The sequence below is a fragment of the Rhyacophila brunnea genome, unplaced genomic scaffold (genome assembly GCF_057557595.1).
Source record: "Rhyacophila brunnea isolate RB1 unplaced genomic scaffold, BYU_Rbru_1.0 scaffold_11, whole genome shotgun sequence".
Classification (NCBI taxonomy): Eukaryota; Metazoa; Arthropoda; class Insecta; order Trichoptera; family Rhyacophilidae; genus Rhyacophila; species Rhyacophila brunnea.
In genome coordinates, this window is record NW_028232763.1 from 24,773,316 (window position 1) to 24,890,516 (window position 117,201).

The window sequence follows — 117,201 nt, forward strand, 5'->3', positions numbered from 1 at the left end:
GTTACAGATAATCTCGGTGGCACCATATGGTGTCCATATCATGTCTATCTTGTATATCTTGCAAATCCCATTCTGGTCAAAAATGTGATTTTATTAAATACGCTAGTATCATAAGATACGATTCTAGTACACATATCACATCTAATAATTTCAAAAATGAATCCACAACAATCTTGTAATTTGTGTCCATACAACAGAAAAATCTGCAAACCTACTGAAATAACACTAGCAATCATTGTATTTTTTTACAATCGTTCAATTATTGGCATCTCGCTGACAGCAAGACTGGAATCTCTCAGTTTCAAAACGTTTGCGAACGAAACCGAAGAGACGCTACAAGCCAGTCTCCCAGTTTCCAGTCACCCATAAAACAGTAAAGCCAATATCAGTAGATTCGATGAAAAATCATATTTTCTTACCAAAATTGGTAGCACTGAACAGAACTGAACAAGTCAAGACGTCAAGAGATAAAGATGTGATACACCCCTGTTACAGGCGGGCTTCTCCCGGTGTAAAATAATCATTTAGTAGCTTAAGTCGAAACGTAACCCTGACCTCTAGAAACGGCTTCATAAAACATCTAATCTGATTCCTTGCTCAACCACGTAAGTATTTTTTAATCATAAGTAAAGGCCTTCGTCCGGTGTGTGAAAATCGCATATTGGGCGGAGGTGTAATTAAGATAAATTTAATTTAATTTAAAAAGTAAAAATGATGATGGATGAAAGAGATAATTTTAAGACTAAATATAAGGATTCAAAAGTAATAAATTTTGCCGCACTTGCCGGCTACGTCAAAATATCTGCGCGCCTGCGCCGAGGTGGTCCTCGTGATTCGTCAAATCCAAAATCATCCGATAAAATTTGGCCAATCACGAGAGTCCTTTTTGTAGAATGGCGTGGGTACGCGAAGTTGAGAAAAAGAAAAAAAATGAGTAAGCGTCCCCTTTCCGATAGGATAGGACCTGCGAAACTTATTGTTAAAACAAAATATGTAAACGTTTAAAGAAAATGTAAAATATAAGAAGACCACGTTACGAGCACGAAAGACCGTGTTTTATTTATACTCCAACCGTTTGAATTTCTTTTTTTTTTGTGAATCCGGGGTTCGATGGACTCCTGTGCTAGCCGCTGGAACCCCGGGGGATCTCAATGGCGCCTTGGCAACGTGAAGCTCGAAGAATCGCATGGATTCTTCCGAACCCGCGAAATAAAATTTACGCCCGCGAACGCTAAATAAAAGTTTATGATCCAGGAGCCGGAACAACCAAGAAATGGTTAACTAAAAAGTGGACTCCGACGTGACCCTTATCAAAGAAGAAGTGCTGTCTCCAACATCAAACCGGGAGAGCCCTTCTCTGGTGTTCGAAGACAGTCCACATACGGAGCTGACCGCGCCTAGCGTCGTGCTGGAGACCGTAGCACCAGCGCGTCTCCAGTACGACGAATGGCTGCACAAATCCCACCTATGGAGACCAGACACATCATCGACGGTATCCAGCGAGGAGGGCTCGTAGAGGCCACGGCCCACTCACGACGAAAAACGGCGAGCAAAATGCCGATTTTCCTAGGGTATCACTAACATGTCGTGTACCCTAGTCGACCACGGGATGTTCGGTGAGGAGAGAAAAAGGAAACGCGAGGCCAGGGAGCCTCACAAGAGGGCTGAAAAGGCGCGCAAGCTGAGATGAATCGAATCTGTGCGGGCGCAGGCTCGACCACGAGGAGATGAAGCAGGACCAGTTGCCAACCCTCGAGTCAAGGGTGAACGCCGAGTTGCTGTTGGAAGTGAAATGTGTAGATTATACGAATAAAACATCCGGAAATTCTTCTAATTACGGATATAAAGTTAATTAAGGACCAACTTTCTGAGCCTTGTAATCTTAAGTTCATTAGTACGAAAAATGTACATTCTAGTTTTAAAAATAACACTTCGCAAAGTGACGCCAATTCTTTCCGTTCAAATAAAGTAAATATGAATGAATTCGAAAACATTAACATTGAAAATCGCAAACAATTTTATAAACGGGAAAGAGGATATTCTACAGTAGCACGAAACCTGTTTCAAAGTTACGTCGTGTTAATAATTTGAATTCAAAGAGAAACGAGGAAAATAGTATACGACCGTCACTATTATTTCTTTACAAATTACCAATCGTAAATTTAACACAGCGAAAACGGAACGGGAATAATACGGCATCACTCGACGAAGTGTATATAGTTGTTATGTTAAATTTTAATAATAAGTTAAAATTAGGTATAAGAGGATGAAAGTAGAGATTGTATGCTTGTGGAAAAAAAAAAAAAATGAGTCAATACGCCGTAAATTTCTCAACGGGGTTTCAATAATAAAAAATAAAAAAAATAATAATAATAATAAAACGTGAGAGGCACCGCAAATCGGCGCGGCGCGCCTTGGAATAGGATGTCGGGCGCGTAAAACGAAACAATTTTTTTTTAAATAAAATGGGTTTCACTAAAAATAAAGTTAATTACACAGTTTTAAGTGTACTGATTCAGAAATAAATATAATGAGAGGGTGGAATATTTCAATTTTTAATATCAATGTGATTTATACAGTCAATACAATGTTGCAAAATAATTATGGGTATTAGGGTAAAATATTAAAAGTGATAGTAAGTACCATAAGTACAATGGGAAGATTTTATATAAAATTAGTAGCTATTTAATGTATGGGGTAGGAGTAATTAATAAAGTAAACTCGAATAAATTTAAAGTACAGGAAGTCTAATGAACGAATAAATTACTAAAGAAAGAGAAAGAATAAATACAGATGAAGACAATTTGGAAGCACAAAGGGAGCCACCTCTCGAATTAAGCGCATCCAAAGGCAGCGTAGCCGAAAATTCATGATACCAAAGCTTGATGGTGTGGAGAGTGCGCACTCTCCTTTCTCGCGCAGGTTCATGGAGAGACTAGGGACGTGACGCCTGAAAGATATCGTGAAACAACGAGAGGTACCTCCGAAGTGTAACCATCTATAAAAAAAAGAAAGGGAAAAGGATACTTATTGTGAAAATCCATCCTAGTACCGGTGGGAAAGCCATGCCGTCAACGAGCCTGGCCGTTGTACCGCTAAATGACGCTTTGCCCACAGCGGTAGGAACGGATGCAAGCGCAGTATCTACCCATGAGGTGATGCTACAGAGACCAGCAGACGAGTGGGAAATTTTCCACAGAAGGATATCCGCTGCTCGAAATGAGCCTGGCTCAATAGTAACGCCACTACCACGCCCTGGTTGCAAAGGCAGACGACGCCAAACGAGGTACGCTCCTATTGCACCAGAAGAAGAAAAACGTAACACGAAATAATAATTCCGAACGAGGGCCAAACGTCTACAAATGTAGCCTCTCGGAATACAAAAAAACTGGACAGCCCAAGAGTCAAAGACTGCAACTCCACGACCCCTCCGCTGACTAGTATAAAAGAACGAGAAGAATAACAAAAACATTACGAAAACAAAATAAACACATGACATTACAGGAGAAAAATAAAATAATAATAAATTATGACAAATGATAATAAGAAAGGAAAATAAATCAAACTCTGACTTATTCGGGAGCATTGCTTTGAGCAGGAAAATAGTAATTAAAATAAATATAGAAACAATACGTAAAGTTAGTTGTTTTTTTTTTTTTTTTAGAATAGTTAGATTGTAGTTGAATTTTTTTTATAAACTGTTATCATGCCATGTACTTAACGGATGAACAAGGAATTGGATGGGTGGCCGATGAGATCAGGGCGTACCTTTCGACTTTAATCCAGATGGGGCGAATTGATACACCCCTGTTACAGGCGGGCTTCTCCCGGTGTAAAATAATCATTTAGTAGCTTAAGTCGAAACGTAACCCTGACCTCTAGAAACGGCTTCATAAAACATCTAATCTGATTCCTTGCTCAACCACGTAAGTATTTTTTAATCATAAGTAAAGGCCTTCGTCCGGTGTGTGAAAATCGCATATTGGGCGGAGGTGTAATTAAGATAAATTTAATTTAATTTAAAAAGTAAAAATGATGATGGATGAAAGAGATAATTTTAAGACTAAATATAAGGATTCAAAAGTAATAAATTTTGCCGCACTTGCCGGCTACGTCAAAATATCTGCGCGCCTGCGCCGAGGTGGTCCTCGTGATTCGTCAAATCCAAAATCATGCGATAAAATTTGGCCAATCACGAGAGTCCTTTTTGTAGAATGGCGTGGGTACGCGAAGTTGAGAAAAAGAAAAAAAATGAGTAAGCGTCCCCTTTCCGATAGGATAGGACCTGCGAAACTTATTGTTAAAACAAAATATGTAAACGTTTAAAGAAAATGTAAAATATAAGAAGACCACGTTACGAGCACGAAAGACCGTGTTTTATTTATACTCCAACCGTTTGAATTTCTTTTTTTTTTGTGAATCCGGGGTTCGATGGACATCTGAGCTAGCCGCTGGAACCCCGGGGATCTCAGATGGGCGAACTGATTTTTAATTTAAAATATGTGGCAGATGTTGAGAAATACTCCTGCCTGTATAATTACAGGCTACCAGAATATTCCCATAAAGATATTACGGAAAAAGCTTAGAATGAAGTAGGAAAGACAGTGTTTTTGACAGTTTGAGGTTATTAGATTATTATTGGAAGTGGGTTTCAGTAGCGCCGTGTCATTGGCCAGTTTATGTGTTCCATCAGCAACCAGTTTGTCGGTTTTTATTTTTCCCGTGAGCGAAGGGTTTTACAAGATAGACAGACAATATTCTCTGACATGGATACCAGACATGGATAAAAAAATAAAAAAAGATTTCGCAAAGAAACTGCTATGTAAATCATAATTCCAAAATGGAAAAAATGGTATTAATAAAAGTCAGTGTATCCAGTTATAAATCTTTAATAATATTCATCAAGATACTTTAATTTATAGTTAGAACACGAATGATACAAATGCCAATATATATCATAACATGTAAGTACCTACCTACCTACTATTCAGAGTAATACATTTTTAATTATGACATAATTCAACAAAACCTCTGCCTACTAGTCATTGGTATGAATTTATAATTACATTTTATTAGTTCCGATAAAATCAATATGATGTCTGCAATAATGCAACACCAAGCAAGCAGTAACCAATTTTAGCGAATTTGGTTATCAATATAGAATGATTTAAGTAATATAATATTATGTATAAACACAGCAGCATTTTTCACAATATAAGCAGTATAAAATGATTTCTTTCCAATAAATATTAAATTCTACATTCTCATATAAAATTATATCACAATGGAAATTTTAATTGACTGCTGCAAATGAACAAAAATAATTAACTCTTTGATTTCACATCGACCTGCAATTCAAAAAAAATTTATCTTCCATAAGAATGGATAGAAAATTACTGAATGTTGATTGAGTAAAAAAATAAAATAGTGATAGATGTTGTTTACAATAACCCATTAGCACCAAAGATGGTGTTGAAATTATGATTTAATTGAATGAAACGATAATTTAATTTATATTTTGATACATAGACCGATATGAAACTATTATAATTGTTGTAAATAAATTTAATCAGAGAGAAAACTGTTTTTCCTATTCTAGATTTCCAAAATTTACTGACAGTAAAATAATAGATATTTCAAATTTAAGTTTTGTCTTTTTCCGAACAGGCAATTAAGCAAAGCAGATTTGAAAAGATGGCACGAAATTTCAATTAGCATCAGCAAAGAATGGTTGTAAATGATAGAAATGCTCAATACTATTGGTGGAAGTGGTCCCAGAGATTGTTCTGAACGCAGTGACATGTGATCTGAGTGTAAAAGTCGAATATTTCCTATATATCGGTACTGTGATGGCAAACGGTTAAAACTGATGTTTTTTCCGACCATATCCGATCTTAATAGGATCATATGGACCTCCACAGAGTGGAGGTTTGTATTGACAGATTTTGTTTTTACGAGAAATGGGTGTCAGCAACTTGCTCAACCTATTAGGTCCATTATCTGACTCATACACAAATTGAAATATATTTTGAAAATGAAAAGATATTTTGAAGTATTTTATATCAAAATAAGCAGAATTAGCATCCCAACACCAACCTCAAATCATTTCTTTTAAAAAGATTGAAGTTTTATTTATCTTGCATTTTAAGCAGATATATCTTTTTGCCATATAAACTTTTTTCACATTAATTTGGTGAAATGCAGATATCTTTCAACGTTACTTTGTGACCAATAAAGTTACAGCTCTAATATTTTGCCACATCAAAGAATGTACAATTTGGAACATATTATAGAAGAAAACTTAAAAAGTGAAAAACTACAGTTATAACCGTCTGCCATCACAGTACTGATATATGTATTTATTTCATCAGCCAGATATTTTATGACGGTATCTGCTTTGAACCACGTTTTATGGCTGGCGGAACCTGGAATAATATAATCAGTTCCTTGTTGTCTAACACCTCACTACTTAACACACCTAAATTTATGTTAAACGTGGATTAAACTATACTTTTAAATACGATTTTTATATTATGTACACTCAAGTTTGAAAAATAAATAGATTCGGTGTAGTCATTTTCCCCCCATCTTTGTGATATTTTTAAAATTAGTTTAAACCTGAGCTCACTAATAATTAATGATGTAAGTAATTAGTAAATATTGAGACTGAGTGAAACAGAAAAATGAGCAGATTTCTGTGGACTGTTTTGCTTACGGGCACTCGAATAGCTAGAGGGGGTTAATTGAAAAATCCAGCAGCAATATGAATCCAAAAGTACAACAATTACTATAATGGTAAAATAACACCTAATCTACTCATGATTTAAGTCACAATATTTTCTTTTAACCTAAGCACTTTCAGAGGCAATAAGCTCGCCATCTCACGGCAGACGCTTAACTCAGCGGTCATGAGCGCGGCTGCTGACTTATCTGTGTCACAATAATTGACTAGAGTACTGTAGGCGTTCAGCGATTTCTCTGTATTCTCCAGCTGTCCTTGCTTATCCAAAACAATCATTTTCATGTATAACCTTCCTACGTGAAAATAAGCCATAAGAGCCGGTTTGGCCATGTCCGCCGGAAGTTTCTTAGGCATCTCTCCTGACATTGGTTCTTTGAGGGAATTTAAAAAGCTTTCAAAATTTTTTATACTCTGCTCAGACAGATGATTGATTTTTTTTAAAGACTGAGGCGTAGGTCGTTCGTCTGAAGTTTGATGTTTTTCTAACTTGATATCCAAGATATTTGAATAGGTTTCGGCGAGCTCATACCATATTTGACGACAGAGTTGGGTGTAATATAATGGATTTAATTCTTTGATGATTGGTTCGAGAAGATCAATGCGTCTTTTATGCATTTTAGCTTGTCTTTCATCATTATCTTCGAAAAACGCTAAATATTTGTAAAGCTGCGAAGCGTCTTGAATTATCTGTACGTGATCGGAAGCAAGATTATCCATTGTATAATACTGCTTCGCTTTATCGATCCATTGTTGCACGTTTAGAAATACTACCTTGGCATCGTCGTACGTGAGTATAAATTTGTCTGTAACTTGATCTTCGTAGACTGACAAGCTTAGAGATTGAAAATAAAGATGTGAGAGGTCAGCACTTGACACTGAACTGTCGTCAGACAATTGTAACAATGCTAGATCTGAAAATAAATAATAAAGATGCAATTAGAATAATTGCGTTTTAATTAATTAACCAATTAAAATTAAACATTTTACAATAAATTAGTGAAAACTATTAAAGATTATTCAAAGTTATTTATGACAAAAGATTGTCAGTGAGTAACAAAAACAAAGATTAACAGTTATTAAGAATATAATATAATGATTGGATGTTTTTATATATCTATACCCTAGTTCTAGAGTTGGGAACCTTTTCTTGTTGGAATGCTCTATTTAGTTGTAATCTTGTAACCTAATAAGGCTGCATTCAAGAAACTTCAATCGGATGTATAGTATACGCTTCATAACTTTGCACTCCAGCTCTAGGTTGAAAACGATGTAATAAATTCCACAATTTATATTTAACATTTTATATTAACCCATAGCTTACAAAATTGTATTTTTGCTAATTACTTTTCAAATGCAAATTAACACGTTAATTACAAAATTAATTAAAAGGGTCCGTAAGCATTGTGTTAATACAAGTGAATGTCATTTGATCTAATTTTATGCGAGGTAATCAAGCAAAGAGGTGTATCAGTGTAGTAAAAAGTGCAAAAAGGTACAAACTTATAAAACGTATACCTTCCGACCATGTCCGATCCTAATAGGATCATATGGACCTCCACAGAGTAGAGGTTTGTATTAACAGATTTTGTTTTTTTTACGAGAAATGGATGTCAGCCATTTGCTCAACCTATTAGGTCCATACCCTGACTCACGCACAAATTGAAAAACAATATGTGTACTTGCCAGACCCAGGATTCGAACCTGGCACCCACGGCGTGATAGTCCAACGCTTAAGCCGCACGGCCACCGTGGGCGTATACCTACTCTACTTAAAATGTACTTTTTTTAAATCTATCTACTACACCTACTAACCTAATAAAAAATGTAAATTTAGATTCATTCAAAAGGCCGCTTCTAATAACACACAGGCCGCATGAATTATAAAGAAAAGATCTTTCTACGTCGACTGACACTAGTAACTAAAAACCTGGAAATTAAAAGTCTAGGAGCCACTGATGCAAACACACGTTGAAAAAACATGAAATTTTTGCCAGCCGCCGAATTAAACCCTTGACCCACAGCATCAGAGGCAAGCACACTATCAACTTGACCATGCCACCATGGCTCCACATATTACATGAATAGCTAATAAATATGTGAAAATTAAAAATACTATTACTAAAAATAATACTATATATTAATATACCTGATGACAGAGAGCAAGGTAAAGCATCATCACTATCGTCCGCATGATGCATGAGCCTATCTTTAGAATTGGACAGAAGCAGCAACCCATATTTGACCCAACACCGGGCTACGTCTGCAGATCTGTGTTTGAATATTTCCATCTTGGCATCATGGGCTTCATCCATTATTTGCTCAGCCGCCAATTCGTCGCCATAATTATCCAAAATAAAAGAAGCCGCTGCTAAATGGTGTCTCGATTGTTTGAAGCCATTCTTTTCCATGAAAAATTGAGACAGTGTAGCCGAATTCAATGCCCAATCAATGGGTTCAAAATCTTTGTATTCCAACTGCCTTTTAAGTGTTATATGGCAATAAATAGCAGATTTCAAATAATCTTCCAAGCTTCCATAAATTTGGGCAAGATAATACAGTGTAAGAGTGTGAACTTTTTCCAAGCTCACAGCAGACTCTTCACTCTGTTTATCATCTGGTCCCATAAATAAATCTACAATATCCAATGGAATAATGCCTGAGTCTTTAAATTCTTTGTACAATATTTCTGATCGATCCAAGAAGACCTTTGATTTCTTTGCATTATCTCTATTAGACCATACAATACCCAACTGATTGAGGGCTGTTAAGACTGTGATTATTGCCTTGGGATGTTTCTCATTATTTTCAAAGAGCTCGACACATTTTGTCAGCTGTTCCACACCGCCCGTGAGTTCTTCGGTGTCAACTGAAATTATGCCAGTATAAAGTAGGACTGCACCTAGCATAGCCTGATATCTAAACAACTCGTCGTCACCAGATACCGACTCTATTATATTTAACAATGAACCTTTCATTTGCAATAAGATACTTTTTGCAGCATATTTGGATGCATACGGTTTATCTTCTGGATCATATTTACTGTCCTCGTAAAGTAACTTTTTCACCTTCTCATAATTCTCTTTCAGTCCAACGAGTACTTCTTTTTCTACGCCCATGTCGTAACGAGATTCTTCACAGAAAATATAACGTTCATTCAAATATTGATAATAACAATAACAATCAACAAACTATTACAATAATCCTTCCTTAAAATTGACCAAATCAAACAGAAATAATCGAATGTCAAATTGTCAAATTATAACCATAGAGTCTCATAGAGATCTACGAACCAGTATTGCCATCTTTCTACTACTTTTCTACAGCAGGCGCTCCAGTGGCGAGCCAAAAGTGCGATTTGTTTATCTATTTTGTTCTGATGCCGGCGCTCCATTGGCACGCAAGTCAGACGATTTACAGTCTTCGGACTTTTTTTCGAGTGGAGCACTCCAGATCTGCGGACTTTCTAATCCGCAGACCAGGCTCGTTGGATTTCAAACATGTTGTTTTTTTCCGAGTTGCCACACTTCGTCCGTCGATCACTATTCAAAAATGATTTTAATTACGTGATCATTCGGACCGAAAAAATCTGTAATTTTTTAAACATTTTCATTTATTAATATTTGTTAATTTACACATTAGAAAATGAGAGATTTATTTTCGGTCCGAATGATTGCGTATTAATGTGAAATCGAAATTGCATAGTGATCGACTGACGAAGTCTGGCAAAAATATCAAACGTGTTTGAAATCCAACGAGCCTGGTCTGCGGATTAAAAAGTCCGCAGGTCTGGGGTGCTCCACGCGAAAAGAAAGTCCGAAGACTGTAAATCGTCTGACTTGCGTGCCAATGGCGCGCCGGCTGAAGACATTACGATAATCGCAACGTTTGACAGCTCGACTTTTTATTCGTTCGTTGATCAGTAACAGAGGGTAGACAAATCGGACGATGAACAGATTATAAATACAATATTATGGCTCAAATAGACTCTATGACGATCGATCATATAAATGCCGAAAAACCCGTTTCTTATGTTGGCGTCCTGTGTCACAACGTGTAAATACGATGTCATATGGTGACTGTCACATATCGTCGCTATAGGATTGGTTTGTCGAATATCCGTTTTTTTCGAAATTACCTAACTTTTTAATGCAGAATGATTTTTTGTAGCTAAATGGACCAGAACCATCCTTTTCTTTAAATTGATTTGTAATGAATACAGTATACATTATGCTGTAAAAACAACAATTTAAATGGTACCTAACTTCATGTATTTAAATATAGGATAATCAAATTTGTTTTTCGTCTCGTGAACATTTGAAATTTTGTCTATTTGACAAACCAAACCTACAGCAATGATATATGTTAAACGATCGATGACAGCCTTCAATGTCATAGTTTTTTGGCTCCGTGTAAATACCTCGATAATGTTGTGTGACACTCGTTCCTTGTCTGTGATGTCTATGCCAAACGTGTTGTCATATATTATTGTTTATGGGTCATAGATTGCACGGGAAGTGTTTTTTCTGTCTTTTATTTCGAACGTCATCTTGACAGTAGACACAGGTACACGGTAATTATCTATCTATATAAAAGAAAGTCGGGTTAGTTACACCATTTATAACTCGAGAACGGCTGGACCGATTTTTACGGTCTTTGATTTGTTGGATTTGTCTCAGCCCCGAATATCAGAATAACTACTAAAACATTGGAAAAATGCACGGAAAAAAAAATATGAAGAAAATTAATTTTCTCATACATTTTGTATGGAACTGCTTTTGAATGATCTCGATGAATTTGAACGATGAACCCCGCGCATTCGAAAAGTAAGAATCACAAAAAAATTAAAAAAGTACACAACGCCACTTCTGATACATGACAGAAAGAATAAACAAGAAACAAACAAACAAAAGAAAGGCGTTCTGTGCATTATCCTTTGACAGTTGATTTAGTTCAGCCTCAGATAATCCCGAAAGACTTTCGTAGTATATAGTAGTAATTGTAGATCCCAGTGAATTTAGGAGGAAGTAGTCCTGCCTTAATCTCCCTTGCTTCTCCGACTGCGTCTATCAAATAAATCAAACGAATGCAAACATCCCAAAATTATCGTTCGATTAAATTTAAAGCCGGACTAAACGCCTTCGGACTAGATTCGACAATCGATCTCCGTGAATAATCATTACCAGCTAGGTGCACAAATAGCTATTTCGATCGTGATTTTCAAACGGTAAGTTGCCTTCGAAGATGTTCACTTTGTGAGGTTTTCAAATTTGTGTTTGTGCGCGCATCGATAATTGCTTCATTATGTAATTTTGAATTGTGTGATTAATTTTCCAGTGTTATTTACAATGCTGCAAGCCAGAAGATCTAATCTTTCACAATGAAGCCGTAAAGCAATTAGACTTCGCAATATTGTTTATTAATCCACTGCATGTGAGCAAGAAATCGCACGAGAAGAGCGCCGCGTTAATATGGCTCGACTTCGTGATTCACAAACACAAGAACGAAGAGAGCTAGTACGTCAAACGGCTCAGTTGGCAATGAGAAATCGTCGAGATTATCGCACACATCAACAACGTGATAATCTTCGACGTGCAAGAAGAAATGCTTCAAGTGTTGATTTGAATCGAGTAGCGTTTCAATACGATTGCACAATTGATTATATCTTGCATGCTTTCATTCGAATGAGCCCAATAGAGGTTGTGTGTGACCATTGCGGTGCATTGAAGTTCGGTGGAGAAACGCCTGGATTGTGATGTCTCAATGGCAAGGTGAAATTGCCATTATTGCCTCCGCCACCTGAGCCATTGCATTCATTGCTTCGTGGTGAAACACCAGAATCACGACATTTTCTATCGAATACTCAAAGATACAACGGATGTTTCCAAATGACTTCATTTGGAGCAGACATTATCGAAGAACGCGGATTCAATCCAACATTCAAGGTAATTTTTGCTCGAGAGAATACACGTTCATTTTCCTTTGGTGATCATAAATCAGTAATGCTGACTTCGCCTTCGACTTTACAGATCTAAGGCCAAATTCACCATCGAATTGGATCATTGCAACCGCTTGAAGACGCACATCATAAATTCATCCAAATTTACCTCATGGGCAATATGGAGGAACAAATTGATCGGCGTCAAACGATCAATACGGCAATGAAAAGAGCAATTCTTCAAGATCTGCAGCAACTACTTCATGAACATCATGCATTGGTTCGGTTGTTCAAAACTGCGTTGGATCGCATACCAAGTGATGACTACAAAGTTGTGATCAGAGCGGATAAACGACCCGCTGGAACATACGAACGCCAATTCAACGCTCCAATATAGATGAAGTCGCAATTCGCAACGGTGAAAACTTGGAAACGCGCGATATTGTGCTTACACACCATTCATACGATGCATTGCAATACCCGCTGATGTTTTGGCAAAGAGACGATGGATATCACTTCAATATCAAGATGATAAATCCATTGAACGGTGAGTATCGATATCATAATTTTCATTTCAACATGACAATAATTTCACTTATTTCACTGATTTCATTTCAGGTGTGGAAACCAAGAAGGTGAGCTCGATGAATTATTACGCATATCGTTTGATGATTCGTCAAAATGCTGACAACTATTTGCTGCGATTTCGTCGATTGCTTCAGCAATATTGTGTCGACATGTACGTCAAAACCGAGACAGAGCGCCTCACTTTCATTCGGTTGAACCAAGCCAAACTGCGTTCGGAGGAGTATATTCATTTACGCGATGCAATCAGCACCGACGGAGATGCAGCTAATGTTCGTCGATTGACTATTCTACCAGCGACGTACATTGGCCGCCCGCGTCATATGCATGAATATGCGCAAGATGCAATGACATATGTTCATCATTACGGTCGTCCAGATCTATTCATCACTTTACATGCAAGGCACGACATCACCACACGTGTCTTCAAACAAAAAATCCTGTCGCTGATGAACTACATTGTTAAGCATCGCGTCTTTGGGGATACTCGATGCTGGATGTACTCGATTGAATGGCAAAAACGGGGCTTGCCGCATGCACACATCCTTATTTGGTTAGTCGAAAGAATTCGACCAGACCAAATAGATGTCATCATATGTGCCGAGATTCCTGATCCAGAAACCGATCCAGACATGCATGATGTTGTAATTACTAATATGATTCACGGACCGTGTGGCGCTATCAGCCCCCAATCACCGTGCATGGTCGACGGCAAGTGTTCAAAGCGTTATCCACGAAATTTGACGGCGGAGACTATCACTGCCAACGATGGTTATCCATTGTATCGGCGTCGATCACCCGATGATAACGGTAGAACTATCACAACGAAAGTGAAAGGATACGATATCGTGGTCGCCAACACTTGGATTGTTCCGTATTCGCCACTTCTTTCCAAAATATTCAAGGCGCATTAAAACGTGAGTATTGCAATTAGGTGAAGTCCATTAAATACATCTGCAAATATGTCACCAAAGGCAGCGATATGGCGGTTTTTGGCGTTCAAACTCCCAATACCAACAATAAAATCACGCACTATCAAGTTGGTCGATATATGAGCTTCAATGAAGCGATTTGGCGTATTTTCTCATTCCCTATTCATGAACGTCATCCCACTGTTGTATATTTGGCGGTGCATCTGGAGAATGGTCAACGAGTTTATTTCAACGCATCGAATGTTGCTCAACGTGCTGAAACACCTCCAGCGACAACATTGACCAGTTTCTTTTCGATTTGCCAAAGCGATCCGTTTGCACGAACGTTGCTCTACTCTGAGATGCCACGTTATTACACTTGGAATGCTTCATCGAATAAATTTTAACATCAAAAGCAAGGCGATGCGGTTCCTGATCACCCGGATGTGCGTTTCACTGATGCCTGATGACATCATTTGAATCACTTCGAACAGTCAATGGTGTAGTATGCCCAACATTTCGTGCTGCATTCCAACAGCTCAATTAATACTCATTGGAACATGACAATCGCTGAAGCAATTGTTTCTGCATCTCCAAGTCAGATACGCACATTATTTGCTATCATTATTTTGACATGCTTCCCATCGAATCCACCTGAACTGTGAAACAAGTACAAGGATGACATGTCAGAAGACATTTTTTTACATCGAATTCGTGTCAGTTCAGGGAATCCTGATCTCGAGGTGAATGAGGAGATTCATAACCAGGCTTTGCTTTTGATCGAAGACATGTGTTACCTCATGTGCGGCAGCTTGTTAGTCAAGTTAGGAATGCCAACGCCACATCGTGGAATGAACGACGCTTTCAATCGAGAATTGGAACGTGAACGTGAATATGATCGAGATGCATTGAACCAATCAGTTCAAACGAATGTACCATTGTTGAATCCCCAACAGAAAGAAGTGTACGATACGTTAATGAAGGCAATTGATTATGAAATGGTGGCTTATTTTTCCTCGATGCGCCCGGTGGAACTGGGAAAACATTCCTCATGTCATTGATTTTGGCCACTGTTCGTGCGATATCCGAAATTGCTGTAGCAGTTGCTTCTTCTGGGATAGCGTACACGTTGCTAAAAGAATGCCGAACGGCTCATTCAGCGTTGAAATTGCCGTTAAACCTTCAAACGTCTGAAAAACCGACATGCAACATTGCGAAACACTCAGCAATGGCCAATTTTTGGTAGCAAGTAAAATCATCACCTAAGATGAATGCACAATGGCGCACAAATGCGCGTTGGAAGCACTCGATCGAACTATTAAAGATCTGCGCAATGACTCACGATGTGTTGGAGGCGCAATGATTCTACTATCTGGCGATTTCCGCCAAACACTACCAGTCATTCCAAGATCGACCGCTGCCGATGAAATAAACGCTTGCCTTAAATCATCGACTCTGTGGCGCTATGTGAAGAAACTTCAACTGACGATAAACAAGCGAGTTGCATTGCTAAACGATCCATCTGCCGAAGATTTCTCCAAGCAATTGCTGACTATCGGTAACGGCTGTGTTTCTGTCAACGAATCAAACGGATTGATTTCTGTTGCGCTGAATTTTTGCAATTTCGTCTCAACGAAGGACGACCTCATCGACAAAGTGTTCCAAAACATCATTGCTAACCACAAAAATCACAATTGGTTGAGTGAACGAGCAATTCTTGCGGCAAAGAACAAAGATGTGGATCACTTAAACTTCACAATTCAAAATCAAATCGTTGATCCACTGCATTCCTTTAAATCTATCGACTGTGGTGTAACAAACGAAGACGAAGCAACCAACTATCCAACTGAATTTTTAAACTCTTTGGATCAGCCTAGCTTTCCACCGCATAATTTACAACTGAAGGTTGGTTCGGTAGTCATCATGCTTCGAAATCTGAACCAACCAAAACTATGTAAAGGAACGCGTTTGGTGGTGAGAAATCTCATGAGCAATGTGATTCATGCGACGATAATCAAAGGAATGTTCAAAGGTGAGGAAGTTCTCATTCCGAGAATTCCGATGATCAAAACCGATATGCCATTCGAATTTAAACGAATTCAATTTCCGATTCGTCTTGCATTCGCCATGACGATCAACAAATCACAAGGCCAATCCTTGAGTGTTTGTGGCCTGAATCTAGAAAATGAATGTTTCTCTCACGGTCAATTATTGTAAGTAGCTTGTTCACGTGTCGTCAAACCATCCGCTTTGTTCGTTCTCGCACCTGACGACAAAACGAAAAATGTTGTATATCACAAGGTGCTTCACTGAAGGGAATCGATTCGAGTGCAACCCATCCAGCAAATAGTTTAACAGAAAGTAGTGCAACAGTGCTACGCGAATCATTTTGATTCGCTTCAATAAAGCAAATGCCTTGCTGCCACATGAATTACATTCATTTCAATGTAATTAAAATACTTTTCATTTTGATTTGATTTTTACCCATTTATTGAACTCAATTCATTTTAACTTACTAAAAAACTGACTTTAATTCAGCTAATAAGTTAACACTAGATTTATTGGTTCTGAAGCGGTACGAAGTTCGCCGGGTCAGCTAGTTGTTATATAAACAGTAATGAAATGGATAAAACTGATAAGAGTTCTCAAAATCGTGGTGGAATCGACGGATGAAGCTGTTTTTAATTTAATGAGAATCTTGGAAAATAGTCCACTATTGTGGGATTGCGCACAATCCGACTATGAAAACAAAGTTATAATAAATGCTGCTTGGGTCGAAATAGTTCAGGATTTGGAACGCAATGTTATTGCCAATCGCTCACCGGCCGTTATTTTTCACATACGGGTTTTTTATAAGAAGCTCATGGGCTCAATCTTTAATAATCACCCATCGAAATCTTCAGACGACAAGCATAGGTACATGATAACTTCTTGTTTTCTTATTGAATTATAGTAGTATCCATGGGTTTCCTACATTCGCCGGTGTTATAATACGATGTGGACAAGAAAAAAATAGTTAATAAGTATACTTAGGTAGTTTCAAATCTCACTACCTACAACCTAGCAAGCCAACTGATATGCAACTGATGTATTTCGATTTTCATTTGACAGATTTTGAAGACGTACGTTTGTATTATTTATCAGTGGCAAATATGTGACACAATAGATTTTACGGCATCGTGTGTAAACGGATTGGCATATACGGGTGTCATAGAATCTATGCCCACGTGTCATAGATTTTTTTTGACATATTATATTCGCTTATGTGTAAACGGAATGGCATATATATGATGATAGACACTAAAACACTCTTGACATATATGTGCCCGATCGTCATAGGCCTACCGCGCATGAACGATTTACTATCGTACGGTCAACAATCGAGGAGTTGTAACCATCGATTGCAATGCAACCCCGCGCATGAATGATCGAGCGAACGGCCGTATTGAAAATCTGTGTTCAGACAAAAATTTTACACCGATTCGAACCGGCCGGGGTCCCATTGGCAATGCTTTTAAATGAGAGCCCGCGCATGACCAGTCATGGCCGGCCGAGAGTGCACTCATACATGCACGCACAAGTCACGCGGTCGTATGGAGCGCACGCATACATCGAACCGTTATGAGATCCACATTTGACTTGACAGTTCATCGATGCGTACCTATTGGCTTTGCATGCGCGTACCAGTCCCATTTTTTCAGTTTCTTTCTTCATAAATTAATAAAATATACACCCACATTCATATATTGCGTCCGCCATTTTTCGGTGCGGACGCATATCTTCAGTGCGCGCGCATTGCCTCCGATCTATATCACGCCATGCGCGCTCAAATATACTGGCCGGTAATAATTTGGATCATGCGCGAGCAAACCAACGATTGTCCGAATGCTACCTGCCAGTTATGTTATCGTCCATGCGCGGTAGGCCATAGAGTGTATTTGGTCCTTAAGACATGTAGGTACGAAGATTGTCTATGACTGTGGTCTATGATATTGTCTGTCATTAGTCTATGTTGTCTATGACATTGCGGCGTTGCGTATTGTTTATAATTTTTATTTGTCGAATGAATCCATTGAATTTAATTTGTCCAATTAAAATTAACCGATAGGTTAAAATAAATTACTCTAAATCATGGCGTATTCTGTCAACATATCTGTTGAAGCACCTATCGAAAACCAAATACAGGAGATCACTTACGATGGACAAGAAATATATCAGGCGTTAGTATCTCATATAATTTTCCCATACATTATTTTTGTATTGTCAAATCAAATCATTAAAACGTATTTAGCTGACATGACTAAAAAATATACCAGCCAATATTAAAATTAGATCTGCTAAGAAGACCGATACATAACTTGACAACATCAAGTACTTACAGAAATGTGCTCATTTTATTGATTCATCATTATAATAAAAGTCCTCGACATTGTTTTCAAAGTACACGATTGTTATAATGTTTGCTCATAATTCTAGTGTCATTGATATGATGATAATATGACCCTCCCTAGATAAACTTAAAAAGCCGCATATGGCCAAAGGTGAACATATTCTTATGATATCCTATTTATTATGGGATCTATGTAGATTACTATAACTATTTCCAATCAGCATAAAGCAATAAATTTAATATCTCTTATATACGTCTTCAAATATTTTTGTTTCAGACCTCTTTCTATGTCAGAAAATTTGGCCAAGTTAGCTCAAAAAATAGACTTCAGCAAAACTACTACGGATGAATTTGTCGGAAATAATGTGAAGAAGGAATCACCCGATAGTAATTCACCGGATTCAAAAAATGCTGATGATGATGCAAAAGATCCAGGATTTCAATCTAGTCTTTGGCCTTGGGACTCTGTCAGAAATAAGCTACGGAGTGCCCTAACGGAAGTTTGTGTCTTAGCAGATGTGCTCGCCGTAGCCAAAGAAAAACGATATATGGTATGAATGAACATTTTTCAACTGAAACATTTCATTAATTTATTCTGCAGTGGTTTTCAAACATTCTCGTCTCATAACGCTGTTCGTTTTTTAAAGATTTTTTCATATCCTAATCAGATGTGATACCTAGTGATATACTTATCAAAGTGCTGCTCTCAAGTAAACTGAAAATGTTGCCTCATATTATTTTTAATCTAACGTTATGTAAAGCCATTACCTACTTATACTACATAATTTCATTATTTTAAACGAATCCACACTAAAGGTCCCTTTAGACGTCAGTTCTGTCATTCGTTCAGTCGACGTTTCCATTTTGGTCCGTTCAGTTTTGAAACGGCGGTGTATTTAGACGATCAGTTAAGTTATCCGTTCAGTCTCAGTTGACAGTTCAGTTGGGAAACGGCAATGTATATTTACATAATTTTTTATCCACCAAAAATGAATACAGTACACTCTCAGTAATCCACCGCTCGATTATCCAACAACTACTATAATCCGCCGTTATTTTTACTAGTTGAAAGCACAAAATCAAGCTCTATAATTCGCCGGTATTCGATTGTCAAATTCAGTAGTCCGCCGCGTACAAGTATACAACGCAGATGAGACGGGTTTATGGCGGAAACTTCTCCTTCGTAAAACACGAAGATAGTAATGTATCAGGGAGGAGAGTGCCCATGGACTACATCACAATTATGTCGTGCTCCAATGCAACCGGGACACACAAACTGAAGTGTCAAGTGATTTACTATTAAATATTTAGTTAGTAAACTTAGATTATTAATAAATATGTATAATTTAGTAAATACTTGATTTTGATTATAAATAAAACCGTAATTTGCTAGTACAAATTTCTCATAAAAACTATTTTTACGAAATACCTATTTTAATTTTCACCATATTTTGTATGTATGCACTATAATCCGCCTTTTTCACTATTTGGACACTTGTCTGGTTTTTGGGGTGGCGGATTACTAAGAGAGTAAGTACTGTATTATTTTTATAATAACTTTCTTAACATATTGGTTGGTATAATACAGTACCTATATATTTGAAGAAATAATAATGTTTCAATCAAAATTGGAAAGTAGTGTGAAAAATACGCAACATAGTAATTTACACATCAATTTAACTGGCAACTCTAAAAACCACTACCTTCTACCCGCATGCCATGTCGCTGCGACTACCCTAATTTTTCCCAGAACTTGAATCCAAGTGAACTTTTCCATTTTAATGAATTTTTTTTAAAATCAGTCGCTCAGATGAGATAGGTGCTCTTCAAAACCAATTTTATTTACATCACAAACTGCAGAGGCGCGTTTCCCTAATGCAACATGACGCAACCGATTCATTAAAAAACTTAAAAGGGGGCCTCCGAAGAGTTAAAACCTGCCACTGAGTTATTAAATTATATTGTAATTTCAAAAAATATGCATATTTCTCACAGACTGAGTGGAAAATTGGTATATTGCCCAAAGCATAACAAAATCCCCGCATAAAAGTAGGGATTCTAATAGCTATCGATTAAAAGTTAAAAATGTAGGTTAATTAAGTAAGTAGATAAGAACAGTGAGCAAAAAAAAAATGACCCCCCTATGAACATGTGTATCTTTGATAATGATTTCTTTTCATTTAACTTGTAGGTATTTAGGGTAGGTATGCCTATAAATAACAGAGATCGTCTACTATTTAAATAATAATATATTATCGTTACAAACATTTTTTTACCTAGAATTCTATCTCTAACTATACAATATTAGAGTAAACCTGTTACTCTTGCAGCAGTTATCCACGAACTCTATAAACTTATTTGACAAATTCACCTTGCGAGCTTTTTATTTAATTTTAGTATTTTTTTCAATTACTTTGTTATAGTCATTGTTTATGGCAATTGATGATCAAATTATTGATATTAGATTCACTATTTTTATTATTTACACTTTCAACGAAGAGCCAGTTCTTCATTATTATAATTTACATACTTCTTTCTATTCGATTGTAAATATAAATTCATGAAAAGGATTTTCCAAATACTAAATCGTAGGTATTCTGCTGTAAGTGTGTACTTATGTAGAGTACTCTCTCAGTAATCCGCCACCCCAAAAACCAGACAAGTGTCGGATTAGTGAAAACGGCGGATTATAGTGCATAAATACAAAATATTGTATAAATTAAGACAGGTATTTCGTAAAAATAGATTTTATTGAGAAATTTGTACTAGCAACTTACGATGACTTTACGATGAAAATCAATTATGTATTAAATTATACATATTAATTACAAACTAAGTTTATTAACTACATATTAAACAGTGGGAACGTTCTACAGAATTGGCCTTTAGAATTGACAATATGATTTTTTTTACAAGTGGTCCATAATATCTGGTCTACTAGTTAATATAAAAACGTCGCGTCAAAGTTGTTTGTGTCAATAAACTTGCTCCAGGACTAGGATCGACTCATATTTCATATTTATTTCGTCAGGGCTGTCGAAGACATAATTCATTAATATTTATACTTTTAAAATTTTATTTATAATATATTATTTAAGTTTTGTGCATCTAATGCAGGTCCATACTGGCAAGAAGTTGCTGGCAACCTCGTTAGATTTTACGATCGTTATGATAATTATCGTAAAATTTCTTAAGCAATTATGATAATGATACATCCCTGTTCATTCATCATTCATAAAACATCTAATCTGATTCTTTGCTCAACTATGTAAATATTTTATTAATAGGTAAAGGCCTTCGTCCGGTGCGTGAAAATCACTTACTGGGCGGATGTATAATTAAGATAAATTTTAAAGTATAAATTATGATGGATGAAAGAGATAATTTTAAGACTAAATAAAATATATAAATAAGAATTCAAATGTTGTAAATTTTGCCGCGCATTGCGCAACGTTAAAATCTTCGCGCGCCGGCGCCGAAGTCAGCCTCGTGATTCGCCGAATCCAAAGATCATCCGATCGGATTTGGCCAATCACGAGAGCTCTTTGGTGAGTCGGCGTGGGTTCAGAGGAATTTCAAAAAAGGGAACCCCGAGAGAAAAAAGTTAGTGAGCGTCGTTTGTTCAAAGTATACGGACCTGATGACTGTAACTGTAAAAACCAGAAAATAAACGAACAAGAAAGACCTTTTTTTTATTTAATTTCTTTCGCTTAATTTTTTTGTGAATCCGGGGTCCTATCGACACCTGAGCTAGCCACTGGAACCCTGGATATCTCAAGTATCGTAAAATTTAATGAGGTTGCCAGTGTGGAAATGGCATAATATCCACTGTGGTTCACGTAGTGGCATGGACCTGTTTTTTCTGGGGTCAACTGATTCAGGAAGTCAACACCCATGATAGAATTTTTTCCAGTTTTGGTTGCATTATATTCCAAAACTCTTCTGTGAAAATCGTTTCCGATTGTATAAATGGAAATTTCTCGGTGTACATAGTAAACAAACCTACGAAATCTGGCAATCAGATTCGCCATTTTAAAAAGCGACGATTTTGCGTAAACAAATATCACATGGTCTGTACACGTGTGCGGCAAACTTCGAATGTGTTTGTAATTTTGTGTATTTTATGTTTGTGTATCACGCAGGCCATATTTGCCGGCCTTTCTGATTGCAGTGATTTGTACACATCTTCCTTCCTGTTTTTTTTTATTCGTAGAAACAAACAGTATTTTCTGTTAGTTATATGAAGTTGACCTTGAATCTGTAATAAAATAATACACAATTAAAAGATTTTGAAATAGAAAAAAACACATTTCCAAGCTTTCAGCCCTGCTCACTCGTGAATGTCATTCATCATTTTAACATTTTGATGTTATCTGACCTTTACACTATAATATGTACATGCAAATGTAATGTTTTCAAATAATTCATATGGATTATAATATAATATAATATAATAAAATAGTATATTATACCATCGTATTATTTTCTCGAAATCATTAACTTACTATAGTATTTGAGTATCAACCTATGTTCAATTTGAATTGGGTTATAATAATAATATACCCATAGATATATCAATAGTATGTTTGCTACGCAATCCACCCAAGTTATCAGTATGTACTTGCACAGGTTTCCACTAAACTTGTTCAGTGTTGTTTGTTTTTTTCTGAATATTGTTGGAAGATTGTGTCATTTCGTAATTCATGCAACATGACGAATGTGTTGACGGTTGCATTATTTTCCTCTGCTCGTTTAATGGTAACGAGTCAGTCCCAGTTAGTGCATCTTCTGATTTGACTGTATGAACTGCGGTCGGTTTACAATTATTGCTTTCATCCTCAGAATCCAAGCCTCTTGATGTATTTATGAGCTCGTCTTCAGTCGGAAGTACTCCTCAGAACTTTCTGCTATGCATTCTTCTAAAACATTTTGCATTAGCTCTGACTTTTCAGTCGTCCTCTGAATCGATTCTTCTAATGGAGCTAAGTCTTCCGGTTCCCAGTTTTCATAATCTTAATTCCTGGAGGGCCACAGCTTTCTTCACAATTAAATTATTGCTCGTCCCGGTAGGTTGTTCCTTACCACAGCTACATTATATTCGACGGCGGACAGCTGATATAGGCACGCGGCCGACTACTGAATTTTACATACAAATACGGGCAGATTATAGAGCTTGATTTTGTGATTTTAACTAGTAAAAATAACGGCGGATTAGAGTAGATGTTGGATAATCGAGTGGTGGATTACTTAGAGAGTACTGTATTGTGGTTTGTACGAAAGGAGACTTGTTTCAATTAAACCATGTTTCTATAATTTACACAAAATTAAAATTATTTGAATGCGTGGATTTATTTGGAAAATTATAATTAAACTAGCTGAGCCAGCTGGCGGTCACCAGTCTGTCTCGCTAGGTCTTGCAGACGGCTTGGCGGTATTGGATTTTAATATAACTGTGAAGTATGCATAGATGGCGCCATAGTTTTCCCTTCGGGATGGGTTTTTTATTCACGTCAGACAGTATGACATTTCGCTGATTTGTCAGTTTTACGATTTGCAAATCATCGCTGCCAATATAAATTTGGGCTCATATGCGTAGCCTAGCCTATGCCTAGCAGAACAGCTGGCAATCGCCGATTGCTACCACTGACATTTTAATTTTAATACAATATATGTGTAGGTATGTGCAGTTAAATATGATAAATAATTATACATCTCAATCATTCGAATATAAAGCAATATATTATGTGATTATCATAAATAGCGATCCAATATAACGTGATATTAATCTCCTTCCTATTGAGATAATAGAAGAAGGTTAGCAGTGTAAAAAATAAATTTAAACATTATTTTGTTTCATTGTCTATAAAAAATAAATGCTTGCAGCCATAGAATAGTATTTAAAAAATCAAAATTTGAATTCAAAATTAACATTAAACAATATAGTTTCCCGGTGCGGGACATTCATATCGAGACAAATGTTGATAAATAATGAAGCAATACATATTATATCTGATAAAAATAGGAATTTATAAGACCTAAAGATGTGGAATCAGCTTAAAAAGGCCTTCATCCAGCAGTGGATTGATACAGGTTGATGACGATATAAATGGGTAGGTATATAAAATCACAAATTTTTAAAAATATAGCAGTTTATATGGCCAAGAAGAGTAGAATTAGGTTGGGATAACCTTCATCCAGCAGTGGATTGATCTTGGTTGATGATGATAATGACGATATTATGAATGGGTAAATATAATATCAGCAATTTTGATAAATATAGCAATTCATATGACCGACAGAAATTCAAACGACTTAGAGAGGCCTTCATCCACCGGTGGATTGAGTCAGGCTCATGATGATAATGGAAATATAAATAGATATTATATAATATCACCGATTTTGATAAATACAGCAATTCAAATGACAGAAAGGAGTAGAATCAGGCATGGGAGGCCTTTATCCAGCAGTGGATGGGTTCAGGTCAATGATGATAAGGACGATAGAAATAGGTATAATATAGCAGTAGAATCTGGTTGCGGAACCCTTCATCCAGCAGTGGATTGAACCTGTTTGATGATGATGACGATATGAATATGTAGATAAATGTAATATTACCGATTTTGATAAATACAGAAATTCATATGACAGAAAGGAGTAGAATCAGGCTAGGGAGGTCTTTATTAAGCAGTGGATTGGTCTTAAGCGACGAAGACGTCATTCTGCTGTGCGTTAAAAGAAATACGGCGAATCGTATACAGTATATGAGAAAATATCGTATATAAACGTTACGTACCTGTAAAATCATTGAAAATTTCTGAAATGTGGTCAATTCAATCGGTAGATGAATCGATAGCGCACATTTCAAAGTGAAGATGTAAAAATAACACTAAAATGTCGCTTAAATGGGCTGTTGGTGCGTTTTCCAAAATCTCTTAGGATAATAATATATAGGAGATTATTCATTTTTTATCGTAGGGGCCCTCAAAATCAATTAGTGCGTCGGGTCTCTAGGTCACTGAACGCCGCTGACAAACCAGTGCAACAATGAGATCTATCATAGTGATCATGCATCGGTGTGTCGTATTAAGATTGTCAAAAAAGTATTAAATTTCTCAAAACAGCTTGCGGCAAGTTCGAGTACCAGTCAGGGCTCAGCGGTGTACAGTTTGTATACCGCTGATTTATTAGTTTTATAATGATACATAAAAGTCAATCCTCAAATCATCACGGTGAATGTAACGGTCACATACATACTAATCTGATGACTTTTTAACAGGTTCTAGATCCAGTTCCTCAAGAGCCGGTGGAGTCCAGGCCGATGGTTCAGGTGTACGGACGTAAAAAGGCATTGGCGAGCGCCGCCGGAACACTGGCCGCCGGCGTAGAAAGGTTAAGGGCGAACGAGAGCTCTCGCAACACTCGAAACACTCCCGACTTCCATATAGATCTGCTCAGGCTCAGACAAAATTGGCGACTCAAGAAAGTATCCAATTCCATCATCGGGGATCTCAGCTACAGAACGGCAGGCTCCAAATTTACACAGACGGGAGTTTTTGAGGTAATCATTTCTTTATAATAAAACTAAAACCGTGTGCCGTACTAAACTTTCTGATGATGATGTATGTTCGTGAAAATATATTTTCACTTTGTATATTAGCAAATTACGTATACAGTATATAAATGGATACGGTCAGACGAAATTATAATTTTAACAAACACGGTTCAAAACAATATACGGTTTTAGTCTATGGATGTCCTCCGGGTGTGGGTGCCCCTGGTTATGGTCTTTAACATTATTGATAAATGATAATGACAGAATAAAAAGATTATTATATTCATCAATAGGTCAGTAAGGCACCGGAGGAGTCCCTGTTGCCGGTTGTGAACCCTGTCACTGGATTGCCCGGATCTCAAGTTCCTCCCCCCTCTGCTTTACGTGTTACTGTACCTGCGGAGTTGCAAGGAGTAGCTTTCATCTCAGTATTATGCCAAAAGGGTAAGAATCTGTTTTTTTTTAAAGTTAGTTAATGTATTATAATATAGTAGTACCATAGGTTCAAATTCCAAGTTATTGTTACAAATAATAATAATTTCTATGATGCATACCCGCCGCATACTTAATATGACATCTTAAATGGTCACCAGTGTTGCCATCTTTTTCTATGCTGATTATAGTACAAAGGTGTAAAAATTATAGTATTTCTGAAAAATAAATAGCACAGGAACATTTTAGGTCTTGAATCCTTTAAAATTATAGTATTTTGGCATATTTGGCGTAAAACTATAGTATTTTACATTTTTCGCGAAATTAAAATTATAGTATTGTACTATAATTATAGTACGGTTGGCAGCACTAATGGTCACAGACAATTTTAAAATTGCATATCTTATAAATAAATAAACACAACCAAAATGATCTCATCGGTCATTTTGAACAAAACATGTAACTGTATGCGTACTGTATTTATCTCTCTAGCGATGCCATCTCACTATATATGAAGCGCTTACTTTCAAAAGCGGCTAATACGGTTTTCCGAATATATATATATATATATTAATCCAGCTATCATTGTTGCGTCCTTTTACAGAACCCACAGTATAACGTCCATCTGAAAGCCTTGATTTTTCATAAATTTGAACAAAGTATATTCTTTTTGTCATTCATCTGACGACCGTGAGGTATTTAAATTTTTGAAAAACGTTTATATAAAAATATACAAAAATAAAAAACTACCTTTCAATGACCCGCTTATTGGAACTCCTTTCATATTAATACATTGGGGGGTCCTTCATATATTTTTTCATAGTGGGTAGCATGTCGTGCGTCCCACTTGTATATTTGGTTTGATTGTCCCAACAATCGGACGTCTTGCGATGTTGCCACTATTTCTCTACGTTTTTGTTTAATAGATTTAATAGGTATGTAGATAGGTTGTTATTGAATGTTAAGGCGTTCTGGGAAGAGCGCTATGATCATGGCGCGTTATTATGAGTTGTCGGAGACTATTATTTAGAATAGAAAAATTGGAATGGTACTCTTTATTATGGTTAGTGATATGAGATATATTATGTATTGTTGGGTAGGTACTTTCCAACCTTTTTCAGTTCATTCTCCCGCCTCAATTTTCTTCCGTCTTTGCTGGAATACTTATTTTTAGGTCTCGTAGATCTTGATATTTTCTATATAGTATGTGGCAGTATCGAAGGATGGAGGTAGGCTGTAAGATTCGACATAAATTGTGTGCACTAAACTTTGTCAGTCATACGTATTTGTTTTCATTGAAATAAGACTAGAGATCGGTTGGTTTGTTTTTAAAATTCAATTAAACCCTGCGAAAACCAAGCCATAATAGATAATAGTCAATAAATACTAGTAAGTATATCTATAAAATATCTAAAATTATGCAATTAAGTCACATAACTTTGGACATTTTATAGATATAATAATATTTTTTTATCTATTATAATTTGGTTTAGGAAGGGCTTCATTAATTTTAACTAACATTAATTTTAACAATTAACCAACAGTATGTGTAATATGTATTCTGAATCCAACGAAAACAAATAAGTATGAATGAAAAAGTGTACACAGTTTTGTCGTATCGTCCAAAATATACCAAAACTATTTTGGTTTGGTTTAGGCAGGGTTTAATTATTTTTTTAAACTAACCAACACCATCTGTAAATTGTAGTCTTAGTTCAATAAAAACAAATACGTGTGACTAACAAAGTTTAATGTGAATTATTTATGGCAGGTCTTAACAGCCTACCTCCACACTTCGCTGCTGGAAGGTGGTAATTAAGATCCATAATTCTCTGATTCCTTTTACTATGATAAGTAAAACTATACTTTGCGGATCTATAAAATTGTATAAGCAAAGAGAAAGGGGCGTATTTAATATAAAATTGATAGCATAACATTCTTATAAGTACATCTGAATAAACACAAAAAACTAGATATTTATTTATTTTATATAATGTCATTGTCTAGGATCTATCCGATGCTGGGTGAAAGAAAAATAGTCATAAGCAACAAAATTATTTTTAATAAATTCATATTATAATAACTGTTATAGTATTATAGTTACTACTTTAACCCTTTAACAGCCACTGACGAGTGGTTCTCGTCATGGGTGTCTACTTTCGTGCGCCCGTGACGAGCGAAATTCGTCGCGCCGTTTTTGAGCCTAATATGAGTCATATATTTATTTTTTCAATTTTAATACGTGTATTGACATCTATGGGCAAGTTCTGCAGGCAGAAATGTTTGAAAAGTCAAATACATCGCGAGAATAAAGGGGATTCCTGAGAGGCCCGTTCAGGGCTACCGATTTCTTCCCATGTACTGAGAAATTTTTGACTCATTAGTTCGCACCGCTATCGCGTAATAATTGGTCGTCGGTATGATAGTCTGATTTGCGTTCTAATTGAAAGAATTTGCATTTTTTCTTATTGAAATTTAATTTGTGTTGAGTTACGAAGTGTTGTGAGTATTTATATTTCGCGTATGATTTGCGTATACAAGTGTTATATTTACGAGTTTACTTATTGAATTGAAACATTTTCGATGTTTTCAGATTGAAAATTTTATTAGTGTCGAGTGACTAAGTACTGTGACTATTTTTATTTATATTTTGCATTCAATTTGGACAAACAAAAGTGTTATATTTACGAGTTTAGTTTACCAATTTTTCCAATTCAAAATGGATGAATATTGTGAAGATGGTGAAATTGACAATCTTTTAGAAACGATTGAATCTGAAGACGATAGTGATGATTCCGAAGTTGATGAAGTTGACGATACTTTGGAAGTTGAAGAAAATGAACCAACTACATTCGAAGCTACTGAAAGGCCGACATTTGAGTGGAAATCGGATTTATTTGACCCGCGCGCATTTTCATTCGATGATACTGAATCGGGATGCAAAGCAGATAGTTTAGCTTCGGATGCAATTGAAATGGATTATTTCAAGTGTTTTATCCACATTTCCTTTATTGAAATGATAGTGCGAGAGACAAATAAACAATTTAAATTTGCTACAAAAAATATCACGGTTCTAAGTGATCGTTTACGACGATGGGTAGACTGCACAACCGATGATATATACACATTTTTGGGAGTGTGCATGCTCATGTCACGTAATTCTCGCAACAAAATTACTGAACACTGGTCTATCAAAAGACCGTTGTTTTCACCGTATTATTCCGAATCAATGTCCAGAAATCGTTTTGAGCTCTTGCATCGAATGTTGCATTTTAGCGATAATGAAACCCAAATTCCCGGAGATCGATTGTACAAGATAAGACAGGTCTTGCAAGAGCTGCAAATTTCTTTCAAACAGTACTTGTATCCTTATCAAAATTTGTGCATCGATGAGAGTCTTCTTCTCTTCAAAGGGAGGCTTTTATTTCGCCAATTTATCAGAACGAAGGCAAGTCGTTTCGGCATTAAAATTTTCGTAATGGCCGATTGTAAAACTGGCTTTGTGTTAGATATAATAATTTATACAGGGAAACAAACAGAAATTCAGAAGAAAAATTACATCGGAATATCAGGCAACGTTGTGGTGACATTACTTGAACCGTACTTGGAACGAGGACATACGCTTTTCATCGACAATTGGTACAGCAGCCCAACATTGTTCAAGTACCTGTATGACCACCGGACAAATGCCTGCGGAACCGTGAGAAGAAATCGAATTGGGATGCCGAAATTCGTAAAAAAATTGAAGAGAGGGGAAACCGAGGCATTTCACACTGACGAAATGATGGCATTGGCGTGGAAAGACAAAAAAGACGTGACAATGTTGACCACAGTGCACAAGAATGTATTCAAACCGACGGGAAAAGTAAACTATGTGACAAAAATTCCTATTTCAAAACCCGAGTCCATCGTGGACTACAACAAAAACATGGGCGCTGTAGACCAAAGTGACATGATGCTTTCATCCGTAAACTCATCACGAAAAACCCTGAAATGGTACAAAAAACTTTTTTTCCATCTATTAGATTTATCATTACTGAATGCGCATATATTGTACCAACAAAAAACTGGTAAAAAACAGCCCTTAGGTGACTTTCAGTTGAACGTTATTGATCAACTGATTCAAAAACACAAGACACAGCTAAAGACAAATTTGAAGCGGAAGGTGCCGCTACCCACTGGGCTTACGGAGAGGCATTTTCTGGGTAAAATACCACCCACGGACAAAAAAAATAGTGCCACCAAAAGGTGTTACGTATGTTATAATACAAAAAACAATAAGAAACGTAGGGAAACGCGGTTTGTGTGCAAGCAATGTGACATTGCACTATGCTTTGAACCGTGTTTCGAAATTTACCATACGGAAGAAAACTTTTAAAGATGTTTATGTGGACAGTGAAAATAATACTGATATTGCAAAAAAAAATGTGTATTTGTAAAATTTATAAATTTTATAAATTTTTTTTTTGAATTTTTTAAAAATATTTTTGAACTATTTCTTGTAAATTCGCAGTGTTGTGATAACCCTAACCTTGGTGCAAATTTTCCGACATTTTCGTGAAATTATGAATGAAAAACCCTTCGACGAACTTCAAATGATGTCTCATAATATGTAAATATAAAATTTTCCACTGATAATTTTTTTTTTTATATATTATTTAATTCTTGGGCCCTGGAGATTATACCTAGTATTATCAGCTGGGCTGCTAAAAGGTTAAATAATAACTATACCTAAATGAAGTTAGGTTGGTAGTTAGTAGAAACATTAGTTGATAAAAATAATTGGCACCCAATATGTACTTCAAAATAGCTACACAATTTAATAATTAAAAAAAACAAGAACAATGTCTAAATAAAGTTAGGTTTTTGGTAGAAACACAATTGAGCGTAGTTATGCACAAAGCAGCCGAGCCACACAAAACCTCAAACAGAGATAGAAGCACTTTTATGTAAATTGTGTTTCTTTAAATCAGCAAAGCCTCTGTATACTGTGTATACTTTTTGAATGATAGATATTATATTATATATATATGATTTTGTATAACTTTTGAAGAGATAAAAGCATATAATCTATGAAATTTTGGTGTTTTAGCAGTCCAGGTGTTTTGAGTAAAATGGTTTTTTTTAGAATGTGCATTCTGCAGAATGCAGCCATCTCTTATTTTTGTAAGAAAAGTCTTTATTTTTGATTATTTTCTTTAAAAATAGCCTTCTAAGTTACTTAATTATTATGGGAATTTCAAAATTCTGAAAATAATTCGAAAAACTTGTAAATTATACATCAATATTTAGCTGCCTGGCACTATTTTTTATATGAAAAATCTGTATATTATATTATATATAATAAAATGAAAAACATATAATGTAATTGAGAAAATAATGTTTATTAATTGAATGTAGAAAAACATACCTTACAGTCACGATTTTAAAAATGTACGTAAGTACAAATTATTATCATTTGGCTGCTTTTTGCAGAACGAATATTGCATATTTTTAGAACGCATTTATATGACATTTTTGTATGACAGCAGCTTGGTTGCTTTATGCAAATCGAAAATGTCATATTCTGCGATTTGCAAAATCTTTAAAACGCATTTATATGAGATGTTTTTATGACAGCAGCTTGGCTGATTTGTGCAGAACGTAAAACAAACGTGTGAGATTATGGAAATCACAATAACTCATTTTTTTCAAAATTGTGGCTTGGCTGCTTTGTGCATAACTACGCTCAATTATGACATTGTATAAGAAAAAAGTAACCGTATATATAATGGAAAATAGGTTAACAAAAACAAAAAACAAGAATTACCTATAAGTAACAAAATAAAGTTAAGATGGTTGATAAAAACATATGAGAATCAATAAAATAGCTGGTAATAAACTTTTGCAAAAAATTGCTAAACTCAATAAAGCATCTTTCCCTACCAACAATAAAAATACAGATATTATATAATACTGTACAAAAACCTAATACTAAGTAGGTTGGTAGGTTACCAAAATTCCAAAACAGTAAGTATCCGAAACAATAACGGGAATGCGATAAAATAATAATACTTACCTACCTAATTTACCATACATTGCGTCTGTCCCGAAGGTCACATCATAGGAATGAGTAATGAATAAATAATCTCCTATATATTATTATCCTAAGAGATTTTGGAAAATACACCAACAGCTCATTTAAGCGACATTTTATTGTTATTTTTACATCTTCACTTCGAAATGTGCGCTACCGATTCATCTACCGATTGAATTGAACACATTTCAGAAATTTTCCATGATTTTACATGTACGTGACGTTTATATCCGATATTTTCTTACACACCGTATGCAATCGCCATATTTACTGTTTACGCCTCACAGAATGACATCTTCGTCGCTTAAGACCTTCTAATCCTTTATCTGACAAACGGATTCGATTATTTTTATTCAAATATCGTAATTTTTCCGGTGAAAAAACCATAATTTTGGTACAATTCATTTGGTAAATTACCTTTTGACAGCCGCGTGCGCTACTGCTATTCCAAATTTGATTCTTTTTAAATAATACTTTACGGCTGTCACGTTTATATGTTTGCAACAATGTAGTACTAATATACTTTTGAGTGCGATATTTATATTAAAATTTTGACAGACAATTCCTAATCGGATCGAGTGATACACATACTTTATTTAATTTAATCATGTTCCCGAGAGATATTAAATGCGAATGATTTCACAATATCGACTCAAAAATTAAATAAGTACCCATAACCTCAAAATAAATGTAACGTCATCATAAAATGTATACACACATTGATACACATATAGTGTTTTTTTTTTTGTTTTTTAGAGTATGGCTATAAAAACTATTATTTTGAACCAATGAAAATTATTTAAAGCCTGGATATAAATATAATTTAAAATTAAAATTCATTTTTCACAAACATCGGATCAGCTGATACACATACTTTATTTGATTTAATCATGTTCCCGAGAGATATTAAATCCGAATTAATTCATAACATCGTCTCAAAAATTAAATAGGTACCCATAACCTCAAAATAAATGTAACGTCATCATAAATTAATGTATACACACATAGTGTTCTTTTTTTTAAGTATGGCTATAAATACTATTTTTTTGAACCAATATATTATATTTATCAAAATTTATGATAATTATGTACTATTCATATCGTCATTATCATCATCATCTGGATTAATCCACTGTTGTATGAAGGTTATCCCTACTTGATTCTACTTTTCTTGGTGATAGAAATTGCTATATTATATATTTAAAAATCGTGTTTTTATATACCTACCCATTTATATCATCATTATCGTCATTAACCAGTATCAATCCACTGCTGGATGATGGCATCTCTAAGCTGATTGTATCCCTGTCGGTCATATGAATTGCTGTATTTATCAAAATCGGTGATATTATATTTATCATATCTACATATTCATATCATCATCATCAACCAGGATCAATCCACTGCTGGATGAAGGGTTCCGCAACCTGATTCTACTACTATCAGTTTAACGAATTTGTGATATTATAACTATTTCTATCATCCTTATCATCTTCGACCTGAACCAATCCACTGCTTGATAAAGGCCTCCCATAGCCTGATTATACTCCTTTCTGTCATTTGAATTGCTGTATTTATCAAAATCGGTGATATTATATTTATCTACATATTCATATCGTCATCATCAACCAGGATCAATCCACTGTTGGATGAAGGGTTCCGCAACCTGATTCTACTACTATCAGTATAACGAATTTGTGATATTATACCTATTTCTATCGTCCTTATCATCATCGACCTGAACCCATCCACTGCTGGATAAAGGCATCTTTAGCCTGATTCTACTTCTTTCTGTCATTTGAATTGCTGTATTTATCAAAATCGGTGATTTTATATTATATCTATTTATAATTCCATTATCGTCATGAGCCTGAATCAATCCACTGGTGGATGAAGGCCTCTCTAAGTTATTTGTATTTCTGTTGGTCATATGAATTACTATATTTATCAAAATTGCTGATATTATATTTACCCATTCATAATATCGTCATTATCATAATCATCATCATCTGGATTAATCCACTGCTAGATGAAGGCCTCTCTAATCTGATGCCACACCTTTGGGTCTTATAAATTCCTATTCTAATCAGAATTGATTTATTCCTCTCAGATGTATATATTGCTTCATTGTTTATCAACATTTCTTTCGATATGAATGTCCCGCACCGACATTGAACCAAAATAATGTTAAAAATTATTTTTTACATTGCTTATGTACCTTCTTCTACTCTAAATGGGCCCCGCGGGAGATTAATATTTACGTTATATTGGATCGCTATTTTCATGATAATCACATATTGCTTTGTATTCGAACGGTTGAGATGTATAATTTATCATATTTAAATGCACGTGATTTAACGAAACATTCATATTACCTATACACATATTATATCAAAATGTCAGTGGTAGCAATCGGTGATTGCCAGCTGTTTTGCTAGACCTAGCAGCCTGAGGTGGTATCAGACAACATTCTGAAAGCCAGACTCCAGACTAAACTACGCGGATGACCTCAAATTTGTATTGGCAGTGACAAGGGAAAACTATGGCGTCGTCTATGCATTCTTCACAATAATTGTATTCAAATCCAACACCATGTCATTAGGATGCCAAGCTGTCTGCAAGACCTAGCGAGACAGACTGGCGAGAGCCAGCTGGCTCAGCTAGTAATTATTATTATTGCATCACCCGTGCTGACATAAAAAGCTGGAATACAGCGTTGCCAACCGTGGGACGTACAACACGCGACACATTCTAAACAAAATATTCAGGCACAAATATACACTCATCGCTAGTAGCGCCATCAGCGACAAAACTCCAAACTACAAATACATATTTTGTTCCTATGAGGTAACAAAACTGCGTCTGGGCTATTTTCGGTTTTAGACTCTATGAGCGGTTGGGAGATGAGAAAACGTAAAATTACATGAATTCAATTCTGCGTCCGTATACCGGACGCCGTATTACAGTTGGACGCAAGATTGAATGAAAGTGTCCTATTAGATGACGCAGTAATGATAGCGGGATATATATAATATATATTTGAGTTGGATATATATTTTGATAAATACATTTGTCTACCAAAGTATGGTCTAAGTCAGCTGGGGGCAAACTTTTCGGATGAACGATCAAAATTCAGGAATTGAAAATGAGCGGCGGGCCGCAAGTAAAATACAATTTTTATAAGTACACTATTTATTAACAAAAAAATCAATCTAATGAAAGGAATGGAACTGTTTAACGTCTTTTAAAAAAATTTAAATTCAGATGTTAATTTTGTAGTTGTAAAAGATAAAAACGTGAATCTTTTTCAAAAATATAATATTGCTCGCAGAAAAATATGCGGTGGGCCGCGGTTTGCCCGTGCCTGGTCTGAGTTTTAATTTCAAAACTCAGCGAAATACGTTAATATTAATTATTAAAAATCTAGCTTAGTTTCAAAATAGGCTAAAAAAGTAGTAAAAGATATACATATTATGTTATTTCAATTTATCTCAAAATTGCATTACACTGTTTTAGTCGCTTTTGAAAGTAAGCGCTTCATATTAATCTATTTTGATACCAGATGTCGCCGCAGTTTCCATATTATATTTTAAATATATGAATTTCATTATAAATAATCCATAAATTCCATTGAACTTGTGTATATGTCACTGTTTGCTCATGCTGTGCCTAATTTAAATATATTCAAATCTATTTGCATTGTTTCTTAATGTTTTTTAAAACACTAAATAATCGTTTACAATGAAGTCTTCCCCACTGTTTTAATAGAAAAATTCCTGGACTAAATGATTTATTTAATAAGATAAAGAATACAGCACAGAATGAGGTAACTGATTGTTAATTTGTTTTCAGACCAAGAAGAATTATTAAGTACAAAGCTGAATGCTGGGGCTCTAGGGGTAGCAGCGGCGGGAGTGACGGGCCCTCCCGGCTCTGACCTCCACTGGCAACAGAGACTCGAAGCCGCTCAGAATGTTCTATTCTGCAAAGAACTGTTTGGCCGCTTAGCCTCTGAGGCCGTCCAACTGAATGCTGCGATTCCTCATATGGTTGTCGGAAATCAAATTATAGCAACGGTAAACGGTTTTTAAAATGATTTATCAAGTAATTTTGTCGCGTTCTGTAGACACCAAAATAAATTAAATCATTAATTCAATTTATTTATTAATTATCATTATTAGTTATCATTCTTGTCTCTGATGGTCAAAAATAGAATAGCATTACAGAAGCTTTGTCGTGGCCCTATTTTATATCAAACAGTTTTTTTTATGTAATTAATATTTCACGGTGTATGTCAAATATAATATATGGAACAATGTTATATATTGTCCAATTCAATTGTAGGTTTTACCTGGTATACAGCTTATAATTGGACTATGCCACTCGAATGGACAAAACCCTCCTACTCCAGGGGATACAAAACCTGCAATCGGTGCCAATTCTCAGCAGAAGTCAGATCATGACCACGTCCTAGAACACTCTCTTCACCAGCTGCTGCGGCAGGCTCACCATGCTAACACTCATCACCCTTTCCCGCACCCCGCCAGCGGACCGCTAGGGCCTTCCAAGCGCAGATGCCTCGCAGGTTAGTGTTATTGAAATTTAAGCAATTATGATATTGAATAACACAAATGATGTTGAAGAAAATCTTACCCAACTAAATGAAGCCTAAATATAAGGAAGTGTAGCTAAAAAAGAGACTAATAGAATAATGTTTAAATTAGCTGCAATTCGTTTCGTATTGCGTATTCATTAGTGGCACTATTTTCACCCTCTCAAAAAAGTAGGTACTCATTTCAACATAATTTTAGATTCACTGAAACAGTCAAATCTATGTAGTTTAACTTTAAATGGCACAATATGGTGTTAATATAATGTACTATATTCATCATTGGTGGCATTGAAGAACCGTATTATTGTGTCGTAGTCCAGTGTGTAAGGCACTAGCCTTTCATGCGGGGGCTCCGGGTTCGATCTCGGTAAAGTCACAATATATTTATGTGATTTTCTCAAAGCTAGGGTGTTTGTTATTGTTTCACTTATAGTACTGATTACACTACTGTTTCAATACACTACTGTCATGACCTGTTGTAGTGTTAGGAAGAAATGAATTGTCAAATCGCTTCTCCATATTCAACTGACTCGTAATTCACGTGTTCAGAAAGTTCATAGGTTCAGCATATGTCTGGATATTTTAATAATTAATATATCATTATGTATTAAGAATACTTATTTACAAATATGCCATACGTGTAGTAGGCCTGTCATATCCAAAAAAAAGTATCGGTATTGCATCGCAAGATAGTATCGATAACGTTATCGTATCGGTCACTATCAAATGACGCTTGTCCATGAGGGATTTTTTGACAGCTCTATATGCGAATATTATGTTATCTGTATTATATATATAAAGTCAAAATATACATCGATAGCAGCTACGCTTTATAGCTGCTATGTTGGTATGCCATGTTTATATTTCTATTCTCAAGCCTCAATTTGTATTGATTGAATATTTATTTCCAAATATCTAGGTCCAATGGCCGCCGACCGTTACGAACTCCTTGACATGAGCAAACAGCAAACTTTATTGGAACAAATTATACAACAAGCCCAACATTTCTTCATGCGACGAAGAACTGAGTATGTTTTGGATACAATTGCAAAGGAGGTCAGTATGTGAAACTTTATTTAAAACTCTTGTCAAATGATCCGTAATCACTCGGTAACACCAATCCAAGACAATTATAATATCATTTCAATATTATTTTTGTTCCGGGATAAAATATTCGTTTCATGTTTGCCTGATTTGGCCATTATAAATTACATTCAAGTGCTTAAAAATGTGTGATAGAGAGATAAATTACAATAATTAATGTGTCAGCGATCTAATTAATTAATACATAATAAAACTTTGTGGTTGTTTAAACAGATCAAAGATCCTCTAATCGTGTCGCATTGGAATGCTCTCAACAGCCCGACGCAATCCTGTGTGAAAATTAATATCATGACGCATGGGTAATTTTATTTATTTATTACATATTACAATTTTCAATAACAATATACAATACTTTTATGTCTAATACACAATATTAGTAATCAAACATGTTGAAAAAATTTCTATATAGACGGAGCATAAATAATATTATAAATACATGAAATCGAAGCAATAAAAAGTACCACTACAGGTCTATTCTTAATGGTTATCACTTTAGCACGTTTCCATTATTTTCATTGTCCAAGTTAGCACATAAGGTATTCTTTTCACTAAACGATTAGCGGCGACTATCTCTAATTCATAATACATCGAAAATTTAGGTTGGTAGACATGTTGGTCAAATTCGTACTGCCGTACCCAAGCGGATAAGACCATACACAAGCAGATAAAGCCGAACCAGCGCCATCTAGTCGTTAATGAGCCAAACACAAGAATTTTGTATTGACACATCAGACATATCAACATAACCTACAACTTTATTAGTCATGTCGTTGCGATTGCAGCAAAACAGTCGGATCTTTTGTCTCAATTCTCAATATGTAACATCGATATACTCTGTCTCGTTCTCAAACATAGCACGGTCAAGCGAGGGACTGTTAAAAAGATATTACCTTTTGACAGTTCAGACGGTTAACTTTTTTACATAATTCACCGCCAGAATACGTAAAGTGATAAATGTGATTTATATGTCACAATTAGCTCTTTTTTGATATTAAGTGATATGTTAGAATAGACCTGCTGGTCTACTGATTATGTTAGCTATGTACAGGTGACTTTGCATTGCACGTAAATTTGCAGAGAACTTCACACTACTGCTATGACATTTATTTGCCAATTTACAGGATACTCGATGAGTAGATAACCAGCCAATCATACTACACTTCGGCATTATTATTTAGTTGAAAAATCATGTCAAATTTGTGTATAACTGCACTCATGTAAGTCAGCGATTCCCAACCTGTGGTACGCGTACCACCGGTGGTACGCGTGTGGATAGTTGGTGGTACGCGAAAAATAATCAGTAATGGCGGACATAAAAAGTAAAAATTACATTTAAACTATTGTATTTTTTCTATAATTCATAATTATAATTAATAATATACAGTACAGTTGTTAATACGAGGGTGGGTCAATAATTCCTTAGAAAAAAGCATTAAAACAGTTTTTATTTTTGTATTTTTTTTTTTATTTCTCAACATAATCTCCTTGGAGCTCAATACACTTGGTTAGACGTTTCTCAATTTTTTTTAAACCGTCAGAAAAATAAGTTTTCGGAAGGTCCTCAAAATAAGCATTTGTCCGATCGATGACTTCTTCATTTGAAAAAAAACGTTGTCCACTTAGCCATTTTTTTAAGTTTGGGAAAAGGAAAAAGTCACTGGGGGCTAAATCTGGCGAATACGGTGGGTGGTCGACCAATTCGAACTTCAATTCTTCAATTTTAGCCATTGATCGTAAACATGTGTGAACACGGGCATTGTCCTGATGAAAGAGGATTTTTTTCCTGTTTAAATGAGGCCATTTTTCTTCAATTTCGTTTTTTAGCTGGTCCAATAAAGATGCATAATAATCCCCTGTTATTGTTTTTCCTTTTTCCAAATAGTCAACGAAAATAATTTCACGTGCATCCCAAAATACAGTAGCCATAACCTTACCAGCTGATTTTACGGTTTTCGCCTTCTTTGGACATGGTTTGTCTTCGCAATCCACTGCTTTGACTGTTCTTTCGTCTCGGGAGTATAGTGGTGTATCCATGTTTCATCTACAGTCACAAAGCGACGAAAAAATTCATCCGGATTGCGTTGCATGAGTGACAACAGGGCTTTAGAGGCCACCACCCTATTGCGTTTATTGTCAACTGTGAGCAAACGCGGCACCCATCTTGCAGAAATATTTTTCATGCCCAATTTGTCATGTAAAATAGAAATGACGCTACCTTTTGAGATCCCTGTAACCTCAATTATCTCACTCAACTTTAATCTTCGGTCACTTAACACCATATTGTGGATTTTATTGATCATTTCTGGTGTAGTCACCTCTACAGGACGTCCTGAGCGTGGTTCATCCTTTGTTGATGTACGACCACGTTTAAATTCATTTAACCAGTTATAAATAGTTGCAAGTGAAGGAGCAGATATGCCGTGAACTAAATCCAACTCATTTTTTATTTCCTTTGCTGTTAACCCTTTTATATTAAAATGTTTAATAACAGCTCTAAACTCAATTTTCTCCATTTTCCATTTTTCCATTTTCCACAAGCAAATTTTTTTTTTAAATGTACGAAAAACACACAACAACCCGACCAATCTGATTGAAACTTCGCAGCATACTGAATCGGTAGTGCCGCTGCATGAAAACAAACCGCTTACAGTACTAGTCGCGCCACTTGTCGGCTTTTCTAAGGACTTATTGACCCACCCTCGTATGTACAGTCGATGATAGAAAATCTAACAATCAATATCGTATTTTTGGATTGCACTTTTAAATTTAGCGCGTTAGCTATCAGTAACTTGAGATGTCACCGTCATTGTTATGATGGCGCTGTACTCCATTCATTTGAGCGCGCGGCTTACGAGTGACAGGTGCGTTGTTGTTTGTGATTGTATCATCTTTGTTTATTAAACTTCATTGATCCCGTGTGTTAATTAACTTTTTTCTTTTTTAATAAGACATGGATCAGTGGTTAAAAACTGGTACGTGCCAAAGTCTCAAACAAAACAAGGACAGTGATGTATTGCCAAGTTCTCCAAATGACAGTTCTAAAAATTCAGTGCAAAAAGTTGAAATTTTGCAGTCTTCAGTTATTCAAAAAGGCGTTAAGAGAAAATACTGCAATGAATATATAAAATATGGATTTTCGTGTACTGGAGACGAAGACTGTCTTAAGCCCAAGTGTGTAGTCTGCGGGGTAGTGCTTTCCAATGGATGCATGAAACCTTCATTTCTTTCGTGACATCTGCACATGAAACATTCGGATTACCGAAACAATTTTTGGAAAAAAATTGCCTGCGGCGCATTTCATTTTTTTTATACTTTTATACTTTTTATACATTGTGATATGTAAAGTTCAAATGTCTCATTTTTATCAGAAAAAATAAAACCTTTGGTATTTTTTTTAAACTTAAATAAATTGAGTTCTGGGAAATATAGTCACCCTATAAAATTTATAATGCAAATAGAATAACAAATTTTTTGAAATACAATCATTTTTACGAAGTGGTACAATTAAGCGTGATGTACTAACAAGTGGTACGCAAGCCAAAAAAGGTTGGGAAACGCTGATGTAAGTAATCACAATGAACAAAAAAATATGGCCACCATTGCGTATGAAAATAAATCGGAATGGCAACTGAGCGATTTGTGGAGTTCATCGACTTACTCAACTTTCAAATCTCAACAGAAATAATGTATAAGACTACCTTCTATTTATAGTCCAAATTCTTTGATATCAATACATTGTTTCCCTTTCCTAATTTTGGATATATTGATAAAATCAAAATTCGAAGATGAAAATGTATTATTATTTGTTTGAATTAGATAATAATATCTTCTCCAATACCCTGTTTAGACTTACAATAATTTTATTTATACCTACAAAGATTTTTGTTAACTTGAAAACTTTAAATTTTCTTATTTCTTGATTACGTTTTGAGGCTGGTTTTTTTTAAAACTTATGGACTAATCAAAATATATTTTTAGCTACGATGCAGTATGCCGTACATCTTTGGTGGTGCATGTAGGTGAAAAAACACTCAAATGCATTTGTAGAGATGGACGGGTGATGCACATGTCCTACGAGCCTCAAGAGTTACGGGATCTCATTTACTGCCAGGTAATGAAAAAATATATCTTAATATTGCGTTTAATCAATCTGCATCTGTGCATCAATTTTAAGCTTTACCCAGCCAGGTCCCAGTTCGTTATTTACTTTTAGATAACAATCTATGTAGACGTTTTAATCATCCTAACCAATTCTGATAGTTAAAATAGTTTGATTTTAAATATATTCAACAACTATGCGAATGTTCAGGTTATAAAGATCCATCTCATTATTTTTTAGATATATCAGCATCAGATGGTGGCAGTACAGGCGGTGGGTCGATGTATGGGCTGGCAATTCTTGGCAGGAAGCTCGCATCTCGGTTCAGGACCCGTCGAACCTTTAGGAAACGCTTCATCGTGTCTACTGGCTTCTCCAAATGGTAACACATAATGTTGTGTCATTCATAATACCGCTATTGTAACTATTTTGTAAACCTCATAAATTCAAAATAACTTGTTTTCCAGAAGACATAAAAGCTGCCTAATTTTCGTTTTGAATGGAATTTTTAATTTTTTTAATTAAAATAAAAGTACAAACTCTTAACAAAACGACAGTGATTCCTATTATTTATGAGGTTTACAAGTTTTTCTCTTCCATGGACATGATTTGCAAAGCTGTGTGGGTAAATTTGTCTTCTTCTTCATCATGTTAGGTCTTCAATAGCTACAATGTGTCGCTCCAAAAGTTAGCGAAGGCAACACCACATTTCTCGGCTTGAAGGATCTGGTAGATTTGTACAATAATTAGACATCTTATGGGTGCAAAAATAGATATTCGATAGGTAATAGTAAAAAAGTCAAATAAGCCTTAAGATTTTTTTTTTCCGACCATGTCCGATCCTAATAGAATCATATGGGCCTTGAGATCCCCGGGGTTCCAGCGGCTAGCTCAGGAGTCCATCGAACCCCGGATTCACAAAAAAAAAAAATTCAAACGGTTGGAGTATAAATAAAACACGGTCTTTCGTGCTCGTAACGTGGTCTTCTTATATTTTACATTTTCTTTAAACGTTTACATATTTTGTTTTAACAATAAGTTTCGCAGGTCCTATCCTATCGGAAAGGGGACGCTTACTAATTACTTTTTTCTTTTTCAAACTTCGCGTACCCACGCCATTCCAGCAAAAAGGACTCTCGTGATTGGCCAAATTTTATCGCGTGATCTTTGATTCGGCGAATCACGAGCCTGACCCTGGCGCAGGCGCGTCGAAATTTGGACGTTGCCGACAAGCGCGGCAAAATTTATTATTTTTGAATCCTTATATTTAGTCTTAAAATTATCTCTTTCATCCATCATCATTTTTACTTTTTAAATTAAAAAAAATACTTACGTGGTTGAGCAAGGAATCAGATTAGATGTTTTATGAAGCCGTTTCTAGAGGTCAGGGTTACGTTTCGACTTGAGCTACTAAATGATTATTTTACACCGGGAGAAGCCCGCCTGTAACAGGGGTGTATCATTCGCCCCATCTGGATTAAAGTCGAAAGGTACGCCCTGATCTCATCGGCCACCCATCCAATTCCTTGTTCATCCGTTAAATACATGGCATGATAACAGTTTATATAAAAAAATTCAACTACAATCTAACTAGTCTAACAAAAAAAAAAAAAACAACTAACTTTACGTATTGTTTCTATATTTATTTTAATTACTATTTTCCTGCTCAAAGCAATGCTCCTGAATAAGTCTCCTGAATGAGTTTGATTTATTTTCCTTTCTTATTATCATTTGTCATAATTTATTATTATTTTATTTTTCTCCTGTAATGTCGTGCGTTTATTTTGTTTTCGTAATGGTTTTGTTATTCTTCTCGTTCTTTTATACTAGTCAGCGAAGGGGTCGTGGAGCTGCAGTCTTCGACTCTTGGGCTGTCAAGTTTTTTTGTATTCCGAGAGGCTACATTTGTAGACGTTTGGCCCTCGTTCGGAATTATTATTTCGTGTTATGTTTTTCTTCTTCTGGTGCAATAGGAGCGTACCTCGTTTGGCGTCGTCTGCCTTTGCAACCAGGGCGTGGTAGTGGCGTTACTATTGAGCCAGGCTCGTTCTGAGCAGTGGATATCTTCCTGTGGAAAGTTTTCCACTGATCTGCTGGTCTCTGGAGTATCACCTCATAGATGGACAGGTACTGTGTCTCCATCTGTCCCTATTACTGCGGGCAAGGCATCGTATAGCGGTACAACGGCCAGGCTCGTTGACGGCGGCACGGCTTTCCCACAGGTACTAGGATGGATTTTCACAATAAGTATCCTTTTCCCTTTCTTTTTTTTTTATAGATGGTTACACTTCGGAGGTACCTCTTGTTGTTTCACGATATCTTTCAAGCGTCACGTCCCTAGTCTCTCCATGAACCTGCGCGAGAAAGGAGAGTGCGCACTCTCCACACCATCAAGCTTTGGTATCATGAATTTTCGGCTACGCTGCCTTTGGATGCGCTTACTTCGAGAGGTGGCTCCCTTTGTGCTTCCAAATTGTCTTCATCTGTATTTATTCTTTCTCTTTCTTTAGTAATTTATTCGTTCATTAGACTTCCTGTACTTTAAATTTATTCGAGTTTACTTTATTAATTACTCCTACCCCATACATTAAATAGCTACTAATTTTATATAAAATCTTCCCATTGTACTTATGGTACTTACTATCACATTTAATATTTTACCCTAATACCCATAATTATTTTGCAACATTGTATTGACTGTATAAATCACATTGATATTAAAAATTGAAATATTCCACCCTCTCATTATATTTATTTCTGAATCAGTACACTTAAAACTGTGTAATTAACTTTATTTTTAGTGAAACCCATTTTATTTAAAAAAAAAAAAATGGTTGTTTCGTTTTACGCGCCCGACATCCTATTCCAAAGGCGCGCCGCGCCGATTTGCGGTGCCTCTCACGTTTTATTATTATTATTATTTTTTTTCATAATTGAAACCCCGTTGAGAAATTTACGGCTTATTGACTCATTTTTTTTTTTCACAAGCATACAATCTCTACTTTCATCCTCTTATACCTAATTTTAACGTATTATTAAAATTTAACATAACAACTTTCGTCGAGTGATGCCTTATTATTCCCGTTCCGTTTTCGCTGTGTTAAATTTACGATTGGTAATTTGTAAAGAAATAATAGTGACGGTCGTATACTATTTTCCTCGTTTCTCTTTGGATTCAAATTATTAACACGGCGTAACTTTGAAACAGGTTTCGCGCTACTGTAGAATATCCTCTTTCCCGTTTATAAAATTGTTTGCGATTTTCAATGTTAATGTTTTCGAATTCATTCATATTTACTTTATTTGAACGGAAAGAATTGGCGTCACTTTGCGAAGTGTTATTTTTAAAACTAGAATGTACATTTTTCGTACTAATGAACTTAAGATTACAAGGCTCAGAAAGTTGGTCCTTAATTAACTTTATATCCGTAATTAGAAGAATTTCCGGATGTTTTATTCGTATAATCTACACATTTCACTTCCAACAGCAACTCGGCGTTCACCCTTGACTCGAGGGTTGGCAACTGGTCCTGCTTCATCTCCTCGTGGTCGAGCCTGCGCCCGCACAGATTCGATTCATCTCAGCTTGCGCGCCTTTTCAGCCCTCTTGTGAGGCTCCCTGGCCTCGCGTTTCCTTTTTCTCTCCTCACCGAACATCCCGTGGTCGACTAGGGTACACGACATGTTAGTGATACCCTAGGAAAATCGGCATTTTGCTCGCCGTTTTTCGTCGTGAGTGGGCCGTGGCCTCTACGAGCCCTCCTCGCTGGATACCGTCGATGATGTGTCGTCGATGACGAGACGCGCTGGTGCTACGGTCTCCAGCACGACGCTAGGCGCGGTCAGCTCCGTATGTGGACTGTCTTCGAACACCAGAGGAGGGCTCTCCCGGTTTGATGTTGGAGACAGCACTTCTTCTTTGATAAGGGTCACGTCGGAGTCCACTTTTTAGTTAACCATTTCTTGGTTGTTCCGGCTCCTGGATCATAAACTTTTATTTAGCGTTCGCGGGCGTAAATTTTATTTCGCGGGTTCGGAAGAATCCATGCGATTCTTCGAGCTTCACGTTGCCAAGGCGCCATTGAGATCCCCGGGGTTCCAGCGGCTAGCTCAGGAGTCCATCGAACCCCGGATTCACAAAAAAAAAAAATTCAAACGGTTGGAGTATAAATAAAACACGGTCTTTCGTGCTCGTAACGTGGTCTTCTTATATTTTACATTTTCTTTAAACGTTTACATATTTTGTTTTAACAATAAGTTTCGCAGGTCCTATCCTATCGGAAAGGGGACGCTTACTAATTACTTTTTTCTTTTTCAAACTTCGCGTACCCACGCCATTCCAGCAAAAAGGACTCTCGTGATTGGCCAAATTTTATCGCGTGATCTTTGATTCGGCGAATCACGAGCCTGACCCTGGCGCAGGCGCGTCGAAATTTGGACGTTGCCGACAAGCGCGGCAAAATTTATTATTTTTGAATCCTTATATTTAGTCTTAAAATTATCTCTTTCATCCATCATCATTTTTACTTTTTAAATTAAAAAAAATACTTACGTGGTTGAGCAAGGAATCAGATTAGATGTTTTATGAAGCCGTTTCTAGAGGTCAGGGTTACGTTTCGACTTGAGCTACTAAATGATTATTTTACACCGGGAGAAGCCCGCCTGTAACAGGGGTGTATCAGCCTCCACAGAGTGGAGGTTTGTATTAACAGATTTTGTTTTTATGAAAAACGGATGTCAGCCACTTGCTCAACCTATTAGGTCCATAATCTGACTGATACATAAATTGAAAAACAATATGTGTACTTGCCAAACCCAGGATTCGAACCTGGGCCCCACAACGCTATAGGCCGACGCGTAACCTGCGAGACCATCGTGGCTGAACAAATTTTACAAGATATATATTATAATATCCTTCTAATTCTCAAAACAAACAAAAATCACACAACATCGATTGTAATAGATATTTGTAATCAAAGATGTTGATAAATACATTCTTCCATAGAGATAGAGCCTAAATGTATGAAATTAAAGCAAATAAGCGACTCGTCCAGCAATTAGGTTAGCTACAAGTCAATCTCGCAGATTTTCTAATAAGGCTGCATTCAGACATAAAACTCCCATGATTTTTCAAAGTTCTACACCCTACTGAATCTTGAAAAGTCTAATATCTACATTGAATTATTTTTTTCTCTGTAAGTTTGTATGTTAATAAGGAAATTATTCATTATGTAAAAACCAATGTCTACCTACCTTTTGAATAGTATGAAAAGTTGATTTTACCTTAGATGCTGTTCAAAAGGATGATAAAAAAAGAAACCAATGACATTTTTTTTAAATTATAAATAGTATTTTAGTGTATTTCTCAGAAATAACAAATAAATAAAATTCTAAAGGTTTGATAAAGCAGTATTTAATTAGTTTAATTGAACTATTTTTTAATGTCAATAGTTTTGCCTATTAAAATACGAATTCGCTACTGCTACTAACTTTAATAGAGCATTTCAAATGTCAAAATAACATTGTTTGTTGCATATCAACTGGGAAATATGAAAAACTGACATTTGCTTTATTAAGGGCATTGTAAAATTTGGAGATTTCTTCACGACGATGCAATTCTCTTAAATCAGTGTCACACTGCAGATCAATAATCTCAAGTTGTAGCTCTGTCAGTACACTATCAATATCTGTTGAAAATGGATCGCGTACTATTGCTAAACTTGTCTCAATTCTTCGGAAGTCACCAAATCTTTGTGAAAAATCGTCATTCAGAGCTTTAATAATTTTACCATATTCTTCAAATTTATATTCTGGTATATTCAGCAACTTCAAAGTTGGAAAGTGGTCCACGTTGTTATTCGATATTTGTCGAAGGAATAACTTGAGTTTTAATTGAAATCCATTCAAACTTTTTACCATATCATGGGCATATATTTTTTTTCCTTGCAACCGGAGTTAAAAGTATTTAAATGTGTCACAATGTTCAACGTAGAAAATAGTGGTTACATAGTGTGAGACGAGACGCAAGGAAGACGTACTGAGATAATACATTTACGAAACAACAAATTCTTCAAAAATTATAAAAAAGTTATTCGTAATCAGAAGTACAATTAATGATGGCGGGCCTGCAGTTTGCCCCCCCCCTGCTCTATAATATGTATTATATATGCAACATCTTTTTATATAACAGTATTTCCGTGTATTGTGTGAATAAATAATAATAATAAAAAATAAATTCTCAGGGCGTCTATTTGTACGTTTGGCTTTCTGTGGTAAATCAGGAATGTTATTAAATTTTAGTTTGTTGAATATTTACAAACATTGTTCTAAAATTTAACCAAAAACATAATATATTCTGATTTACCACAGAAAGCCAAGCATATAAATAGCTGCCCTGAGAATTTATGTTTTTAGACTTATCAACATATTCACGCTCCATACACGGATTTTAAAATGAAATAAAAATTAATTATTCGGATTATTCATGTTTTCGATTAATATTATCATTAATGTGTCTATATTTTATCTAGAAGGTTCTTCAGTTTTTATTTAGGTTTGTACTGGGTATCGGTCATTACTAATAAAATTAGTGGCCCTAAAATGCTGTAAAACATTTTCATCCATCAAGTGTCTTTTTCAGGTGATAGAATGATATCTGTCCGATGTGAGCCATCGAGTGGAATTCAAGTATCCATTGCGCAGTCACCGAGAAAAGATTTTTTCGCTGGTCAACTGGTACAAGAACGAAAATGGGAACATTTGGGTGGCTCATTCAAAGAAGTTCGATTCGATGAAATGGAAGGGAAGAACTTTCTCAATAAAATGGAATTATTGATGGCTAGTTTGAGTAGCTCATCTTAGAATATATTTAGCATTTTCTGTATTTATTTATGTTTGTGAAGAAAATATATAAATTTTGTAAGATTACTGTGTTTTATTGGAGCTATAAAAACAAAAATTCTACACATAAGGTACCGAGTGGAGAGTTCTCTATGAAAAAATTTTGCCATCATTCTACCCCTCTGAACTGGTGATTATTCATTATTGATTTGGCTCCTATAATGTATCGAGTTCGTTATGATTTACAAAAGATTAAAATATCCCACACATTGTGATTTTAATTGATTTACTAATAGACACTGTCTTACACACAAACTCTCAATTAAATTGGGTAAATAATTAGCAGATTAAATTAAGGACATATATTATGCGAAATTGAAATATGCACCTTAATTGTAATGTGAGTATAATCAAATAATTACATTATAATAAGTAATAAAAAAAAATACAGTAATGTGAGTACAAAAAAAGTCAAAAGCTATTGAAAGTTGGTTTGGGCTATTTTAGATAGATCTTTGCTTTTTCTATGTGATTAAATCAATGAAATTTTGGATTCAATGGATGAAAATTTTAAAAGTTCAGTGCAGGGTAGTTGGGGGTGTAGTATGTTTTTATTTTAATTCTTAATAATTACCATACAATTTTTAATAATATATTTTGAATACATCAAGTCAAGTGTGTTTTCAACAAAATTGATAATAATTATTTTTATCGTTATAATATGTACCTACTGGTAAAGAGATTGTGAAAAACCATTTTTCCTTAATGGCATGGCTGGCCGATTTGTGGCGAGGTTGAAAATATTTTTTTATCAAGACTCCAAACGGTGTCATCCAAAAATCAGATTTGGCCAGACTTATTTTTTGGCCCCGGCTACTAGACTATAGTCAATAAACATACCTATCTGTATGAATACCATGTGTTTGGTTTGATAAATTTAATATTTTTATAATATTAATTTCTTGATTCATTTTAACTAACCAAATTGGCGCAATAATTTCTTTGTATTCTGTGCTGTAGATTTATAATATTTTTCATACAATAAAACAATTTGTATTTGCCAAATCAGTAATAATTATATTAAATTTAACACTATAAATATTTTACCTACTCTACATAAAAAAATATATTTCAATAATAATAATAATGTCATATTCTTGTGTAAGTACCTACTTCTATCCAGTATCGAATAAAAAAAAAATTATTATCCTAATGTAGGTACCTACATACCCACTATATTCAGGCCGCGGCATGAAACTGAAATTTGATCGTAGTGCTATAAACATACCACTTAAGCATGAAGTTCGATAGTTTTGACAGAAGATAATTAATTAAAGCCAAAGGGCTCTGGGACCTAATACTTGCTCCAGGTAAAAAGTTGTAATTGGTATTACAGTATAACCTCGTTTTTACGTGCCCAGAATTCACGTTTTCCCGGCAATTGCGTGTAATTTTTTCAGTCCCAATGTATTTCAGTACATTTAATACCCGCATTTACGTTTTTCTTTCCCGCGATTTACGTCGGAAATATTAAAAATATGCGAGTTACGCGCGCTTCTGAAGAACTGTCTGATGAAGAAGAGGACAAAAGAAGAAGCAATGAGGTTCACTGAGGGTTTAAAAACCTACTTTACAAACTTTGCTGATATCCAAGATGATACTTTTAAATGTTTATATAGTCTTGAAAGAGAATTACATAACAAAAATGCAACAAATATACATGATTTTTTCAATAAAAATTTTAATTGAATGTTGTTTTTTAATAAAACGTTATTTTTATAGAAACATAAAATTTTAATGTTCTTTTTTACATTTTCCTTCCAATTAGGTTTTTTTTCCAGTCCCTTAAAAAACGTAAAATAGGGGTTATACTGTATATGTTAAAAAATATAAAAAAAGAAGTAGTTTTGAAACAAGGTTTATTATTCGTCCGTTTCATTATGTAATTCTATTAACCAACAGCAGCAAATCGTCAGCAGCAAAGCATCATTTTTGCGATTGCCTTCTGATAAATTGTATTGCCGCTACAATTATTTGACATTTATGAATTTCTACCTTTTCTTTGTGCGATATATTATTATTTATCGGTTTCGGTGAAAACAATTTTACCAATGTGTACAGTTGTCAAAATTGAGTGAATTTATATTTTTACAATGAGTGATGTATGATTTTTGTTTTGTGAAACAAACTATTTTATGTGATCTCATCTATTTATTTGTGAAATCATTTAATATATGTGAAAACTATTTTCCAAATGTTAAAGTTATTTTTTTTTTGTGAATTTTGATTATTGCAATGTGCGATTAATTCCCACCCTTAAAAATACATCCGGAGCATCAGCTCTTCGAGCACTACACATTTTCGGTGCTACATGAATAATATAAAAAGTTAATAGCCGTTATTATTACTTTGTATAAGCGTTGGACTACCACACCGTGGGTCTCAGGTTCGAATCCTGGGTCTGGCAAGTACACATATTGTTTTTCAAATGTGAGTCAGGGTATGGACCAAATAGATTGAGCGATTGAGATTGGCTGACATCCATTTCTCGTAAAAAACAAAAATATGTTAATACAAACTTCTACTCTGTGGAGGCCCATATGATCCTATTAGGATCGGACATGGTCTAAAAAAAATGGGTACTGTTCGGTTATCAGGAATACAGCGGAAAACACATTTTGAAAATAGCCGATAAACTGGATTATTTGTTCGGTTAAGTTAACCTAACATAACCTTACCCAATCTAAACTAACCCAAACTAACAAATAATCCAGTATATCGGGTATTTTCAAAATGTGCTTTCCGCTGTATTCCTGATAACCGAACAGTACCAAAAAATGTCACTATCATCAATATATCGCACCCCCAGTAAGATACTGTCGTAAGTCTGAAATCGGCGTTTTCGAGTTATGGATGTGGTTGGATTCGTATTTTTTTTTGCTATTTTAATAAAATATTGTCATATCTGAAACTCAAATATTGTCAGAGAGAAAGCATTTAATACAGTACATTACTTTCCGAAAACTGTTAAATCGATAATAAAATAGTGTTGTAACTAAGTTACGACAGTATTTTACAAGAAGCTTTCTAAAAAACTAAAACAATATTTTTCAAAAAAATACTGTTGTAACTCTGTTACTACAGTAAGATCTTGAGATACATCGTAATTTTCTCACTAGTTGCATGGATATTATTGTTCCAAAGTATTCAAACAAAAAAACTGGAAGCAGCAGAGGCAACAATGTTTGTTATCAACTTCAATTAAATGGAAGTAAAATACAAGAAGTATGCAAAAAATACTTTATCAACACATTTGGGGTGAGTGAAAGGTACTGCTCCACTGTGTGGAAAACAAGGGATCTTCTTTTCGGAACGCCAATTCCAGAACAAAGAGGTCACCATGGCAATCACAAAAAAATTGAAGATGATTTAAAAAATGATATAAAAACTCACATTAAGTCTTTCCAGTGATCGAGTAACATTATTTGCGTGCACAGACATCTAGATTGTATTTAGATGGTAAATTAACAATTGCTGAAATGTATCGGTTATACAAAAAACAACAAGCTGACAGCAATATGCCATTTGGAAAATAACACTATTATACACATCCATATTTAATGACGAATTTAATATTGGCTTCTTTAAGCCTAAAAAAGATTTGTGGGTTGAATGCGACCCATACAATAATTGTTCACCAGAAGAAAAAGAACAACTTCAAGAAAAGTATGAGACACATCAACCTGGAAAAAAAGAGGCAAGGGATGAAAAGACCAAAGACGTAGCAGAGTCCCTAACTAATGGCCAAAACAGCGTCATTAATGTAGCTGTATATGATTTGCAGGCTGTTTTACCGCTTCCTTGCGGAAATGTGTCAACTTTCTATTATAAACGAAAGTCGGCAATGTACAATCTTACAGTCTATAATATCACTGAAAATATTGCAAACTGATACATGTGGGATGAGAGTCAAGCTGCATGAAGATCCAATGAAATTGGTAGCTGTGTACTCGATTACATTGCATGTGAAAAATATCATCACATTGAGCATTTTATTTTTTACAGAGACAATTGTGCCGGGTAGAATAAAAATAAATACATTGCTGCAATGTTTTTATATGCCATCAGGAATTCACAAAAAAATAAAACGATCTCTCATAAGTTTTTGGTCATCGGGCATACCCAAAATGAAGGCGATATTGTCCATTCTACAATTGAGCAGCAGAAGACTAGAGCTTTAAAAAGTGGACCAATATTTGTGCCCGGCCAAATGATTACCATTGTACAAACAAGTTATAAAACAGGACAACCATACATTGTTAAACCCATGACAACAAATAATTTTCACAACAAGAAAAAACTAGCAGATGAAATCGGTAAAAATTACAACACTTATGAAAATGGAGAAAAATTTTTGTGGCAGAAGATTAAAGTTATAAAAGTAGACAGAGACTATCCATACATTATTTTTTAAAACAAGTTATCATGAAGAATGTAGTAAATTGAATGTTCGTCAATGGAAAATAGGTAAACCGTTACCGATGGATGGTCTCGATTCATCCAAAGCATATCAAGAGCGGCCAAAAATAACGACAATTAAAAAGAAGGATTTGCTTTCTCTCTGAAATGCTAAACATCGTGAATTTTATCATGATTTTGTTGCTTCTCTTCCAAGTGATGTTTAAAAATTAAAAATCGTATCTAGAAATTTTATTTGCCCATTAAATAAAATAATTAAGTATTTTTTTGTTGTTTTGAACTAATAATTGTATTTTTCTTGTTTTTTTTCAATAAATCTTTAAAGATTGTACCATAACTTAATATTTTGAAAACATTCCTTTATGCCAGCGCTCCATTGGCGAGCCAAAAGTCCGACGACAATAAGTCTTCAGATTTTTCTACGTTCTGCTACTGGCCAACAGACGTTCAACGAAACGAGTATATAATTAATTTGACGAGTAAAACAGTCGACTTTGACAGCATAGATAATATACGTATATCTGACAGTTAAATCGTGATGGCGTTAAATGATACCGACGTTTTATGTTTTTTGGGTTATTGGGTGGCAGATAATGTAATAACGAAGCAAAGGGTACACAAATACTGGGTGAAACATTGGATAAGGAAACGAACGACATTATCCCACACAAATTTAATACGAGAATTGCGTTTGCAACCGAGCGATTTCCGCAATTATTTGCGAATGTCGGAGGATGTATACACAGAACTGTATAATTTGGTCTCCCCATTTATTAAAAAAAAAAATACTATGATGAGGGAAGCTATTTCTCCTCATGATAGATTATGTGCAACCCTGCGATTTTTGGCTGCCGGCGGAACATTCACTGACTTGCATTATAGAACTGCGATTGGAAGACAAACTCTGGGCAAGATAATTCCCGAAACTTGCCAAGTCATCATTGACGTTTTGAAAGGAGAATATTTCAAGGTGTGTATTATATTATACGTCATCTAATAAAGTTGGGCAAATTTACAAATATATCATTAACAAGTAGACATTGGTTGGTCTTATAAAGTGAACGTTTAGTGGATTGTTTTACCTATATAAATCATAGACGGCAACATCATAAGAATGGCAGACAAGATGCATTTGAGATAGGTATATATATAGTCACAAATAAGGCCATCGTTGACATGCTAAATATTCAATAGACCATTAGAATGCTGTACCTAGCCAGGACTCTCCATATAGGCTGTAAGCAAGCTGCTTAATTATTCCTGTTGAATGTATTGTAATACTAGTCATATTCTTCGAAAAGCAAGCATGGAATTTGATTTCTAAATGAGGCCACATAATAATATAGGTTTGCTAACATAGCTCAAATACTTACCATTTGTTGTATCGCTTAAGCTAAGGTTTATAGGCATAAAAACAAACAAAAAAACAAATATTTTTACAAGATATTTATTCATACAAAAAACATTAATTTATTATACCGGCTTTTGTACATTTTTGCTTAATATACGATAAACTGGTTGAGTATGAACAGTAGTTGCTGGCATTATTTTGTCACTTTGTCCCATAAAGGCAACTTCATGCATCAGCTTCTCGGCCAGCAATCTTTGTCCCTGTGACATCGATCGTAGTTTCATGGCCATCATTTTGCCAAAAACATCAAATTCATCTTCAGTCTTGCTTAGTTTGTCGGTGATTAATTCTAACACTTTGTTGGCGCTATCATTCGATTTTTTTCGTTTGAACGATGGGGGTTCTGGTGCTCTATTGAGATTCGACCTTGGAGTAGTCGACAACGTGGATGTTGAAGGCGAATATTCTATCTGTAAATAAAATGTTGATTATTTTTTGTTGCAGTTCCCTGATACGCACGAAGAAATGGAGACGATTGCAGAAGAATTTAATAGTAAATGGCAATTTCCAAATTGCCTGGGCGCAGTTGATGGGAAAAACATTGCAATCGTGCCACCTGCAGGCGCCGGCTCCCACTTTTATAATTACAAACATTTCCACAGCATTGTTTTGATGGCGATTGCAAATGCTAATTATGAATTTATTTATGTTGATGTTGGAACAAATGGACGTATTTCTGATGGAGGCGTACTGAGAAAATCTGATTTTTTTAAACGTTTAGACGAAGGCAGATTAAAAATACCTGCACCAAAAAAACCTACTGCTAATTCTGATGCACTGCCATTTGTTTACAATTAATTAATTGAAATAAATGAAGCCTTTGCATTACGTAACGATTTCATAAAGCCGTATTCACAAAGGCAATTAAATCACAGTAAAAGAATATATAATTATCGGACATGCAGAGCCAGGCGAATTATAGAAAATGTTTTTGGCATTTTAGCTGCTAGATTCCGCATTTTTCAAGCTCCAATAAACATGAAAATTGAAAATATCTATACAGTTGTATTAACTTGCTGTGTGCTGCACAACTTTCTTCGTCGCAAATCAACACATACTTATACTCCTTCTCATGACCTTGATAGGGAAAATCCTGAGACAGGTTTAATAGAGCTCGGACTGAGGTCACAGGACACCTTAGCGCCTTTGGAAGCAACGACTAATCGGAACTTGACTGCCAATGCTAAGAAAGCGCGAGGAGATTTCGAAAAATATTTTAATACTACCGGGGCTGTCACATGGCAAGAAAGTATGATAAGCAATAGATAAATTAAACCAATGTAACAATTTAGTTAAAATGTTTTACCTCAATACAATCTTCGTTGTTTAACGAGTTGGAGTAACTCTCATCAGGAGACATGTTTTCCAAATCGTCCACCATGCTGGATATTGAGCTCGATTCTGTAAAACAAAATGTAAATTGTTAAAATACAACATAATACTCAAACTTGTTTTTTATTATCTCTCCCCTAAGTACCCATTCCTTCATACGGTTAATATTGATATTGGTATAATTGGTGTAATCCAGTATATCGGGTATTTTCAAAATGTGTTTTCCGCTGTATTCCTCATAACCAAACTGTACCATTAATTTTGATTGATGATTGACGATTTATTGATTGTCTCTGAAGGAACCTAACTCGAGCGATTTTTGATTTTATGATCATTTCTTTTCTTCTTCTTTCGACCATGTCCGATCATAATATGGACCTCCACGGAGTGGAGGTTTGTATTGACAGATTTTGTTTTTACGAGAAATGGATGTCAGCCACTTGCTCAACATATTAGGTCCATACTCTGACTCATACACAAATTGAAATTCAATGTGTACTTGTCAGACCCAGGATTTGAACCTGGGACCCGACCACGGCTCAATAAGCCGCGCTTCCACCGCCATGATCGTACCTATATATTATTATTTCTTACCTACCTCAGCAAAGAATAAATGATTTTATTGTGACTAGAAATGATTCATAGCTGTATGTTTTAATTGCTTAATAGTAGCTAATCTAATGCGATGTCACTTTCAGAGATACGACAATGTCATAGTCTGCACGTGTATAATAAATAGCTTTAAAGCATTCCCTCGTACCTATATATTATTATTATTTATTACCTACCTCGGCAAAGAATAAGAAATTTTATTGTGACTAGAAATGATTCATAGCTGTATGTTTTAATTGCTTAATAGTAGCTAATCTAATGCGATGTCACTTTCAGAGCTAGGTACGACAATTTCATAATCTGCACGTGTATAATAAATAGCTTTAAAGCATTCCTACGTACCTTCCATTTGGTCGTTCAAGAACTCCAAATTTTTATAGTACCACAGTTTGGGTAGATAAACTGCGTCTGTGCCGGCTCCGCTTCGATATGATGTCCTTACTTTATTTCTCTCCTTTCTGTAACCCGACCTCAATGTCTGTATTTTCTTTTTAACATCGTCGACCCTTGCCTGCGGCTCCACCTTGATTAAAATCTCCAAAAGTTCCGCATACGCCAAGGACTTGGCATCACGATTCTTGTATAGTGGGCTGGTCGTCTTCCACAACGATGGGTTGTCTTTAAAACAACTAATAAAATCTTCCAAGAAACTTTTCGAATGCACTCGTAGATCTACCATTGTTGTTATCGATGTGAGATGTCCGAACACTTTGAATGACAGTAAAATAATGATGGCGCTGTCGTCCGTCGGCATAGATATAAATAATGTGACGGTAAAGCGTGGTGAACGTACGAATTTCAGCGGCTCGGCGAGTAAAATATCAAACATGTTTGAAATCCAACGAGCCTGGTCTGCGGATTAAAAAGTTCGCAGACCTGGGGTGCTCCACGCGAAAAAAAAGTCCGAAGACTGTAAATCGTCTGACTTGCGTGCCAATGGAGCGCCGGCATTACAGTGCCCAACAAATTAGTTGAAATTATTAGAGTGATGGTAGGGAAATTTACATAGAAAATATTGAGTTGATTCAAATTTTACCATGAAATTTTCAAATATCCTAATAAAATACTGTCGTAACTCAGAAATATTCAAATATCTTTATTTGTATATGTTTTAGAGAAAAATGATGAATACAGTTGAAAATAGATCATGTTTTTCCATAAAAATGAGGAATAATTTTTACATTCAGACTTTTCCTGTATTTACAAAGAATATTTGAAACTTCAAATGGCTCTCCTGCAAAATGCCATTTTCTGGATTACTACAGTATTTTACTGGGGGTGCGATATGGACTAAATTATTATTAATATTTTAATGACGTCCCTAGCGTACCTACAATATTTAATTATTATATTTCGATTTATTATCGAACAAATAATAATCAAACCATCGAAAATATTCGTTTGTATTTTTGTATAATGCCAACATTCAATACAGTACAGCGCAGTTGCGAGATGCGATGTTCATGTTCATCTATTTATTGATTGTATGTCTAGCCTGCTCTTTATGCATACGAGAGAAAAGGATGAAAGCTAATTAAGTTTGCGCGGGCCCACTAGCGACGCTCACTAACTGCGCCATCGCCGAATTGCCGCCATTCTTTTTCCACCCCGACGATTTTCAGCAGGCTTCGTGCGATCTTTTCTTCGAAATCCAGTTGCGGTAAATTACCACCAAATTCAATGTACAGATTTACAGACGACTATCGCGTACTCCGCTGTCGTCTGTTTAATCTATTCTTGTTTATTTTTGTAGGTTACCGGCGAATATTGCAATAGAATTTCGCGGCCATTGCCGATTTTTCCCACATAAAATGGCTTCTCGATTCTATAGAAATATGAAGTGATACGCCGATGTTTATTTCGCTTCGGGGTCACACTCGGTAGTGTATTTCAAAAATGCTATATAATTTTCTGATGAATCCTCACGACTGGACCGGCGGTTCGCTCTGAGAGTGTAGTTTGATATTTTGACAAGTCAGGCGCCGGGCCGCCTCGAATCACGCTCCGGCCGGCGATTATTGAATTTTCGAAAAAATAACTAGCATGACAGCCGTAGCGCATAATAACTTCGCCCAAATCTCCGTATCTGCTCCACAGTGATCGCCAATCGAACTTCTCCGACATGAGCAGCGGCGGCGGCGGTTACTCCGAGGGCACCCGGGTGTACGTGGGAGGCCTCTCGGAGAACATCAAGAAGGAGGATTTAGAGAAAGAGTTCGACAAGTACGGAAAACTGACGTCGATCTGGGTGGCGTTCAACCCGCCCGGCTTTGCGTTCATCGAGTTCGAGAACCTTGACGAAGCGGAAAACGCTTGCGACGGTCTCAACGGCTCCGACGTCCAGGGCTCCAAGCTGAGGGTCGAGATATCTCGGCGCCGCAACAACCGCGGCGGTGGAGGGCGGGGCGGAGGCGGTGGATTCCGCGGAAGCAGGGGCGGCAGCGGGGACAGGGGCGGCGGAGGTTTCAGAGGCGGATTCCGGGGAGGGTTTAGAGGGGGCTATGATAGCGGCCGTGGCGGGGGTGGGGGCAGCGGAGGGTTCAGAGGCCGGGGTGGCCGCGGCGGGGGCGGACGGGGAAGCTTCGACCGAGACTCATACAGTGGTGGCGGGGGAGGGGGCGGAAGAGGCGGTTATGGCGGAGGACGAGAAGGTGGCTACGGAGGCGGCGGCGGAAGCGGCAGGGAGTATGGATCTCGCGAGAGCTATGGCAACGGAGGAGGCGGCGGTGGCGGCGGCTACAATGGAGGATCCCGCTTCCGATCGCGATCACCAGTCGGCAGAGGAAGGTATTAAACCTCAACAGTGTCTTCATTTACCCACCCATCACTTTTACATCGCATCTACTGTCATTACTGTGTCTACTTTAAAATCCCCCTGAAATTATTATCAAACCTGAGAGGTCCCTCTCGCTGTCTTGCCCTCTTCCGGAGGCACCGCCAAACTCTCCCCCTTTGACTAGAACTTGTTGGATGTTGCGACGTTTGAATGAATTTTAGCGGACGAGGATTGGAGGACGAGGCCAAGGGCTACGGCGGATACTCTCGGCCGGAAGCTTTCGACCGGTACTAGCCCCTCGGCCGTCCGGCTATGTCTGCGACCACGCCCAGCGCTCCGTCACTAAGGTACGACAATCTGCGATAATCAAAATGACTTACTATCAGTTATCACTTTTCTCGCTTCGCATTCTCCGCAACGGGCTCTCGATGGCCTCTTTCCTCGTTTGATCGTCAATATACATGTTGTTGTTTTGTTGCAATGATTGCAGTCAGCCGACGACTCCGACGCTCCGCTAGCTAAAGAAATTCCCTTCGATACTCGCCGTCTGCCATCCACGACGGGAAAACCGACCATCGAATATTTATATTTTTCTCCGTGACTACGTTCAATTTAATTTTAAATACTTCGTTTTTATAAAACTGATTTTTTTAAGATAATTATCAATATAAAACAAAAAAAATACAAACTCCAAAAAATGTCTCGGACCGTCGATCATTTCTTCCAATTACCCTCGTTGAAACAGACCAAAGAATATGGATCGACAATTTCATAAAAACAATTCTCAATGGGATATAAATATTATAAACCCAACGACTTGAGTTGTTACCTATTCAAATATAAACTACATGCCTGTATTCGGCTGAAAAACTATCAACTGCTGAAATGTTTATCAGTATCTTTTAGTAATCGCTCGCTCACATAAAGTTCAAACATTGCTATCATTATACCAGTAATACAAATAGGAACATAATTGAAAATAATCTCTTCAATCTGGATCGGGAAACATTGGGTGGAAGTAGTGTGGAGATTCGAAGAAATCTGATTAACAAGGAGCCTAGACTAATGAAACTAGGCAGTCAACTACTTGTATCGAAAACGTGGTGCTTTGGATTCCAGAATCGATAGGAATTATCTGTCAGCGTAGATACTCCAACAATTGGATGGTCTTCTGTCATCCCATCTTTAGGTACTCACGAGCATCGCTCTTGTTCTATTAGTCGAATTAGGTCGCACTGAAGCCTGCTGAATTTCTCTCTTGAAATATGTAAATGGGGGTACATGGTAAAAACAATGAATGTACAAGATGCTGCTCTATACGAAGGATTCAATTTATTATTTTACTGTCTGTAAGCATGGGACAAAAAATATAGTTTTAATTCATGCAGATCATATTCAGAGCAAAATATTAGGTCTCGACTAAGGATGGATGGTGTCTGGCGCTGAAGCAATTTGGAAAGGTGAGGATATCTGTTTTTTTTGTGAGAAACTTGTCCTGTACATTGATACATGTCAAAAACGGTTTATATTATCAATGTTCAGTTATCTCAGTGTTATTGTTGCACTTGTTCTCAGGTAGACTACCAATATTACATTTTTGTAATTATTATACATCATTGATATATTATTTTAGTTTTCAGAATGGCAAGTCAGGTCATTCTGATTCTTGTCACCATAAATTTTATTTCTTATCCAAGGTTTGACAAATTAGTAGCTCTTTCAATACAAGTACTCAATCTACACACTAACTCAGCAATACTCAACCTGCAGCCCTTCAAGCTTTTACGTGTGGCCCGAAACACATTTATTATCAGGAACATGATTTTTGGGTTTTACTTTTTTCACTATTGTAATTTTTGACGAACAGATAAGTAAATTATTATTCTGTTTTAGTTTATTATTTTGAAAATCTCAAAAATGTTTTGTAAAAAAGGGTAGGTTTCATGATTTTTTTTGTCACACCAGTAGTGATGCGGCCCGCGTTACTTTACAAATATATGTATTTGGCCCGAAGAAAAAAAGGTTTAGTATCGTTGCACTGACTGATACGACCAGGGTTGTTGCCACCAATGTTCATCTTTTAAATATGAAATGTTGTCATTCAACGCACCTAATTGTGCGTTCATAGTGTATTTTCACTAACCAGTGTTGGTGTGCACAACAAATTCTTTATTTTTCAGTGGGCTAGGCTGCCGACTGGACTTAAAAACAATTGAAAATTATTTTAACTTACAATATCCTTTTAAATGTGAGAAGCAATTGGCGGGCCTAATGACGCCATGGCTAGGGTATTGCAGTCACCAATATTCCTTATTAGTACAAAATTATGCTGCCCAATGTGATGATTGGCTGGAACACCCAAGCATAGTATAACGATTTTAAATGAAAGAAGCAACTATAGAAGTGCCGTATTGTTACTCGTTCATAATATTATATAGCGAACGTAAAATATAAATGTAGAAGCCATAACCTTGGATTAAGGTTTTGTGTCTGGCCATAAAGCCCAAATAACTGCCTTCTAATATATTGAATGTGTCTTACATTTACTTTATTGCATAGTATTATGATACAGAAATATCTTACTATTAAAAATAACATTATTCTTTAACTTAGTGGACAGTGTGTTTGGAGTTAAGTTGAAGGGAAATGTGACAAACTTACACATATATATGGAATATTTTAATTCCAATAATTATGCATTAAAGTCTTACGCAATACAATACTTGATTGTCAGCATGCTTTAGGTTGTGTCATAAAATGGTAAAGAATAGCCCGGCTTCAAAACCTCAGTCCAGGACAACCGGCTTTCACATTTCTATTTTATAAATTCGTTCTGCAGTAATTCTATTAAGGAAAGTTTTCGGTCATTGATATATTTGAAAATGTAATAAACAATCTGATCTGTAAATGAACAGCATCCTAGCACTGCTCCATGATAGCCGGGTTTAGTACAGCACTTAAAATTTAAAGCTGTGGGTTCTATCCCATGTAGCAGAAGTTGTAGGGCATGTTTGATTCAAACGATCAAATGGTTCAGGGGCAAGATTGAATTCACCATAATACTAAATCAGTTGCGGTCGGGGACTTACAAACTTGTCTGAAATTTTATCTCGGCAAGCTGACAACCAGTTGGCCGAAATCTAGTCCACAAGCGAATGCTAGCTCTTCATAATTTAGGAGACTGGTGAGTGAAGTGTGATATATTTGGTTATGGAGAAAATAACTCATCATGGTACTCAGTAGCAAAAACGGACAAAGCTTAATATTTTTTCAAGATATGTTTATGTACAAAGATACTACAAGTAGCCAGAGCAAGTGGCGTACTAAAAGTGCCTAGATTTATTCATAATAGGTGCCTAATTTTGAGGATGCGGTGATTGAAACATTTTTCAGATACTAGGGTGTGTGCATTCGGCATTGTTTATATGAAATTATAAGATGTCTGATATCAATCTTGCCATAACCCAGTCATTTTAAAAGTCGACTTGTGAAGTGGGTAGAGTGCGAAAATTAGTTGAAGTGGCGCTGCGGTTATTTATGATTTTTATGAAAGGAATGACTTGTAGGCACGCATTCTTTGCAGCCAGTGTTACCATCTTTTTGTAATCTAATTAATTATAGTACGCGTTGCTATTTTTCTTAAAAATGTATAGGTTTTTGGTTTCTCACAAAAAAACAGAATTTATGAAATATTTTTTTAGGTATCGAACCTTTACCGGCTAATTAGAGAAATTCCATTTTAGATCAGTCGACGGTTTTTTTTTTACCTTTTTCGAGAAACTTTTTATATAACGAAATTATTGTACTTACGGAAATATCTAAATTTTAGTACTTTCGGCGTATTCTGTAATATTAAAATTAAATCTTTAAGATGAAAATAGATTTTTCTCCGATATTCAAAATTATAGTATTTTGGGCGTACTACCTATACCTTTTAAATACCGTACATAGTACGCGGACTAAAAATATAGTACAAATCCTATAATGTGCGCCGCAAGAAGTCTCAGGTGTGCCGCGAAAGAAGACGCCTCCTAACTGTTCATTTTGCCTCTAAATTTTCTTCAATTTTAAATTAATTCAACATCTACATTAAGTAATAACGATTTGTCACTTCACTTTCACTGTGAAAATGTGGATTCTGATTTTAAGTGTATACTGCTTCATACTGAAGTACCTACGTTGGGGTCTCAAAAGTAAAAGTACTAGGTATCACGATTAAAGTACTATCGCAAAGAGGCGAGCAGAAACAATTTCTTTCTTCGATGCAGAGAATATGGGTTATGATTTTCTTCACGAGGGCAATGAGTGCCTGGAAGTAACATTTCTTAATGATCTTTTTGAGAAATTGTGCATTTTAAATTGAAACCTGCAAGGAGCGAACGAAAATGTCAACAATTACAGGAAAATTAAAATCTTTCACTGACAAGTTAGACCTGTGGACCAGAAAAGTTAAAAACTCAGCTTGATTGCTTCCCAACAACAAATCTAAAATTTTGCCAGAAGTGCAGAGGACATTAAAACTTACTCCTTTCCGCGTCATTTTCCATCACTTGATTATCAAATAATGTACCAGTGGGTCATCAATCCATTCGCAAGATTCGACGGTTCACACCAGACACTAACAAAGGAGGAAATTTTAATAAGTAGGTAGATCTAAAAAAACAACCCTGTGCAACAATGCCCTCATTTTCTGAGATAGAGTTGTCAGCATTTTGGATATCGCTGAGTCAATATTCTCGATTAGCTACGACACCAATAATTAAATCTCTGTTGCCGTTTGGATCGTCGTATCTTTGGGAATTTTCTTTTTCAGCGCTCGTGGAAATGAAATCAAGAAAACGAGAGCGGTTGCAAATGGTAGATTAGGAGTTAAGTGTTTGTTTATCCAACTTAGAGCCGTGTTTTGACAGAATTGTTTCTAAAAATCAATTGCATCCTTCTCGCTAATAACATTATTACCACCTATGTACATAAGTATCTATTTATATGATTATATTAAAAAAAAATTATATACACTATGATTTCCTTTATTCATATTAATAAGGTAGGTAAGTACATTTCCTTTTTAATGCATTTTTATTTTGTGTGCCGCGGAACAAATCTCATTCTCCGGTGTGACGGCTAACACAATGTAACAATTATAATAGGTACTTCAATACAAAAATATGAGCATCAGCTACCCTCATTAGCCGCCGATAGTAGTCTTGTGTATAGAATACTCGTCTATCGTCATAGGTAGGTACCTACCTAAACACTCCCCACTTTCATTCATGCGATGGATATCTGGCTTGCAGATAATATACCACCAACAGGATATTTGCTTACGTTCCACTCAAGGGCGAAAGTGAGAATTAATAATATATATTATATATTCAAATTAAAACTGTCAACACGTTAAATGAATTGAATAAATAATAATATTATAATCATAATATTATTATAGTGTATGAGGAAATTAATACAGTAATCGGGCAATACTACATCTGTCTCCCGCCATTATTTTGTCTATGAAAGAAAAAAATGCCCGCGATTTTCAAAAAGTTTGCATAGTGGTATGAAATCAGCAATCTAATAAAAGTACCGCTATGATGTGGAAAACCATAATTTTAAAAGATGATATACCTACATTTTCAGTGGTATGTTGACTTAGTCATCTCACATAGAAATTGTAATGTAACCTTTTGTATTTACCTACATATATAATATTTCTGTTTTTTCAACACAGTTGAATACCAAATTATTATATAACAGAATTAATATACCTACAAGGTAAACTAAAAGGTTACACAAGTTTGTTAGATCGCTTCATCCTCGGAATATTGTCTAATATTTTCTATTAAAGCTTATCGATCGCAAATCAAATCCTTTTTAATGAATTTTAAAAGGGAACGATCGCTAATATTATGAGTAATGAATATAATTCTATAAATATTTCGTAACCAGCCAAGTCTGTCTGGCAGTGTTTGTTTGGTCGGTGGCTCTGCACGTCGCAGGTTGCCGCGGCACGTTCGAGAACCAACGCAGGACTTTGTTTACCTCCGACAGGTAGTAGGGGGGAGTTTCGAAATACATACCTGAGTAATATTATTGGTCACGTGACCGCTACATCTCGACTGGCCGTTGGCCGCGCCTACTCTCGTTTTTGTTTTTAGTCGTTATGCATCGTTCTCAGTTATCGCTAATAGTTTCACTTATGTTTCTATAAATGTGTGTTTTCAGTTTTGTTCGTTCAATCAACAATATTGCCTTACCAAGTAGTGTAAACGGTGAACCATGAATTTTGTGAAACCTTTGTGATCAAGTCGTGATGTTTACGTCATGTTTTAGAGACGTAGCGAAGAAAATCTGCAATCAAAAAAGTACCTTACAACAAGTTTACCTGTGGGTTTTTTTTTCCAATAAGAACATTCTAAAAACAATGTAGCCTGTGTAGTTAGTGTTTTCCTATTTTCTATCTAAATAAAATATGTTACGTTTTCAAATTTAGATGGGTTAAAATACATTTTGAAAAATGGAGCAATCGTGTTATTGTCCTGCGAACTGTGTCAGACTACAGAGAAACAATAGCCAATATAGTAACACAAAACATAAGTGGCGGACTACCAGAATACCATCTGTGATAACTTTCGTGATAGGGTTTATGTGCATGATCAATGGAATAAGTAGCCAAACTGTTAACTTTTCACCGCCCCCAAGTTACACCGAACCGAATCCTGTAACGAATCCTGCCGTGACGGAACTACCAGGTGGAACTATTACGGATGGGCAGATAATTTGGAGGGCTAATAAGAGTCCTTACCTGATAAGGGAGGACCTTATAGTCGAACGAGGTGGAGAGCTGATTATCGAACCCGGCGTTGAGATCAGATTTGGTCCGATGGTTGGGATCACAGTCAGAGGCCAGATTACTGCTACGGTAAGTTTTACTATTTTATTTAAGTCTAATTAGAAACTGATAAATCGTTATCTTTCTAATTAACAAGGAAATTGGAGAATTCCAAAGGAATGATTGGAATTTATCCGGTACATTGTTGTGGTTTTATTCCAGTTTTGTAGAAGCAATGCTTGTAGGTATTTTATATTAAGGGTTATCATATTACAAACAAAAATCTGTTAATACCTATAACCCCACAGTCTGTGGAGGCCTATATGCTCTGATTAGGATCAAACAGTAATTTATTTTACAATAAATACAAGATACAATTGTTATCCAGTGACGTCTCTATGCAGCGAGCCGCCCTTAATCAAAATCAAAATGCCGCTCCTCATCACTTTCGAGTATTAAATTTATTTTAAACTCATACGTCATTACATACCAACCTATATATTTTATCATTGTGCATCCTTTGCTTAATGTAGATAAACAGGACACATATGAATCACTCAGTGGTGCCCAAAAGGTATTAATCGTTCGAAAGGTAGATGTAAAAAGGGTCGCTGGATCGACGAAATAGTTAACTTATGAGACGCAACGCACTGGAGCGTGAAAAATAGAATTAGCATGGTGAAGCTTTCATTCAGCAATGGATTGATTCAGGCCGATGATTTCTTCACTTTACGGAAAAATGCAATAATTCTAACAAACTTTTAGAAAGCGTTTAGATGTCAGACGCTTTTGTGAGCTCAGCGGGCGAAAAATCTTCCTAATCCCACGAGACTTACTATCAAAAGTTGTTCTTTCATTTATCTACCGCCCCTAACCAGTGCTAGAAACGACTTCCCCCACGGGACATCACTGATGTTATTAGTGAAACGTTTTCAATTCTTACAAATCTTCTGAGTCAGACTTCAAAATACACATAATATCGGCCATGCATATTAAAACAAAACGCAAAATTTAAAAAATCAAATCATTTAAAATCATGGTTATCTTTTATGAATTTATTGAGTAGTTTAGTAGGTACCTAAAGATGTAAAAGGTGGAGTCCGGCAAGTTATGGCAGCTTTTATGACAGCATATTGTATGTAGACCACATACCTATTCATTTATCTAATAAAATAACTAATGATTCTTATGTATAAGAAAGAGTATTGTTTAATTTTTTATATTTTTACCTACGTATATGTTGTCTGATTCAGTAATTATATAGAAAGTATAGGAATCAATTCGTTATTATTAATCATCCTTATCTTATCTGCATTGCTATTCTCTACCTGAAAATCGATTAGCAGGTGAATGCAGATAAAAAAGTACTCGCGATGTCATCAGGTAGGAACCTATGTAGAAATAAGTAGGATCCCGTGTATCATTTTTTATTTGTTCATCCAGCATTTTGATAAAAGAGAAATACATATAGTAACTATAAATTCAAGGTTAAGTAATAGATATTATAATATTTTATAGGTATATAGGTATTAGTCACAATTTCTAACGTGACACTTCAAGTGAATGAGTCATTTAGAATAAATACATACCTGGTGATTAATAAAATAAATTCTTGAACAAATTATTATTTTAATCATGTTCTTACCGCATTACATTATCTTATCAATTTTCCGCCGACGAAACAAACCAGATAATATAGTAAGTATTATAGATACGTACCTACTTATTTACACAGTTATAAACAAATTTATCAAGTTAATTGTACCGCGTTTTAGGGTGTAGGGTGTAGTGGTACCTACCTACAAAATATAAAAAAAAAATTAGTTATGTATACTATTAGTGACATCCCTATGCTGCCCCCTCCATTTCCAATCCGAAATTGCATTTAAATTCGTTGACAATAATAATTATTATTGTATTTGATTATTTCCTCTCCTTTCTGTATTTGGCGCCCCTTAATATGTGCCACTCCTAAGCAGCGCACAACTTACCTACCCAGACAGGACGTCGGTGGCTTATATAATTTTATTATTAATTACGATATTATTGCAGTGTTTTGCGCTGTTGATTTTGATAGTACCTATAGGCACCTACCTAAATTGGACAAGGTACCTAAGTGAAGATATTCTTGTCCGAATATTTTCTCAATGCATTAGCCATCCACAATGTGAAAAGTATACTTATATTATGTACACATACATAATACAAATACAAGAAAATATTATGGCAATAATGAGAGAACATAATAATATTATTGCAGAGAATTGAATTTTTACCGAAAACGAGACTGGTTAATTTTCATGTAGAGAAAAATAATAATTTCGAGTCCAACAAATTTAGATGTGAAAAAATTGTGATTTGAATAAGAAATGTATTTTTTTACGAGCCAACCAAGATAAGAATCAATGAATACTTAATCAAATAATTCTTTCAAAATCAATGAATGCAGCGCAGCCTATGTCAATATACTTAATTCGGGGCTCGATTAGAATAAAATTTATTCAGGAATTTCATGGCATCGCATATATTGCCCGCATTATAAAAAAGACTACTAAAGCAGAACGCATCCTGTAACATCCGGTAGTATTCAATGGTTTTTTGATTTATTACGGTAAAGAGATAAAGTCACAATAAAATTATATACAACCGTTCAGACACGACCATTCGTGAGCCTATAGATTTTTCTGTAGATAATAAAATACTATATTGTTCAAACTAGAAACATTGGCATAGGCAGGGGCTTAATTTTAATTCACTTAACTGAATTGGACGATTTTATGAATAGGTATGTATCTAAATGGAGTCAAGTAGACTAAGTTGAGCCTCGATTATCCAGACAGATTGTGGATGAAGATAGTTGAATTATTATAAAATCTGTTAATTCAAACCTCTACTCTGGAGGCCCATATGATCCTATTAGGATCGGACATGGTCAGAATTATTGGTAACCATAAAAAAATATAATATTCTCTATGTTGGCAACATTGTTTGTAAATAATAAAAAAAATAGCGACCTGTTTTGCCAGTTTGATTAAGTTTCTTAAATAATAGGCATCTACAATTATTTATTGTTGAATATAATATGATAGTTGCTGCATATAAAAAACCTTTTTAGGCTGTGTTGCTTTTAATGTAATGCTTGCTACAAGTGAATTTGCAACGCGGGATGACTCGAACCACATTTAATCACTTGCCTTAGTATCCTTCTTTCAGCATCACTTTAATATAATAATAATATGTAACGTTCGTCTGAATACAACATATTATGGTAAAAGTGAAAGTTTCGGGAGTAATGAAGGCTCAAAAAAAAAATTAAAATTAAAATCTATATTTTGCAATAAGCTAGCTTTATGAATCAGAGATTTTATATTAATTGAATTGGCGATTACGTGGCAGATTTCAAAACATGTGTCAGAATCTTTATAAACTTGAAAACAAGTTCATTACTCTTGACATTAAAATTAACCCAGATATCAATCAAATCAGTACCTACTTCTTGTGTTATCAAAAATGGCACCCCATGGCAAAAAGTCCAAAGTTTTTCAATGTAATTTTTCAGTTCTTCAATAGTAATTGTTTTTAAATTTTATCTTTGTGCAATTTTTATTACCTACAACTACATCATACTTATTGTGTGACCAGCGCTCGAAATGGAAAAGTTTACGAACCGGAGCGCTCGACAGTTTTCTGAAGAACAATACATAGTTATCATAGTTAGAAGACATAGTTATCAAATTTTATGTGTATTTCATAAAAATAAGTGTGTTAGATTTTCTATTATATGGCCTATCTAGCTCAGACGGTCAAATTATTTTTTCCACGAGACGGAGCGATAATTTTACCGATTTCACGAACAGGGACGGCGCTCCGGTGCGTTCCGTTCCATTTCGAGCCCTGTGTGTGACTTTTACGTATTTTTTAGTAATTCTCGACGTTGAGAATTTATTTTAAACAAAAAAATAATATGGAATTGATAAATTTGAAAACTTTGGTAGGTGAGCTCAGGTGAAGGGAACAATCCTATCAGAATGAGACACCTGCAGTGTTCCATTGTTTTTATGCTGATCACGTCCTTTCGAATAAAGTATTGTTTGATATTCATCTTTATTAAAATCACTGAATAAAATAAATTGCAAATTCTCTCATTTGTGTAACATCCGTTCTCAATATCCTTTCGGGGTGTGATTGGAATTTAATTTGCCTTGTACAAAAAAAAAACATTAATCGATGTATCATTTGTAAAAAATAGTACCTATATATCTATTGTAAAATATCAAATTCAGATAAATACTTACATAAGAAACATCAAAATTCTTTTGCAACAAATGACGGTAATCAATTTTCACATGTACAGTGGTATTCAAGCTGATGACATGGAATTGGGCCGGAACGTCGCTCGGCGAGTGGATAATCGCTAGACAAATACAGTCCATTTCAATTCGTTTTATTTATTAATATGAATGAGCGTTACAATGTTTCAAGACGTTCAAAGCTTGAAATATAACAATTTCAAGAAACCCATTTAATTTCATATTATTATACATGTATTATTTATACCATAGGTACCTACCGTATAAGTATGTACATCAAAACATTCATATTTAACCTTTATGGCGTCAATACCTACCTGTACTCTGACATAACTACATTCAACTTAGCCATTTTATGATAGTATTTTCCAAACATATTATAATATTCGTACCCGTGTAGTCACATACCTACCTATATTTACAATACTAAGTACAATCTTGTCTAAAGTCTCAGTCAGTAAAACTAATAAAAAGTAAGTAGGGACATAAGTAGATATTTTATATATTTTTTAAATAATTACATAAATCAATAGATATAAATATGTACATAGTAAGTGATGTGATAGGATACACACAAATAGGTATGTTTAAACGTATTATTTAAAATCAGCTGGGGTGGAATAATTATTAAACTTGTAGTCGTTATTATTTTAGTATTGTGTAACAGGGCAATATTTCGTTTTTTCATCTACACAAACTCAGAAATTCTACTTCATACCAACAAATAAATATTAATATTTAATCATCAGATAATATTCAGAAGGAATGCCTAATCAAAATGATGTTAGATCTTTTTTGTTTAAAATGTCTTTTTTAAAACAATCTGTAGTCAGCGTCACAAGCGGTTATTCTGTTGTATTTAAGTGTTTACTTACTTGGTACTATGCGTAAGTACATTGGATTTTGTATCTGTTAATAGTTTTGTAAAATATGCTTATGAAAAAGTTCAACTGTGTACTACTTCAAAATATTGTGTAAACGGCGCACCACAGTTTGGGAAACACTGAGTACTGTTTCAAGTTTCAAAGATACAGCAAGTAAGTTGAGCGTCACAAATAAACTACTTTACTAAACTTAGGTTTACGTAGGCTGGTAATAAGCCCTTGGAAATTGGGTAAATAAGTGGATGACGATAGATTATCTTACCACTAATGCCAGGAAGCCTTCTAAAGTGGTGGTAAACTACGAGTTTCAAATTTACAATATCAAATGAAACACAGAAAACACACAAAAAGGATTGAGTATGTACCATGTACCTTCCTACAGCTTTATGAATAGTGTCTTGTATATTATAATATCTCTAATCAAGGCAGTGACGTCCTGTGAGAGTAGGTAGAGCATTCGTTGCATAAGGGCGGCACATTATAAATCGAAGCTTAAAAAATCTTTACAACATAACTATAATTAATTGTAATATCCACTGTAATACATATTTATCAGATTATCACACAGGATTTTTTATAAGGGTTACTCCAAACTTGTCAGCGCCACAAACCTCCACTGTTTGATAGTAAGTTTCGTGGAAGTGTGATAATTCTCAGTACTTAGTGTGTATGCCAATTTAAAGCTCTTTTTATGTATTTATCTGTTAAATTAATTGTCCAAAAATAGATGATAGAATAGGTAAGTAGGTATCTAATGAATTTTCAGGTAATTTGAAACTAAAAATTAAACATGGTGGCATTTTTAAGTCTGCTTTAATGGCGGTAGAGTTGATTTTTCATAACTTTGCACTCCCGGCTCTAGGATGAAAATGATGTAATATATTCTAAAAATATTTTTTTATATATATTTTCTATTGATTTTATTATTAAGTAGGTACTACATTTATTAATATAAGTGAACATCATTTGATTTTATTTTTATGTGAGGTAATTAGGCCAAGAGGCGAATCATTGTAATAAAAAGGGCAAAAAAGTGCAAATTTACAAAGCGTAGATATACTCTACTTTGCGTAAGGACGTCGCCGAATCGAGGGCCTATATTCAAATGAATAGTGATTAATTTTTGGGCTAGCTATTAATAGACACTATTGATTTTTCATTCGCTTTTAAAACTCTGCATACCGTTACACGCAGTGCGTCTAATTTTTAAAAAACAACAATGGCAGAATCGATGTTCCAGTCGAGATACCTTCCAGATCACGACAATCCCGTTACAGTTTTGACTCGAGCGAGCGAGCAACCAGGCGGCTATTAATCCGAGTGAATCTTCTTCAGAGTTCACAGGAAATCTCGAAATTAAATTATCTCTCATTCCATGCCCTCTGCTCCGCGCCAATCTCACTAATTTGTACCAGCTGACCCCGTGATTAACCTTGCTGATGCCGCATCCTTCTCAGGCCGGGAAAAATTATAAATGCACCTACGCGCGGCGCTACCAGATCTGAGTCACGAAGAACGTGTTTATCGTTTATCTAACGATGCGATAATTTGAAAAACACAAAGACTACTGGCACTCTAGCCTGGAAATTGTTTTTCCCATTACTGTAAACGTGAGACGTGAGCTGACGTCTACGGTGTGTCAAGGTATTTGTATTTGCAATGTGAAGGGACTTAATAATTCTTATTTACAATGGACATTCTATGCGCAAACTAGGATTGCGAAACTAGTTTAATAGAATAGGTACCTGCATCGATAAGATAAGTTACGTTTTTTTTGTACCGATAGTTGATTACTATGCTTCGGCCATATTTTCTTTTTTAGTATGCTTTACTCCACCCCATAACGCAAGAGAAGGTATAATGCAGCAGACGCGTAGGTAGAAGGAGATTCTCTTGGCAGTGCAACCTCAGTAAGTGGCTCAATGTCCAAGGTGTAGGGAATCTGATACGACTGGTTCAGGATAGTGATAATATTATACCTACTGCACATTAATTGGTCGCCAACTTTCGAAGCACTAAAATAAGAAGATATTTCGGAAAAATTTAACGCAAAATCGTGCAGTTTTTAAAAAATTCTATCTCTTCCCTGAATTATTTTATTACAAATTTATATTTCTAATTCTGTGTTTTTAACTAATTTATTTAATATTAATTAGATTCAAATTTCACTGATTAAGCGTTGGAGTATCACGCCGTGGGTCCCAGGTTCGAATCCTGAGTCTGGCAAATACACATATTGTTTTTCAATTTGTGTGTGTGTCAGGGTATGGACCTAATAGGTTGAGCAAGTGGCTGACATCCAGTTCAAAAGAAAAACGTAGTTTGAAAAATTCACGACTTCGGTGGCTTTATGGCCTATAGAGAATCTTGCGAACGCTAGGAGTTGAGAATAAACGAGGAGGACTGGGCAAAGTGAAGAAGGTAGAAGGTTTGAGACGGCCAAGGGGACTAGTGTCAGAGAAAAAGAAGACATTTAAAAATACTTAATAATTAATTTAGGTTAGTGGGTACCCACCTCCAACCATAATTTATCTTCGACTTTATTATGTTATTGTTTATTAATAGTACTCGTATTTAACACTGTGGTCACTGTCTTACAAATAATTCTTTATTTATTGAATTACATATTTTATTATTTCGTGATTTTCGCTAACTTTTCATTACATATCTGATCTAAGACTGTGCTATATTAATGATATTCTTAATAAAACCGGTATCGCGAAATGAATCCAAAATACAACGGAATACTGACACTGTAAGCGTTGTACTCTGGCATTGAAATCCCTTGTGCTAACATTTTGATCACGGCTTTACCGTAATAACTACTCAGGTACCAGCACTGCCGGAAGAAAAAAGATACTAATATAACTAAACTAAACTAATATAATATTATTTTTGTTTATAAGTATCCGTTCGAGTGGTGTGTTTATGTTTCTTTTTTTTTACAGCGCTCGAAATGGAAAAATTTACGAACCGGAGCGCTCGACAGTTTTCTGAAGATATTTACATATTTATCAAATTTTATGCGTATTTCATAAAAATAAGTGTGTTCGATTTTCTATTAAGTATATGGCATATCTAGCTCAGATGGCCAATTTTTTTTCCACGAGACGGAGCGATAATTTTACCGATTTAACGAACAGGAACGGCGCTCCTGTTCGCGCGCTGTTCTTCTATGTTAGTTGGCGGGATTTTGTTATGCTTTGTGTAATGTTTACCTATATATGGATAGTTTTTTTTTAAAAATATATTTGAATTATTTAATAATGTTGTGACTAGTTCGAACTGTTTCGAGGCACCCTTTCAATAAATATTCTGACAAATCGTGTGTTATATGTTTCTTCTATGTTAGTTGCAGGGATTTTGTTATGCTTTGTGTAATGTTTACCTATATATGGATAGTTTTTTTTTTTTTTTTTTTAATATATTTGAATAATTTAATAATGTTGTGACTAGTTTGAACTGTTTCGAGGCCCCCTTTCAATAATTATTCTGACAAATCGTGTGTTATATGTTTCTTCTATGTTAGTTGCAGGAATTTTTTTATGCTTTGTGTAATGTTTACCTATACAGTTGGTCACTTTTTATACTGTTTAAGTGGTGAAGCCCAATTGCATTCGTCGTCTCGCATACTTTCTTACTTATCCACATCTGGTCTTCCACGAACCGTGTCCTCAGTCTCAAAGACACGGTCCGTGGGACTTATTTCTGGAAAGAAACGTCCCTCTGGGTGATCAAGGGTGCGGCTCGGCGCAGTTTATTTGACTACGAGGCCAAGGGCGTGTTCAGGCCACTCTACACCCCTAAAAGGTACTCTAGGTATAAGACCCGAAGTCCGAGGTCGTGACACTAGGTACGAGGGTGGGTCAATAATTCCTTAGAAAAAAGCATTAAAACAGTTTTTATTTTTGTATTTTTTTTTTATTTCTCAACATAATCTCCTTGGACTCAATACACTTGGTTAGACGTTTCTCAATTTTTTTTAAACCATCAGAAAAATAAGTTTTCGGAAGGTCCTCAAAATAAGCATTTGTCCAATCGATGACTTCTTCATTTGAAAAAAAAACGTTGGCGAATACGGTGGGTGGTCGACCAATTCGAACTTCAATTCTTCAATTTTAGCCATTGATCGTAAACATGTGTGAACACGGGCATTGTCCTGATGAAAGAGGATTTTTTTCCTGTTTAAATGAGGCCGTTTTTCTTCAATTTTGTTTTTTAGCTGGTCCAATAAAGATGCATAATAATCCCCTGTTATTGTTTTTCCTTTTTCCAAATAGTCAACGAAAATAATTCCACGTGCATCCCAAAATACAGTAGCCATAACCTTACCAGCTGATTTTACGGTTTTCGCCTTCTTTGGACATGGTTCGCCTTTCGCAATCCACTGCTTTGACTGTTCTTTCATCTAGGGAGTATAGTGGTGTATCCATGTTTCATCTACAGTCACAAAGCGACGAAAAAATTCATCCGGATTGCGTTGCATGAGCGACAACAGGGCTTTAGAGGCCACCACCCTATTGCGTTTATTGTCGACTGTGAGCAAACGCGGCACCCATCTTGCAGAAATTTTTTTCATGCCCAATTTGTCATGTAAAATAGAAATGACGCTACCTTTTGAGATCCCTGTAACCTTAATTATCTCACTCAACTTTAATCTTCGGTCACTTAAAACCATATCGTGGATTTTATTGATCATTTCTGGTGTAGTCACCTCTACAGGACGTCCTGAGCGTGGTTCATCCTTTGTTGATGTACGACCACGTTTAAATTCATTTAACCAGTTATAAATAGTTGCAAGTGAAGGAGCAGATATGCCGTGAACTAAATCCAACTCATTTTTTATTTCCTTTGCTGTTAACCCTTTTATATTAAAATGTTTAATAACAGCTCTAAACTCAATTTTCTCCATTTTCCATTTTTCCATTTTCCACAAGCAAATTTTTTTTTAAATGTACGAGAAACACACAACAACCCGACCAATCTGATTGAAACTTCGCAGCATACTGAATCGGTAGTGCCGCTGCATGAAAACAAACCGCTTACAGTACTAGTCGCGCCACCTGTCGGCTTTTCTAAGGACTTATTGACCCACCCTCGTATATGGATAGTTTTTTTTTTTTTTTTATAAATATATTTGAATAATTTAATAATGTTGTGACTAGTTTGAACTGTCTCGAGGCCCCCTTTTATTAAACATTCTGACAAATCGATTGCACCAAGATTGTAAATAACATTCGATACCTAGGTGTCAATGGAGCCAGCTAGCTAATAGAAACTTAGTGACACCACCGACGCAATATACCTACTACTTAAGTATTATTTGCATAAACGAAAATATAAATGGCTTCTTCGTATTCATAATATAATGTAATACATTCACCAACGTATGAACGATGAGTAAGGCTTAGTATTAAAATTATGTATGAATGAAAAATATAAACTTCTCAAAACCGCAATGTCGTCACATGCCAGATAAACCGTATGCGTGTACTCACATTGAAGGAAACCACTTTTAAAAATAAAACAATGATAAAATCTATTTTCACTTTTCATTGATCTATTTTATATCGCAGCAAACAACGTAGGCAATCATAGACATCGTTTTACTAATCACTATTTGCAACATAGAATAGGTAGGTATAAACATAAACAATCGATTTTTTCGTTTAAAATAATATTCTGCACTTTCGTAATGAGGGCAAACAATGAATAGGTATTTAAATTTAGAACACTCAGGTTTGGCAATAAATGCCTATCAAACAGATATACCTACGTTCATTTAATATTAAAATTAAATTATTAGGTCAAATTCGATTAGTTATATGTTATAAATAATGATATTTTATTAGTCTAAACTAGAATACTTACTATATAATAAAATTTTGATTAATGGTAGGTATTTTCCCGCATTTTGTCAACACGGAAAATGAAAACTCAATAATTCCTAAGTAATGTAGGTATAATAAAATACGGTAAACCGATGCACTACCTACCGGAAGCAGCAAAACAGCCGACTCTTGAGAAAAAATGAAAATGGCCTCCGATAAGCTAAAACCTGCTACTTGTTAATTATATTAAAATTTGAAAAACGATGTACCTAAGTATATTTCTCAAAAACTGAGTGGAAAATAGATATTGCCCAAAGCATAACAAAATCCCTGCATAAAAGTAAGGGTTCTAATAGCTCTTGATTAGAAGTAAAAATAGGCTAATTAAGTAGGTACAATAACAAAAAAAATGTTCCCCTTATGTAACTTTGTATATTTGATATCGATTTCTTTTCAATGTACGCATGCATATATAAATATTAAGCAATTAACAGAGATTATAAAAATTAAAAATTCTTTGAATGCATTGATTTATTTGGGAAATTAAAATTTTCTTCATTTTTTATCGTAGTGCCTCAAAAATCAGTCTGTGCGTCGGGCCCTACGTCAGTCACTAAGCGCGCCACTGACCAGGGATTTCAGTTTTCCGTGAAAATAAACAATTAGCTATAGGTATAGCTCAAAGAGAGAATAGCTTTCTTTTCATATCATTTCTTATTACAATGTTGTTAAATTTCATTAGAACCAATTTCATTGCTTAAATAAATGAAACTCTCTCTTTCGGATTTATAACTTATACAAACATAAAATAATATTTACGAGTAGGCAGATATTATTAATATTATTAATTATATTATAGGAAAGACAATAGGTACATTTTTTCTTGTACTTATTACAATTAAATTACATTTCACAAGGCTCAATAAAATAACAATTTACTTATAATAACAACTGAATTAAGAAATGGGTTATTTTATTATCTACTTAATAATATTTTTATTACTTATCTATGTGTTTTCCAAAGAAAATAGATAGAACTCAATTTGTCACATCCAGTCTGTGGTTAAAAATGTTAATATGACTATGTTTTGTGGCTTTTTGTAAGATATGTTGTTATTTATTCATCACGTTGACATCGAAATTCGTATATTTTTAATAATAATAACATACTATAAAATATTTTAATTACAATATGCAGTAAAATCTTTTTGGATATGTAACAGTATCGCATAGCACTACCAGCTAAATTTATCGATATAAATTAATCACAATAATTACCTACGTATTTAAATAATATTTCCTTCCCTTTGTTCATATTACATATTATATTGAAAATATGTAGGCACATATTCTATGTATGGATCAATTAATACCTGAATTTGCATACACCTTACATTTGACATTAACATTCTACAATAATTAAATCATTATTCTGAATGTTATATTATTTAATAGGTAAAATATTTTAATTTGATTTGATGATAATAAAATAATGGTTTCAACATTTTTTTGACTTCTATCATATTTACACTAAAAAAATATTTTATTGTCTACGAGATTATGATTAGTAGGACCTACCTATAATATAGCGCACACCTGATTTGTACAGTAAACAATTTATTTAACACTGAAGAATACATGCAATTTCTTCTAGTGATCAGCAAATAGTTGGGGTAAAAGCATAGACTATAGATACATCGTAAAAGTGATTATTTTTACGGTTGCTATTCTCAGTTGCACTTTTATCAAGCCTTTTGCATCCGTTTCTCTCTTTCGGCGCTGATACAGCTGTTTTCTGTCAAAATTATCAAACCTCACGATAATGTGGTGCGTTTATAGTATTTTATTAGACAAATCATTTGTCCACCCCATATATTAAACACCACCGTGTAGTGCGCATTAATTTACACCACACATTCATGGACGGTGCGTGGCGGCTTAGTGTAATAATATGAAGAAAGTTGTTAGTACGTAGCAATTAGGTATTGGATGAACGTGTTCATCAGAGCAATGCACTGCATACTTATCTTATGATTATCTGTATAGGAGAATCTAGAGAGAATAAGTATAGCACGCGTAGTATCACCAAACCTGCCGGTACGCTGACAAAGTTAATTACACCAGAGAGCGTGACAAAAGGATGCAGCTCTTTATGATGTTCATAACGTGATTAAATAAATAAACCTTTGTAGTAAAGAACAGAATTATTAATAGTAATTTTACTCATAATTTGTCGCGTGTGTAATGTCGGTACATAGCCTGACATACAGAAGTCAATGTTCTTGTGATATATGATTCTTACCTATTTATTATTACAGGCACGCCTGAAATTAGTATTAACAACATTCTGAGTAGACTCCTTTCTACAACAACTTTTAAAGAAAGTCTTTTTTTAAATAATGTGGGTCTCTCGTATCCCCTTTGCACCTTGCTGAACTTGCCGGTAGAATGTTGCGTGGAACGTCGGGTTCACCATTGTGGGAGTCAGAGGTGTTGTGGATGAGAAAGTCGAGATTTGGTGGTTGCTCCGGTGGATGGAGGAGCGAGTTTTATTTGCAGCGTAAACAGTAGGTACAAGAGTATGTTACAGTATTAGTCATGTTACAACACTTATGATACTGTTCCGAAGTCCGAGTCTCGGTAGAATGAGATGCTGTTCGGAGCGAAACAGAGACTGAGATACTAACAGACCGGGAACATAATATATTTAAGTGACATGTCCAATTAATTATGATCCGCTATTTATTGACGTACTCACAGTCAAAATAATATCTTGAAAAGAATATTTAGGGAATATTTATTATAATTGAGTCAGCTATTTTATTTGGAGTTTGCGTCATCGATTATAGTTGACTATGCGGAAATTATCATTGCAGTCAGCTATTTACTGAGTTTTCTATAATTGGACACTACGGGAAATGGATATTAAGGAATTTATAATTGCGGTTAGTTATTTAATATCGCCGATCAATGTGCTGACACGGGTTGAGTTGTTTATCCCAATAAATAATAGGTTTATATATTCTATAACTATTTAATATTAAAACAGTTGGTACTACTGCCCTTGACAGTTCTTGGTATCGTTAGTGACGATTTTCTTTGACACAGATGACGTAATCGATTCGTCAACAGATTTAACGGGGTCCTCAAAATAGTTCAAACTATTCATCTTCTTCTTATTGTGCCATCCCCTAGCGGAGGTCGGTCACCATCAGGGCGATCTTATCTCTGTCATCTGCTATCCGGAACAGTTCAATGGAGCTGCACTCGTAGGTACCAATCACAGAGCTTCTTAGGCAATGAAATACGGCGTTGTCCTCTGCTACGCTCACCGTTGATCTTTACTTGGATGACATGTTGGGGAATGCTGTACTTTTGTCCTCTCATAATGTGGCCGAGATACTGCAGTTTTTCAGTTTTTATACTACACAGAACTTCTCAGTCCTTTCCCATTTGATTGAGAATTTCAACATTTGTGACCTGACCCGGTCAGTTCAAGGAATTTTGAGGATGCTCTCACCTCAGAGAAGCGTATAATGGGCTATTCTTTATCTAAGTAGTTCGACGAAGATATCAGTGATGCGAAGCCAGTGGCCTTTTTAGACAAAATGCCGTTTTTCGTCACAACGTACCACCTTATTTATTTTATTATCTAGGTACTGTTTCATTTTATTTGATTTATATAGTAGGAGAATAGTTTGACAATGAGTGCCTAAAAGAAGAGATACAAAAGACGAATGCGAAATTCAGAGCGTTGGAGCGGAGCTCGGAACAGGAACACGGAGCAGTAAAGCAATGGGGATTTACCCGGAGCACCGAAAATTTGTAGTGCTCTACTGCTCCGGATGTTTTTTTTATTATAAAATTTTCGTCCTCAAATCCAATGAAAATATTATACTTAGATATTTGACACTTTGCAACACTGTAATTATTTGAAATACGGCCGAGTGATAAATGATCTCACTTTTTTTGACAGAAGAGGCAGATAATGAAAGACGATTTGCTGATGGTAATTTTGTTTAATAGAATTAATAATGAAAAGGACGAATAATAAACCTTATTTCAAAACTACTTAATTTTTACATTTTTTAACATTTGTATACATAATATAATACATATCAAAACTTTTTACCCGGACTGGAGCAAGTATTAGGTCCCGGAGTGGAGCAACTCAAAAAAGGGCCCGCTCCAACCCTCTAGCGGATGTGATTTTTTTTATTGTGAAAGACAGGTGATATTTAATTTGTTAACAACTTGGTGTCCTCAAGCAAATATAATAATGAAGAATGACTATGAGAGACTGTGGTAGACCACTGTCAGTTTTGATAGTGGATCAGAGCCTACTTGTAGTTGGGCATGCCTGTGTTATATCATGACTCGTGAGTCATGATAAAGATAAAATAAAATGATAAAAGGGCAGTTACCTACGGCGAGCTGGAACTAATCAGCAACTACTATCTATGGGCATGTTTCATTTTAGATTAGGACACTTCAAACAACGGGCATCCTCTCCTTGGTATTGTGGGATTTTCATGATGTTAGATCCGTTTATTCCTATTTCCGTGACATCATACTAGTCACAGTATATTATGCAAGGTGTTGAGATACCTAATATTTTTTTTCCATGCGCAAGAAGAATTTCGAAGCCGATTTACGTAGGTACTTATATTATCTATTTTCAATATCGACGACAGTGTTTTTATCGGTTTGTCTTGCTCTACACTCTACCCATATCCGATACACTGGTTCTTAAAGCGTAGGAGGCGCTCGTTTTGCCAAAAAGTGCCAAAAACTTAAATATAACTATATGTTTTTTTACAACTGTTGTACAAAAATTACTTAATTCTTATTTTTACACTAACGACCGATTGTCTTCATTTCTAATGTTGGTGGCCTCTACACGTAGACACTGACTACTGTCTAGTAACTCTAGTTGTATATTTATATATAAAGGAATGAAAAGGGTAATTTTAATAAATTATTTGTGTTGTCGTAAGCGGTGTCCACATAGGCAACCTCATTAAATTTCGATTAAAATAATTTATGGCCATATGAATTATGATAATTATCGTGAAATTTAATGAGATTGCCAGCAACTTGTTGCCAATGTGGACACGGCAGTAGAATCATTCGACGCAAATATAGGCAGTACCACCGATCAAAGAAGTATAGGTAAGTAATAATTAGTTGATACTTCCATCATTATCAATGTCGTAGAATGCAGATAGTAAAAATCCCCTGCAGAATATTATTATTTTAAGAAGATTCCAGTATGACACGATATTGAGTTTAATCGTTGTAAGTTCCATAATATTATGTTCGACAAGACAGTACTTACGTGCAAATGTGAAATGTCACTTTCATGAAATATTAATTACCTACTATATTTTCGCATGAATTTTGTCTGGTTATAATCACTATGCCAAAAATAGAAAGCAAGCTGCTTCATTCGGGTGTTTAGAAGAGAGTGTGAATTGCCAAATGCCTATTTTAATCGTAACATTAACTGTCTCGTTTTCAAGCACTTTTGTAATATTTCTGGAATCTTAGAACATCTTCTCCAGACACTTTCGAATCTTGCACCTATAATATAAATGATATTTTCTATTATGGTATTTACACCCACGGTGGCCGCGCGCATATTGTCACATATTGTACACGTCATATTGTTTTTCAATTTGTGTGTGAGTCAGGGTATGGACCTAATAGGTTGAGCAAGTGGCTGACATCCATTTCTCGTAAAAAACAAAATATGTTAATACAAACCTCCACTTGTGGAGGCCCATATGATTCTATTAGGATCGGACATGGTCGGAAAAAAATAAGGTTTTATTTTAATTTAATATACTTATTAACATCTCAATTTATTCTCAAGTATGGAGAGAAAACATATTTTTGTTTATCATCATCATTTATGGCACTACAACCCTTGGTGGGTCTTGGCCTCCTTAAAAAACTTCGATCCAGCGCCGGCACTCTCCGGTTGCCTTAACCGACCATCTCCTGTGGCGCAGTCCAGTCATCTCAATTTCGGCCGTTCAGGTTTTCTCTTGCTTTCGGGGGTTGCGTACATAGCCAGCCTTGCTGGTATATCCTCCGCCATTCTATGCACGTGGCCGATCTAGCACAGTCTCTATATTTTCATATGCCAACCGTACTATAATTATAGTACAATACTATAACTTTAATTCTGCGAAAAATGTAAAATACTATAATTTTACCCCAAATATACCAAAATACTATAATTTTAAAGGGTTCAAGACGAAAAATGTTCTTGTACCTACTATATATTTTTTAGAAACACTATAATTTTTACGCCTTTGTACTATAATCAGCATAGAAAAAGATGGCAACACTGTCACGCGTGCAGCTCCTCATTATACATTGACCTCAAAATGCCACTTTCTTAACCAGCCCCAAAGATTCTTCTGAAAACTCTCCTCTCAAAGATATTCATATTTCTCTTGTTTATAATATTTGTTTATAAAATAGGATTTTATAATAAATAGCACATGATTTTTGAACACAGAGCATCCAAAATTTATAATTTTTGATCATTCTACGGCACCCCTTCCTTTCATCTTTAATCATCATCATCGTAGGGTCCTGACTTCCTCAAATAGCTCTCTCCATCTTTCCCTATCTCTAGTGGCTGGCTTCCAGTTTGTGTAGATATCTTTGGTAGCTCCATTTAGCTATCGAACTTTTGACCTGTCTCTACTTCTACGTTCGAAATTACTATTTTTTCCGGCTAATTGTCATTCATACAATGCACATGACTTAGCCGACGCAGTCTCCCAATCTTAATCAACTGAACTGCGCTGCAATCTTCATACTCTGTATCTTGTCACCCAATAAATTATTTCCACTCCTCTTCATAAATCGCTTTCATAAAAATACAGGTAGGTACTGAATATGATCCATACAACACGATTTTTGTTGTAGGTATACACAGTCACCTAATGTCAGTAAATTTATACCAGTAACGATCCAATGCCGTTGCCGGAATGCATGGGTTAACAGCTGCTGATATTATCAGATAGTGACCTCTACGGTCATATACTTAGTTAACACGTTGACTACATACTGTTTTTAATTTCTTATTTGATTTTTGATTTAATTTTTTTACGTTCTCGTTAATGCGTATAGTGTTGTTATATTATGAAGAATTTATATAATCTAGAATCTAGATACTTCAACCTGACTACATTTTAGGCGATTCCTGAAAAGTTAATAGTGCCTATTTACCTACCTACATATACTATTATCCTTCGCGACATGGTACCTAGAAATATTTTTTGATGTCACCATGTTGAATCAATAACAATTACTGCCTCATTTCTTATTACTTCACAACACACTGTTAATTGTTATAATAGGCTAGGTAAGGTTACCTATTAATAATACCATTAGAGTTCATTCCAAGATTGGAATGTGAAAGCACACTATCGTCACGGGTTGTATCAATGTCCATTATTTTTATTATAATTAGATATTATATAATATTAAACTTCATGGTTCATGAAATCATGACACACTGTCTTATGTCTTTCTTCGTGCATTTCATTCATTTATGTGGCGCTCAGATGTCCGTCATTCAGCTCTCCTGGAGACCAGTCAATGTCGTCCAGTTAGGCCCATTTCAGACGGGACACAGGTGTCGCGTTCGATATAATATAGGAGGCCTTTGTATTATGTTTATGAACGCCCCAGAGCTAATGAGTCAACGCATAATTTGGCGTTATAAATTAGAACATAAAACTGACGGCGGTAATAAAAACAAGGCTTGAGAATGTAGCGGCCGATGGAAAAGTGTATCGGGTACGCGTTGCCTCATTAGCTGTGAGGCGTTCATAAACATAATACAAAGGCCCCTTTATTCGAATACAAATGCCTCGTATATTATATCGAGCGCGACACCGGTGTCCCGTCTGAAACGGGCCTTAGCGATGCCGAATCTTCCTAAACACTTATAATAGTGGACGTGGGATAGAATGTGTTCATAGTAATAGATCAGAGAAACAAAGTTGCTGTAGATTTCACGGTAACCCGACAATTAAACTAAAAATAATTACTATGTAGGTACTATTATTTATTGTAGGTATGGTATAAGTAACGGCCACGGTAGAAGAGTTACAGAATTTCTGCGACTGAAACTGTGTCGCGGGTTTGGATCCAGAGTATGGACCGTACCTTTTAATTAGAACCATTTCTCGTAAAAAAAATGGAAAAATCTCTTCGGTAGGCGCTCTAGATCCACATCGGTTTGTAGAGCCAATGATGATGATAAAAATGCATGTAATGCTTAAAGGTACTATATGTAGTATGTACCACATAATACACGCCCAATAATAGGTTTCTTTTTGCACATACCTAATTAATGCATCAATAGTTTCCTCTACCTACGCCTTCATAGATAGGTAATCACTTATTTATCGTGTCATATGAATCATGATTTTAGTAAATAACAAGGATAAAAGTTGTCAGAATTCGAGTTAATTTCCTACGACTTGATAGAGAAATAAATAAACTAGTTACCTATGTGTAGGTACCAACCTATGTACCTACAACGTAATCTATTAAATTAAATCAATAAAATATCGACGCTTATCAAATTCATGATACATTTACGTCTGGTACCTACATCATTAAATGTATTAGTTAAAAATTAATAACATATTATATTGATAGATATGATATTAGTGATATTACACTTCTAAATTAGTTTGGTAAACACCAACATAAGTATTGCCACCATAATTATAATTTAATATTGATCACCAAAACAAGTATTTGTAGTATAAATTTTCTTAAATTTAAATCCAAAATCGTGTAGGTATTTACTATTGGGTTGGTACCTACCGGAAAATTAAATATAATTCAAAAAGATCTCGCCAAAACGGAAATAAATCTAGAAAACTTAAAAGTTTTAACTACCTTCATACTATTTACAATTCTTATTTGAATCCAATTTGATGTAATTTTAATATAGGAACCCACTTACCTGTGCTATTATATTATAAAATACTGTGAACACGAATATCGAACCAAGATCGATTTGCATTATTTTTCTCAAGTTTACTGTACCAGATAAAATACTGGCATGTAATAATGCCTGTTAAGTAAGCCTCTATCGCGAGATGTCATGGTTCCGTGGTTGTTGTAAATAAATATTATTCTCCTCGCGCTATTTTACTGAAAATTATTGTCAAAATTATAGACAGAATAGAAGAAGGTACAAACGATCCCCTCGTTTTACATGTGTGCCGCGTCTCTGGTCGGCAGGCTATGCTATGGCCCGTTTCAGACGTGACACCGGTGTCGCGCTCGATATAATATAGGAGGCCTTTGTATTATGTTTATGAACGCCCCAGAGCTAATAAGTCAACGCATAATTTCGCGTTATAAATTAGAACATATAACTGGCTGCGGTAATAAAAACAAGTGTATCGGTGGCTTGAGAATGTAGCGGCCGACGGAAAAGTGTACCGGACATGCGTTGACTCATTAGCTCTGGGGTGTTCATAAACATAATACAAAGGCCCCTTTAATCGGATACAAAGGCCTCCTATATTATATCGTGCGCGACACCGGTGTCCCGTCTGAAACAGGCCTATGTCTCATGAATGGAAGACACCCAACCGCTCAATGATTCCTCTTCAATTGACCGGAGGGTAACACATACTTCTTGTGGCAAAGGCGGCGGAGGGAGCTCGCGAAAGACAGAATGGAGTACAGACGTTTTCTGTTTTCTGATTGGTCGTCACGGCTAACTTGGAAACTAATCAGCCCCTCGATCTTTTGCGTAGGTACATCTCCATGGGGCGGGCCACAGTATCTTCAATATTATGTAAATACTAGTACCTAGTTAATTTCGTCGTAATTAGATAGGACGCACATAGCACAATTGGTAAATCACATTAGCGCGAATCTGGGCGTCGTATTTTTGTTTCTTCAAATTATTTATATTCAATGAAGAACGTTAGTGAATTGTCCGTTGAATAAAAAAAATAGTTTATTAGGTAAGTACAATAATTGTGTCAAAAATACGCAGTTTTTAACTTCTTTCTAGAAAAAAATCATTCGTTTTCAAATCCTATCATTGGATAATGGATAGGTGATTTGAGCTCGCTGAAAAAGCACATCACAAAATTTAATGACTATAATAATAATAATCTCTTTGTTTTCTGGTAAGTACCCATGTAGTATGTAGTTATATTCTGTTATCCTCATTCGCCAGTCAGCGCCAGTGTTCCGATTGCAGAATATTTGGTTCATTGTTACGATGTTGACTTTTCCATCCCAATTCTGATTTTGATCTCCTAGTTTGAACTTTAGTGACCTTTAACGATATCTTTCTTTCGATATGATACCGATACCAGGTATTGGTACATTTTCTTTTGACGGTCCTAAACCTACCTAGGTAACTACCTACCTACATTTTTTTATTGAACAATACTGCGATTCTCAGACGGATTAGTTACGTTCGTGAAGTGAATGTAAAAAAACGCCATAATAATTTGACACAGTTGGTTTTAATCATTGGTTCACTCATTCTCATTTAATAATAGGTACACTTTCCTGGCCGTTTGCATTATTACAGTTAAGCAAGAGGCATGACGAAGACATTTTAATTCGGGTTAATTCGTGGCAACGGACTTTATCGGAAACTGCTCAAAAATATTACGAAACTCGGCTAGATTAGAATGAAATGTCAAAATAATAATTCTGTATCCATTGTCAATTTATACTTACATGCTTATAAACACTGTTTCGAGTTTAAAACTCGTGATAATTTACTATACTATCTACTTTATGTATTCGGCTGAAACACGACTGTTGATAGGTATGATTTTTTTGTCATGTCTCCGTGAGTCGACATTGAATTTGACTCATTACAGATAGGTAGGTACCTTCCTTAAATTTAGAAAGGGCCTATAAGGTATTTATCAGAAATTGAAACTCCAGGGGGAAAAAATCTTGCAATGGTACAACAGTATTAACTATTGTTACCTATATAAGTATCATTTTCAGGATAGGGCCTCAAAATAAGGTATTTTGTAACAAGTCTACAAGATGTTCTTTGATCCGAAAATGGTCACGATGGTGCGAATTCATAATATCCTTTTCTGCTCTTAATTTTCAAAATACCGTAGGTAATTAAATCGTACCCTATGTAGAAAGACATTCACTTCATTATGTATGTTTTTGGGTTACAAAAAATGATTAATTTAATTAAATTCAATGGCCAAACAGAAATGTTTCTCACTTCTGCTATTTCTTTCTCGTGTTCATGAAACGTAAAAAGGAAGCAGATGTGGAGAGGCAGCGGCCCGTGAACCGCTTTGGAAGTTTCTGTCTTTAGATACGCACTTGTAGTGAAGCCATAGGCATCCATTAAAAATGTTTCATCAATTCAGGAAAAAGCACCATAATACCTACATAATTATACGTTTAAAACACAATACAAATTTAATACATAATGGCATACCAACATAAGTACCTACCTACTTATTTCTGGTTTTATTTCGATGAATTTTCTTATTTTTCCCATTTATTTGGACTTCGTTTCACAAATTATTGTAAGTCATGTAATGAGCTATAGATACATAATAATCAGGGCTGGATTTACTAAAGGGCTATATTATCATAGGGCCCACAAATTGGTAGAGACCCCAGGGCCAGAAAAAAATGTGAAAATATTTGAGACAGAGGAAGCAGCCCCTTCCGCCTTAGGTAGTGAATTTTGTGGCCCCAAAAGTTTCCATACCTACTTAAAATATAATATTGTTAAAATCGGTTTATTTTATGATGTCCGATCTTAAGAAAATCATAGCTATAGGTACATAGGCTCTCGGATGATTCTAAAAATATTTTTTTTTACATATTACTACACATAATATTAAGACAAGTGAATATCATTTGATCTAATTTTATGTGGGGTAATCAGGCAAAAAGGCGTATCAGTGTAGTAAAAAATGCAAAAAAGTGCAGTTATTAAACGTATACCTACCTACTCTAACAGATTTTTGTTTTTACGAGAAGTGGATGTTAGCCACTTGCTCAACCTATCAGGTTCTTAATCTGACTCCAAAGACACATTGAAAAACAGTATGTGTATTTGCCAGACCTGGGATCCCGGGATCCCGGGATCGGGACCCACAGCATTATAAACCGACAAGGCAGCCGCTCAACCACAGTGGACATATTATTATCTATACTGTGCAAACAAAGGAGATTCTTTCGGTATGTTGTGTGTGTGTAGTGTTGCTAACCATATTATAATTATAGTACAATACTATAATTTTAATTCCGTAAAAATGTAAAATACTATAATTTTGAAGAATTCAAGACGAAAAATGTTCATGTAACGCCTTTTTCAGAAATACTATATTTTTTACATATTTGTATTAATCAGCCTAGAGAAAGATGGCAACATTGTTCCCGAGGCGAAAGGTTATTTTCCCATGTTCATGAATTATTATTTGTACAACATCATTCATGGCCAAATTCGATAACATTTACTCGCTTATTATAAGTAATAGATTTTAAAACAAAGTTTTTGTTAATTCTACAATAATTGAGTTACCTATTTATGTTGACAACCGCTGTTGGCTATGCACCCATCTTGAAAATGATTCTAAGATAACAGAAGATGGGTTCATAGCCTGAAACATCTGTCTATATAAATAATTCAATTAGTGTAGAATTAACAAAAAAAATTGCTTTAAAACTACCTACATATTTTCATGGAGTTCTGCCATGTAAATGCTAATTCAATTCATTACTGAAATAATAGATAAATGAGATTTGCAAATAAAAAGAGCAATGTATATCAGTTTTTTTTATTTATAAAAAGTTTTTTTGGAGCACCCAAATTGTATAGGCCCAGTGCCCCTTCAAGCGCAAATCCAACCCTGATAATAATGCACACTGCAAAGATCTATTGTATATTGTAAGGTCCACAGGTGGATATTATTATTATGTTAAAAAATAATTATTATAGTTACCCACCAGTTACTTATTGCCTTACTTTACCCTTTCACTCTTTCCGTGGAAACTCTGCAGCGTGCAGATCTCTTTTGTAGCACCTTTCCCTGCTCAGAAATACCGATTGACAGAGGATTGTTTTGTTTCTGCTGCATCGATATGTTCATAAATCGTACATAGCCCATTTTCAGTTTTGACTTACATTCATCAGCGATGAAACCTCATTGGCTCAAAGCAACAGATCCTGATTGCCTTTCGAAATATCAAGAATTATGTACGTGTCAAACTTATTTTTAAATTTACATACCCACTCTCCAATTTAGCTAAAACCCTATCCTATACGGTAAAAGTAAATCAACGCTATTCATTTATTACCGAAATAGCAGGTTACGTAAATACCTACGTTTTCCTTAAGTCGTATTCTGTTTGTCCGGTACAAATCTTGCAATCGATTTTTAACTAACTTCCCGACTAGCTAAACATTTGAAACTTTTAGAATATAATATCAGAACACGATGCCAATGCATTTTTTAATACTTTTAGCCATCTTTAAGTAGAATTGAATTGATTTTTAGTTAATTCTGTTTTGTATGAAAAGTTATTTCGTTACCATTATTGGTTGCTAGGGGGTCCTAGCAACTAAATTATTAAATAATATATACGTGTGTTACTATGGAAATCAATATGACATGACATTTCATTATTCAGTATTTCTATCAAGTACAAATTTTTTTGATCGTTTAAGCTAGTCAAGTCAAGTTTATATGATTCAACAGAAAATTTAAAAACGTAAATAAAAAGTTCTTTTTATCTTGTAATTATTTATATTATTTTTATTTTGTTTTCAGGGAGATGAAAGAAATAAAATCATCCTCACAAGTGCGGATCCCCCTCTGCCGGTTGCAAAAGAAGTTCCTGACATTCGATTGGTGGATGGACCATCCATATTGGCAGGAAGAGTACAAATTTTACACAAAACAGAATGGCGGTCTGTTTGCACAAACTCAAGAAAGTGAGTATCTTTTTATGGAAGTTAGAAAATGTAGAATATAATAGATGATAGATGACTAAATGATACTCAACAGATTATTTATATTGTAAATTCATTATCTGACTTTTACTACGCTATTTTGAATCTATCGAATCAAATTCTATTATCAGCTATCTTTACACAAAGGCGTTGAATGAAAGACTAACATGCAGACCTCAGAAACAATGCTGTTACAGTGCGTACATTTATTCAAATGTTTAAACTGAATGTCTCTGATTCACAAGATTATGTAGCAGGTATTATGCTTCCATAGAGAGAAGGCTAATTTGCAAACTGGAGTAAAATTGTCAGTGGTTTGCTTTTTGCTTGAACCTCATCTAATTTATGTTTAGAATCAACTTGACTCAAAAACCATCTTTTATTTTTAGTTGGACCCGACAGGATATGGAAACGGCATGTCGACAGCTCGGTTTTCAAGGAGGTCAATTTTTCAATTGGATCGATCGGCAAGCATCCAGGAAACCTCGCCTCTTATATGAAGAACCAAAATGTAAAGGAACAGAAACTGAAATCACGCAGTGCGACTGGAACTCTAGACAATTAGGGTCCGGAGTGTGTGATTATCACCCTGATTTAGGAATTGAGTGCTCGCCGACTCACGATAACGGTGATCGTATAACGACTGTCAACTACTGGAGAGGCATACGATTCGAAGCTGCTCGTTTCGAGAGGATTCTAACACTCTCCAATACACTCTACGTTCCTACATCAATGTCAAAACTCTCACATATTGTTATTAAACACGCAGGAGTCGGAAGGAATAATAATGCCACAAATGCCTTGGATATTTATGGAGTTCCACCAATCATGAACGACATAGAGATCATGAAGTCGGCATATAATGCCATCAATATAACTTCTCCTGATGCTCCGATCAATATTATTAATTGCACAATCAGAAACAACAGAGGATACGGCGTGTATATTAATTCTACTTACGGCTTGGCTCACTTGGACAACTGCAATATTAACGAGAATGGCGGTGACGGGGTGAAATATGTCGTGCACGAAATAAATCCGAATGAAAAACATGACAGAACTGATATTTACGATTTCTGTACTCTTCCCACAACCGCTAGTCAGACGTTTCCCATTCAAATATCCATCGAACAGTCGAGGGTTAACTCTGAGAGAGACTGCAATAAACAATTCTACACGCGATTCGGCCACGTCTTGACATTGAGTTTTATAAAACTACTGACTGACCGCAATAATTCAGCGACTGTACAAGTTTTCGACGGGGGTTCAATGAATGATAAAATGATAGCTTCTTTTCAAATATCAAATCATTCGAGACCACAAAGCGTAACTACAACACGAAATAAAATATTTATACAATATCAAGCGGATGCTAAAGTAGAAATACTTGGATTTTTAAGACTTACTTCCGGTCTAAGTAAAACCTATGATTTAAATGTCAGCAACAGCGTAATCGCTGATAATAATGGAAGAGGAATCGCCATTGAAAATCTCAGATCCCAAGTTCACGTGCATCGAAGTTCTATTTCAAATAATAATCATGTGGCCGGTCTGCACGTTGTGAACGGAGCTGGAGACGTAAACGTCACTGAAAGTAGAATATCATTCAACAGGGGTGATGGAATAAACATCACCTATTCTGGCGGAAACAGAAATATATCATACAGCACGCTGAGCTCTAATTTAGGGTACGGTTTGGCTGTCTGGTTGAATAACAGCAAGGAAACAGAATACATACATTTCAATCAAACCACTGTCGTTCAGTATTCTGAAGTGTTCAAAAATTTGGAAATCGGCATCCTGCATGGTAATTACTGCCGGAACAGTTGGATCAACATAACCGGAAACTGGTTTAACAACAGTATCCAGGACGCCGTGGAGATAGCTTCGTGTTGGTTTTACAATCCTAATAATGAAGTAATGAAATTGCAAATCGGTCACAATAAATTTATACAAAGTCAGAAAATATCTATTAAAATACAGCCAGCGTTAAACATCGAAGGCCGCATCGAGTATAATCATTTTGAAAGCGGGAAATTTGGAGGAATTTATATTAAAAATCAGATAGAGAACAGACTCTATGATGAATTTGACATGTTGCCGACCAATATTTTGCTACAGCACAATCACTTCTATTACAATAAAGGTGTCTTTGTTGTAAATTTAGGCCTCTCCCCTTACAGTCACCTCCAGTCAATGCTGTTCACGAGAAACTTTTTGAGGGAGAACAAAATCAGAGAGCCGTTTGAAAATATGGAAGTCGTTTCAAAGTTGATTCCGAGAAGCAGGGTGGCAGCTCCCATCGTCGTCTCTTCGAGCAACGTGGACATCTTCAGAAATATCTTGCACAACTCCGAATCAAACTACGAAGTCGGATCACACCTGGAAGACCAGAGCAAGATAATCAACTGCACTTTTAACTGGCTCGGTTTCAGCGATGAAGGTAAAATTTACGACAGACTATTCCATCGAAAGGATCGATACAATTTGGCAAAGATTCAATATTTACCATATCTGTTGCACAGCAGCAATCCTGCGGCCACCCAAATCAACTACAGTCCAATGTACGTGCCTCAATTTTCAACGCAAGGAAAGAATGTTGTAGGGGGGGAGGTCGACGGGACGGAGTTCTTGCGTGCCGGCGAATACAACGTGGAAAGAGACATAAACATCAGACCGGGAGGCAAACTGACGTTGCAGTCCGGTGTCAAATTAAACTTTCCGCCCGGTATCGGGGTTATGGTGTCCGGTAAACTCGACGCGCGGGGTAGGTCACCGAGCGATATCACTTTCACATTGAAGCAAGAAGTCATCATGGCTAATGAAAATGACACCTTTGAGACCGATACTGAGAAGACATTTGATTCTGAAACGCCTGTGATAGACATTGTACCATTGGTTCCGTTGCGATTATTAGGAGGAAAGACACCTAATGAAGGCCGTCTTCAAGTGCTTCTGGACAACCAATGGGGAACGGTCTGCAATTACAGATGGACCATGATTAATGCTGCTTTAGTTTGTCACCAGTTGGGTTTGGTATTGAACCCGGATGATTGGTTTTTGGAGAGAAATCAAATACCTAACGCCGGAACCTCCGAGAGAATAATTCTATCAAATGTGGAATGCACCGAGTTTGATAACGATTTCACGCAATGCAGAGCCGAACATGTGGAAGATTTCGAAAACACTTGCACTCATGACCAAGACGTAGGGATTAAATGCTATGATGTATCTTGGGCAGGATTACGATTCAGCGTCTTGGCAGAACGTGCGGATTTGCAATTTATAAATGTTGAAAAGGCAGGCCTAATGGATTACGCCACCAACGCTTTTAAGCCGGCGCTTCAGATCGACTTCGCTCGCCACAGTTTGGAGAGCGTCAGAGTGTCAGATAATTTTCAAGACGGCTTAGGGATTCTATATTCCGATCTTTACGGAGCCGACGCTATAAACACTGTGAAGAATTCAGAGTTTTCTAATAATAGGGGCAACGGAATCAGCTTCAAGCAGTTGGGATTGAAAATTCACGGATCGCTGATAGAAAATAATAACTTGGCGGGTATAAGTCACGATCAGCACATCACCGGCCTACAGCAGAGAGAGTTGGCCGGGTGGTTCAATATGGCATCCGATTTTAACACGGCGGATTCGAATTACAATCCGATAATGATTCCGGAATATATCACCGATATATCTTTGGAAAACGGAGAGACTCGTTATATTGTTACGACTAAAGTTTTAGAGCAAAATCATCGGAAGATGTACAACATTAAATGCCATCCGGGATATGTTATCGGGCTTCAATTATTAAATCCTACGCATAACTATTCCACTGAAAGAATTTGCATTTTTGACTCTCAGAACAGAAGTCCAGACAGCGATCACTGGTGTCTGAACCGAGACTTGTCAGTTTTTCCCACGACCAGCAGTAGCTTCGGAATCGTATTATCATACGAGAGTGGAGATAAAGCGTTGGGAGGTGTCGTAATAGTCGTCAGTACAGTTTTGGCCCCCGTGCAAGACATGAGAAACAAAATCGTGAAAGGAGCCATTCCGACTCTCACTCTGACTTCTACAAAAATTAAAGGAAACACCCAAGGAATTAAATCAGCGTATTATAATCGATATTTAAATGAAATCGGGGATCACTTCTTGCGTAAGGCGAATGAGACAATGAAAATTATCAACTGCGACATATCTCACAATACTGCCGAAGCCATCTTTATACACACACCGTTTTGGGATATACACGAGAGCAATATGTCTGAAATAACCATTGTTATTAACAATACACTCATTACGGACAATGGCAGAGGTATTCTGCAATTCACCAGAGATTTGAGAAGCTCTAACAATTTATATCATTACATCATGCAAGATAATTCCATCGAAAGGAACCACAACGGTGGGTTCCAAGTCAGTCTTCCGTACGTCTGGCAGTACAATGAAAACTTTACTCATTCAGTTTATCTAAATAATAACACATGGCGCAATAACGACAAATTCGAATTGGTGATCGACGGTCACTATTCGACCATAAATATGTCCAAAAATGTCTTCACCGATAACATGTGCAAGACCGGTTTGATTTCCATCCGGGGTATGGAGAAAAAAATGAAGATAGACAGGAACAGAATCGAAAGAAACAACGGTCAATTCATGGTGGAGTTCAAAGCTGATAGCCAAAGCGAGATACTCGGCGAAGTCAAAGCGAGATTTTTGTTAAACGAGATTAAATACAACAAGCACATGCCGAACTTTGGAAGAGGCGTTCATCAGATAAGCGCCGAGCCTTCTTTTGTTGTCGGCTTCAGTGGAATACAGAAAGTTAAAATCAATAAGAATCTGTTCGCTAATAATGCTCTCGATTACAATTTGGTAGCCGGGATAAAAACAGCCAAGATTGACAATCTGCTGGATGTAACAGAAAACTGGTGGGGCTCGAGCGATGAAGCCGACATTAAGAAGGCTATATTCGATTTCGACGATTGGAACAATTATGCCGTCGCCAATTTCAGACCGTATCTGGTGGAAGACTCTTTCGAAGGGAGCGTGTCTCCTTCGTTCGGTCAAAACAATCCAACGACTGTCGACAATTTAGGAGGACGTCTGCGTGAAAACTTCATGTTGCCCAAGAGAGACGCTCCGTACATAATCAAGTCAGATATCACAGTCATGCCGGGAGCTACATTCACAATTGCTCCAGGAGTAGAAATGGAATTCGCTCCGAATGTCGGTATCCTCGTTCTGGGAACGTTGGTAGCTCAAGGTTTAAGAGGATACGAAATACAAATGAGACCGTACATGAATTCAGGAAATGTTGAAAATAATCACATCGAGAAAAGACACGCCGATTACTATCGCAGTCACAAACATAAGCGCCAATTGGAACAGATGGTTGTTCTAGATTCTATAAGGCTCTGCACCGGAAGAAATTGTTCAATCAACGACAATGCTAAAAATAAGACTAACGAAGGTTTCTTGGAGTATTACAACCAAACGACCCTCCAATGGGTTCCATTGTGCGACCAGAGATTCACCGAACGCAACGCACAGGTGGTCTGCAGAGAGCTAGGCTATGATCCTATCAACATTTTCTTCAATTACGACCGTAGAATTGAATATCACAGCAATTCACTATCACGTGTTTGGTCTTGGCCTGAACCGCTTCAATGCAAAGGAACCGAGAGTCACTATGAAGACTGTCCTATACGTCTCAATGGCCAGCTCTATGGCCACAGGCACGAGTGCAAATGGGACTCCGATTTTGTTTTCATCCACTGCGGCCAGAGGAATCTGGAAAATAACCAAGAATATTGGGGCGGAATCCGCTTCGCAAACTCTGAATTCGAATACAATTTGTACGAACACAGAATCCATGACATACATACTCATGAAACGGTGAAGAGAGTCGAAAGCATTTTGGAGTTTGTCAATATCACCGGTGCTGGAGTCCTTCATAATGAAAAGTCTCCGGCCGTACAAAGTATATTAAAAAGTCCAAAAATAAACTTTGTCAATATTTCGAAATCTGCATCGCACGGAATAAATCTCATATCTCCCAGCGACACTGTCAACTTAATGTTCAACGAAGTCCACGACTCTCTGGGAACGGGCATCAGCATTGTATCACTCACAGGAGAAGGAAGAGAATCCGATGAATCAAGTTTCACTCCTCTTAAATCGCTAAATCTTCCTTACCACCTATTTTCAATTATTGATATATGCGATACGGCTAAAGAAATAACAATAGAAGAACGTGTAATTGTCTATTTTAAGTATGATAACAATCCTGTAAACTGCGTGAAGATCTTCAACAGCATGTATAGAGTGAAACCTTTCGGGTTTAGACTGCTGCAGTTCAATTTATTCAATCACACTCAAGTATATGGAAAGAGAGACTCCATTACTTTATACGACGGAGATATTTACAATGTATCGGCACCGATTATTGCTCATCTGGAGAATGGTTCTCCTGATGATAAGAAACTGTTCAAGAGTACAGGATCAAGCATCAGCATCCGATTGTTTGCCAACGGTGCTTCTTCAGGACATGGGTTCTTCGCTGAAGTTGTAACTCTGCCGATATCTGCTATTGGTTTCAGTAAGTATATAATTATTATTATTAGTAATCACATCCAATCAGTGATTCATCATCATCATTTTATCTGCCTGACAGGGACGCTGTACCCAGATGTGTAATGTGCGCGGTGCACTTTAGCAGCCAAACCGAAGGGGTGTCATCATGAGTGATTCATTCGTAATCAAGTTTATGCAAGAGATAATTAATGTGAACTCTTACATACAATAATAAAATTACCATCATAATTAGTAATTTGTCATACCTAATTTAACATATTTTTTTTTATTCCATACTGAATATACACAAGTTTTAAAAATTTTGAATTCTTTAATATTGAAAATATATAATTTTGAAAACCTCAGAAACATACATACCCAATCCTAATAATACTCCTGTTATTCTAACTTGTTAACACGGCAACATTTTTCTGTTATTTTTCTTGATCCAAAATAACATGGATATCAATCGGAGCAATTCCGTATACATGGCGGTTATCTATAATAATGATTGGTAACACAGGTAACTCATTAGACGCTAACAACGCGCCTAGTGCGTAACAATTAGGTGGCCATTAGATATAATTAGATGCTATTTAAATGTGGTAATTAATTAGTAATTATCTAGTCAGTAGTCATGTGTTAAGTAGGTCTTATTTAAAAAATGTAGCACTACTCAAAGACACTAGAGGCGCTAGTGTCGCAATATTAGTTTTAACTTTTAAAATCGATGCATCTCAGTTGTCTATATGTAATTGTAATACTCCCTCTAAAATAGTTAACACGGTCATGAATGGCCATGTGAATAAACATCACGTTATAGCGCCCGTACACATGCATGGATTTACTGGCAGCATTAGTGTGTAAATTAAACTATCCCAATAATAACTGTTTACACGTAAAAGTGCTGACTGTATCGCCAATATTATTCTTCAAGCGTAAGCGCGACCCGTTGTTGTCTTTGTATGCTACTATTTGATAGGTTATCAAAATTGGTAAACGTCAAATTGTCAGTAGAGTTGGTATTTTTTCCTACAGGTTTGCCACTATCGGTCTACTGCGCAGGCGCAGTTCCAACTATCACTTCAAAATTCAGAAGCTGCTGACATTTTTTGATTCATACATGCAAACTTGCAACATGCACGATAATACTTGTTTACATATTATTATGCAATTTCTTGCTATGGACAGTATAATACGTACTGTCAGGAGTAAATTCATGCACGTGGAAACGGGGTATTTCAGTTCACATCCCGGGATAATTAACTGTTTGAATATGATACAGCCTATATGTCACTTTTATTTTATTAATTTTGGAGTTAAATTATGTTGGAATACTGATCTAAATAAATTATTTATTGTTCACTTTTTTTCAGATCGCGATGTTCAGCATAATATATCATATAGCGTGTTCAATGGTAACAGAGAAGGAGCTTTGACTTATACATCTGCCGGTGAAGTAAATCCAATTATAACCATGGACAAAAATCAATTTGTCAATAATTGCAAAAAACTCTATGGTAATTTCTCAACGTGCCAAGCTAGTGTTGAACTGGATATTCAGAACACCCAAACTTTATACTTCAGGGTATGTTTTCTCATAATAATGTCCATTTACAATTATTACCAAATAATCTAATCAGTCATACACAGTCATGGGTTCAATTATCTGAAATAAAGGATTTAGTAAATCGACTACACGATCCTCCTAAAATAATGTAAACATAAGAATTATTATTATGCGTGTCTACCTGGGAATGTGTACATATAAAATAATGAAAATCAAACGTTCAATTTAATTGTCCTGAAAGCAGAAATGTAATAAATTAGATGGTATTGTGAAAAACTGTTTTATACCTAAAGTAAGTTGGGATTGGTTTACATATCGGATCGCGATCAAAATCGAAACAATTTTTTCTAGGTGAGCGCAGACAATGCACAAAAGTTAATGTATCTGTAAGATTGCTATGGACATCTTCGCAGTGATCGGTGGAACCACAATCACCAAGCCTCTTTCATGTACACTACATACAGCACTATGAAATTGCAGTCATGATATGTTGATTATTACATATATATTCTCTCAAGATATTACAATGAAAACCCTTGTTTTTTAGATTTAATTAAACATGTATATTATATTACATGACAGTATTTTCTTTATTTTTTAGAGTAATCTTGTTCGAGGAAATGAAGGAGGACTGTCTGTGAGGGCCGATTCCCGTGGTTCGGCAACATCTCTCAAGGGATGGATTCATAACAATTTATTCTATGACAACCAAAACCTACCGGCACTGAGAATTGAAGGTACCTATATGTTTGACAAATATGATTTTTATTAGGCTTTAGAAATTACAAGATTTACAAGATACATTTTGTTATGTGAAAATTTCTCAAACAGTGACAAGATCATGACAAGATAAACAATCTATATAAGAAAACAAAATGGGGTATTATTTGAAAAAAGAAAGCAGAGTTGCCAATTCTAGAACTATCATAGACAACAATGTCAATGTTTTTTCACAAATAGGTAATTATTTAAAATGCACATGTCACTTTTTCATCCAGCAGATTTGGCACTTTTTAAAAGATATAAATTATAAAGTATGGTTACATAAACATGTCATTTTGTTGACATATTATTTAATATAAGTACTTATTTTGATTTTTAGGACGACAATCATCTCCTTACCAAGAAGTGATTATATACAGAAACTACTTCACTCAAAATAAAACACCTTTTAAGGATGTGATTGTGCTCAAACAAGTTGTTTCCAACTTCACGATGAATTATGTACACGAGAACACCGGAATGAGGATATTAGAAGTGTCTGGATTTGACAGAGTACGCTTACCCATCTATCAAACAACATCACATAACGGTTTTTACAAGTGAGTGACACAATGTTTTTTAAATTTACTAGTCTTTTGGCATCATCGGCCTGGGTTGATCTAGTGCTGAATGAAGCCCTACCCTAGCACAGTCATTAGTTTTTCGCTGCCACATATCCGTCATACATGAGTTTGTCAATTTGGCAGATTTTTTTAGGGCAGCCCTGTGATTGTTTTACAAATATTGACAATACTATCGATCATTTTTAGTCACCATATTGTGCCGATCAAGAGTTCGTTGAGGTGTATTGCCCAATTTTTAGAATATCGATTTGTCTCCCATTATTGCGCAATATTGCTTGAATTCAATGCAATCTTTGAAACAATCATAAACCTCACTTAATTACAGGTAGATATTTTATATTAGACTTATCTAACTTGCTAGTTGAAGACATAACGTATATTTTATTCATCTGTGTGGTGCCGAGGTGTCCATCGTCCAGTTATGCTGCCGAATCATCCCATTCCCGGTCCATCCACAGATATTGTTTTTGACACTTAAATTACACTATTACGTGCATTAATAATTTAATATGATTTTAGGAACTATGCTTTAGATAGGGAGGGTCGAGCTACTGTGGTCGCAGGTACCGCCGGTCAACATTATGTTGATAATATTTTCTTCAACCCGGACAACGATTACGAAATGATAACAATCAATCGCTCTTTGTAAGTACTTGTTTCTATGTTGATTATAATTTTGTCGGGAGTAAGCTTTGTTTGTTGACTAATACATATTAATAGTTTATTAATTATCATAATTTTACATGTATTACATATTTAAATCTGATTCATAATAATTAGGCATCTATTTCCAAAAACCGATAAGTTCACATATTAATAAGATTAAAATCAAGCAAAAAAATATAATATTATACATAATGTGTAATTTCACACATGTGATTTATAACTTCCAAAACAAAAACCTAAAAAGTTAAATACCAATATGTCTGATATTATTTTTCTTATTTTTACTGAAATATCATAAAAGATATGTCAGCCAATAAAAATGGGCATATTTTTCTAATTTGAAAATAAAACACATTGAAAAAAGTCGTTGACTACAAATACGGAATCGTGAATGTGACGGTTCTTTTTCTTTTTAAATAGATGCCTCATTTAAAAGAAGTCTTATCTGAAAATATTTTACAATAGGTACACTTACGTACTGTTTGGTATATACTACTACAGTACTCTCTCAGTAATCCGCCGCTCGATTATCCGACAACTACTATAAATAATCCGCCGTTATTTTTACTAGTTAAAATCACAAAATCGAGCTCTATAATTCGCCGGTATTCATAATATGTAAAATTCAGTAGTCCGCCGCGTGCCTATACCAACTGTCCGCTGTCGTATTTAACGTAGCGGAGGCATGGAACAACCTACCGGGACAAGCAATAATTTAATCGTGAAAAAAGCTGTGGCCCTCCATGAATCAAGATGATGAATACTGGGAACCGGAAGACTTAGTTCTATTAGAAGAACTGATTCAGAGGGCGACTGGAAACTCAGATCTAACGCAAAATGTTTTAGAAGAATGGATAGCAGAAAGTTCTGAGGAGTATGTGCTACTTCCGACTGTAGACGAGCTCATAAATATATCAAGAGGCTTGGATTCTGAGGATGAAGGCAATAACTGTCAGCCAACCGCAGCTCATACAGTCAAATCAGAAGATACCATGGCTGGGACTGACACGTTACCATTAATTAATGGGCAGAGGAAAATAATGCAACCGCCAACACATTCACCATGTTGCATAAATTATGAGATGACTCAATCTTCCAACAATATTCAGTAAAAAAGCAAAAAACACTGAACAAGTGGTTGTGTTAAGTGATTTACTATTTAATATGTATATAGGTAGTTTATAATTAATATGTATAATTTAATACATAATTGATTTTGATCATAAAAAAACCGTAAGTTGCTAGTACAAATTTCTCAATTAAAACTATTTCTACGAAATACCTTTCTTAATTTCTACAATATTTTGTATGTATGCACTATAATCCGTCGTTTTCACTAATTGGACACTTGTCCGGTTTTTGGGCTGGCGGATTACTAAGAGAGTACTGTAGATGATTTAAAATAAGTAGCGTTGATAATAAATTGACTTGTAGCCAAACTATTACGTTAATATTATTAATTGGGTTGTAGATTGCATCGCAAATTTATAAACTAAGAATTATTTAGAAAAAGATTGATTACTTATTTAAAGACCATTATTCCTCAAAATCCTAATACCCATTGCTAGAGAACTTGAAGTAGAGTAATTTGTTAAACATAAACCGAGTTGTTTATTTCGTAAATAGCAATTGAGTGCAGAGTGGAAAAGTTATGTGGTTTCTTAAATTATGTATTTATATTCCAATAGAATTATTCTCTATGGCTACCTACTTAAATGTCATAATATACTACAAGTGCTACAAGCAAGCACTGCTGTTCATAATATGCCATACTAATAAATTATATATTTTTTAAATGCAACTATTAAATAATTACGCATAGCCTTTTGCCTTTTTCATTTATGCTATGCCATTTCAATATTTTAAGCTTCTTTTCATGCTAAAGAGAATTTCTACTGTAAGTAAACATTATTAATTATATCATAATAATATTTTTGTATTGCCTAATGACATATATTTTCTCTAATTTATTTGCATGTATTGCTTCCTGCATGTGTTCATCACTCTCTAGATTTGTTGAAAGTAATTCAAATGCATTCAGGTATGTACAATGGCATTTTGAACATTATTTTATTATATTATTATTTTGTTGATGTAGAAATGTGTGAGATTTATAATACAGTCAAACTCGGTTATTACGATCACGGATATAGCGAGATCTCGGATGTAATGAGGATACTTTCTTTGACATTTTAGTGTATGATTTTCTCGCAGCAAGATAGGAGCAACTTATCAGATATACCGAGCTAAAATATCTTCAAAAATTTTCTTAAAACTGTTACATGTGTCGACCGTTTAAAAACATTTCAACCGTAAGCAATAAAATCCGACCGGACAGGATGCCGCCGGGATCGCATTACGTTTATGACACTAGTTAAGTGTCTAACTACCTACCTAATTGGTGTTTTCGCCGACAATATTGAAAAAGTATCCGCACATATGGTTGAAATAAGTAAAAAATCTAAGGTTTGTGAATGTCAGTAGGTACCTACGAGCATTCTTTATAATAAACAACTTCTTTTGTAGTTTATGAATGCCATGCTTGTTTCGGGGATTTTTACGATGGTTTTCAGATTTTTTATTTTCGACTTTTTGTGTTATGTGACCGTTCATTTAAAAATATATATTCTCTGATATAACAAGTATCGCTTATAACGAGCAAATTCAGTCGGTCCCATCTTCCTCGTAATAACCAAGTTCGACTGTAGTTAACCGGTGTTTGATATTAAATTTGCTGAATAATATTAAACGAGATATTGTAGAGCCAATGATGAATGAATTACGCTATTATATTTCATCAAAACATGTTTATATATTCACCAGTTATACCCCACACAGCGGTGGCGAAAGGTAGAGGTAGGCTGTGGAGATTCAACATAAATAGTGCACACTAAACTTTGTCAGTCATACTTATTGAACTAAGAATACAAATTGCAGGTGGTATTGGTTAGTTTTTAAAATTCAATTAAACCTCGCCTAGACCAAACCATAATAGTAGAGGACGGCTGTGGAAATCTGACAAAAATAATGCACACTCTGACAGTCATACTTATTTGTTTTCATTAAACTAAGACTAAGATGGTTTGCTCAATAATAGATAAAAAATATTTTTCCATCTAATCAATATCTGAAATTATGTCTGATTTAATGGCATAATTTGAGATATTTTATAGATAGAAGAATATTTTTTTATCTAATATCTATTATGATTTTCTTTAGGCGGGTTTTAATTAAATTTCAAAAACTAACTGATACCACCTGCAATTTGTATTCTTTGTTCAATAAGTATGACTGACAAAGTTTAGTGTGCACTATTTATGTTGAACAGTCTGCATTTTGGCGCTATATCAACCGCAAAATATGCGTGCAATGCCGTGTGTCGACCATTAATTGTTTTGCAACCTGTATCAACTGAGAAATGTAGTCGGTGCGGGGCATGCTTTACATTATCAAATTATTTTTACAAAACAGATTATTCTACAAATACTTAGCCATGTTTTATAAATCTGTTTTAAATATTTTACGAAAATTTGAAGAGCTATAATGTTTGAGGCTTTCACGGTTGTTTTTTATCATAGTAGATTTTTGGGTTTCCACCGTGTGTCCTTCTTCCTTCTTTACTCGTTTCGGGCTCGTTGCAGTGGCCATTATCAAGAGATGATATGTTTTATTATGAAAATGTAGTGTAGGTATGTGAATGTAAATGTTGCTCTAAGAATGTCAAAAGGAATCCGATTAGCTACTGCCGATAGCTTCCGGCACTATCAGCAAAATCCAATATTCGAGCCGGTATCCCTGGTCGTAACGATTGACAGATTACTCTGAGCAACGTTTGCTCTTAGCTAATCGGATTCCTTCTGACATTCTTAGAGCAACGTTTACATTCACATACGTACACTACATTTTCATCATAAAACATATCATCTCTTGATAATGGCCTCTGCAACGAGCCCGAAACGTCGAGTAAAGAAGGAAGAAGGACACACAGTGGAAACCCAAAAATCTACTACGATTTGAAGAGCTGATCGAATGGATTAAAATAGATAAAATTCTGACGCTTACATTATTAAATTAATTTTATAATTTACAGCAATTTGGACCTTTGGAGAACCAAAATAGATGCTGCCCATAATTATTGGGGATACAATGAAACATGGGCGGTGAGCGGACGTATAAGAGACCGCTCGGACAATTTTGAATTACTGGAAGTCGAATTTAGACCATTTTATATGAACAATAAAACCGTTTTAAACGGAAAATGTCCGCCCGCATGGGATTTAGTGGGAGATACTTGCTATATGTACGTGGGAGCGCCAATGACATATCATGAGGCCAAAGAATTCTGCAGTGTAAGTAATTTTAAATGAGTTTTTTTTAATCTATGGTCAAAAAATGACTGGATATTTTATGAAGTTGTCCTTGTAATTTCATAGCAATCTGTCTATCCGTATCTAGTTTTCAGAACCTTTTATACTTGAATAAATTTCAAAATACTAGTTAGTCTCAGATGTTTTGTAAGTTCATTACAAACGGCAAGACATAATATACACATAACACATAACGGTCCTCAAATATCACGCATATTGAATGAGCATTTTGTTTATATGACAAAATTTAATGCTAATTGTGATACAGATGTAACTATTTAAGACAGTATATTCTTTAACACATGTTTAAGTTTATCCCATATTTCTCCATACTCTGGATTTAAACCTCGTTACAGCCTCACCCGAAAGGTAACCCATACTTCCCATTATTTGTGTGCTCCCTGGACATAAATTGTTTTGAAATGGCGATATAGCCAACCATATAGGTACATTTATATACTATTAGCGCCACATGCAAAAATTTTATCGTCTACAAAATTTATCATTATGGCTTATGGCCGTAACCTTTTCACAGCCAGCCAATTTTTACAAGATGAACACTTGTAGGCCAGCTATCTTTGGAATAAAATAATACCCTTAAAAAATATGAAATAGGAACAGAATGGTTAATATTTGTGAAAACTTACCAAATCTACATGTTTCTCGAGTTTATCGTGAATATTTTTATATATTATGTTTATTCAGAAGTTTATTCACGAGTTAACTCGTCCATGGCCTGACGCAACATACATGCTTTGACGAGTTAACTAGGCTCTGTGCAGTGATCAGGTTAAGCAACCCATAACCTACCTAGGTACTTGCATGGGATATCACAGCTAGGATTAATAAACAATAATTATAGATTAACTGATTTTTTAGAAAAAAATACCTAGGTATCAAAAGATTATACCTACACTACACAGATACACAACTTTGACAACAATTTTATTATTATAACATATTATGAAGCGCCTAATTTCAAAACCCCCTAAAACGATTTTAGGTAGTTTTGAGCAAAATGAGAAAAACTCATATCTATTAAATATGTGAACTTTATGTATTTATTATTTAATTCGTACATTTTAAAGAGTATTTTGGCTTATCCATTTTAGGGGTATTTGAAAAGCACACCCTACCATTTTAGCGGGTTTTGAAATTTACCCTAATTTTTGATCATACGTATTGACGGTTTTTGGCGTTTTTTAAGGTTCGATCTTTGGCCATCATAAAGGTAACAAAAATATCCATCTAAATACATATCTATTGGTACTCTGATGAAGAAACTCTGGTGTATGAATTCTCTTCAGGTCATGCATTTTTGTATTTGGAGAGAGACATTCTCGCAGAACCCCTGACACGGCCCGGTATCAATACTTTCGATACAATACCGATATCAAGTATTTTATGTACATTTGAATGTCAGGAAATCATGTAGACATACATTTTGGTTTAATTTACCAGTCAATGTAGTGGATTATGTATTACATTGGCAATATTTTCGTTAGGGGCCCCCCAAACTTATAATCGTCATAGATGTATTATGAATTCTGCTTTATATGTATCCATTTTTTTTTTCAGTCTGATAACGCGTCACTGCCGTATATTTCGAGTAACTATTTATCCCTGTGGCACTTTATTCGCAAACAAAACCAGTGGTACCAATACAGCGATCGCGTTTGGGTGCAGCATATCGATCACGTGACAGACTGCACAGTTTTCACGTACCAAACCATTGAAATTGACATTTGTCACCAAAAGAATCCGTTTATATGTGAAATAGGTTTGTACACATTTTTAGTTTCACATACCTACTCTAGACATCTATTTTGTATAGTATATATGTACTAACGCTCGATCCCTAATGATAAAATAATTTCAGATCCAAAGGTTTTAATCGACCCGCTTTCATGGAGAGATGATGCTGTCACGATAGCGGCTATTGGATTTTTAGTCATAGCTATGTTATTGATTGCAGCTGCCATTGTCTGCTGGTACTCGAAGTCAAAACACAGGTATAATATAAAAAAGAAGTTATTAAGTTTTTTCACTTTATCTCAAAATTGAATTAATGTGACAATGATCTTTCTTTCCGTTTATCCTTCGAGTACTACAATACATTTAATTTATTCTTTTATGGTGCGATAAAATGACATAATTTCAAAGAACAAAGAAGAGTCAATTTGCTTGTTTGTTACAGTACTAAAACAACATTATTTTTCAGACACGTCCAACGTTTGGAGAGGCGCAATTCAATCAGACAATCTTTGCACTCGGTGAGATCAATGGCAAGTGTAAATGGAGCATTCTCAGATCTTAGCTACCGCCGAAAAGGGAATATGGTATGTCACTAAATATCTTATGAAATACACTATTATTTTTATCCTCATATTCACATTCGATGGAAAAAATAGGTTTTTGTAACATGAAGAATAGTCATTCGCTAGATACATAATATTCACCATTTTGACGAATGACTGAATGATATGAATTAATTGAAGTTAACATGCTCGGCTTATGATTTGTGTGTTGTACAGTGAAGCATCTGCATTCTGATTATATTCACAAAGTGTTGCCAACATGGAGAATATTATTATTTCTGTAATTACCAATTCAACCATACCAACTAAATTCGTTCTGAATTATTGATGTCAAATGTAGAAATATAAAAAAATCGAAATAACCTCTTTATAAGTTCTGTCCAAACATTATCACATAGAATATAGATAGAATAGTAAATACTAAAAATGTGATTAATATTGAATTTTGGATTTTATTCTATAAAACATGAATGCTAAAAACTATAATTATTTATTGTGTACCTTTTAATTTACAGAGCAGTACGCGGTCAACAGACACTCTTACCACTAAAACTTCGGACTACAAAAAGATGTTGGCATCCACAGGTTCCATGGATTCTATGGAAAAGAGCCAATTCAATTCTTCGCTGGAAGATAACCAGAGCTATGACATATATGAAGCGCACAATCCTAACCCCATGCCCCCCAAACTCCCCAAGAAAGAATCGCCCAAATATTCTTTACCAATAGTAAATATGAATCCTGCGTTTGACTTATCCTTCAAAAATGAAGGATTCAGAGACGTGTCTACGCAGCCGAGTCACAATGTCTCAGTGAATACGCTACTCTCCGGAGAGGAGACTCCCATAATTCATCATAGAGGTGCTTCCACGAGTCATAATATTGGCTACGCTGAAGATGAGAGACTGACTCCTCACAGTGACTTCCAGTATCACAACTCGGATACGCTGCCTCTGAGGACCAATATGGGAAAGTCAGTCGACACTCTGGATTTAAAGAAAGAGGTAGAAGATGACAATAAACACATGTACGGTGAATATGGAACTCCGATGTTCGGTAATCAACCTAAATTATCATTTTTGAAAGAACTGAAGCATAGAATACCGGAGCCGCCGACGACCGCTCCATCGCAACACTCCAGTTTTGGCCAAAGGAAAAACATTGCAGGTTAGTTGGTTAAATAAATGATATATAATGTTTAATTGAAATTAAACAAAAATGTATGGCATATGCTATCATGCAGGCTATATCAGAGAGGGGTTGCAGAAAAGGTAGCTGCCATAGACCTCACGATTTCACCTTCCGTATTGTTTCGATTATAAGACATGTCGCGTTATAAAACACACTATTATTTTTAAATACCAATAATAAAATTTAAATAAATCTTCATAACAACTTTAATATGACGATGAAAGTCATATAATTTCTTTCACATTCCGTATTGTTTCGATTATAAGACATGTCGGGTTATAAAACACACTATTATTTTTAAATACCAATAATAAAATTTAAATAAATTTTCATAACAACTTTAATATGACGATTAAAGTCATATAATTTCAATAAAAAGTAGTACATATTTATGTATTTTCAAAGTCAAAACTTCCTAAGACGCAATATCTATCCAATTTTTCTGAATTTTCTCATAAAATATCGTCTAGTACTGCAATGGTGGTAGGGATTCAGCATTTCTTAAAAGACTACTACATGATATATTGATTGTAATGCTAGAAACACATTACATACCTCACATCACGTGAGCAAAAAGTGTGCAATGTTGTTTTACTTGGTATTTAAAATGTTATCAGACAGTGATAACATTTTAATAGTATCAAATAACAAAAGTTGCCAGAATGTATCACGACCGCACTAAGTGCACATCCTCATCCCACACGCATCAATAATCAATGCAATACAGTATTTTTTACCATCCATGATAAATTTCAATATAAATTGACTTCATACTTACAATATCTGATATCATCAAACATGTCATTTTCACTTAATTATTAACTTGTTGACTGTGGAGCATTTAATTACTTTTTAATTACCTCATTTAAATAACATGCTAATTATATTGAATGGCCAATTAATTACAGTATAACCTCGTTTTTACGTGCCCGGTATTCACATTTTCCCGGCAATTGCGTGTAATTTTTTCGGTCCCGATGTATTTCAGTACATTTAATACCCGCATTTACGTTTTTCTTTCCCGCGATTTACGTCGGAAATATTCAAAATATGCGAATTACGCGCGCTTCTGAAGAACTGTCTGATGAAGACGAGGTTGATATTCCAACAAAAGAAGAAGCAATGAGGTTCACCGAGGGTTTAAAAACCTACTTTACAAACTTTGCTGATATCCAAGATGACACTTTTAAATGTTTATATAGTCTTGAAAGAGAATTACATAACAAAAAAACAAAAATGCAACAAACTAATATACATGTACATGATTTTTTCAATAAAAATTTTAATTGAATGTTGTTTTTTAATAAAACGTTATTTTTTTAGAAACATAAAATTTTAATGTTCTTTTTTTCAATACCCCCCTTTTACATTTTCCCTCCATTTAGGTTTTTTTTTTCCAGTCCCTTAAAAAACGTAAAATAGGGGTTATACTGTAGTGTACAATAGGTGTTCTGTGCACGTGGAAAGGATTAATTAAATGCTCACTTCTATGCTCTTTCCAAAATGTAGAGTTTACTTCTTATGTGCATCGGACAGCTTCAAGGTGAACTTAAATTTTATTTTTGGTGACAGTATTTAATACATTGGACGCTAAAGACGCACCTAGCGCGTAATGATTAGGTGACCATTCGATATAATTAGCATACTATTTAAATGTGGTAATTAAAAAGTAATTATCTAGTCGGCAGTCAATGTCTTCACAGATATGGTAATAACATTAAAATTTATGTTTTTCATCACAGGAAATACCTATTATGAAGACAATTTGCCTAGTCCTCCTCATCCACCGCTTTACGAATCTTTGAATAGAAATAATAACCGAGTGCCGGTCAAGAATGCGGACATGGATGATTACAATGGATACGACCACGAATTATACAAAATGCAAAATGAGGCTCCCAAGGGGATGCCTGAGAGTCGATCTAAGAGCGAAGCCCTACTGGAAACCAATTTTGACGAGGATGAAAGCGAAAGCAGTCCCGCCCTGCCGCGCCCGATGACGGAAGCCAGCCGCAGTCATAGTCAACCGCTGGAGACCGCTATGTGAAAAAATAAATAGAATTAGTATACATTTAAATCTACAATGTGATTGATCGTTGTGCCTTAATGCCGTAACTGCCCCCGACAAAATGTATAAGACTCTTTTATATGAACGAATTTAAAATTCACAACGTGACAATATATTTTCACACAAAGATGTGTGATTAATCTTTTAAATAGGTATAGGTAGGCAGTGCTATTTTTCAGCTTTATGTAACTCGCAACGATGATCTGAAACCTTTTGTTACCAGCATTAGTATTTATTTTTCTAAATTTGATAATTTGAAATTTTTTTATAAATCAATCATTGCTAAGATATTAGAACCTTTCATATGATAATTTCGCCAAATGGTTTTTTAGATTCTCTTCTCATTAATATTATACCACCGAAATTAAATTATAATTAATTATAATAAGTCTGATCACATTGGAGTTATTACAGACATTATTTTGATGATGACGAGCCCGCCACTACCTATTACATATTTAGATAATTCAAGTTATTTAGAGACTTGTTTATCATCTATCTTCAATTTTGTGCTTATAGAGCAGCTCTCCTGTAAAATTTAAATTTTGTCACAAACGTTTTAACAGCTCCATGACGATATTGTGTATATCAATTTTGTAATTCTTCTCGTTTTTTAAATATACTCTATTTCAGTAATGAATTAAGTATATTATCATGTCTTTACTACCTGTTATCTCAAAATATTTATTAAATAGTTAGTAGGTAATTATGTATACTATTATGCATATTTTTGTAGCTTCACTGAAGCCTTCTACCGTAATCTTAGGATACACAAACTCAGCATTCCGGAAGACACTTTTCTAGAAAAATAGCACTGCAACTAGGTATTTAAAAAAATTGTGACAGGGTTACAAGCGCAACACAGTCTGAAGTAAGATACTGTTTTACAAATTAAAAAGCAGTACAATATTATTACGGTCTTTTTGGGATACATACACGACTGTGTTACTTCTCATGACATTACTTGCTTAGTTTGAATGCCATTTTATGAAATTCGATTTTAGAATAATGTCACTTACGTATTTGCACACTGTAACACAAATCTGTCAAAATTAAGGACTGCCCATAATACCTTTTTTATGTAAAATTTATACCATGAATATATTAATTGTAGAATTTTTCTTTTTTATAATAATAAATAGATAATACACAAATTTACGCGCTAGTGTAAGGGTCATTTAAAATATTGTTTTATTGGAACTGAATTATAGATATAAGATTTTTTACTTAATTATAAAGCATATTATTATCATATTGAATAATTATTTATAGTTTAGTTAATGAAAAAATTCATACTGTATATAGGTTTTAAGATAAATATATATTTTTATAGCGAATTGACATCATTCCTATCTCTAATGAATTTATATTGATTATTTTATGTCACATTCCATTATTTTCTTGAATATGCCTTGAACTGGTAGAAGGTATTATAACAAAAGTTGCTTTAGGTGCAATATTTCAAGTTGTCATGACATAATGACGTTAATTCATATTATGAATAAGAGTTTCATGAACTACGACATATTTTTCATTAAAAAATGTAGATTTAGATAATCGTTACTCTCATCCCAGTTTTCTTTAAATGTTTTCAAATATTTAAAATTATTGTTTATAATTAAGTGATTGAAAACAATATAAACAGTTTATTTCAAACATTTGTGTTTTCTTCAATACATACGTATCTAGGTTATTTTTTAATTCTTTTTCTTATAATATTTAGGTTTGTAAGTGTCATGTTTACTTGAGGTAAAATAAAGTTACAGGAAAATGTTCAATTATGAAATACCCAATATTACGAAACAATATCATATTGGAACAATGGGGTGCATAAAAAGTTACAACCAATAATTTGCCAATCAAGTCAATAAATTTGGTCTATCGATAAAAATATATTTGTTATTGCTGTGCAATAATTTTACTATACTTCTAATCCGTCCTAAAATAATTTATGTACATATTATATTATGAATTCTAAAAATATATTGAAAGTTTATAATATCTGAATTTATTGTAAAAACAAAATGTATGTTTTAGATATTTGTGGCTATAGAGTAAGACCATGTAACCTGACTGCCCTTAACTACAATATGTGCCTATGTATTTTTTGTTTGATTTTGACCATAACCAGATAGCTTAGTCCAAATATATTGTATGTCCAGTTTCTGTCGAAATTGAATTCCATACAAAAAACGTTATTATATCTTCAAAATACATGAAAAATTATGTCCATTTCTCATGCATCCCAAATCTTAAAAGTTGATTTTCTCAAAACATACAAAACTGGACATTTGCACTAAATCATCGAATGTGGAGTTATCGGTTTTTTGAAATAAATGCCCCAATTGAAAAACTACTAAAGAAATAGTAGATAAATCTTTAAATGTAGGGAAGCAGTACATTTGTACACTAATAATTCTCATTTTTTTATCTGAGTAAGTAGTCAATAGATTTTACGTTTCAATACTAAAGCGTCAATGACATTGAGCTACTATACAAGCTGCTAGTCGGCGAGTTTAAAAGTGGGCGAGTCAGCTAGTGCGATTGTGATGATGACACACAAAAGTTTACACTCGCTCAGAAGCCAACAAGCTAGTGAGTTGAAACCGTCATTTTTGGTAGGTCAGGTAGGTAGATTTGACAGGACGTATTGAGTAGTTCGTTTTTTTACCGGCAGGTTCGCCACTATTGCTCTACTGCGCAGACGCAGATCGGCCAGCGTGTAGCGAGTAAAGTAGCCCGGCTTTCAACTTTTATCGGTAGATTGTTTACAATCTGCTTGTTAGCTAGCTCGATGATGACACTGGGCGAGTTTACAAGCAGATTGTAAATTCGCCGGCTTGTAGCTTGTAAAGTAGCTCAATGTCATTGACGCTTAATAGTGATGTGCAGTCAAGTTACATGATTCTATCTTGTAATTAAATTATGTTTAGCTTTGTGTTCTTCATATAAATGCACAGTTATTACCTATATACCATATTTTTTAATGTTCAATAAAATTTGACGAAGTATGTAATTAATATTTTTGTATTTGTGATCTCACACTATATTTAAAAAAAAAATCATGCTCATAATAAAAACATAAACAATCTTATTGAGTAACCTATTTATTTTTTTAAAAAAATCGTTTCTGTTCTCTAATCAATATGGAGGCAGCTCTGATAATGGGTAATGACATCGTTTTTTTTATGAAAATTCCGCATTTGGATGCATTTCAAGAGTTGCTGAGTTTGGCGATAAATCTAATTTGCCACGAACTGCCATCGAAATCCAACTTAAAATTCATCCCCCAAACAAACTTAAAATATTATGTACTTTCTTCAATATATGCTTATCGCTCAAATAATATAGATGCAGGGCTTTTTATGCAATGTAACGCGGTGGAACGGCGTTCCGGCATCTTTTTTCAAGGTATTTTTAATGTTTCAAAAGCAATTAGATGAAATATTGTTCACGATTACATAGTACAAGTTAATTTTCTTGAATCATCTCATATGAAAAGACATATCCTGAAAAACTATCGCATTTGATATGTGCATTGAATTCTATTACCATTTCTCAATCGTAAAGTGTAATGCGAACGCAAATTTTCGCAAATGAATCTAATTATTGTAATTAATTTATTAATTTGTAATTAAAATAACGCACATCATAAATTTGCTCTAATCGTAAAAAAAATCGTCATTGATACACTGAATACCTTTAATTTTACCTCAAACACCACTTGAAAAACGCTACTGTAGAGCATCAGACGGCATATAACATTAGTGATAGGTAGGGTGCCCACTTCAGGATGTGGCTACCAAAGAAATCACCATATACTTTTATTCAAATATATGACATTTTTACAATAGGTAAATTGTTTGTGTAAGAAGTGAGTTCCGGCACCTTTTTTTAAAAAAAAAAAAATCTCTGATTAGATGCATTCTATCTCGATCACGTCTGAAACACACGTTATACAACAAAAGAATATACAGTTTTCTTGACACAAGCCGTCAAACATTTAAGAAATACCTATTAATCATTGTAATAATTTCTAATGTGTGTTATCCATGACATCAATCCTCATTCCCTTGCAAAAACATTCCACCTCATCATTTCATAGATCCCCCCGGAGCCAGAAGTCAGTTTGTTGGTAGGTACATATGAAGGATGTTTTCGTAGCTACTTTTTTGAGGTACCTATCAATGAAAGTCAGTGATTACCGACTAGGCTCCGTGAAGATTTTCAAAAGATTTCTAAAAATTACATTTTAAAACCTTAAGTAATAGAATAAAAACCTGCTGTGGTTACAGCACATCATTAAAATTTGTTAAGATTATTCGTGTACAAAATGTGGGTAAGATAATATTATAGTAGGTATCTACTCAACATATTTTTTCAAAACCCCAGCTAATATCGATACATGTGTAATATTTTGCGTAATACGGATAAGTTGTGTCATTATAATTATCTGTTGAAACAAAGGACAAATTGTTGCCTCCATCAGTCTCAGTTTCTGAAGGAGACATCCTTATATTTCCCGTACTCTTTCTATTTCCAGTGCTCAAAAAATTATTTTTACAATTTTGAATTCAAGTTTGTCGGGCATGGATCTTTGTTTGTTTCTTTGTCTCACTTCAAACGAGCAATCTTGAATGGGGATTTAGTTAATAGCGTTGCAGAGCCGCATCGTGATGATGAACTGGGTGAAACCATCGGTACAACTCTGATTTTGGATAGAAAAATATAATAGGAATGTTTTAGCTCGACCAGAATTATAGATACCACAGCTGGCACCTTCTAAGATATCTTCAGGGAGAATCACTGTAAATAGTAGAGTAAATAATAATATTTATATAGTGGTTTCTGTCCATTTTTACAATACATAAGCATACTTTCAAAAGTCTACCTATGATTGAGATCACAACATCATTCTTATCTTCATCCAATTTACAATAATAATCTTTCTTTTATACTGGCTCGACTGCTTTTACCATAATATTTTTATTGTGATTCCCAATGTTATTTTCCCCATAGGTATAATATAGTAAAAACAAAGAAGAGTACTGACCCATGGTAATCCTTCAATCGATAAATCTTATGGTATTTGGTGGCTTTACCTTATTAGTCAATTATTATTTCCTATCCCTAGCGAGCTAAAAAAGGAATGGGAATAATACAACTTTTCAGAGTAGATTCCGTGGAGATGATAAATTTCTCACTTGCGGCATTACTTAATGGTTGATGAGTATTTGTAGATGTATAGGTATATCAGAATATTAAAGATTTCTTCAGCATGGATCCTGTTGAGCTAGCCACGCAGAAATAATATAAAAAATGTAATCGGTAATTACA

At 35.2% G+C, this 117,201-nt stretch overlaps 5 protein-coding genes and 1 pseudogene across 6 annotated transcripts; 4 read left to right on the forward strand and 2 right to left on the reverse strand.

Moving 5' to 3' along the window:
* Positions 1 to 4,878: 4,878 nt before the first annotated feature.
* Positions 4,879 to 10,011, reverse strand: LOC147078513 (KIF-binding protein). The gene is made up of 2 exons (XM_085960176.1): positions 8,889 to 10,011; positions 4,879 to 7,653 (listed from the first exon to the last, which is right to left on the reverse strand). Exons 1-2 carry the CDS (start codon positions 9,856 to 9,858, stop codon positions 6,824 to 6,826), a joined length of 1,800 nt encoding a protein of 599 aa, XP_085816302.1. The 5' UTR covers positions 9,859 to 10,011; the 3' UTR covers positions 4,879 to 6,823.
* Positions 10,012 to 12,210: 2,199 nt separating this feature from the next.
* Positions 12,211 to 13,074, forward strand: LOC147078514 (uncharacterized; annotated as a pseudogene).
* A 5,137-nt stretch (positions 13,075 to 18,211) lies between these two features.
* On the forward strand, positions 18,212 to 49,362 carry MED17 (mediator complex subunit 17). The gene is made up of 11 exons (XM_085960188.1): positions 18,212 to 18,393; positions 18,841 to 19,114; positions 25,840 to 26,121; positions 26,409 to 26,559; positions 36,476 to 36,699; positions 36,968 to 37,208; positions 38,155 to 38,291; positions 38,553 to 38,638; positions 42,318 to 42,450; positions 42,679 to 42,820; positions 49,079 to 49,362. Exons 1-11 carry the CDS (start codon positions 18,305 to 18,307, stop codon positions 49,297 to 49,299), a joined length of 1,980 nt encoding a protein of 659 aa, XP_085816314.1. The 5' UTR covers positions 18,212 to 18,304; the 3' UTR covers positions 49,300 to 49,362.
* A 4,704-nt stretch (positions 49,363 to 54,066) lies between these two features.
* LOC147078516 (uncharacterized) lies at positions 54,067 to 57,844 on the reverse strand. The gene is made up of 3 exons (XM_085960177.1): positions 57,455 to 57,844; positions 56,475 to 56,569; positions 54,067 to 55,578 (listed from the first exon to the last, which is right to left on the reverse strand). Exons 1-3 carry the CDS (start codon positions 57,789 to 57,791, stop codon positions 55,231 to 55,233), a joined length of 780 nt encoding a protein of 259 aa, XP_085816303.1. The 5' UTR covers positions 57,792 to 57,844; the 3' UTR covers positions 54,067 to 55,230.
* An 829-nt stretch (positions 57,845 to 58,673) lies between these two features.
* Rsf1 (Repressor splicing factor 1) lies at positions 58,674 to 60,590 on the forward strand. Its single transcript, XM_085960178.1, has 4 exons — positions 58,674 to 58,772; positions 59,210 to 59,899; positions 60,110 to 60,235; positions 60,379 to 60,590. Exons 2-3 carry the CDS (start codon positions 59,235 to 59,237, stop codon positions 60,180 to 60,182), a joined length of 738 nt encoding a protein of 245 aa, XP_085816304.1. The 5' UTR covers positions 58,674 to 58,772; positions 59,210 to 59,234; the 3' UTR covers positions 60,183 to 60,235; positions 60,379 to 60,590.
* A 5,368-nt stretch (positions 60,591 to 65,958) lies between these two features.
* Positions 65,959 to 111,984, forward strand: bark (C-type lectin domain-containing protein bark beetle). 2 transcript variants are annotated; one of them, XM_085960185.1, is made up of 14 exons: positions 65,959 to 66,804; positions 91,578 to 91,741; positions 92,149 to 98,363; positions 99,715 to 99,926; positions 100,510 to 100,645; positions 101,011 to 101,230; positions 101,774 to 101,899; positions 103,932 to 103,961; positions 106,011 to 106,269; positions 107,866 to 108,067; positions 108,167 to 108,299; positions 108,509 to 108,626; positions 109,121 to 109,772; positions 111,539 to 111,984. In XM_085960185.1, the coding sequence occupies exons 1-14, from the start codon at positions 66,400 to 66,402 to the stop codon at positions 111,841 to 111,843; spliced, it is 9,177 nt and encodes a 3,058-aa protein (XP_085816311.1). In that variant the 5' UTR covers positions 65,959 to 66,399; the 3' UTR covers positions 111,844 to 111,984. The 2 variants fall into 2 exon arrangements, with proteins under 2 accessions (XP_085816311.1, XP_085816312.1); XM_085960186.1 differs by lacking the exon at positions 103,932 to 103,961.
* The last annotated feature ends 5,217 nt before the right edge of the window (positions 111,985 to 117,201 follow it).

What these genes read in the sequence shown, in the direction of transcription:
- LOC147078513 (XM_085960176.1), bottom strand. Translation starts at nt 9,858, where the DNA reads ATGGGCGTAGAAAAAGAAGTACTCGTTGGACTGAAAGAGAATTATGAG. An exon ending in ACCTTGCTCTCTGTCATCAG is followed by an intron (nt 7,654 to 8,888) that starts GTATATTAATAT and finishes ATTTATTTTCAG; the next exon opens with ATCTAGCATTGTTACAATTG.
- MED17 (XM_085960188.1), top strand. Translation starts at nt 18,305, where the DNA reads ATGGCGTATTCTGTCAACATATCTGTTGAAGCACCTATCGAAAACCAA. An exon ending in CTCAGTATTATGCCAAAAGG is followed by an intron (nt 26,560 to 36,475) that starts GTAAGAATCTGT and finishes ATTTGTTTTCAG; the next exon opens with ACCAAGAAGAATTATTAAGT. An exon ending in TGGATACAATTGCAAAGGAG is followed by an intron (nt 38,292 to 38,552) that starts GTCAGTATGTGA and finishes TTGTTTAAACAG; the next exon opens with ATCAAAGATCCTCTAATCGT.
- LOC147078516 (XM_085960177.1), bottom strand. Translation starts at nt 57,791, where the DNA reads ATGGTAGATCTACGAGTGCATTCGAAAAGTTTCTTGGAAGATTTTATT. An exon ending in CTTGAACGACCAAATGGAAG is followed by an intron (nt 56,570 to 57,454) that starts GTACGTAGGAAT and finishes TTTGTTTTACAG; the next exon opens with AATCGAGCTCAATATCCAGC. An exon ending in ACAACGAAGATTGTATTGAG is followed by an intron (nt 55,579 to 56,474) that starts GTAAAACATTTT and finishes TTTTATTTACAG; the next exon opens with ATAGAATATTCGCCTTCAAC.
- Rsf1 (XM_085960178.1), top strand. Translation starts at nt 59,235, where the DNA reads ATGAGCAGCGGCGGCGGCGGTTACTCCGAGGGCACCCGGGTGTACGTG. An exon ending in TCACCAGTCGGCAGAGGAAG is followed by an intron (nt 59,900 to 60,109) that starts GTATTAAACCTC and finishes AATGAATTTTAG; the next exon opens with CGGACGAGGATTGGAGGACG.
- bark (XM_085960185.1), top strand. Translation starts at nt 66,400, where the DNA reads ATGGAGCAATCGTGTTATTGTCCTGCGAACTGTGTCAGACTACAGAGA. An exon ending in AGTAATTCAAATGCATTCAG is followed by an intron (nt 103,962 to 106,010) that starts GTATGTACAATG and finishes TATAATTTACAG; the next exon opens with CAATTTGGACCTTTGGAGAA. An exon ending in ACCGCCGAAAAGGGAATATG is followed by an intron (nt 108,627 to 109,120) that starts GTATGTCACTAA and finishes TTTAATTTACAG; the next exon opens with AGCAGTACGCGGTCAACAGA.